We start from the raw sequence: 144,179 nt of genomic DNA, 5'->3' as shown, positions 1-144,179 counted from the left end.
AGCAAGCAACATTCACTCTCGATGAGCGCACCAAAGTCGCTCATGGGGCATTACAAATAATGACATTCCAGGCAACATTTTGATTAAAAACTTGACAGGCCACGCAACGTCGTGTTGACGGCCACCCATCTGCGGTGTATCCGATATCGATACGCTTGTCGCTGCCAATGCCGGCGCAGATACGCCAAACCACGATCGATATTCATTTGATTTGCATTGCTGATCAATGCCAAGCCTTTGCCGTTTTCGTTATTAATGCGGCAGAGCTTTAAGGCTGCTATTGTCATAACCGTTGCGGCTGTCGCGGCGCGCAACACCGTCGATCGATCAGCGACAATCAAAAGAATCAAATCGCCGATTGTTGACAAATTCTTTGTGTCGTGCGGAATTCTTTGCGCCACTGATTTCATTGATTCGCTTGTTGTGCAGAAAATGCCGTAACTTTTGCTCCACATAAATGCACAGCCACAACAAAGCTCATACATACAGACATACCCGTCCGTACTCATTTATATGTGGCAAACGATACATATCCCATATGCTGAGTGCGAGAGGTGCGAAAGAAAGGAAATTCGAGAAAATAACATTAAAAAAAATAAGATGTACATGCAAAAGCTGAAAGAAGATAGCTGATCGATTCGCTGATCGATCATTAGGCTGATTCATAGGCGAAAGCAAGGTGGCCTCGAAAGCAATTGATTCGCAAATGATTTGCGATTGATAAGAATTTTGACACAAATCGAAGGTGACAACCGCTTACAGTGACAATGGCCACAACTATGTATGTACATTTGAATATATTTATATGTTTGTGTGTATAGCACGGAAAGAGTATGAAGTCCAATCGAATATTGAGAGCTGTGAGGGCAAGTAAGTTTTTATTTACTTGTCGCCATAATAATATAAGCAAAAAAGGAGGGAATTGAGAAAAAATTGTTATTGAGCAAACAAAAATTAAAAATTACATAAAAGTAAAATGAAGAAAATAAGAAATAAAATAATAAAAATTTAAAATTAAATATAAAAAATTAAAATAAAAATTACTTATCGAAACATATACATATGTACATTTTAATTTGTTGGAAAACATTAAAAAAGGAAGATAAAGAGTAGGATCGCTTTTCAAAAATCACAAAAAAATTAACAGTAAAATAAAAACAATTAAAAATGATTTAATATATTCATTAAAATTTTTTTGGAATATATTAAAAAGAAGAATAAAGAGGAAGATCTCACTTCAAAAAATTACAAAAAATTAAAATAAAAAATGAAATAAAAAAATTAAATAGAAAAAAATTTTAATTATATAAAAAAATAAAAATAAAAATTATTTATCGAAATTTATTCACTGAAATTTTTCTGGAAAATATTAAAAAGAAGGATGAAGAGTTGGATCGCATTTCAAAAATGACATAAAATAAAAATTAAAAACTATGTATAAAAAAATTTTACATTATATAAAAAAATTAAATAAAAATAAAAATTATTTATCGAAATTTATTCACGCAAATATTTTAATATTTAGTATTAAAAAGAAAGATAAAGAGGAGGATCGTATTTCAAAAATGGTTGTGCATTGATGCTCTAGCAGGCATCAGAAGGCATTTGAACAAGAGCCATAGGTGAGCATAATTCATTAGGATGCGTTTAGTTTATGTTGGAGCTGCGATAATCGTGAAGAAAGCAGCGTTTAGAGCAACGACTAGAGCAAAGAAAATTCCACGCTTAGATGTGGTGTTTATGTAGGAGCAGCGGTAACGCTTAGGTCTCAGTACTATTAAATTGGGTGAAGCAATTCAAAAAAATTAATGGCAGCCAAAAGGTAATTAACAAAGTGTAATTTTGATAGTGGTTGCGTAAGAAATAAACGAAAGGGCCTTTCAAAAGTAACGCCTAGATGTCAGTAGTGAATAATTCCTAGGTCCATAAAAAGGTACCGTTTTTTACACGATAGAACAACGCATTAAAATTATTGAAATTTATTATGAAAATGGGCGATCTTTAGGAACAACATATCGCAACATTTATGATTTTTTTTTGGTAGAAATAGTAGTTCGCATGAATCGACAATTCACAGGTTGTTAAAAAACTTTCAAAAAACTGGATCGAGGAAGAAATATGTAATAGAATATTTCTTTATTTATGTTTAGAATTCACAATATTTGCTTACAGACAAAAGTAATATAATTTTAAACGAATGAATAAAGAAAATAAGGCAATTCTTAAAGGTCATCGGCCGGAATTAATTCTCTGTACTTTAAAGCAAAAGTTATGTAAGAAACTAGCTTTTTCCCAGGCTAATCATTTTTTCCATTCAACACATTCACTATAACTCTATCACTCATAATGTGTCAAAGTTGTTGTTGGAAATTGGACGTTCTGTTGAGAATATTGCTGCTGGAGGGCAAATATAGATAAAAAAGATAGAATTTGCCATACATAATTGCTAAGAGTTGCATTTTAAATAGAAATAGTGAAACTTTAAAGCAACATCTAAACGCGCCTTTTGAAAGACCCTTTATAATATCAATAGAAAAAACAATGAACCCATTTCTACTCATTTGTTTATGTTTTTGTTTTGAGGTAATACATATTCTTATAATTCCAGGAAACGAAGCTGGTATAAATAAAATGCAACCTAAAAATTAAGCTGCTAAGCTTATAGGCTAAATCTTATTATAGTAAAAGAGAAGTTTGGGGGGAAAGAAATATTCCAAAGTTCGGGTGGACTGGTAGTATTTATTGTTTTTATACAGGCACAAGGGTTTTTGTGTGTATATTGGCGCGTATTATGATATACGAGCTCAGATCATGATTATAATCTGGGCATTGAGGGGGCTTTTGATATTGCCACTTTTGGCTCAATATGTTCCTCTGCTGAACGACATGGAGTTAATCAAATCATTGCAAAGTGGATATATGCCTTGCTCTCTGAGAGGCTGTCAATCGCTGGTGAGAACAGTGACGAACTAATCACCGTCAGGGCCGAGAAAGTATGTCCCCAAGTGGGTATTTTTTCTCCGCTGTTGTGGTGCTTTGTCGTAGACTCTCTACTAGCGAAAATGCAGGAACTCGGTCCAAGCATATGCAGACGATGTCTGTGCGCTAACATCGGATAAATCCTGAAGGAGGCTTTGTACGAAAGTGCAGAGAATTCTGAACAAAATCGATGATTGGTGCATGAGACAAGGTCTTTCCGTTAATCCGAACAAAACAACTATAGTCTTGTTTACGAGAAAACGGAAATTGGATGGACTCAGTCTTCCAACACTGAAAGGTGTGACACTTGGTCTTTCCAACGAAGTTAAATATCTAGGAGTAATTTTGGATAAGAAGCTGACTTGGGAGACACACGTTTCACTGAAGGTGAATCGTGCATTGAAGATTTTTCAGCAATGCCGTAGAGCCTTTGGCAAAACTTGGGGTCTGAAACCTGCTGTGGTCCTATGGATATACACGGCACTTATCAGACCAATCATCACTTACGCTTCTGTGGTCTGGTGTCGACGGAGCATGGTTAAGTCCACACTACGGGAAGTATACAGGCTGGAAAGAAGTGTATGTTTATGCATTACGGATGCGACCAGTACAACCACCGGCGATGCTCTTAATGCTATACTTGATTAGCTCCCCTTGGATCTTAAGATACAACAGGAAGCAATAAAAGCAATGTGTAGACTCCATAAGTATGGTATTTGGCACGAGGACGGAACTTCGGGGCACAGAGAAATAGTTGCTATCTAAGCAGTATCCACTGTTTTTGGCACCTAAAGACGTCCTGAAACCCATAGATTCATTTGGAAGGAAATTTTATGTCATTGCGTGAGCAATGAACTAATCCAGAATACATTCAGGGAGGTTTGACGAATATTTTCTTTATCGATGGGTCCATGAATGAAATAGGTTCTGGAACCGTATGGTAATTAAGCGATAGTAATAGGTATCACTATGGGAAATGGCAACTGTTTTCCAAACGGAAATTTTTTGCCATCCTGAAAGAAGCCGAATGGATAATCGAGCGGAAATGGAGCAGGAAACAGAGTGGAGTTTTCAGTGGCAGTGTGAAATATATAGATATTATACCTAATTGCATATAAGAGTGCAAGCTACAAAGGCCAAGTTCTTAGTATCAAAATTATATTAAATTATGCAAGTTATATCCTACTAAAAAATTAAAAATTCTCAAAATATTTACATAGGATGGTATTCTTAGCAATTTTTGATACTGATTAGTAGTTAAATGTTTTTGCCTAATACTCTCTAAAACCAAACAAGTGCTGAATGATCGACGGACAAAATATTGATGCAAAAAGGGCATGTTAGTTTAGGACTTCGGGTGAGAAGATGTTGGTGAGTTAATTGCGCATGCCCGATTCTTAGACGTGTGAAAATTGTTGCTTTTAGACGAGTGATACTGCTGGAGTAGAGAAGTTTATCGCGAGTCGGGTTAAGGTTGAAGTATCGATGCTGGTAATTTTTCCATTCTGTGAGTCTCTTTTGGGAGTGTTGTCGTAATATTTTCTACAGGTCATTATTTTCTCATATTGAAAAGTAGGTGCTAATCCAAAGTATTTCGCTGCAGTTGTTCATTACCAGGAATGCCGACATGGCCAGGCACCCAGAGCAAAGCAATTTGTTTCCTATATTTAATGCAAAGGTCACGGAGCTTGAACTGCGCGTATGTTTTGAACTGCGTTTAAGCAGAAAAAAAACTATCGAAACGTATAACGAATTTTCCCTTTTGATGAATGAGATATTGTATAGATTTGTGGTTAGCAAAAGCCTCGGCCGTCAATACAGATGTGTGTGGAGGGTAGTACCCCTCTGATGGTACTGCGATGATATGTTCGATAAAGTAACTGCAAAGACAGTGTTTGTTGCTTTTGAGCTGTCAGTAAAAATAGTTACAAAATTTTCTTGTATGGAATTATTTACGATTTCCAAAAAAATTTTAAAAAACTTTCATTAGTAGCGTTAAATTTCTTAAAATCGTGCAGAGATGCATCAATTTTAAATTCGGTTGCATACTGATTTTGTGGCATTTAGGTGGAATATTTGTATCAAAAATTTTGCAGTACCTTACACAGCGTCGAAGTGTAGACTTAGCTTTATAGTTTTTTCTGTGTGTGAGTTCAGTTGGATCGTTGTGTCGTATATCCTCTTCCTTAATAAAGGTAAACCAGTTTCGCACAAAATGCACTTCACGGATGGTGCATCGAATATTTGTGTTTGCACACCAACCAAAAACAGGAAACTCATAGTCGATCTTGGGATGGAGATAGATGCCCCAGATTTTAGTCCCCATTTTGTTTAAATAAATAAATAATAATAATAGAGTAAAAAAAATATTATTATGCCGATAAAGCCATTTTCGTCAAGTGAAAAACTCGTAAAGCTTTCGGGATGTGCCCTTTATATGTAGATTGGAGGAAACTTGAATAAGGTGGCATAAATGAAGAACAGCTCGCATTGTCCATCAACATTTCCAACTCTAAAATAGTTCAACAAAGCAGTGACTTTTTGCACGCTTGCTGTAGTTCCACAACCAGCAAATTTAAGTCTGCCCGGCAGTCAAGAAAACGAAATGTTTTAAAGGGCGTTTTAAATGTTGAAGTCGATTATCGGTTTGCTTCGTAGTGCTCACTTTGTTGGGCAGATGAGAAAGCGGTAATCATTATATTTAATAAGAATTTCCAGTATACATTCCACAGTTTGTATTGCCCAATAATTGTTGTTCTTCAAATTCTCACGAGATTGTTTTGATTTCGATGTTTTTTTTCTGGTTTTCGAAATTTCAAACCAGACTTAATAGTTTTCTAAATGGCAACCATCAATCAATGGGCACCCAAATATCAACAACACCTGCAATATCCCACGCCAAAGCCATAGTTCGCCTGCATCTGCACTCACACGCACACAAGCCGCAAAGTCTATGGCCAGACACGAATTCTCAAATCACTGCCACAAATCGCCTAATCGTCTAATAATTTAATTTGCCACAATTTAGCAACGTTTATCGAAATGTGCAGCCAGATCCCGTAATGGCTCGAAATTAGTAGCAAACATCCAATAATAATATCTTTGCTTACTTGCAGATAAACTCGGATAATGGCCAAGCGCATAAAACAACAAATGGAACAGTTAGCACAACAATAACAACAACAACAGCAATAGCAGACTTCTAAGCAATAAAAGTAATAATAGCGACTATAAAGTTGAAATTGAGCGAAAATAACAATAAACAGGCTAAACGTCGCGGTTGCGGTTGTGGACGAATTCAGACGTCTCACGTTCTACGAAAACGACACTGTGCCCCCTTCACTCTTCGCTTTCGTAGCCCCAGCTACATTGCGTTTGGCCTCGTGAGACCCTGCTTCTTGCCATTGAGTTGCTACCTAAGCGAACCTACGCGCCTTCCCGCATTCAGCAGCGACGACGGTGGAACGTGATCATCCCAATTTCAACGCCCATCGCCAGTCACCGTGCGGAGCTCCCACTGCTACTAGCGGATGCTTACTGCTGTGATGCTGTAGCCATTGGAGCTGTCTCTGCCATTTCTTTTGCTGTCGCTTTTTGATTTCCTCACCTTCTTTGTGTTGCCGTCGTCATCGCACAACAACAGCGAGAGAAACCGTAAAAAATGTTGCAACTCAGTAAATAGTTTGTGACGCTATGGCAACAACAACAATCGCATCCGCGTGTTGGCCACAACAAGGGTATTAACAACAGCAATAGCCACCAAAATGAAATTCCTCGAATTTGGAAATTTTCGAATTTGTCTAAAATAGTGGGCGCGCATTACGGCGCATCACCCTGCGCTGCAGTCCCCAGCAGTTCACGGCTCACACAGCGTACAAAGATGTGCGCATGTATGTGGTAGCTGTTGGCGGGCTGTCGACTACTGCTGCTGTTGGTTCAATGTGCAATGCGCCGTCTGGCATTCGCTCGTCATTTGGTCCGATATGACGGCTGTTCGAATTTTGGACAGATGAGCAGACAAACAGACAGACAGACAACGCGGACAAAAGGGAAAGCAAGAGCTGTTATTAAATTGTCAAAAGGTCGAAGAAATAATGCTCGGAATTTCATGCTCAGCGCCCCCAAGTGCGCGCTCTGGACTGATTTGTGCCGCTACCCTGGCTGCTGCTGCTGTGGCTGCTGCTGTTGCTGTTTTACCTTTGTGCTGCTGTTGTGCACCGAGCGGTCAACCGCCATCATAGCCGCTGATGACTCCACTGATATTGCGTGCGTGCGTATCAGAAGCATCAAGCTAATTGGAGACATTTTAGGGCACCCCTGCAGCCAAAGGCTAAGAAGCGGTCAAACAGCCGAACGGCCCAACAACCCGGCAGCCGTTTACCCATTTAGGACATTTACGATTTTATAGGAGCGAAAAGGTACATAAAACCTCGACTGCGTAACGTTTTTAGATTATTTCACCAACCACACGCACACACCTACCTACCTACTCCAGCACGTATATGTGGATGTGTGTGTGTGTTGTGTGCATGTGTGGCAGTTATGATCCTGACGCTACATTTTGTTTATATTTTATTGCGCTCACATGGCGTGTGAATTTTTTGGGAGTTTCAATCGCTTGATCGGCCCGCGCACCGCCATCGCGACCGCTGCTCTGGTGATTAGTGATTTTTGTATGTGCGCCGCCGCGACTGTGGCATCGGCTGCTGTTGCTGTTGCTGTACAAACGGTGGGCGTAACATGGCATTTATTACAGCCAATGTTACAATTTGTAGTCGAAAGATTTATGTGCGCGGCCGCGACGCGCTTTAGCCACACCGCATATGCGCGCGTATGTATGTATGTGTGCACGTAGATATGTTTGCTTACAATAGTAGATTTTTGTAGACGTTTGTTAATTCGAACGGTGTATAAGTATTTGCTACCCGTTTCATAGCTACCGCTGTCAGTTGCTGCTGGACAACAGTATCAAAAATGCACACACACATACGCACATACACAAATGTAGATACAAAGTATAACCAGTTAGCTTAGCACTAATAATCATACAGATAGACAGACTAACAGGCGGGCAACTGACCGCGGGCGGTTGGTCATACCTACTTTCTTAGGAGTGCACTTGATTGATTTCTTGGAACTGGAAAAGATGTGAATGCTATACAAAATGTTGCTAAATACCGGTGCAACGGAGGCAGTAACATACGCGGGTTGCGTTTAAAATCACACTTTGTGGTAAATCAAAAATTGTGCGGCAATAATTGTTGCTGGTACTCGACAATGCGAGAAGTGTGAGAAAAATTTGCTTTAAGTGTTTATCGGTTTTAGTGTCCGGGAGTGGTGACTTCTGTAAGAAGATGTACTCCATTCCAATAAGGATGAAGGGGATAAAGGATTAAGTGATCTGCCGATTTAAATGACTTCAGCATCATAAGTCAGGATTACATCATAGCCAGGTTTATATCCACAATTGACTCATTCAGTTCAATAGTGTCATAATTAATAAAACAAAATTTAGATAACTATATTCCACTCTTTTTTTTTACACGGTAGATACGTTCCTTTGAAATGCGTCCAAAAAATCGTGTAAAAATACATGCGACATATAGTAAACTTGGGTTAGGTTCTGCAACTTTAAAAATTCTGTAAAATGAAAAAACTCCAAATATTCTCCCAAAAAGCCGTGCAAAAGAAGTAATAATGAAATCCATAATACATAAAAGAAAAATAATTCATTTTTATTACAAAAAAATTGAAATTAGTGCCCAGTGAAAATTCAATCCATAAGTAGATTAAGTTAGATTAGGTTTTTGTGGCCGTCGCATTGGAGTAGCCAACTCACTTAGGCCATGTAGGTCCGTTGTGGTGCCACTGTGTAACACGGGAACCTCAGTGCTTATGCAGCATTAGAACCATTTAGACGCTCTTCTGGAGCTTAGGATAGGTTTTATCCCAACACCGGATAGTTCCATAAGATAATCAGAATGGTATTTTCCTAACAGCCTTGCACTACTCCTAGCTAAGCCTGGAAATTACAGAGGAAGTGTTCTACTGTTTCTTCCTCTTCCTCATCTCTTCAGCTGCTGCAGTATTTATGCCTAAAAAAGTGCCTACCCAACAGCCAATGACCGGTGACAAAAGCCACGACCTTCGAGACGTTAAGCAATTCTGCTAATCTTTTCTTATCTATTTGCGGCCAAATTAGCAACACAAGTATTCTCTTCTCTCCATGAACTATTGGGCTCGTGGAGAATAATATTTTTTATCCTTAATTTGCGGAATTCCAATGTTGCCTCTTTTTTCAAACAGTGGAAGATTAGTGCCCTTTCTAGCTGGCTCATCGGCCTTGCAACTTCCTTTAGGTCAGGTACAGGTACTAAGTCAAAGTCTGCCGGGCTTTATTCAAGTTATTAACGGCTTCTGTTGGTTTTTCCTTGAAACAAAATCTGTTTTTAGCCATTGTTTTTTGATTTCTCGTGTTGTTTACACAAGGTGGCGCAAAATTACTCACCCTATCGAAAGGCTTATATTTTTTGCACATGGTGTTGTACTCTAATCATATTTGACGCTTGTGAGCTAAACAGCTGCATTATATTGGGTGAGCCATGTAAAATTTGCTTTTTGAATCGGCTACAAAAAAAAACTGATCAATATTTTTTCAAACTTTTTTTTTATTTTGAAGATTGAACATTGTCATTTATGAATGAAAAATAATATCGTTCAAATGACTGCCACGACTGGCTTTACAGTAGGCCATTCGATCAACCCAATTTTAAGCACATTTTCGATTGTTTGGGCTCCAATTTCATGAATGGCAACTTCGATTTCGTGCTTTAAAGCATCAATCGTCTCTGGATGGTTCGCATAGCATTTGTCCTTAACGGCTCCCCACAAAAAATAGTCCAACGGGCTGAAATCACAGCTCCGAGGCGGCCAATTGATATCGGAATTCAAAAACTGTAGCCAAAAGATCGAGTGTAACTTTGGCAGTGTGACATGTTGCACAGTCCTGTTGAAACCAAATGTCGTCCATGTCATCCACTTCAATTTTTGGAAACAAAAACTCGCTGAGCATGTCACGGTAACGCTCGCCATTTACTGTAACCGCGGAAGAAGAAGAAGACACCACTTTGGAAATAGGTTTTCAATATTTCCCAAATTTGTTCAAGCGTATAGCGTCCCATTTCGTAAATGTCAAACCTTTAAGTAAATTATGAACACATTTGACATGTCATTTGTGTTACCATTCTCAAGAAAATTGGTTCAAAAATCAAACGCTAATGACCCACCCTGTACAAACACGCAAGCAATGGAGAGCGTAAAATGAGAGGAGTTGTAGTCATACTCTCTATTGCTCTTCTTTTATGCTGTGTAAAAAATTCATGGTCATATCTATTTAATACCAACTCATTAGATGAAAATATGTTCTTACTTTCATTGAGCGAGACTTAGTAAATTGAAAACTTTAAAGTCGCTCTTCTCCACATTTTTCTTTATAGGGTTATCTAAGAAGAGGTGTTATAGAAAGAAAAATGCTATTTTTCAATATAAATGATTGAATGTTTATTTCATAATAAAGAGGAAGGTATGCCGTTACTAGTGGAAAATAACATCGGGCAAATGACCACCATGACTACGCACAGGACAATATCCTGTTCATGAAATTTTCCATAACCGAATTGCAAAGTGGCTGCCCTATGTCCTCGGTAGCCTCACGAATTCCATCTTTGAGGTCTTGAGTCGACCCTGGGCTGTTGGCGTAGATCTTTTCTTTCGAGTGGCCCCAAAGAAAAAAGTCACAAGGTGTTAAATCACAAGATCTCGGTGTCTAATTGTGATCCCCTCGTCAAGAGATCACACGGCCCGGAAACTTTTCCAGAAAAAGATCAATGGATTCGTTGCTTGTGTGGCACGTAGCGCCGTTTCGTTGAAAATAAACGTTGTCCAGATCAATACCATCCAATTCCGGGATAAAAAATTGTTAATTATCTCTAATCTAATCTAAATAACACCTGTTATTGGAAAACCCTTATATGACATTCTTTCAGTGACACTCTTCAATCAGCGATATGACCTTTTCGTTCGATTTCATTTCATTTCTTCAGAGCAGATAGTTTTAGCTCCAGCGCCATATTTTGCCAATGGATGCTGACTATATGGAAATGATGGATGCAAAATACCAGCTCTGAGAGTGTAAAATTCCGAAAATTGTTACGAAAGTAAACAAATCTCTCAAGACTGGATATGCTGACGATCTTACGGTCATAGTATCAGCCATATTTAGAGGTACCATTTCCAACTTCATGAACCAAGCGCCGATCTACTTGAGATTTATTTTCAAAAGCCAATAAACAGAAATCGCTGAAAATATCCAGATTTGTGACCATTGAATGATTTGCGACGAACTTATGTTGACTTGTAGATATGAGGTCTTTAACGGTAAAAAATAATTTAAAAGTTACAAACATAATTTCGCAACTGAAGATAGCTTTAAGTTGGGGCTTTTACGTATTGAAGATTTCCAATCATAGCCCAGGAGTTTTAAAAGTAAATCCTTGAAAAGCCATTCGAAATAATTGTGATCATTTACGCGTTGGCGTTGCATTTGCAAAAATCGAAAGGCACCGCTTGTAATGTCACCGAATGTAGCATACATTTTTCGATAAATATCCTCTGGCAAAGTTCCAATCATCCCTATTTAAATAGAAATCACGCCAAGTTCAAACAGATATCCACCTCCACTCGCACATAATAACAAAATAGGTATGCAAAATTGTACAAAGAGAAAACTTCTTATAATTATTGCCCCTAAATTAGAAACACATACCTACGCGCACATGCAAGCACACCAGCTACACATCTGCCCATCTACAAATTTCACCAATGGCCACCCACTACCAAGCGCGGCGACAATGACTGAAAACACGTGTACCACAAATCGTCAACAACGAGTAACAAACGACATCTTTAATCGATAATAAATGTGACCGCTCGGCAGTTTGGTCGCTGCCCGCTGCTGGCTAGTCGCTTGGCCATTTGTAGCGACGACGGGTATGATTAAAACAAATTGCACGCGTCAGCAATGATTGCCTAATAGTGCAAGGCGCGATGTAGTTAACACACAAACACACTAGCAAGTACACGCACACACACGAAAAGCGCAATGCGCTGCAAATTCATGTGTTGCAGTTGCAGACAGTCGTTTGGCGAGTCCAATATTTTAGCTGCAATTTGAGTGTTGCCAGAGTGTTGCTGAAATTCAATAATTAATTCGCGCCCAGCCGACGCACAGTCCAACGCGCTACATACAAATGTTAATGTGTGTGTGTGTGTGCTTGCAGGCCAATGCTTTCCCTGTCATATGTTGCGCGTGTGGAGTGTGGCATGCGGCACGAGGTAGGTATGATTCAGCGCGCAGCGCAGCGCTACAAATTGTTGCAAATCAGCGACCAGACGCGGCGTTAAATGTCGTTCAGTTAGACGACAGCAACATCAACTACACCAACTGCAATGGCAACAGCAACAAAATACGAGTATTCATAAAAACTTGCCACTCCAGCAAAGGCATACGCTGGACTGGTGTTGAGCTGGCGGAGCTGGCGCATTTGCTGCAGTGGCATCGGAAGAGCTATAACGCGTATGGAGCTCGAAGGAAATGGAGTGCTTGCTTACAACAACAATATAATGAAGTTGGCAACATCATGAATAGAGAGTGAGAAACAACTATTGGCGCGGTGGCATCTGCGGAGTGGCACTCAGGTATGTATGTATGTACAAACGTACTCATGTCCATGTATGCGTGTGTGGGTTTGTGCAAGGCAGTGTCCAGAGGTGTCAGCCAACAAGTTGTCGGAATGCATCTAACAAGGAATTCGTATTTCACGCGGCTGCAATGCTAATGGCATGAGGCATGTTGGCATGTTGGCATGTTTTACCACGCTCGATGACATGAATGGGCGCGGGCAGTTGGCCTGACAATGTACGCGTCTCAGTCTCAGCACTTGCATGTATGCACGAGTAGTTATTGTTGTAGCCGTTGCTGTTGCTTTTATGGTTGTATTGGTCATTATAGTTTTTGATTGTGATGTGATTTGTTTTTTGTTGTTGGTTGTTGGTTGTGATGCAGTCACTTTGGAGCTTTTGTTACTGATGCTTTTATGCTTGTTATTATTTACTTATTGCCCGTTTCCCTCCCGCGGGACAACCGTTAAGTTTTACTTCACGGGGGGAGAGCTGCCTATTGCCGCTTCACGAAGATCTGAGCTGTTGTTCAGCGCGACGCAGTTTGGTAATTACTATTCTTGGCATATTCCTGACAGCGGACCAATGTTCTTCTGAGTCAAGCATAATATCGACTAGGTTACTAACCATTATTGGCTTACCAACCTTAATACTCAATTCCTCCCTTTCGTACTCAAATCGTGGGCAGACAAAGAAAACATCAACTCTGCTCCTTTAACTAAAATGTCACAGCAAGTGCAGTACGGATCGCCTTCACGGTTAAACCTATGCAGATATAATTTAAAGCATGCATGTCTACTAAGTACTTGGATCAGGTAGAAGTCTATCTGTCCATGTTTTCGCTGTAACCATTCGAAGATATTCGGAATCAACTACACGTCCATCAACCGTTCATAGAGTTCTTCCATTTCTCCTGTCACGTACGGATGCTTCGCTGCTGTTCAGTCTTTCGGTTGGTCAGCTGCACTGGATCCGCTCTTTCGGTGGCTGGATGTGGTGCTTTTTTATATCAGCGAATTCGAAAGCGGACAGCTTAATCGCCAGCATACCCAGCATCCTCCAATACTGCGCGGAATGCGCAGCATACCCTGAGGGCACATAGCCGGTATACCAGTTTAATGCCTTTCATGTAGGAGCTGCAGTTTGTTGCTTCGACCCAGGCCGGTACAGCATATAGCAAGATAGATGATACCGCACTGCTAAGTAGCTTCCGGGAAGCCTGCTTAGAACCTCTCGTATTCATCATAATCCTTTGCTGCCTTATCGCAGGCGTATGCGTGGTGCTGCTGAAAGCTCAACCTGTGGTCCATAAATACTCCGAGATATTTGATTTACAGCTTAGACTCCAGTGCCAACTATTTCCTGCTACTGATAAGAACTGCTTCCGTTTTATGGTTTGCAAGGCACAAATCTCTATTGCGCAGCCAATCTTTTGAGATTTCGACCGCTTGATTGCAGATTGTTTCAGCCTGGTTAAGGAATTTAGCAACGACCACGATTGCAATGTCATCAGCAAATCCTATGATTTGGGATCCTGAAGATAGTTTGAGACGCAAAATCCTACATTATGTTCCAGAGAAATGGACCCAGCACTGAGCCCTCTGGGACTCCTCATGTTACTCTGGACCCTTTGATTCCTTCGTCGGTTTTATATGGCATGACTCTGTTAGCTAAGTAGCCTGCGACAATTTTCCGAATGTATACTCGAACTCCGAAATTCTCCAGCACATTTAAGGTTTTGTTTGTATGCATCTAAGTTTTTTTTCATAGGCGTTGTGGTGCGCGCTACCCTCAAGTGGCCTGTTGAAACCAAGATAATCCAGTTGATCCCAATCTCCTCATCCCGTTGGACTCTCCTCACCCATCAAGTATTACATCGTGCGAGGGTGAAGGTGATTAGCCGACGCTGCTGTGTCTCAGTCTCCCCAAAAACCTAATCACTTTCATACTCTCTACCAGCAAATCGCATGCCGCATCCCGCGTTCCACTTTTCCTTCGTGTGCAGCATATGTTGCCCGAATGCTTCCAGCAAAGGGGGTTTCTCCAAAAACTATTCTTGGCATATTCCGTATTCGGCATACCAACCAGCCGATCTTAATTCTCTGTTTTTCTATCAGACATCTTGCATCCAGCGCTGGTAGACTTATCACCGCTGTTTGTGTGCCTGCATACGCCGGTCTAACATCTCTGATTGTGCTTTCACTTGTGCCCGTATCGCCTCGTGGCTTCATCTAGATCGCATATCTCTCCCAGTGTCTCATGGGTTAAGGCTTTGATTTGCGTCTGGTCTCCTAGCACCTTGCTCATCTCCTTCTGATACACGCCTGTGTTTGCCATTTCCTCTTTTTTAAGCTCGAGTAGGAATTCCCCTTTTTCTGTCTTTCTTATCCGTGCAACATCATCATCAAGCATTTTCGGGGCATAATTTTTTTTTTCATTCGAAGGAGGTCCCTGTACGCCATGTTTCCAGCACGTGCATTAACGATCGCATCCGCCCTAGGGGTAAGCTTAATTATTCTTTGTTCTTAACTGGTTTGATGTGCTTGATGTGCGAAAAGCCGTTTTCTTTCTCTGACTCGTTCATCTTCTTGACACCCCTATCTCCCTTGTCTCTCTTGACCTTAACTTCTGGTACTCATGGGTGATTTTCTCTTTTTAGGTGGTGTCTTCCGACTAGTTCCTTGCGCAATTGTACCTCCGGGTACGTTGCGCTTGACTTTTTTCGTCTTATACCCTGAGCGCGCATTTGGAGCTTAGTAATCTAGCCGAGTAACTCACGAATATGGTTGTTGATCGTGCGTTGCGGTAGGTGCATTGCTGCAGCCAACTTCCCAATTGAGTCAACAAGTAGTGCCGGAGGCGGCTATTTCTCTCTCGGTGTCCTTTCCATGCTGATCACCTTCGCAGATGACCTTCTTACCGTTGGCGCGCGTTTAAAAGGATCAGCGGCCATAGGTGTGCGACTTTGGGAGGTCTTGTCAATAAGGTCCGCTTGTAGATCGCTGGATCGACCCATAATGGCTCCATATTTATTACTTCTACTTTTTTCTCCTTCTCACATGATGAGGGGGACACATACTCTAAGAGTCGATGTCTTTTCGCCACTGTCACAAGAACTTCATCGGGTATATGCTGGCTTTAAAACCGCATCCTTCGCTGCTGATTACTCAATTGTCGGAGATTGCTTATTCGTTTGAACTTATTTCGCAACTGACCCGCTACTACAAGGTTTTCGGCTATCCGCAGTCTGCCGATCCCTACGGTAGCTTAGAGCCCAATTTAGTCTTCCGGTCCCTAGGGAGCGTAGACTCTGTAATGTAAGTGTATGTGTGCCTACGTAAATGTGTACGCATGTATGAGTGTTTGTTGTCCACCCTTCATCATCACCATCCTCATCCTCATCCTCATCATGATCAACGCCACTATGCAGCTATGCCAGCCATTCAGCTGCAGCGCTCACTACATTTCCCCATACAACAGCATTCCCCGCGAATACACCACTCCACTTCCGAGGCGTTGAAGTGAATATATGGCCTTGTCGATGCTATCACAAAATGATTGAATCAAAATATTCAGAACAAGCTGCATTTTTCGCATTTTTTCGTGTGATTTTTTCGCTCCTTTCGCATGTTATTCATTTTTTTTCACTTTTTTTTTTTTTGATGCAATTTCGCTGATGCGACAAATGTTCTGCCAACAACCAACAACAAGAAACAACCATAAAACAACGGACATGCAACATAAAAAATTGCATGAAAAAAGGCGAAAAACGCGTCCAAAATCCATTTAGATAAGCCAACAACATCGCAAGCATACATTCACATACAACTTAGCATAGCTGTCGGTGTGCGTGCGTGTGTCCGCTTGCATGCACCCCAATTTGTTGTTGACGTTAACGCGTTCGATCGCATTGGCAATTGATTTTTTGTTGAAATATTTGCCTTTGCTCGGTTCCCTAAAAAACCCATCCCAAATGGTCACTCATGTACATTATGCCGTCCGTCCATCCGTCCGTCCGACCATGCCTCAGTGCCTACATTGTTTCAAGTGTTTGACTCTCTTGTCCGTCCCTACACCAGAATTGACGTTGTCCCCATATGTGTTGATGTACATACACATATACATACGTACAAATGCTCTCATGTGTATGTGGTTGTGTGCGCTTGTGTGTGCATTGTATACGCTTGCTTGCGAAACATCCGCTTACACACTATTCCCATTAGCAAAATGATGTTTTATTTTCCCATGTCGCCGACACGCGACCATCTCCTTCACTTGGGCCGCCGCCGCCGCCACCTTTCGTGCGTCTGTCACACACAAGTGCGTGTTGACTTTGACTCTGTCCTCGTAGCCGAGTAACAATCATATGCGCACATGCAAAATACACAAAAGCTCCTATTGTATGGATTTTCTTAAAAAACAAAAAAAACTTTTTTGCTTTGCGCATCCAAAATTAAAATGTTCGCTTGAGCCAAAAATCAATAAAAAAATCAAATAAACAAATGCAAAGAAGGAAATATTTACCAAGTCCGAAAAAAGGATTAACATAAACTTTGTGATTTGCATAAGTTGCTATTGTTTTTTTTTTTTCTTGAATGCAATAACAACAACTTTGTCAGCTCAGTTAATTCGTGAATTATGCGAAATATTCGGTTGGAAGCTGATTGTGTTGGAATTTCGGAATTTCTCAAACTAATTTTTATTGAGCGCTTGTTGCGATAAGAATAAACAATCGTTAGAGTTTTTTTTTTTTTTGCGTATGTGCGACTGAATTGAAGAATTTTTGGAGAAATATCTCAAATAGTCTTTCTCGAATTCTCGATCTCATTTTCATTAATGAGAATATATATTTTTCTTTACTAGAATGCGTGTACCCTCTGACTACCCCTGGTCTGCATCATGTACCACTTATCCTTCATATAGAATTCTGTGAGTTTAATAACTTGTATCGTGATAATGTGTCTACTAATTTTTGCTTTTGAAACTTTGATTTTAATATAACTAATTTAGTAGTTGATATTTTAGACTGGGATTCTTTATTGGGGTTGAAGTTGCCGATTGTTATGATATTCTCCAGCATAACATAAATGATATATGTAAAAATAATATACCTGTGATAAAAAAGACTAGTTATAGAGTACTGTGGTATACCAAGAAACTGAAAGAACTTAAAAATTTAAGGGGACAGATACCTGTAAACGGCCATATTTTCCCTGATTTTCATTAAAATTACTTAAAATGTAGAAGTCAATATATTTTTTTCAAACTTGGTATGCAGTTTATTTATACATTAAAATAATTCGAAAAGGTTTTTTTTTATTTTAATCATTTAGAATGGCGGATGTACACTCAATTCTTCCAGGAAGGTCGCGGCGGGGCTTTTCAATCGGCGGGCATTGTAACATAGGCGTCAGTGACCTGAATACAAAAAACCAAACATTTTTTTGTTTACATATTAATGTCATAATTTTTATATGAATTAAACAAAAATGAAAAAAAAGAATTCGCGGAATAATGCCTCAAAAAAAAATTTGGAATTTTGGGACGAATTTTGCTTCGAAAAAATTGTGCTTTCAAAAAATTTTTGAAAACTTGTAAATTCACATAGGAAGTAATATCAAAAAAAAAAAAGATGTGCGCTAAATTTCAAGGAGATCGGACAATAACTTTTCCAGTTATCATGTACGCTAATTCGAAAAATATAGTTTTGAGAAAAACACGTCTAAAGTCGGCAACGTAACTATACTTCTCTCAGCGCCTGAACGCAAAGAATAGAGTCGTCATGGTTGACAATCTATAATATAAGAAATACTTAAGTTTACGTTCTAAAAATTGTTTGACCTATTCTTAAAGGATTATATTAACATTTTATGAAAAAAAAAAATTTTTTTCGAAATTTTTTAATAAATAAATACTTTAAAAAGTTTAAGTTTTCTCAGTCTATTACAGATAAATATAAATATCTACATTTCTCTAGAGAACTTAACTTAACTAAGAAATTTAAAGCAAAATTATATTCTTAAGTTCGAATCGTATATTAAATTAAATTCTAGTTCCTTCTGGCGATATGTTAAATCCAGAAAATCATTCTGAAATATTCCTTCTGTTGTCTTCTATAACGAAACTCAAGCACATACTTCCATAGATGCAGCCAATCTTTTTGCAGACTATTTTTGTTCAAATTTCCAAGTAGACTCTGATTTAAGGGGAAATTTAAAAAAAAAAATTTTTTCATAAAATGTTAATATAATCATTTAAGAACAAAAAAAAATTTAACGTGAATTTAAGTATGTATTTCTTATATTATAGATCGTCAACCATGACGACTCTATTCTTTGCGTTCGAGCGCTGGGAGAGGTATAGTTATTATTATTATTAGAAGGCCATTACGCACTGCGACCAGAGTTGATCTATTGTGAAAGGCCTATTTTGTAACCCTAGAGTTTTAGGCTTTTTAGAAATTTTAGCACAGTTTTGGGTTTGTTGTTCCAAAGATTGCATGGAGATACTACGACACCACCAAGGTGGTGAAGTCTTTGTCTGCCCAACGCAGGACATTCACAAAGCACATGTTCTGAGCTTTCTATGTCCATTTCGCAAAAGCGGCAGACATTGATCTCGGATAGACCAATATTATTTAGATGGTACCTCAGACTGCAGTGACCTGTAAGGTATCCGGTTAAAAGACGCAGATCTACTCTGTTTAGTGAGAGAAGTTTGTCAGATATTCCTTTGTTGGGGCTTAGGAATTGTTTAGCTTGACGCTGACCGGCACAGTTTAGCCAGTGTGCGGCAAGTTTTCTTTCTTCCCATTTCCTAAGGAATTCATTAATGTGGCCTTTTGTTAGTCCACAGAAAGGCTCAGGACCAGTAAGTTGCATATTTGCTCCTTGTTTTGCAAGGTCATCAGCCATTTCATTTCTCTCATGTCCTTCATGTCCCGGAATCCAACATAGTGTTACTGTGTTGAGGTTTCCTAACGTATTTAGAAGGTTTAGGCAATCATTTACCAATTTAGAGGTGATAGTTGTTGATAGAAGGGCTTTTAGAGCCGCTTGGCTATCTGAAAGTATGTAGATGTGAGTACCTCTCATTTTCCTTCTAAGGCATTCTCTCACACATATTTCAATGGCATGTATTTCTGCCTGGAATATAGTTGGGTAGGATCCCATCGGAATCGATTTTTTGAATTTGGGCCCATTGATTCCTGCCCCTGTTCTACCATTTTCCAATTTGGACCCATCAGTAAACCATAGCTGGGAGCCAGGTTTGAAAGTGATAGACTTAGTTCTCCAGTCTGTTCGTTCATTGATTATAACTTGGAAGTTCCTGAAGAGTATTGGTTTGGGTGATAGTATATCATCCCTATGAAGAATGGGACTATGTAGGAAGTCTTCTAAGATCTTTAAATGTCCTTTCATATCCCCACTTTTAAGTTCAGATATACCTTTTAGTCTTAAGGCACTCGAGCGTGCTTCCCTTTCAATTAGAATTGGAAGCGGTGGTATGTTCAGGAGAGGTATAGTTACTTTGTATTCTAACTTTAGACGCGTTTTTCTTAAAACTGTATTTTTCGAATTGGCGTACACGATAACTCAAAAAGTTATTGACCGATCTCCCTGAAATTTTCCACACATCTTTTTTATGATATTACTTTCTATGTGAATTTACAAGTTTTCGAAAATTTTTCGAAGTTAACAATTCGCCCCAAAACTCATTTTTTCAAGCATTTTATTCCTCGATTTTTTTTCCATTGTTTTTTAATTCATTTAGAAATTATGACATTAATAAACAAAAAAATGTGTGGGCTTTTGTATTCAGGTCACTGACGCCGATGCTACAATGACTTCTTCATTTTAAATAATTTTAATGAAAATCAGGAAAAATATGGCCGTTTACTGTATCTGTCCCCTTAATTCATGAGTGTCACTCGAACACGAATTCCTCAATCAGCTTTGGTTCGGTAGCCTTAATGCTTTCTGATATTGAAGATGGAATTCTGCAGCTCAAAACATCAACAAAATCTGATAGAGATGGGCTATCTTCGTATCTTCTTAAGACCTGCTCTGCAATCGCCTATCCACTTCTGCAGTCACTGGATGACGACGCCTGCGATTCTGCTTTCTCACCCTGACCAGACGCCGATACTGAGTTTCCGAATCCCTGCATCGTAAAGTACTCATCACTTGTACCTGCCATGACGGCACACACGCCGTTAACCCAGGGCAATTTTTTGCAGTTTCATGAATGTTTGAGGGGACTATGGGCCAAATTCATTGCAGAACCAGATCGAGCCGATTAAATTACATGAAAATCTCCGTCAATTCGGATCCACAAAATTTTTTATACCAAAATAGTCCCAATTTTCTCCGATTTTTGCAATTTTTAAGGATATTTTAAAATTTTTTTAGAATTAAAAAAGTTTATCATTAAAGTACGATCGAAATTAGTATGTAACGGATCAAAATACATAAAAATTATGCTTTCCTTAGATCTCAATTTTTTTTTTTTGCAAAACATCGAATTTTCGCTATTTTTTGGGATTTTTTGCAATTTACTCGAAATTGAAGGCTGGACGGCCCAAACTGACTTGAAATTCGTATTCAGCGGGTCGAAAAACATGCCCGTAGATAGGTGGCACCCGGTGTACAGACAACTTTGTTTCTTGTTGAATAACTCGGACAAATACTTTTCGAGTTATTTTACAAGAAACAAAGGGCGCTAGGGCACTCCGGAGCAGATAAGAAAACTTTAAATGCGTTTTTCTCAAAACTATGTTTTTTGAACTGGTGATTAGTGTAACTTAAAAACCGCTTAGTAGATTTCGTGCCTGATCGAAGTATTTTCAAAAATTTCAATTTTTTTAAATTATTAATTGTCGGTTTTTTTCTCGAAAATCGAAAAATATTTCCTGAGGCCGCCATATTGCTAATTTTGAAAAAAAGCTTCGATCAGGCACAAGATTATTTATTAATAAAACTAATTTCTCTTGTCCGATTGATTTTAAATGAATCTCCAAGGATTTGTGATGAGCACCGCAAGGGACTTCTAGAGAAACGGGCTCCACACAAGCAGCGATAACTTTTACAATTAATAATTTTATTTTTTAAATTTTGCTTAAGTCAAGTCGAAGCATGATCTATTAAAGCAATGTTATTATATTTGTAAAATAAAGCAATTGACTAGCAAAACAAAAATTATTGAAAATCATCATTTTTCGGGCCTCTGACTACCGCCAACCCTTCAACGAAAGCTATATCTCGTGAGCGAGAGCTGTCACAAATTAATTGAGAGTATTTTTAGAATCAGCGACGTCAAATTAGTGAACATCAAGTGATAAACCTAAATCATCAGACAAAAGTTGCAATTTTGTTGGCCAGTGTAACGTTTTCGAATTACACATCTGAATTTGGAAACAGTACAAATCAACACGAATATTTTTATTTTTTAGTTTTTATTGTAATTTTATAAGACATAAATTGTGAGTCTATTCATGAAAATCATCAAAAATCTTTGTCAATCTTTATTATCTTTATCTAAAGTTTTTTCTTCAAGTCCATAAAAATTTTTGAAGTTTTTTGGTTTCAAATATTGGGTTGACAACTAAGTAATTGCTGATTTCAGTTATAGATTGCCAGTTGAATTTTTAGGTTTGCAGACGAAATACAAATGTAAAACACATTTTGTTATTTGATAGTTGGCAATTCAGCTGTCAATCAGTAAAAAAAAGTTTTTTGATTGGTTGTGTAGTTTTCGTTTGGCGTTCGCTGAGAAAATGGAAAATCAAAAGGAACATTTTTGTCATATTTTGTTTTTTTATTTCCGCAAAGGGAAGCCTTAAAAGATTAAGCGGTGTCAAAATTGATTTGCCAAATTTCGTTCTGGGGATTTTTCACTCAAAGATGAAAAATGCTCTTGTCGTCCAGTTGAAGTTGATGACGCCCTTATCAAAGCAATAATCGATTCGGATCGTCACGGTACAACACGTAAGAATCCCGGAAGCTTCACGTGTCACATACATGCATTGAAAATCATTTAAAACAACTTGGCTATGTTCAAAACTCGATACATGGGTTCCTCACGAACTGACAGAAACGCATTTAATGCAACGCATTAACATCTACGATTTGCTAAAGAAACGTAATGAAAATGATCCATTTTTAAAATGACTGATAACTGGCGATGAAAAATAGGTTGTTTACCGAAATATCGAGCGGAAAAGATGGTGGAGCAAGCTAGGTGAACCAACTCAAACAATATCAAAAGCTGATATTCATCAAAAGAAGGTTTTGTTATCAGTTTGGTGGGATTACTAAGGAATTGTCTACTTTGAACTCTTACACCCAACCAAACGATCAATTCTGATGTCTACATTGAATAACTAACGAAATTAAACAATGCAGTTGAAGAAAAGTGGCCCGAATTGACAAATCGAAAAGGTATTGTATTCCATCATGACAATGCGAGCTCACACACATCTTTGTCCACTCGGCAAAAATTATTGGAGATTGGTTGGAATGGTTTGCCACATCCACCATGTAGTCCTGACCTTGCACCATCTGATTACTTTTTGTTTCGATCTTTGCAAAACTCCTTGAATGGTAAAAAATTCAATAATGATGATGATGTCAAATCGTACCTGATTCAGTTTTTTGCTAATAAAACCAGAAGTTTTATGAATGTGGGATTATGTTATGAATGTGGGACTATGATGCTGCCTAAAAGGTGGCAAAAGGGCATTGATCAAAATGGGCAATACATTACAGAATAAAGTTATTTAGTTCCATGAAAAAATTGTCTATGATTTTCTAAAAAAAATACGCAATTACTTAGTTGCCAACCCAATATACCCAACCAGAGGTGCGAAAAGCAAATTATGATCATAATGACTAATTTCCTTAGAAGCATACCATTGCCCGTGGGGAGCTGTTAGAAGATTCTTTTATATGCGGAAGGGGGGCAATCTTTTGTTTAATGATTTTTTTATATTTTGTTTTTTATTTATTTATTGAAACGTTACAATACATAATAGAATGCATTTGTAATGCAAAAACAAGAAACTCCTAGACTCCTAGCAAATGGCAGTTAAGTTATGACCCATTAGAAACAAAAAAACAAAATTTGGCCTTATCGAGTTCAAAAGCTGAGTTGTCCCAACGGTGGAACTTAAATTTTAACGAAAACTTTCATAAGTTTTCACGTTTGCAGTGGGTCTTGCCTACCGAGAAGCTACTGTAAATGTATTGTATTTCTCCAAATAACTTCAACGGAATTTCATGGTCATAAATTCATGCGTTCGGGAATAATAAATTTTATACTAAAATAGATCGATACCAAATTTAGCAAATGGAACCGATGGTATGGTAATACCCACACTTTCATACGAAAACAACAACAAATAGCTGCAAGTGAAGCCAACAAAGTATAAGGCGAGAGCCCAAATTTGAATGAAGAAAATGTTGGCACATTTTTTTGCTGCTGTTTTTTGCAAATCCCATAAAGATAAACTCGTACAACATGCCTCGTACATCATTAACACATTTTTGGCAATTTACACGCGAATGTCGCGATATGCGATGTTGATTTATATTTTTAGAAACCACAAAAAGTGTACCAAGCAGTTAAATAGCTGAGCGAAAACAGCAGCAAATGAAGGCGGATGTAGGTACGTACGCGCATACATATGAATTGTAAATATATAAAAATATATGTATGTGCAAAATTGCATACCCTGCTGGGAAAAACCGTCAAAGTGAAAGAAATGTCTAGTAATGTAAATAATCCCTTTTACGCCAACATCCAACTATGAGATTGCGCCAGTAGTAAAATAAATAAATTTCAACGACTCCAGCATAAAATTCCTCGCAATAGTCTCAACTCACCTTGGTTCGTTCGCAATAAGGATCGTGACCTCAAGATCTCTGAGGTCACTGAAGAAATTAAAAAGAAAGCAGAAGCCCACTCCCACTCAAAGACACGTGAATGCTTCCTCATTCCCCGCACTGAATAAAAAACCCTAATTTGGCATGATGGTTGTTAACTTAAGGGCTCCCGGTGGCTTAGAATTTTCAAAAAAGCGATTTTTTTTATATTCCGAAAGTATAGGTTTTTAAAGAATATACTGTCAAATTTTTGGAAGGATATTCTCAGTATTTTCAATTCTACAACCGTTTTAGCAAGTAAAGTCAGACTCGTCACACGGCCACTCTCAAAACTTTAAGCTCAATTATCTCAGAACTACTTTTTTCGGCTTGGTGTTGTCAAAAACAAAAAAAAAACTATTCAACCGAACCGTCTGAAATTTTAATATGTTGTTCACAACAACCATAGCTATCGCCCGTACTAGAATCATATTAAGATTTCAATTATTTCGTATTTTTTTAATTAAAAAACTGGAAAAAGTGTCAAATTCAAATCCGCGCCATTTTGTAAATTTTTTTTTATTCTAGTACGGGACATAGCTACAGTCATACTGATTAATGATTTTTTTTTTGGTTTCTGTGTTTCCAATAAATAGAAGAGACAAAATGGACAACACCGTCCAGGTCCAATTTTTCGGGACGGTCAACTTCAGCGCCGTTTTTAAAATTATTAAAATTTAAATAAAGTTGTCTCTTGTATCGGACCAGTGGATTGGCCACAAAGACCACCAAGATCGTGTGATATCACACCTTTAGATTTTGGACACGGTTTTAAATGCATTTATTATTTTATTAGAGACTAGAATTTGCTATTCTGGCATTCTGCACGACATGGGCAATTCTCAAATATCTAAAAAAATGCATACCATTTCTAATGATCGAAATAGAATTAGTTAATGAAATTATTACAGAAAAGTAAACAAATTTACTAAACCAAAATTTTATAATATTTATTTTTTATTCTTTATATACAAAAATTTTCTTTATAGTTCTAAGTAGTCTGTCATTTGAGAACTCCTTGACAAGCTGGAAGAGTTAAGGAAAATCTTTATTTCAGCCTGAGAAAGTCCGACCTTGTAATGGGGAATGATTATTCTATATATTAGTTTGGGAAAAAAGAAATCCACAAAATTTTTGCGCAAATGGCTTAAAACTGATTGATGGTCCCTCTTTAGTTCCTGGGCGATACTACGACTAACAAGCCGGTCAACTTCGATTATTTCTGTGATTTTATCAACATTTTTCTTTTTCCGCCTTACTAATATCACAACTGTGATTTCTGCAAATGGTAAAAGAAGTATAGATAATAACAGTTCCAATCGAAATATTGAAATGAGCTCAAATCTATGTCCCACCTCAATACAAAAAATTTATATTTTTAACTCGTCATTATTTGTTTCCAAATCGTGAATGACTTTTATTTTCGCCAGGCAAGTCAAAAATACATTTTTTGGTTACATTTTTGCAATCAAACAATAATAGAAGTGATGCAGCCGCTTAGTCGTAGACTCAAATTGACCAGCAAAGTAGTGCCAAAAGATTTCCCTGCAGGGTACACAACTTTGCGTTGAGTTTATTGTACATACATACACACATATAATACATCTACATAATCAAAGATTGCCAGATACTGCTGATTTCCCTGAAATGTTCTTAAGCGTCTACAGATATTTGTATCAATGATGGCATATTTTCTTCGGCTGCTACACTTTCTGGCGGGCGGAGTTGGCCAATTGATAATTTTAATCAAATCTGCCAAAATTTATTGTTGACCAAGCGTCGCTGCTACGGCACAGAGCAAGCAGTTGGTTTGTATTGGTGTGGTGTTAATGTGATCCAAATGTGGCATACGGATTTGAGTATATTTACTGTCACCCAATAAGCAAATAAATTGCAAAAACTCTTCACATTTGCAAGTTTCTAAACTTAATAAAAATAAAAAAGCAGAAAATAAAATAATAAAGTTTCTTTATAAGCGAATACATTAAAGGTTCTGTATATGTATTTTCCCGTGGTGCCTAGGTGGAACATGGGACGTCAACAAAACAAACTGCCTATAATTTCATTTATTTGAGGCTATAAATTTTATTTGTCTCCACGAAAACCCTGCTTTCTGCGCTTCTGCATCCACCTGTCGCCTCCAGGTGTTGGCTGGTCTCCCGCAATTGGAACTCGCTTGGGGATTCCAATCCAACGGAGCTCAAGATTCTGTAGTACCACAAATAATGCATTATTTTCCCAATTCTCATTCAAAAAATCACTTTGTACAAAGATTTGGTCTGAGACGACCCCTAGTGAAATTTGATGGCAAATAATTTTCTAGAACCTTTATCCCTCTAGCGACTTTCAAAGTACCATTTTTTCGGACTTTCTAAAAAGGGGTCATTATGACCCTTTCGTGAAAGAGCTTATGGGCTAAAACATTTTACAAAATGATTTTTCGTAAGATTTTATTACATGCACCTGAACAACATATTTCTCTCCGATGTATATTTCAACTTTTTTCTTCAATTATTCTAAAAACACTTAGGCAAAAGATTGCAAATTGAAATGGCCATAGCGAAGAAATTTGACAAGCGAATTCAAAGCCAGAGTTGGAATCATTCAGCCCCTAGACAATGGCCCTCAAACTATTGCATAGTGTAACCAATATTGACTGCAGACGCATAAAAAAGTTTCAAATTATTTATTTTACTATTTCAAATGCAAAAATTTCTTTAAAGTAGATGTCGCAAGGTTGAAGCTCTCATATCGATCCCTAGTCGAATTCCCATCCAACATTTAGTTGCATGTGAAAATGCAGTCGATTGCGGCGGATTAGGTAACCAGTAAATAGCTTTAAGTCGGAGAGACCTAGCAACTTAATGTCCTTTTTAGCGAACAAATAACCAAATATCTCCACCTGTGAGATGATGATGATTTATTGGGCGCATAGTACCAGACTAAGTGATTTCCATTAGTTGCTCTTTTCAGTTTTTGACTTAAGGTTTTCATCTATACGATCAAGGTCATCTATGCTGGTACGTCGCCATGTGCCACGAGGATGCCTTCTATTTCGTGCTCTCTGTGAAGCAACTCTGCTGACTTCGTGCGCTGGTTTGCGCAGATTACGCCCTCATCAGCGCCTTTTTCTTTCCCGAATCTCAATCTTTACCGGCTTTTGATTGCAAGCATCGAATAGATTTGCATTTGAGATCCACTTTTCGGCTCAGATACGGAAAATTCAGCGAAGGCAGCGGCTCACAAACGTTTAAATTTTGTTTGTCGCTTCGTCGGATACCAGCCAGCAGGACGGATTTAATATTAGTGTTGAAAATACGAAGCTTAGTTTTTCTTGCCAATTGCTTCGAATATCGAACTTTATTCAAACTCGCGAAAGCGCCCTTTGCTTTATCGATTCGGTGTTCTATGTCTGCTTTAGTGCCGCCGTCAGGTATTATTTAACTGCCTCGATAAGTAAAGCAATTGAAGTCTTCTAGCCGTGAAGTTTTATGTACGTAGCAAGTTGATGTTCATCGCCTTTGTTTTGTTCTCGTTAATACGCAGATCCACACATTCAGCATGAAGCGAAAGATCATCAAGCTTTGATTGCATATCCTTCGCCTTTTTCGAACTCAGGTAATCCAGGTCGTTGAGGTGTTCCAAAGTCTGTGGCTGCCAACGACATCTCTTTAAAGGTTGCTTTCCAATGCCGCTACCAAAACTTCGTCAATAACCACCATTCGCCTGTGAGAGACCCCAAATTATTTCCAAATACTCACTCAACTCTGAAATTTCTTATCCAGCTAATGTAAATCTGGAAGGTGTCCAGCAAAGACTACGTAATAGTTTTATTGTAATAGTTTCTTGGTTGGTTGGTTTCTGTCTGCTTCGATTGAGAAGTTGTTCATTTGAAATCCAATTGTGCCACCAGATACGGTGAATTATTCTTAGATATCGGTTCACAAATGCCTGCAGCTTCCGCGTTGCAGATACAGATACCAACCACGTTTCACAGACATATGGTAGGACGGATTTAACATTCCAATTGAAAATTCATCGTTGTCAGCTGTCTGCGAAACCTCTTTTTTTTGAGGCTGGCAAAAGCTGCTTTGGCTTTTTTAGTTCTCGCATCGGTGTCGTCTTTTACTCCACTGTTCAGGGTAATTTGGCTTCCGATATAAGGAAAGCTACTTACATTATAAATTGGATCCCCATAAATTGTGAACCTGTTTTTTAGTAAGGTGTTGATTTCCATGGACTTAGTTTTCCCAACATTGGTTCGCAGTACAACGTTTTTGGCTTGGGAGCATAGGTCATTAAGTTTTCTCTGCATGTGTTCGCCATTCCGTCATAAGAGTGCGATATCATCGACGTAATTAAGGTCATCTAAGTGATCCATACTGATTAGACTCCAGAGAATTCCCCTGCCTGAGCTGATATTGAGAGCGCTGTTGATAACAGCTACAGGTTCAATAGGCTAGGAGAGTGCACCGTCGTATAGCACTCGGCATTTGAAGTTCAAGTATTGGGCTTGAATAATAATAAAGCTTTTATCTGGAACGCCCTTAAGCGATGAGAAGATTTTATCTGGAACTCCCCTTCACTTAAGGTCGTCAGATAAGATACTTTGATGTTGCAACCAGCGTCAGAAAAATAAGAAACTTAGCTACCCAAGAATCCTTTCCTTACTGCCAGTTCGAGACTTTTACTCAAGTAAGTACCGCCAGATAGTCGCAGTTGCAGCTCTTTTGAGGCTGCTGCTATTTGTATAAAAATAAGAGGCGAACTCCCACCTCCGGTTTATTTCTTTAAAGTTTTCGGCCAGCAAAACGCGGAAGCATAATTAACTATCGGAGAAAAGATCATACCGTACCAGCGTCAACGTAATCACACTTATGTAGTCTAATTAGAACCTCTTTTGCAGTACCGTTTCGTGACTCACTGCGGAATTGCCTATAGACGAAGTTAATCCACTCAACAGTGGAATGGTCCATGCCTCTTTGGGTCCATGCCATCGAAGAATAATGTTTAGATATCAGTAGAAATTAAGATTAATATTACTGAGCGAAGCGAGAAGTTCGGTATTTTAATTTTTCAAAAATTTTATACCAGTGATTACTGGGTGCTAAGTGAGAGTTGCGGAATCTTATTTCAGCTCTTTGGTTTGCTGGTGATGCACACATTCATCATGTCCAATAAATAATAATCAGCAGTTTAAGTGCTGTACATGCATACAATATCGGTGTCCAACATAACCCTGACCTGACTACGCGGCAATACCAACAATAGCCATCATACATACATACACACATGCATATACAAGGCGCAACAATGCAAACCCTGCTGGGACACTTTGGTGACTAGACCAGCTGCCTATAGATGATAGCAATGCAAAACGAAAAAAAAGCCCGGCTGTGCTTAAATTGACTTTTGGGGCATATTGGAACGACTGGAACTACCAACTGGCAACTATAAGTAGATATTGACGATTGCGACCGCTGCTCTTGCTTCTGCCGATGCTGCTGTTTATCCTGATGTTAGCTGCATATGCGGCTAGTTACCGCACTGAGCTGCCGTCATGCAGATTAGTCACATGTCACATTCAATTATCGTCGCGGCATTGATAGTTTGCTCAGCGATTCACATGAGGAAACAGCAAACAAAAAATAAATAAAAATGAAAATAATAGCAAGAGAAAGATAATGCAGAATAATCGATAATTTTGCTGGCACAGACACACACAGGGTGCTTACCGGCTGAGTTGATAGATGATCAAATATATTAAATGATAATTGAGGTATGCAGGAATTCACAATATTTATGTACTTTAGAAGCAGAAGAGGAAGAGTAAGAGTGTGTGTGCGTTGTTTTCTAGTGGCACTGGTAGTGGGAAAATCACAGTTTCTCTGACAATTCTTGTGTAATTAAATCATTCAGCACATAGCTGTTCTATCATTCAATACAGGCGAGTCTGCTTCAGTCAATAATGGGATAAGTTAAGCGGAAAGAGTTTACATGGTGTTCATAGAGATCATTGTGGAGTAAGGTAAGAAATTCCCAATCATATCACTACGTGTCGTTAAACAACCCAGATCTTTTTCGTCCAGCTAATGAGCATTTTCCTAGCAGCTCTAGTTTCGTGAAGTAGCAATCCCACAGATATCTGCGGTGCATTATTTAAGTGCAGATCAATTGCCGGATAAATTCTACCTTTTTACTATTACGGAAATTGTACTGTGAAACTTCATAGGGCGATTAGTACTCCATTAGTATTTCCGACTATTACTCAAAAACTAGAAGATATTCTGTAGCGCAAATGTTTTTTAACTTTCATCAGCCAAAAAACTTTACTCTGCATAATAAATAATAAGAGTTTTGTTGATTTAAAGTTTTCCTAATTGTGTCTGGCATTTGAAGTCTTGTGTGAAAGGTGAACCCATGTACTGCGCCAACTACCGCGGGATAAGCCTTCTCAGTATCACAAACAAGATTCCATCCAGCGTACTTTGTGAAGGACTGAAACCCCTCGTCAACAAACAGATTAGGCCTCAGACTGGTAAATCTACCATCGGCCAGATCTTCACAATACGCCAAATCCTGGAGAAGAACCAAGAGGAGCAGATCGACAATCACCACCTTTTCATCGATTACAATGCTGCATTCGGCAGTACGGTAAGGGATCACCTTTTTGTCGCCATGTCTTAATTTGGCATTTCCGCAAAACTCATCCGGCTTTGCAGGATGACTCTAATAAACGCCACGAGTGCAGTGAGAATTGGCAAAAGTCTTTCTAAGCCAATTGAAACGAGGCGGGGTTTCAGACAATGCGATTCCTTATCGTACGATTTTTTCAACTTGATAATGAAGAACATTCTTCTCGTCGCCAATATCGACATTATAGGCATTAGTCAGAAGACAGTCAGTGCAACTTTCGCCAGTCTTGAAGAACAGTCCCGTTGAGTGGGTCTTACGGTAAACGAGGGCAAGGCAAAGTACATTGTGTCAACAACCAAAAAATCTTAACATATTGGACGACAGGTTGCGATTGACAATAACGAGTTCGGCGTAGTCAAAGACTTTGTCTACCTAGCATTAACATCAACAGCAACGTCAGCCCAGAGATCTAGCGAAGAATAACTCTTGCCAATAGGTGTTACTTTGGGCTGGGTAGGCAATTGAAAAGCAGATGTCCCTCGCGACGAAAACAACTCTCTATCAATCACTCGTCCTCTCGGTTGTTGTTGTTGTAGCGGCATATGGGGAATGCTGCTGGAATGACAGTCCTTGGCCGGATATAAATCCGGGTCGTATCGGTAACGTAGAATCGACTGTCGTGGAAACGTCCTCTCGGTCTCACTGTATGGTGCTGAGCCCAGACGAAACCCGATGGGCAATTATTAGGAGCTTTCGACAGAAAAATTCTTTGCAAGATCTATGGTACAATTTGCGTAAATGATGCATACGGAATAAGATGACCAATTAAATGGAACCACGAACTGATTGCCGACATTGACTTAGTGAAGCGCACTAAAGTTCAGCGGCTGCGCTGGCTAGGTCACATTGACGAATGGACACAAACGCTTCGGCAAAGAAGGTACTTTTTTCGAAATGAACTGGAGGAGCTCGCAAAAAAGACGCCCTCAACTACGTTGGAAAGACCAAGTCAACGAAGCCCTGACCGCCTTTGGTGTTTTTAACTGGCGTCAACGGGCAATGCAGACGAGATTGGCGCAACATTTTGGTAGCGCCCAAGACCGCCCATCGGTTGTAGTTGTCAGGTAAGTGAAGAACATAAATATACTTATATATATCTATATATATAAAGGGTATTTCAAAAGCCGTGCCTAGACATTTTTTTGAAATGAAATATGTAGAAATTTAGATTCTTTCAGGTTTCACTATTTTTATTTAACATACGGCTCTTAACAATTGCACGTGAAAATTGACATTTAAATGTCCACCTTCAGCACGTCAATAGGCTGTCTATGAGAACTAAAATTTTCAAGGACTCGCTGTCACATTATTGAGTTCACTTATCTCGATCCGATTATTGTGTGTTCAGTTCTGGAATCGTTGTTGGCTTGTTCGCATAAACTTTACTTTTCAAAAAAGCTCACAAAAAGTAGTCTAGTGGATCGTATGGACGATGGTGACTTCAACTGGCCAAATCACCATTAAGTAAAATCCGCCAAAGCAGTCGATTTATTGATGCCTAATTGTTGAGAACGTTGATATATCCATGCTGAATATTGTTCAGCAACACTTTGCGCTTTAACAGCTCTAGTTTTTGGTCTGTCAGTACTTTTTCTATTCTCGACAAAACCAGTTTCTTAAAAACTTTTCACCAACCTTAGAATTGTCAACTCATTCGAACGATTATTTCCACCAAAAAAAAACAAGAGTTTTGCGATATGTTTTTCTAAAAGGTCGACCATTTTCATAATAAGTTTCAGTAATTTTAACGCGTTTTTCTATCCTGTAAATTGTATATCTGTCTACTTGATAAATGTTGAAAGATGGCCAAGAAAAAAGGTACCGTCTAGGAATTATTCACTACTGACATCTAAGCGTCACTTTTGAAAGATCCGGTTTATATATTTCTATTGATGAATGAAGTAAAATCGTTTGTGCTCTTCCTCATCGCTTCGATCGGTCCAATATATTCTAGCTTTGTTGGCCATAGTATTTGTAATAAATTTACATGAATTAAATTTTCTAAAGAACCCCGCCATACCTTATAAAAGGCAGACAACACTTAGTAGGTGTTCTTGATAGTTTCTTAAAAAAAGGCTTTTCGAGTCAAAAATAGCGTGAGGGTTGGCCATTCACAACCGAAGGACAACCGCCAGTTAAAAAAACTTGTTTATGTTTGGACTGGGAATGGAGCCCAGAGTCGACAGTTCTTACATCAAGTACAAACGCACCAAGTCTTGTAGGCAATAACTTCTATCACAGGCAAATAGAAGCCTTAAGGGCTTGCTTGACTGGCAGTTTTTATATAAAGAGTGATCAGATTACAGGTACTTTTTTCAGTCAGGTTTTCTTGGCAGATCACTTGTGACCACTGTCAAACTAAATATAATACATAATTTTTTCAGTATTCATTGAGATTTTAAAATGGAATGCTTCAACAACGTTTAGAAGAACACCCAACTGAAGAAGCCAAGAATTGAAGCCGGTGGTCTCGACAAAATTTGGTTCCAACAAGACTGCATTACTTGCCATACAGCTCGTGAAAAAATACATTTACCGCGTCGTCGTTTCGGTGAGCTGTTTATCTCTCGTCTCGGACAAGTGGATTGGCCACCAAGATCGTATGATATCACACCTTTGGACTTTCATTCGTGAGAATACGTAAAGTCTAACTATTATACTTTGTGGATAAATCAGCTTCGTTTGAGGCACTGAAATCCAAGATTACTCAAGTTATTCACGAGATATCGACCGAAGTACTCCAGCGAGTCGAGAGCCATTCAAAATGGATGTTTACGGGTGGCCGAATTACGGCGAAGTTGCGGCCAACATTTCAAAGGAAGTATCTTTAAAAAATAAATTTCTTGAATGATTCTACACAAAAATAATACAGATTGCCCAATCAATTTGAATTTTCGTTGTTTTATTTCAATTTAAAATCAAACGCCTCTAAATTGATGACCCTTTATAGCTTGATTAAGGCTTGTAAGAGCTATTTTCCCTTTGTCAGAAATTAGGCTAAGAAATACCAATAACTCTAACGCACCATGACAAATCTTCCGTATCAATAACCAAGTCCCACTTCCGCCGAAGAGAAGAGCTTACGTCAGAATTCTGCTATCTAAATGGATGAAATAACTGTAAATGTGCAGCGCAAAAATGCATAGCTTTGGCGGCTTTTATAATTCACTTACAAACATTTGTAGGCGTATTTAGACATACACAGCATTATTGAAATGGCATGCAACACGTACACTTCAGTCAACGCATGCGGAAGTGCGTTTTGTGTGACGATTTGTGGCAAACGCACTATTGTCACCTTTGTCAGCAGCGTTAAAACGGCAAATTAATTGTGGCAGCTAATATGGACGTGTACAGATCAGCGAAGCTATGCGCACATTGAGAGTTCCACATATACCCATAAGTATGATAGTACGAGTGAGTATGAGTTGCAAGCGAAAAACAAAAACTCGACCACAAACTAGCGAGCACATAAAAGCTCAATAAATCATGCGTGGGATCCGTGTGGGAAAGTCTCCGTCTGAGTCGCTCTCACCGAACAGAGTCGCCGATCTGGTACATGCAATTGCCGCAATTGGACAGTCAGCGAGTTGTTGCTGCATTGCATTGCGCAACCGCTAAAGCGTAAGTGGCGGCGGCGGTGGCAGTCAAAGTTGGAGCTGTGACAATTCACACCACTACTACCATTGCTGCTGCTGTAATGTGGATTTGGATGCTGTGCCGTCGCCAGACGCGCACAATGGCCGTGAGTAATTGCCCACAAAGCGTTGCATTTAAGATAAATGGAAATGGTATGCGTGTGTGTGTGTGTATCTGCGGCCGCTGCACATTGAACTAAATCACGGCCGGCAACGTGAAAAATTAGTGTGCCTGCCTCGACCGGGGCGTTAACAACGGCAAATGTTTGTTGCCTTGTCTACACGTGTGATTATCTGGAATTGTCAACAACTCTGCAACATCAACGCCACTCACCATGTTGAGCGCCTACGCGTAACCCCAAATTCTCTATTTTTCAAAAATGTTAAATGCGTCGCGGAAAGGAATTCCGTCAGCTTCCATTTTCTTTCACTTCATTTAATGCGTTGCGCACCACTACGTGCCGGATATTTTTGGTGAATTTTCATTCAATCTCATTTTTTAAGGAAATCATACCTTTGTGTGCCTCTGCACCTTTCAGGTGGACTATTAATTTGACAATTGTGGTTTGGTGGCATTATTCCACAATCTGTAAATGGAGTGCGACGTGTTTAACCTCAATTTGGGCTTAGTTATGTAAATATATGTATGTGGAGTAATCGTTTTTTAAATTGGATGAAAGAAACCAGACGTTTCCGCTGCCACTGAATGGTTGACACACAACCGTATTTCTTCTTCCTTTTAAAAATTTATTTTCAATACTTTGAAAATGTACAAACAACACTTGAAAAAAAGAGAAAATAGAGTGGCGTACTGAGTTTTGGGATCTCTTTTTTGTAGTTTGTAAGTTTCTGTTTTCACATTTTCACGGATGGCTCCAGGGCCGACCAGTTCCGGCTCTGGTGTCTTGGTGGAATTCAGCGGGACAAAACTACACTTTGCTCTTGGAATGTGCGCATCTGTATTCAAGCGGAGGTGTATGTTTTCAAGAAGCAATGAGCTTTGTTGTGGAAAGCAGGTGGAGAGGCAGATCTATATGTGTCTGCTGTGGCTCATGGCCTTACACAGCCCTCCAACCACTTCAAGGGTAGGTGAGTCCTGTAAATCTAGCCTTAACTATGTTGGTAGACATAATATCCTGATGCTAACATGAGTCCCGGTACACGTGGGTAACGCGTGTAACAGAACCTCTGACTCTTTAGCTAGGATGGGCTCTGTAGGCCAGCTTCTTTGGAATGGAGCCCGTTCTATCACTCCCTGCTGCAGCCAACAAAGCCACGGTTACCAAACGGACTACTTCAACCCACAACCGAGATTGACAGGCTGAGAGAAGCTGCAGATGAACAAAACTGATACCTGTCATGTCCGACCGACTATCACAGATCCTCTTGTCATTAAGCAGAAGAGACTTTAGGTAGCTGGTTGGACCGATGGCGGGTCACTTTCTATGGGCGAAGCACATGGTAAAGGCAGGCATCTCAAGCAGTGCACTCCGCAGGATGAGACGGCGGACCACTTTCTGTACATTTACCCGGCTTTCGCTCGAATCAGGCTCGAATCAGTCTTTGGCACTGATGAATTGAGAAGCGACCACCTTGGCTCCTTGGCACCACAAGATCTACTCAGATTTCTTCGGAGGTCGGCTAGATTTGAAGAAAATTAAAAAGGGACCCCGAGTGCATACAATTGACTTCATGTTGTGTGAGTGCTGTACTTGCTAGTTGTCCCGACAAAAAGGAAAAAAAGTGTCTGCTCGTATTTTATACAGACGAGCTGTTATATAGACTCTGTCGTCTTTCCCAACCAGTTCCGAGGCTAAGCAATGCGCAACTCAAATCAGCTGTCATTATAATTAATTTAGGCTTCTGGTTATCCCCGAAAATGCAGTCAATAATGCAGTGCCTCAAGTAAAGATTGGAATTAAACCCCAATAAGATTGATAAGCCAACTCTATATTGAGTAATCGGCTCATAGATGGCTAACCACTCATATGGCCTGAACTTAACCTTAAGATAATATCTGGTATTTTAGCGAAGCACAGTTTTGATAGTGGACAAGGTCGATGCAGTTAAAACTGTGCATTGGCCTATTGGCGCCACGCCGAAAGTTTGTTTATGACTAACTCAGAAACTCCAGGAATAAAAATGATCAGTGGATTGATGTCCAGCCCTGTTTAGGAAACGCTAGCCCACAATGGGAGTGCTCAGGTGCAATTATGTGCAAGATTGGGCCAACCTAAAAGACTCTAAGGACGGATGTTGAACTTCTTGGGAAGAACTTATTTTTGGAAACCCTACAATAATATATATAAAACGGGAAAAACTCAAAGACCTATTTTCATACCTCCAACCATTTACCTTTTTCCACGTTCTACGCAGAGGACTGGAACCCAAAGGAAACTGCAGACGTGGAAGGCCAGCGAATACCTGGAGACGACTGCTGGAGTCAGAAAACCGCTAAATGCAGCTTAACTGGATGTAGTTAAAAGATTGGCATAAAACAGACCCGAATGGAAAAAATTTCTTTCTTTATTCCCACACGGGAACGCTAGGAATTAATGATGATGATGAACCATTTAACTCCTAAAATACTCAGGCTAAAAGCCCATTGTATTCAAAGCTTTGGAAAATAAAAGGGTAGATAGTCAAGGCCGAAAGGAGAGCAGTAACAGAAGGACAAAAATTGGGATGTAGTTGTGAGAATTTTCCAAATTCTTTGACAGATATGAAAATATTCTCTAGTTTGAGAGAACGAATTTTACTCGTTCTCATGATATTGGAACAAAAAATTAGCAGCATTGCTCTAGCAAGTGCAGGACACTCACAGAGAAAATGCTTTCTATCCGCTTCCTCTAAGCAAGACAGACAAATCGGGTCCTCAATGATTCCAACAGTGGTCTATGCTGACTCCAGGGGTTGTGTCCTGTAATAATACCAACCATTCACCGAATGTCTTTTTTACGAAGTTTTAGAAGAAAGTTCGACAGTTTTCTGTTCGGGCTTGTCACAAAACCCTTTGCAGTTATGCATCGTTCAAGACTGGAACATCGCTCTTTAAGTAAATAATGGTTGATCCACTTCATGAGCCCTGCAGAACTGATTCCGATTATTGGCTCTGGGATAACCGCTGATCCACAGTTGGCAAATTCTTCGAGAATTTCATTTCCATTAAGGGGGGGGGGTAGGGTTTAGCGCTAAAAAAAAACACTTTTTTTTGAATTTTTTACAGAAATATGGCTTAAGATACTTTAATAAAATCAGTTGCATGTTATTGTACATCTTTTCAATAAGTTTTTAAAAAATATTAATAATAAAATATTGACAAATAAGCCCATGACAGAGTTTTTTTGGAGATATGTTTTTCGAGAGGTGCTCTGCGGTGCCAATCGGCATTCGTCGTAGAATCATCTGAAACCAAAAAAGTCGAATTTTTCAGTTAAAGTATGACGTAATGCTCCCCCCTACATTAATAAATTTTTTTTTTTTCATTTTTGTAGTTTTGATGGCAAAAAAACGTAAAACGAGCATTTTTGGCGAAAAATTTCGCCGTATTTGTAAGTGAAAAACAACCTTAAAAAAAAAAAAATAAAAAAAAACAGTGTAGGGGGGAGGTATTTTTGATTTAGAAAACGTGTGCCAAATTTGAAAAGAATCGGTTGAATAGTTTCGGAGTTGTGATTGGCACCGACTTTTAAGAAGTCGTTTCGGGAAAAACGCGTTTGAAAAAATGACTCTGAGAAATTATCGATGCTCCGCATTCGAGGTAGAGTGCCTACAAAGGCTATAACTTTGAGAGTTCTGCTCCGATCCACTTAAAATTTTGACACAACATTCTTGAAATGATTTACTATAAGATGAGTGAAGAAAAAAAATTTCGATTTTGTGACCCTACCGCCCCCCTTAACACCGCAATGTTTGTCTTGCAGGCTTCTTCTATTTCTTACATTCTTGAATAATAGCCTAACCTAACCTAGCCAGATTGCTTGTCTAAGACAAGACACTGTGTGACCCTAACACTCATTGTGATACCTCCACTTGATTTCCATCCCCTAACTAAGTTGCTTGAACCACTTAGATCTTTTTAAGAAGGTCACTCCAGTGAGACGTTTTGCAAATTTCCCAGAGCTTCAAGAAAATAATCCCCAAGATATTTGGCACGATCTTTGAAGTGCAGAACATTCAATTTCGTCTTCTTCTCCAAAACTTCTGCAAAAGTCATTTTGAGGTACACCTATTCTACTGGCTAGGGTGCCAATAGCGCAGTGTCCCATTATAACACCTGGGCGAGCACTGGTAGTTGATCTGTTGAATCCAAGCAGACATTTTGTCCTTTTAAGATTCAGCTTGGCCAGAGCGCTTTAGAGACCCTGCAGTTAATAGTCAGAGTTCATCTTCTATTGGTTTCCGCGACTACGCTCAAGTCAATCGCAGTGTATAGTTCGTTGAGAAGAAAGCTTATGTTGTCTACCGCTCGCTGAAGATCAAGCTCAGAGCCTTTCCTCATAATAAATATCTATTACAGTATCATGCAATAGGAAAAACCGCATGATTACAAGGATTTGCAAACGAAATCGCGCGTAGTACTCACTCAAGTTCGCTTCAACGTAAACGTCGGTGGTCGTTGCGTGTTGACAAGTGTCAGACTTAAATGAATTTAAATTTCTGCACATAATCCTTTTGTCATTGTTCTGGTGTCAGTAGCGCGACAGCCGACAGAAATCCAAGAGATGCCAACACAATTCTTTATGTTTGTCGTTGTTTACCTCGCAGCACCACGGCGGCGTTCGCACATTTCGCATTGTTGCTCCTTCAGTTAATTCCTCACAATAACTTTATTTATTTGCAGTGTGGAGTGGTGCGGTTGGTGTGGTGTGAAAATACTACATATCGCCATTCACTGTATTATAATCCTTTAAAAAATGTCTTGCTTTGATCTGCTGTGTCCGATAAGTCGGTCAACACTGATGACTGTCAGACAGCGGCGTGCGCCTTATGCCCAGTAATGGCAAAGCTGTTGATGGCAGTGTCGCATTGCGGCCGTAGTGACTTTTTGCTGATGTCTCTTCATTTCTGTGCCAAAACGTGCTGACCATTCGCAGATGCAATCGTTTTACATTCGCTGGCGACATTAAGTGCGAAATGACCTCTTTATCCCACTTGTCATCATCACTTCATAAATTAATGCGGCTCACGCCCTCTTGCAGAATGGGCAAAAACATTCACTTTGCTGAGAAGAAGAGACGACAAATCCTCAAAGGGCTTCACAAATCGTTGCAATATCTGTTGAGAAACAACAAAGAGCTGCATTGCCACAGAAGGCCGACAATGCTAGTATGAATTTAAAATGCAGATTTGTTGCTGTTTGTGCTTTTTAAAATGTGGTTTTTCAAAAGCGTATAGTTTTATAATCCAAAGGAAGTGGATACTTAATGAGTTTAGGAGGAGTAAAGTAGAACTTCGGGGATTTTTGTGGCCTATTTACTCCCATGTAATCGTTTACTAAATTTCGTTTATTAAGCAAGTGCAGCTCAAACAGGTTTAGGAGCATACATTCACTCAATAGAGAAGTTAGCCGACAACAAATCCATATTGTACCCGGAAGACAACCGACAGCTTCGAAATCAAAATTCAGAAAAATTTATTAGATTTGATTAAATAAACTGAAAAAATCTTATAAGTAGTAGAGACAGACATCCAATTCATTAGTAAATAATCTCCAGAGTGTCCCACACGACCGAAAAAGTTGCATTACTCAACTTAATGTCCGGATTTTCTCTGCGGGTTCCCTGCTCCTAATCCATAATTACACGTCAGGCAGCTATGTAAAATGGTCGATTGTTTATATTAAGTAGGACTGATATCAATTCGATGTTAATATTTATTTATTTCCGGTATTGGACAGTAGAAATGTAGGGAGTGTGGGGACTAGTTTATGGCGTGGGCTGATGTTTTGTAAGTAATGTGGCCTTCACTTGCCGTAATGTGGAATTGTTCGAAAAATTTACGCGTGAAGTCTTTAGGTTGTGAGGACACCTTATGCGGGTATAAATTCAGCTGCTGGCCACCAGTCCAAGGAAGTAGGGAAGCTCAACTAGTAGTAGCTTTGGCTACGGATTTCGAAGTGATGCTTAATTCTGGATCCTTTGCATTATGCTGCAACTCATGGGTAGTAATAACCTTTAGAAGAGCTTCGAAGCAATTTTGGTTTAACATTTAAATACCGGAAAAAGTTTAGTCATGGTTAGAGGAGTTAGGTTAAGTAGTTAGTGGAATTAGGTTAGGTAGTGCTGGTTGATCTGTAAAAAAATGTCACTTAGACCTCTAAGGTCTATTGCGTTACCAGTGCTATGTACTTGGAGCCGAATTATTATTTTATCGGCCTTAACAAACCGTACAGCCTTTTGTCAGCAGCATCCTTCAAGGATGGAAAACATGCTGATCCTAGGCACATTTGTCGAGTCCTCCAAAGAGCGAGACAGTGGCAAAGTAGGCAATCCAAAGTACTCCTAGCATTCGCCTCGTTGCATGATTACACGCATCGCTCTGGACTAATCCCATTTTGGCAGCGTGATGTGGTGTGAGACAGTGTCCCGTCAGTACTCCGACCAATATTTTGCAGTATTTTCTAGAGAGTGATAAAATAAAGTTCACGGTTTTGGTACTCCAAGTCCTTAGCTTAATTTTGTATAAAGTTGAGTGTTCCCATATCGACTGCGTTTCAAAGCTAGTTCCTCATTTAGTTCCATTTTCAGAAGGGAGAGTGAAGACTATATGCTTGACGTGCTCAATCTCGACAATCGATTACCTGCTTTAGGGAGCTCATTGGCTCTCTCATTTCCTTCCATTCCTTTGTGTTCTGGTATACAGTAAATAGTAACCTGCCCTTATCCGCATCCATTTTGGATCTTAATTGTTGAACACATTCCGAGTTAGACCAAGGAGCCATAATGGCTTTAATAGACGCTTGGCTATCAATGAAAATGTTTGTCCGAGTATTAAAAGGAGTTAATTCCAGAAAAAATTCAGCAGCTTTTGTTTCGGCATAAATTTCAGCTTAAAATAAATTGCATGGTGAGGGAGTCTGAAAGACTTGCGGATATCAAATTGTGGACCAAAGACATCCGCTTCTACTCCTTCCGCCATTTCGGATCCATCTCTAAAGAAATTATATAGAATGGTGTATGGATTCTGGACCTTTCTGCCATCCATTTTGCGCTATAATGACGATAGGCTTTTTACCAAACTGAACTTGTGTAATTACGTAGTCTGACCCTCCGTTTGGACTTTCCGAATGGATAATGTCGCCCGACTGGATACAAATGCTCCGGCTCTGAAAGTATTCGATGCGGTATCAGCTGGTGGTAGCAGAGGAACTGGAAGGCCTCCTTCGCGTTGGAAAGATTGGGTGGAGAAGGATTTGGATTGACTTGGTGTGTCCAACTGGCGCCGGTTAACACGAGAAAGAAAAAACTGGCGCGCTTTGTTAAACCCGGCCAAAATCGCGTGAGCGGTTATCGCGCCAATCAAAAAGAAGAAGGTCGTCGCCAGCCGCCGTAGCCGAGTAAATAGTGCACGACTACTCTATGAAACACGAATTGATAAAAGGCAGGAAATGGCAAACCGCTGAGTGAATTTCTGCCATCAAAAAGATCCTCATAAGAAACTACTTGCCGTCCGAAGTCGGCTTAAAACTGAAGGTTTTCCATTTTCCCAAATAAGGACCTATGTTCCACTCCCTGGTCTCTCAACAAAGAATATCATACGAATATCGAAAGAGCTGTTTTAAGTTTCGCAATGCAATGCCATACTGTGCCGCTACATAGACTTTGTCCAATTTTCCAGTAACAAAGTTTTCAACTGCCTTTAATTAATCATTTTCAACAAATACAATGGGTTACCCGCTTTTTGTCAAGCAAAGTAGGCGATGAAATTCCTTACGGCTTCATCTAGCGACACAGAAGATGAATGGAATCATTGGCAGACGTTATCAACATCACAGATCACTTTCGAATCATTCATGCAACCTAAAAAAAAACAAACGAGTCATATAAAAAAACAATACAACCAACTGCAATGCAAAGAATAAATAAACTACAACAAAACCAGCAGTCGGTTGGAATTGAGGTTGTGGTTACTGCAATTGAATTGGTTGCAAACGTTAGCCAAGTTGCAATTGCCGCAAACATGCTTGCAACATACTCGTACACATAATGCGGCAACAACGGCTTGACTTATGTGCGATTATGTACGTATGCTTGTGCGCACGTTAGCTGCTCTTGCAGTAAATGTTGATTGCGATTGTTGTTGCCATACGCCGTTCACTACTTTCCGCACTTTCTGATGCTGCCTTGGCAACCACCACCGACTTTAGCATCCGTATCAATCGCGTCTGGTGCGCCTGTATGTCTGTTGCTAGTTCTGCTATTGTAGCTGCGGCTGTGACTGTTGCGTTGCCCTGAATAAAATGGCATTTACATACCTTCGAACGCAGATATCTCATCTTTATCAGCATTCCAGTCGCGCAGTCGAGAGCAGCGAGCATGTAGAAATTTGTGATAGCAGTGGCGCAAACAAATTGGTCCCTTAACCGCTGACCGAAACAACTCCGGTACTGCGCGCCAACTGATCCTCAACGGCGGCTAAAGTTGGCTTGTGCGCAGGATAGTTGTTCACCATTCACTTTAGTTGCTCCACAGCTACGGCCACTAGCACCATAATCATCTTGAACGCCACTTGTCGTTCATCATTCGTCGTCGCCGTGCGTCCAGTGTTTGGTGGATTTAGAGTTTGGTGTGTCGTGTGTCTTGATGGTTCTACAAATGGGAGCGAATGTATGGCAGCCCGGCCGCGGAATTCGTTACCGTACATGCATATTTATATGTGTAGATATATGTGTGTGTATGTAGCCGAGCAGAGCGCTCCTTCTCGCGATTACGATCGCGTTTAGATCCAATATATCAGCGCTGCGTTGACGGCCGACATTGGGCAATTGATATAAGTTGTGGTGAAAAGTTTAGGCATTTTCTGATTGCTAGTCGCGATAAGGTGCAGCACAAGCGTTCAATTGTGCCCCGCATAGGTAGCGGGCAGTAGCGGCAGTGGTGGCGAGGCATTTGGACAAATTTGCGGTTGAGTTGAAGGCTCCATGGACATGGGCCGACGAGACGGCAATCGGCTATAATCTCAAATGCATACTTGCATTCATACATTCATACTTATACACGTAAGTGAGTTTGGGTGCGTGCGTGTGTGTTCGTCTAGGCATGCGACACTCGGCATGCCATCAGGAAGCTCACTCCATTTCTGCTGATTTAATTGTTGCTGCTGCACGGCCAATATATTCATAAATGCAATAAATATTAAAATTCCTAAACTCCGCACCCTATACGAAAACAAAAACAAAACGAAATAAAAACACAAAACAAAAAAAAATAAAAAAAGTAAATATAAAATATTTCCCTACTCCCAGTCTTCTACTCTACGTGACGAACTGGCGGTGGAGGCCAGACCAGCGATTGAGTTGACATTGTCAGCGCCCACTCAAGGTGTGCGCGCATGCGCACGTTGAAAGGCCGCTCGATCGTAAAACGCGTGATATACCGCGCTATGGCGTAGATAAGCGGCCGGTATTGCTAAGAATTACCACTAAATTAAACAAAATTATCTCGACACTGCATCTAATGAGGAAGATGGAAACTGGAAACGTACGAAATGGGCGCAGGCGCATTATCGCAGAAGCTGATGACGCTACGTGCGCTGATAGCACCACACTGTCAAATTCCGCAATCCGTTATTGGTGTTGTAGTTGTAGTTGTTTTGGCTTTTAATTTAATTTTTTTTCTGTTTTGGGCCACCGTGTAATGACCGAAATTCCAACGCGCTGCGTAACGCGACATTTTATTAAGTATTTGGTGGCACAAGCGCTACAACCTGTGCTAAAAGTCAAGTTGCACAGTGTTTTGCAACCCTAATAAGCAGGTACAAAAGAAGAAATAAAGAAAAGTGGTAAATATATAAAAGTGACTAAAACCAAGCCGTCTAATCATTGGAAGTTATACACAAAAGAATTTAAATCAACTTCACTGGAGAAGTTTTAATTACAGGGGCACCTACGTACGTCGGCTTTAGCGCGGTGCTCAAAGCTCAGCAGATCAAATCAAAGCTTTGAATGGAGTCCCCAAATGCAAATACTTTTACGGCGAGACTACCATTCGGGAGTGTGACAGTTCGAATATCCGTGCATCAACATCAAATGATCGAAAAAAGTTTTTTTCGAATAGCGGTCGCCCCTCGGCAGGCAATGGCAAACCTACGGCTTCGGGTATATTTCAAGCACGAATTAGCTCCTCATAAAAATTATTCGCAATTCGGAGTCAGATTAAAATTGTTGACCCCTCCATTTGTGGAATAATATCAAGACGCACACCACAAATATGAGGAGGAGGTCGTCCAGACACCTAACAAATGTATATGCACCAATTATTTATTTATTTTATTTTTTATCAATATTGTAAAATGACTACACCAATCAGCTAAGTAAGCTTCGAGGTTGTTCTTTGCTGTACTTTGGGTCCAACATCCGGTCACAATGCAGATTTCATGGCCTAAACTACAGCCAGTTACGCTAGTAGCATATAGACTCAAACAGCTCCATTACGCCCATCTACATACACCCACATCCAAATTAAACTAATAATGTTTTCTATGCTCGAAAAAACTGTCCCATCTTTATATGCCAACATTACGCAAAAGATCATATTATTCTACGCCCTGTGAAAATTTTGAGTCTTTCTCTGAGAATCATCATCATCATCGGGTAGCTTTAAAGCTCGGGGTGAGCTTCAGCCTCGTTCGTGATTCGTTTCCATGCATCTCGATCCTCGGTAACAGTTTAACATTGAGTGTCCTCAGGTCCATTAGAACTTGTTCAAAACATGATAGTCTTGGACGTTCTCGTGCTTTAGGCGCTATGGCGTTTTATGGCACGATTGACGATCATCGCAGCCCTTGGGAGTTGACGTATTTCACGATATCCTCGCCATTACGTAGCGCATCCAGATAACGAAAATTTTGCAGTTCTTACACACGGTGGGATAAGAACAGCATTATTGTGGGAAAAGAAAATACCAAAAGAAAACCTAAACTTACCCAAGTATGGGGTTACGTCCAACGCGAAGCACAATATGCGTCACAAAAAAAAAAGAATTGGTAAGAAAGCAAAGACAGTGCAAAGTCAAAGATATGGCACTACTGGCGCGTTTTGAGGTTATGTTTAGTTAGTACCATCTCTTGCAAGAACCCACACCAAGTTTCAGCCAAATTGATATATTTCTTTCGTTCAAATCGAGGTAGTCGAGTGATTTTCCTTTTCTATTATGACAACGCACCAGCTCAGCAGTTTTGGTCGCAAAATTAATAGAAATAGAGTTCCAACTCGTTTCACACCAACCTTTTCTCCAGACTTGGCTCACTCTGATGTCTTGGACTTCTATTTGTTCCCCAATTTGAAAAAATGGCTGGCGGGAAAGAGAGAAAGAGATTGCAGAAACGACTGACTATTTCTCAGACTTGGACAAATCCTATTATTCGGAAGGGATTAAGAAATTAGAACAGCGTTAGACGCCGTCTATAAGCCTAAAAGGAGACTGCTACTACTCGAAAACTAAAAAAGGTTTACCCCAAACATTTAAATAGTTTTTATTTTTGCACGGACATTTATTTACTTTTATTTCTTAATTTTTTTCACTGGGCAAAGGGTCTTCGTATATCCCACTGTTGTTCTAGTGAAGAAGACTGCTTTTTCGAGCTTTGGACGCTGAAAGTTGAAAGTTTGTGGCATTAAGCAGCTAATATATTTTAAAAGAAAGGTACTAAACAAATTGTTTGGCCGTGTAAGGAAGCAGTTGAGTCGGAAACCGTGATAATGGTTTTTTAAGTCATAAAGGATAAGACTGCTTGAAGAGCGAAGCAGATGACATCTAAAAAAATGACTCGAAAATGTGGAAGCAGGACTTAAAAAGGTAATTATGAGACGGTTAATCAAGATCCGTTATGCTAAGAAGATGAAGAGCATTTACAAGGCACTTTCAGAAAATGTTTTCACTATAGAATTAACAGGGTATTATTTTTAAATTTTCGATTACGCTTTTCGGATCTTATCCCAACCAATGAAGTGCGTCGCTGATTGATTAACTTAAAATCATTGCGGAACAGGAGAGTAATCTTATATTTGTCTTTAATTTTTGAGTTGATCCGTGGTGCTTTTAACTGTCCGCTGCTCTCTAAAGCAGTCAGAGCTGCGGTCAGAGCTTTTCGTAGTTCCGAGTTTTTCTATGTTGATGTCTCAAAATATCTTTATGCTCGAAATATTTATATTACTAGAGCCTTAAGGGGACAGATACCTGTGAAATTTCGAAAAAAAAAGTTTTTTTTCATAAAATGTTAATATTGGGTAGTCGAAAAAGTCTTTTCGTATTTCTAATCAAACTTCAACTCATTTTTTTATATTTATAATGAACTTTATTAAACCAAATATGTACCATTTTGGTCGACCACCTTTTGCCATTTTTCTTCTAGAGACATTATTCCATTAGTGTAAAACTTTTGTAGTTTCTCGGTGAAAAACTGCGACAAGTAATTTTCACAGGCTTCTCTTCAAGCCAACTTTACTCCATTAAGGGAGTTCTACATTGACCGAAACAAATAGTAGTCCGATAGTGCAAGGTCAGGGCTATATGGTGGATGCATTAAAACTTCCCAGTCAAGCTCTCCCAGTTTTTGCCGAGTCATCAAAGATGTGTGTGGCCTAGCGTTGTCCTGATGGAAGACGACGCCCTTTCTGCTGATCAGTTCTGGCCGTTTTTTTCGATTGCCTGCTTCAATCTCATCAGTTGTTGACAGTAAAGTGTAGAATCAGTCGTTCGAGCAGGCTGGATCAGCTTATAGTAGATGATTCGTTTCCAATCCCACCAAACACACAGCATAACCTTTCGAGGCGTCAATCCTGGCTTTGCGACCATTTGTTGAGCTTCACCACCCTTGCACCATGATCTTTTTCGCACATTATTGTCGTATTTGATCCACTTTTCGTCTCCTGTTACCATTCGCTTCAGAAATGGTTCGATTTCATTTCGTTTCAGCAAAGAATCGCAGATGTTTATTCGGTCTATTAAATTTTTCTCAGACAATTCATGTGGTACCCAAACATCGAGCTTCTTTTTGTAACCAGCCTTTTTTTAAGTGGTTCAAAACCGTTTGATGTGACGATCCTGGTCAATCTTTTCCACAATTTCATCGACCTTTTCAACGATAGGTCGATCGGAGCGAGGTGCATCTTTCATATCGAAATTTCCAGAACGGAAGCGAGCGAACCATTGTTGTGCTACACGAACTGATACAGCATCGTCTCCGTAAACTTCAAAAATTTCATTGGTGGCTTGCGTGGCATTCTTCCCTTTTTTTATACAAAAATTTCAAAATATAGCGAATTTCTTCATTATTTTCACTCATTTTTGAACAGCTATAACTTTTTTTCAACTTCTCCGAATTTAATTTTTTTTGTTAAATGAAGCTTAAAATGTCACCTTTCTAACACCATATGATATGACACAATGTGATTGGTAGTACTGAAGATAGATGACTCCAACGACATCTATTGACAAAATACGAAAAGACTTTTTCGACTACCCAATATAATCCTTTAAGAATATGTCAAAAATAATAAGTATTTCTTATATTATAGATCGTCAACCGTGACGACTCTATTCTTTGCGTTCGAGCGCTGGGAGAGGTATAGTTACGTTGCCGACTTAAGACGCGTTTTTCTCAAAACTATATTTTTCGAATTAGCGTACACGATAACTGGAAAAGTTATTAAACGATCTCTTTGAAATTTTGCACACATCTTTTTTAGGATAATAGTTTCTATGTGAATTTACAATTCGAAAATTTTTCGAAAAAATAATTTTTTCGAAGCAAAACTAGTAGGAAAGTTCGACCCAAAATTCATTTTTTTTAAGCATTTTATTCCGCAGATTTCTTTCCCCCAATTTTTGCTTAATTCATATAGAAATTATGACATTAATAACCAAAAAAAATGTTTGGTGTTTTGTATTCAGGTCACTGACGCCGATGGTACAATGCCCGCTGATTGAGAAGCCCGCTGCGACCTTCCTGGAAGAATTGAGTGTACATCCGCCATTTTAAATGATTAAAATAAAAAAAAATTATATATTATTTTAATGTACAATATAAATAAACTGTTTGCCAATTTTGAAAAAAATATATTGACTTCTTCATTTTAAATAATTTAATAAAAATCAAGGCAAATATCGCCGTTTACAGGTATCTGTCCCCTTAAATTAGTTTAACAAAATCTCTAAATTTGTTGAGAGAGATTTTTCGTGTTCAAGAGATCACTTATTAAAATTTTTGAATATTTATTATAAATAGTTTAATTGTACTTTCTTTTTTTAATGCCTATAAACCTAAAAATATGGCTACTTAGACTATAAGAATACAATCTATTCATTGGCTTAATAAATAAATAATTTTACAATAAACTATAAATCTATTTTATTTATAATTATAAATTTATTTTAAAATTATAAATTGATTTTAGTTACGATTTTCAACCGCAAACGCCACTGTCTGCTGTAGGTTATGGAGTCCAATATTTTTTATGAATTTGTTGTAATTTTTTCTTACAGTTAGCGACGTTGTGACGGTGGTGTAAAATTATTGCAGTTATTCGAGGCTTATCTCCACTTCGATCTGCCAATCCACTTAGGCAGCGTTAAAGCCAATGTTTTAAGCCGGCAACGATGATGATGTTGATGATGATGTTATTAATGATGATTGCCAGGTTGATGGCGCTGAGCTGAATGTTTACCTGCTAATATATGTGTAAATTGTTGTTGTCATACTTAAATGACAACACATCGGGTACGTCTGGCTGCTGTAAAAAAGTAGCAATCATTGGCCGACAGCTGATTCACATACAAATTTCAATGCCGATTGCCATGCCAGTTGGACCATAAGCCACAGCCACAGCCACTTAGCACAACGCATTTGTGTGCGTGCGAATTAACATATAAACAGCTGTGTTATGTACTCAATTCAAGCTCGTTAAAATCACTTGCTAACCCAAAGCTGGCGTTTACTCCAGTAATCAAATGAGCTTACGACGGTTCGAAAAATACCCGTAAAGCAGTCGTAAATTCAGCAGAGCTGGTAATGCCAGCGCTGATGAGTGTTTAAATTAAGCCAATTGATTTTGAAATTTAAATGAATTGGCTGAGACAATAATTTTTCAACAGCATCATAACTAATAACCACAAGATCAGCTGCAGCGACATTCCGGTGGCTGTCTTTGTCATTGTCTTTGGCTACCGGTTGCTGAATCACACGCGCGCGTTAGTAGGCCACATCCAAATGAGCGAGTGCGCGTTGATTAACTGCGTGGTAAAAACCAAAGTAACAGCGAGCACTAGAAGAGAAGCAGCAGAACAGCAGAAGAAGAAGTGGTTTATAAACCACAGACCAGCCTTAATGTTGCCTACGGAGTTAACTGCCCGACAGCAGCCGCATCCAGCGCTGCTGCCATGGCCAATATACGCCGCTGATTGTGAGTCACAACACCACAGCAGGCGCAGCAGGAAAGCGAATTCAAATGCGAGCGAATCGACGCGCACTTAATTTGCAGGAGCACTCACAAAATCGTTTGCCAGGCGGGTCCAGTGCACCTACTCATCGCACCACTGGATGCCAATGGACGAACGGATGTGCGGCAACCCACTGCATTTCACGTACATATATCTCTCTAACTGCGTGACTGTCCGTCCGTCCGTCCGCCGTTGTGAGTTTGCAAATGATTCCTCAAAACGCACGGCTGTGCTGAGCAGGACTCACACTGTGCATCCAGAGCTACAAACTACAACTCAGGAAGAGCCACAGCCAATATCCTTTGGCCACAGCAATGGTGGCGGTGGCGGTAGCGGTGGCAGTGACGGCAGCGGCGGCGACACCAACTGCGCGCACAAAGAGCATTTAGTTTAATTCCTTTGGACGGTTGCGTACGGAGCTATGTTGCCACTGGCCACGCCGCATGCCACAACAATGCGTAACAACACCAACTGCCACAAATCTCTCTTCTGCCAGCCTCTTTGCCAATACTCAACTACGCACGTATACACCGATTCTTGGCCAGCAAATGTTGTGAGGCGCAATTCATCTTCTCAGGGGGCGGCACTGCTGCCTGCATTGAGTCCATGTTTCACTTTGCTTCTTCTTCTGCTTCTGCTTTGTTGGCGTTGCTTCACCGGAAAACCACACGTGCCAATTTAGCCCACATGCTGTATGTAGCCGAAAATAGCAACAACAACAATGGTTGCATTACAGCTAGGAACCGAGATTCAAGCTAACAGTGTTTTCTTTGCCTTTTCATGTGGCTCAGTACGGCTTGAGATTATTTCTGCGATATTAACCGCAGGAGGGAGGAAATCTGCCGTCGAGGCGTTGGCATGTGGAGCATGCGCGCACGTCGTCACAGTACCCCGAACGCACGGGTGGCGTAACAGACCGACCACGGCAATGTTCATACTGCACTTTCGAAGCGATATAAATACATATAAACTTGTCCAAGTGTGTACAACTATATGAACATCCGTACACACACGAGTGTGAGTGACTTTGTGTGCGCATGCGCATCGTTTGTTACAGCGCAATACGCAAACGGTAGCTAAATTCATTCGTTTCGCATTTGGAAACTGCTTCATTACGTAGCCGCTGGCAGGGCCCACGCCCGAGCACACTTATCCACATATGCGCGTGTATATGTATGCATATCTAGTGTAAGTATATTCGGACTTTTAGCTCGGCATGACTTTAGATTTAGAGGCCTTTAAAGTGTGTATGGCTGTGATCTGTGAGGCTTATCTTCGCCAAACGAGTGAGCGATTCAATATAAATCTATTGTTATTTGATGGATCGCACATAAAAATGTGTGAACATTGCCCACGGCTCGGCCATAAACTATCACTTTGAGATTCTATTACACGCTCAACTTTCAAATCAGATCAGTGTTGTTGGAATACAGATATTTAAGTTAGAGCAGTAAACTTCGAAGGCTAGAAGCACGTACGGAACCGAAACTCATATACCAATTTCCCCTCAAACACAGCGTGCTGAGGTAACATAGCCCAGTAGCAGCGTAAGCTTATAAGATAGGAAACTTGGATAGCGAGGAATGCAGGAAATGTGGGGAGCTGGGCTGAAGAGAAACTGTAGAGCATCTCCTTTGCGGATGTCCTGCGTCATTCAAAATACGCTTGAAATATTTGGGGGTACCACAGTTTGCCGGACTGGACGTCATATCAGCAGTGGGTTGAAAATGTCTCCTTAAATTCGCAATGGAAATAGGCGGACTATTTCGGGTTGACTATTTAAAAACACATAACTAATGAACTCCATCTGGTGTCGCTATGGACCAAGTCGGTCTATGCGTGACGGCAACCAGTTCAAGTTGACCTAAGCTTTATGCTGTTACAACAACAACGGTATTTGTCTTGAGAATTGGCGGCGCTTAGACGAATTCTTACATTTGGTTTTAATTTTATTCCTTTCAGCGATGTCATTACTATTGGGTTGGCAACTAAGTAATTGCGGATTTCACTCATAGATGGCTTCAGTTGAATTTTTAGGTGTGCAGACGTAGTACAAATGTAAAACACATTTTGTTATTTGATAGTTGGCAATTCAGCTGTCAATCAGTAAAAAAAAATTTTTTTGAGTGGTTGCATAGTTCTCGTTTGGCGTTCGTTCAAAAGGAACATTTTCGTCATATTTTGTTTTTTTATTTCCGCAAAGGGAAAACCGCATCGCAAGCTCATAAAAAGTTGCGTGCTGTTTATGGTGACAAAGCCTTAAAAGAACGGTAGTGTCAATTGATTTGCCAAATTTCGTTCTGGTGGGTTTTCACTCAAAGATGAAACACGCTCTGGTCGTCCAGTTGAAGTTGATGACGCCCTTATCAAAGCAATAATCGATTCGGATCGTCACGGTACAACACGTAAGATTGCAGAGAAGCGTCGTGTATAGAGTTGGGTTTCGGGAATTTCCCGACGGGAATTCTCGAGAAATTCTCGATATTTTTCCATCCCGAATCTCGAGAATTGAAATTTTTAGCATTTCGGGAAATCCCGAATCTCGAGAAAGTTTCAAAATTTCTCGAGAAATCCATTTTTTTTTTTAATATAATTTTTGTTGTCAAATATTAAGAGAAAAAACAATTCTTTCAAAAGTAAAAGAATACACATAAATAAAAAAAATAAATAAATAATTGGCGCGTACACTTCTGTTAGGTGTTTGGCTGAGCTCCTCCTCCTATTTGTGGTGTGCGTCTTGATGTCATTCCACAAATGGAGGGACCTACAGTTTCAAGCCGACTCCGAATGGCAGATATTTTTATGAGGAGCTTTTTCATGGCAGAAATACACTCGGAGGTTTGCCATTGCCTGCCGAAGGGCGACCGCTATTAGAAAAATGTTTTTATTAATTTTGCTTTCACCGAGATTCGAACCAACGACCTCTCTGTGAATTCCGAATGGTAATCACGCACCAACCCATTCGGCTACGGCGGCCGCCTAAAGAATACACATACATATGATTAATACCTGGAAACACCAAACTGTAACGGCCATTATGTTACAAAGAATCGCACACTACATACTGTTTCGCAATTAGAAATGCTTTGAAAATAGTCAAGCAATTTCAATTTGTTCGCAGACTGCACAGACGACGTTTGTAAATTTATTTTTTGTAGTGAGCGGGTGCATTTCATTTTGTGGTACCTGATTAAGTATAAATTATACACCGTATAATAAAATATTTTGTGGTCCAAATATTACTTATTTTTAAGTTTTGAATCGACGTATCGTTGACTGTGAGTACCGGTTAGTTACTTCCGTTAAAAAACAAAATTTAAAACAAATTTTGAATTTTTAGCATTAAAAATCATGAGTTCAGAATACGAATACGACCAAGTGTGGCAGCTTTTCAAGCGATTTGACGACGAAGCAACATGTTTGAAATGCAATAAAATCATTAAATGCAAGTCATCGTCACATGGAGAGGATACACAACATGAAGCGAAGGGAACATGAGGCTCCAAGAAAACAGCCACCAGCCAAGAAGACCCGAACTCTTCACAACTTTTTCAATACTTTTTCCTCGCCTGAATCGCTTGAACAAATTGTTGCAAAATTGGCTGCAAAAGATGGAATTCCAATAAACGCGATAACAAAAAGTGAGTTCATTCGTAATAGTATCAGCCGCTTAGGATTTCATCTTCCAAAGTGTCACAAAGCTCTTCTGGGTTTGGTTATGAAGTACTGCACGAAAATAAAAAGCGATTTGAAGATCAAAATTGAAAATTTTAAATCTGCACAGCGTAAGTTCAGCTTGAGCATCGGCGAGTGGACAACCGTGCGAAACCGACGTTACATGAACATCCATATATATTATGACGATGGACAATCTGACAACCTTGGCCTGGTTCGCATTCAGGAATCATGTCCCGCTGAAAAAGTATATGAGCTCGTAAATGCAAAGCTTTCAGACTTCAATATAAAACTACAGTCCGACATCGTGGCTATTGCAAGTGATGGTGCCAGTGTCATGATCAAATTTGGGAGACTATCACCAGCACATCAACAGATTTGCTACAATCACGGCATACATTTGGCGGTCATAGAGGTAATGTACCAGAAACGAAAAGTCGCAAACAGGATATACGATAGTGACGTAAGCGATGGAGACGATTCGGATGATAGAGGCTCCGATGAAAATGAAAACAATGCAGCCAGTACTTCATTTTCCGACATTAATGCGGAAAACGCTTCCGATGACGAGGACGACAATATCGTATTTGTTGCTGACAAGACGGTCACTATAAAGTCTGCATTTGAAATCGTAAAAAAGGTTCGCAAGATAGTTTTGAAATTCAAGAACTCGCCTGTACGGAATGCCATCTTGCAGGATTATGTTAAAGAGGTCGAGAAGAAAGAGCTTTTCTTGCCGTTGGATTGCAAAACACGTTGGAATAGCCTGGAAACTGTGCTGGCCAGATACATTTGCATCAGCAAGCATGTTCGTAAGGCGCTCGACACTCTTAATTTAAATTTTATGGCCACTACTGACGCAGAAGAAAAGTATTGCGAGGATATCATAAATGCTCTTAAACCTATACGTGTTGCTGTAGAAGCACTTAGTCGCCAAAATGTGAACTTACTTGCTGCCGATTCTATTCTCAAATTTTTGTTCACAAAATTGGAGAATCAGCACACCGAATTGGGCAATCAATTCTTATCCAGCCTAAAAAAAAACTTAACAGCTCGTAGATCTAGCCGTTTGTTATCGGCCTTTAAATATTTACACGATCCAGTTAACAGCTCTAGTGACAAATCTGAATTTTTCCACACCTGTTCTAAAACAGAATTGATAAAAGAAGCCGAAAACTACTTGGTTCGTCTATTTTCTACGAGCATTCAAGAAGACCAAGCAGAGTCTAGTTCTGACGATGATGACGTATTTGCAACCAACAACGTCGATGAAGAAGATATGGCGAAACAGCTTGAAAAATACGTTCAGCAATGCTCAAAACCGAAAGCAGACATTGCGCGACATGCGGCGAACCAGATGTTTTCGTCGCTTAGAAACGAGCTAAAACTATATGAAAAAACTGGAGAGAAAATACAAAATGTTGAAAGACTGATCGGGGCTTTTAACACTGTTAAGCCAACATCGACTCAAAATGAGAGGAATTTTTCTACAGCGGGTAATTTTGTGTCCAAAAAGCGTACGCGATTGTCAGACGAAGCCATTGACAGTCTGTGTTTTTTAAAACACCATTTTGGGAAATAATGTTTACAATCACTTTTTTCCCCTATTTTAATAAGTATAATCTTGAATTATTTTTGTTTCACTTTTTTGTTTGCAAAAATTGAAATAGTAATATTAATATTTTATGAAATTCATTGCTCTTACACTGGTTTTAGATTTTTTTTTTTAATTTTTTGGAATTTTTCCCGAATTTTCGAGAATTCTCGAGAAATCTCAAAAATTATTTTCGGAAAAATCCCGCATCTCGAGAATTGAAATTTTCGTTATTTCGGGAAATCCCGATTCTCGAGATTGGGATTTTCTCGGGAAATACCCAACTCTAGTCGTGTATCACATGCATACATGCATTGAAAATCATTTAAAACAACCTGGCTATGTTCAAAAACTCAATACATGCAACGCATTAACATCTACGATTTGCTAAAGAAACGCAATGAAAATTATCCATTTTTAAAATGACTGATAACTGGCGATGAAAAATGAGTTGTTTACAACAATATCAAGCGGAGAAAATTGGTGGAGCAGGCCAGGTGAACCAGCTCAAACAACATCAAAAGCTGATATTCATCAAAAGAAGGTTTTGTTATCAGTTTGGTGGGATTACTAAGGAATTGTCTACTTTGAACTCTTACCATCCAACTGAACGATCAATTCTGATGTCTACATTGAATAATTTCGTTAAACAATGCAGACGAAGAAGAGCAGTCCGAATTGACAAATCGTATTCCATCATGACAACGCAAGCCCACACACATCTTTTTCCACTCGGCAAAAATTATTGGTGATTGGTTGGGATATTTTGCCACATCCACCATATAGTCCTGACCGTGCACAATCTGATTACTTTTTGTTTCGATCTTTACAAAACTTCTTGAACGGTAAAAACTTCAATAATGATGGTGATTTCAAATCGTACCTGATTCAGTTTTTTGCTAATAAGACCAGAAGTTTTATGAATGTGGGATTATGATGCTGCCTAAAAGGTGGCTAAAGGTCATTGATCAAAATGGGCAATACATTACGGTATAAAGTTATTTAGTTCCATGAAAAAATTGTCTTTGATTTAAAAAAAAAAATCTGCAATTACTTAGTTGCCAAGAATATAGGAATTAAAAGTAGAGTAAAAGATATTAATATTCAAGATCTCCAAGAAGGAATAGAACAGTCGTCGATAAGGTACCAAAGGAAATCAGAAAGGTTAGGAAAGAATGAGTGGTTTAACAGAGAATGTGAAGAAGCAAGAATTTCGTCATTTCAAAAATTAAGTGCCCTTAGAGAAAGCTATAGTGAAACAAATAAATTGTTATACTTAAAAGCAAGTAAATATTTTGTAAAGGATGTAAATTAGTATGGAAAAGGAATAGAGAAGAATGTTATAACAGGCTTATAGAAAAAATTAATAACATTAAAGATAGCGCTAGCTGGTGGAAATTTGTTAAGAAGATAAAGGGTGAAGCTTTGGAAATAAGTTCCGCCATATCGTCGCATGAATTTAAGGTTTATTTTGAAAATTTGCTGAGCCCTACTACTAATTACACGAACATATTTTATGAACATAAGTTCCACGCTGACGATCTGCTTGAGGCAGTTTTTTCACCAGACGAAGTTAGATCTGTGCTAAACAAAGTTAAGTTAAACAAAGCTCTAGGGATTGATAGAATTCCTTACGAGTTCTTAAAAAATGCTCCCGATACTTTCATTGCGGCTATGGCAAGTGCTTACACAAATCTTTACGAAAAATGCAAAGTAGACGAGGCTTTTAGAACCAGCGTAGTTTTTCCTATCTTCAAAAAAGGGGATCTTGCCTGGTAGGAAACTACAGAGAAATTCCAGTCATGAACTGCATTGCTAAAGTTATGATGGGCATAATTAACGAAAGACTAACTTCTTGGGCTGAAAGGAACAGTATCTCAAACGAGTATCAAGCCGGCTTCAGAAAGAATTACTCCACAGTCGACAATTTATTTAATTTAGCCGCTATTGTCCGTTTAAAATTCGTAGAAAAGAAGAAAGTTTACGCGTATTTTGTCGACTTTAAAGCGGCGTTTAATAGAGTATCAAGAAACGCCTTGATATATACCTAAGCTGCACCATATTGGTCTTGCAACGAAACTAGTGAAGTTCATAGAGAATATATACAGCGATACAAAGACAGTTGTATGGAATGGCTCAGAAGTTTCAGATACATTCAAAACAAACTCAGGCGTCAAACAGGGATGCTTATTGTCGCCAATACTATTTGCTCATTACATAAACGACTTACATGAAAGCTTAGAAGGAGGATTAAATATTGAAGGGAAAAATATTAGACTTCTAATGTATGCGGATGATATCATTTTGTTAGCGGATCACCCAGGCAAGTGATGATAAATAACCTTGAAAGCTACTGCAACCTGTGGAATCTTGAACTAAACCGCTCAAAGTCTCAAATAATGGTGTTCAGAAAAGGTGGGAAACTTAGTAAAGTGGAGAAATGGTATTATAGTAAGGAAGAAATACAGACTGTGTCTCGATATACTTACTTAGGAGTGGAAATAACACCTCAGATGAATTTTAAAAAACATGTTAAAAACAGAACAGCTGCAGCAAAGAATGATATTAATGCTTGGTGGACTTGTCTTTTAAAAAAGAAAGAAATTTCAATTGAAGCTAAATGGAAACTTTTTCTTTCAGTTTGTCGTTCAATACAATCATACGCAGCACAGGTGTGGGGTTTTGGGTGGTTTGAAGAAGTTGATATATTGCAAAAGTATTTTGTAAAGCGAATTCTGAAGCCTACATATATACTTTTTTTGGAAACCGGCATGCAAGAAAATCATTGGTTCACCTTAGAACTATTCCTTAAGTATATGCACAGAGTTTTGTTTATGTACTCAGAAAATCGGCTGCCACATTATCTGTCCAAAATTCTTATAAAGAAAGAAGTCTTCTGGATTAGAGATCTAAAGAACTTGTTTAGTAAAAACGATGTCATTTGGCGAACAGATAACTTACAATCAGAAAGCTGGATAGAATATTCAAAATTGCTTTTAACAAACCACAACCAGGCTAGGATGAATATGTACATACAAAAAGCCGTAGGTACTAGTAGGATATATAAGGAATTAGATTGGTCAAAAGGTCTCGCTTATTTAAAACAATATAATATAGAATCAAGCATGTGGATAATGAGGGCTAGAAGTGACATGGTAATTTTAAATAACAACAGATTTGACACAGAAAATAAAACTTGCTCAATGTGTAATTTAGGCGAGCTTGAAAACGTAGCACATTTCCTGGCGCGCTGCCCAATATTAATATAAGAGAATATAGAAAAGTCTTTTTAGGAAAATTTACCTTAAATGATTCACAGCTGATTGAGATTCTCAATGGGGAAAATGATCATTGGCATAAAATTTTGCGTTTCATTAAATATGCCTCTAGACACAGAGATTACTTAATAAAAGAGTATAACTGGTTAAAAAAAAACCGTAAACCGAATAATTTTTTTGTACGAAAATAAACCGACAGACGGCTCATGCCCTTGTCGTTAAATTATTGCAAATATTTATTTTTTCTTAATATTACAATAAGTAAACTTCAAATTTTGTATATTTTTCTTTTATTTGCAATAAATACTACTACTAGTTGCCAACCCAATACTTATTAACTTTAATTACTTTTTTCATTACTTCTTAAACAATTTTGGCAGAGTTTAACAAAGCGCGAAAGTCGCATTTTTCTCATGCTAACCGGAACCAGTTGGACACACGAAGTCAAGTTCTTCTTAACCTACCAACGTAGAGGAGGCCTTCTTCTTCCTCCGCTACCAACAGCTGGTAACGCATCGATTACTTTCAGAGCCGGAGCGTCATTACTTAAATAAAAAAATAATTGACGCCTACACTTTTGTTAGGTGTCTGACCGAGCTCATACTCCTATTTTGTGGCGTGCGTCTTGATGTTGCTCCAGAAATGGAGGGACCTACAGTTTCAGCCGACTCCGAAAGGCAAATGGCTTTGTATGAGCGATGTTTGCCATTACCTGGTAAGGGACGACCGCTGCTATAAAAAACTTCTTCTATAATTTTGCTGCTTCATGCACGAAGATTCGAGCCTACGCTCTCCCGAATGGTAGTCCGCACCAACCCATTCGTCTAAGACGGCCGCCAAAAATCATTACTTACCTCTACAAAATTTTAACACATTTACTTCATTAATAACACAAATATCGCATTTTAAAACCTTTCGCCGAATCGCCGATGTATGGAAGCTTGGCTTGCTTGTATTAAATTTCGTTAAAATTTCTTATTATTAGTTATTCGTTGCATAGGCAGCTGAGCGATCAGAAATCGAAACGAAATGTAGTTGTACGCGTGGCTTCTACATTTCTGACCTTAAAATGGAAAATCATCGGTATTGAAAAATTTCTTATTGTTTTTCAAAATATTTTCTATGAAGGTCAGTATACTTCTGCATTCGTTTGAATCAATTTTTTGAAAGCTTTTTGTTCTGTCGCGTTTCTAGATCTTTTTTAAATTATCTTTAAAAAATTTACAATTACCTTTAATAATTTAGTTCAACGATGTACTTTTGCCTTGTGGAAAATTTTAAGAAAGAATCGCACAAAAATGTTTAGAGTTTAATTCAATTTGTTTACCTAGATGGACTGTTGAAGCCACTGTAAACAAAAAACGTTCTGAGTGCTTTTCTTTTAGTGGAATATGGCAAACCTACCAATGGAATACTAGAAGGGTCCAAGACCAGAAAAATGTTAATGTGTTTTAAAATCATACTTACCAAAGAACAAAAGGTGGCGTACATACAAATAATGCCCTCATATCCAAGAAAAAATCTCGAAAACTTACTTAACATCTACCTCTCTCAGGTATAGAAAACTTCAAGCAATGCAGTCTTCAAACTATTTCGCAAATTTAAGTTATTCAGTTCAATCGACTCTCAACGTATCTCACATTCGGTAGAGACGAATCATTTACACTCACTGTCCAAAGTTAAATCAAAAAGTGACGCGAGCTCTCTAGCTTAATCTGAGACTCTGTCTCTACCTGCAATCAATCACTATCTTCTCAGATCAGATGATACGTGACCTACTCGACTGCTGCAAAACCTCATCATCGAAGACTGAAATGGACAAGAAAACCGCTAACTGCGGGACGAAAGAAGCTTCCCTATGTGGCAACAATACTTACCACTATTTCTTATAACCCCAGACTAAGAACTACAAGGTGAAGTCCAAATAAACAAGACTGCCGTCATAAAATTTTTTTTTTATGACGTCATCTTTTTAATGAGTTAGCGCGTTGCAAGTTACATTCCTAGCTGACTTCCAGTGAAAGCTTGGTGACATTCGGTTCAGTGGAAGCGAACTTATTGCGTCAAAAATGAGTTTCGAACAAAGAGCTAATATCAAATTTTGGTATAAAATCGGTAAAACATTTACCGAAACATTTGAATTGATGATAAAAGTTTATGGCGATGATTATCTAATTCGTGCCAGAGTTTATGAGTGGCTTACTCGTTTCAGAGATGGTTGTGAGGACATAAACGACAATGAACATACGAACCACCCAAAATCAGTAATCCCGAAAGCTCCATCGAAGTTGTTCGTGAATTTATCAAAAATGAACTGAAATCATAGTTGAAATTCATGGAATCGGAGTTGAATATCTCCATAACAAAGATTTACCGCATTTTAACTGATCATTTGGGCTTACGAAAGGTCTGTGCATGTTTCATTACGCACGAGTTAACTAAGGGCCAAAAATTGCTCAGAATTCAACATTCGAAAAACCTCATTAAAGAGGCGAGAAAAGACGATAACTGCCTTCACAACATTGTAACTGGTGATGAAACGTGGAACTAAGCGTCAAACTGCCGAATCGAAGGCCGCAGACGAGCCACCACCCAAAAAATCGCGTTTGGAGAAGCCAAAAATAAAATCGATGTTCATTTGTTTTTACGATTCCAAGGAATTTGTCCACAAGGAGTTCGTGCCAACGGGCCAAGCCGTCAATGTAATTTTCTATCTTGGCGTTTTGAAGCGTTTGTTGCATTGCATTCGTAGAATTCGCCATCAATACCGCGAAGGAGGAAGCTGGTGCCTTCTCATCGATTCACTCTTGTGACTGATATTTTGACTAGAAATCGTATTTTAACCATCAAACCATCAATCAATGGCTCCCTGTGACTTCTAGCTATTCGGAAAATTGCATTTCGCCATGAAAGCAAAATGTTTTGCCTCCGTAGAGGCCAACCAAAAGGCTCGTACAGACATCCTGAAGGACATTCAATGTCCTGAAACACTCTTTCGGAAAGCTTTTCTCTCTGCAAAGCTCTACCATTACTGCATACTACATACTGCAACAAAATTTGGCTTCATTGTTAACAACAAAACTCGTTTAAATTCTACCAGGGCAACGAGCGAAACATAAATATCATATTGTCAGCATGTTTATTGCACTAAGGTAAATAATTAATTCAATAGAAAATTTGTGGGCATATTCAAGGAAAAAGTTGTTTAAAAACACACTAAAAGTCGAGCAGAGCTCGGAAATATTATTTTAGAGGAATGACTCAAAATATCCCAGGGCTGTAATGCTCAAAACTATATTCATTCTATGAGAAGAAGACTACAAGGTGTGAAACACGCTCGGGATAGTAATGCAAAGTACTGAGCTACTTGGAGCCCTTAACTGCAAACGTAAAAAAACTTTCTTGAAATATTTTTTAAGTGTATATACCCATCGTTCTTGCTTTTTATTTTTATGTTATTTTTAAACGGGGCAACTGGATTTTCTGCTATTGGTTTATGAATTATTTATGAAGGCTGATAAGATTGGAGGTACTTTTTCCAATAAAGCTTTTCTGGCAAATCATACGTGACTACTGCTAAACTAAAAACAATTTTTGTTTTCAGTATTCATTGACGTTTTATCATGGAAAGGCTTACGTCTCAACAAAGTTTAGAAATCTCGGAAATGTATTACAAAAATCGACGCTCTGTGAAAAGTGTTCCTCGCGCGCTCAGACCAACTTTTGGTGTATGGGAATGAAGCACATTTTTGGCTTAATGGCTACGTCAATAAACAAAATTGTCGTATTTGGGTTGAAGAGCAATCCGAAATCATTCAATAACAGCCATTACATGCATTGAACACAACCGTTTGGCATGGCCTATGGGCTGGAGGAATGATCGTCCCATATTTCCTCAAAGACGAAGCGAGCGCCAATGCAACAGTGAATGGCGAACGCTATCGTGCCATGATAAACGATTTTTTGGTGCTGGAAATTGAAGCCCGTGATCTCCACAACATTTGGTTGCAACACGATATCTTTGGTTCTGCTTTTTGCTCTCTCGTTCTGCTAAATAGTTCCACTCAAGGGTTATGACGCCAGTGCTAACTCAGGTTAGTGTCGTTCGAAATTAGTCCTGTTTGTCGACGAGCTACGCAGAAAAGCTGGTTCAAAGCATGAAGAAGATGCCAGGCTATACACGACAACGATAAAGACTACACGGTTTATTGAGTAATTGCGACTCGTAGTTTTGTATATACTTTCATGTAAAAAAAAATGTAAATATAGTATATATCTTTTATACTTCATGAATAATCGCGGTTCCTTTTTTCTGACACAGCCTGTACTACATCGTCGTTTCGGTGAGAAATTTATCTCTTGTCTGCGACCAGTGGATTGGCCACCAAAATCGTGTGATATCAAATCTCTGCAATTTTATTTGTCGGTGTATGTAAAATGTAAACGCTTTGTGGATAAACCAGCTTCGATTGAGGCATTGAAAGTCAACATTGCTCAAGTTATTCACCGATCCGATACCGACCGAAGTCATTCAGCAAGTCGCGAGCCGGAATAACGTCGCAGTTGCGGCCAGCTTGTAAAAAGAATTATCTTTAAAAAGTAAAGGTTTTTCCAATAAGAGGTGTTAGTTTGATATTCATAGAAAAAGTCTATTTTTTAATATAAATGATCGGAAGTTTATTTCATAATAAATAGGAAGGTATGCCGTTAATAGTGGAAATAACATCAGCCAAATGACCACCACGACCACGGTTACAGGACAATATCCTTTTCATCAAATTTTCCATAACTGAATAGCAAAGTGGCTGCCCTATGCCCTCGATAGCCTCACGAATTCCATCTTTGAGGACCCAGAATCGACCCTGGGATGCTGGCGTAGATCTTTTCTTTCACGTGGCCCCAAAGAAAAAAGTTAAAGGTATTAAATCACAAGATCTCGGTGACCAATTGTGATCACCTCGTCGAGAGATAACACGGCCCGGAAACTTTTCCAGAAAAAGATCAATGGATTTGTTGCTTGTGTGGCACGTAGCGCCGTTTCGTTGAAAATAAACGTTGTCCAGATCAATACCATTCAATTCCGGTCATAAAAAATCGTTAATCAGCTCTCGATAGCGATATGTAACACCTGTTATTGGAAAACCCTTTAAATGTCATAAATGGTTCTACACAAAAGTTCTAAAGATTGCCAAATCAATTTGAATTTTCGTTGTTTTATTTCAATTTAAAATCCGATACCTCTAAATTAATCACCTTTTATTAGTCAAATAAAACCAAAAATTGAAAGAAATTTTTAAATATGTCTGAATTTCGCTGGTGTAGGCAGAAGATAAATAATGGTAATGGTCATGGTGCATGGGTTAGGCTAAGGCCTTCATGCACTGCGACCAGATTGATCTATTGTGCGCCCCTAATAACTTAATTATCATTATTTAGTATACCGAGGAATCGAACCGGCACCTTAGGAGGGAGTAATTGTAGGTTTTCCTCCTCTAGTAGGTACGCGTCCAGGGTTCTATGTCTCCTGTGGCCTAATGTCTCACATTTGGTGATTAAGTGTTGCATAGACTCATCATCATCACAGCAGGACCAGAAGATAAATGGCCTTAGCCCTTGCTATGCACGTTGTGCTAATATTCGCCCAGTTTTTGAATAAAACATCAATTTATTTATATTTTTATTTAATATAAGTTTATTATTCATTAATTATATTTAGTTAAGGAATTCATTCAATTGACAGTTGGTGCTTAATTATCAATTATTTCAAAACATTACTCGTATATAATAAAATTTTTCATTGCATGTATGTTGCTGGTATGCCCACGTAATAGGTAATACAATAAAACATACATACATATGTGTCATAATAGTATAAATAATAAAGTCAAATAAAAATTTAAAGTACGCAAAACAAGTACAATCTTATTGCAATACGTAAGCATTTGCGTTCACGTTTCTCATCAACTCATTTGCCTTTCAATTTATTTATTTACTTATTTTTTGTTTTTTGATTTTTTTTATTTAACTTATTTTTTGTATGTATGTATTAGTCAATATATTTTATATTTCGTTTCTATAATACTCGTAATTTCCACGAGATAAGTCTTAAACCTGAAGACAATTCAAAAGAATCGTGGAACGCGCGGAGAAAGGCCAGTAGGAAAGTCCAAGCAAATGCCTAAATACATATGAATACTTGATACACATCAATAGTATGTATGTATGTAACTATGTAAATGTATATAATTACTGGAGTAGTGCACATTTTTTGTAATTTTCATTTTTTCAATTCAAAATTAAGAACTTAAGGCGATAAAAATCTTTAAAATACAATACTTGATTAGATTAATAATAAATTTTGAAAATTAGGTAAAACAAAAAAACAATAAATACACAAACGCGTAAATAAATATAAAAAAACATAGGCAAGCAAAGCAATTTTTTTTTAAGAAAAGGAAGAAAAGTACATACAAAGCTTGAAAAGTGAGGATAGAAAATTAAATAAAAAATAAAATAATTAATAAATTTAGTTTAGTAAAAATAAAAATAAAATAATATATAAATAGCTGCAGGAACACCTGTGAAGAAGTGTCGTTGCGACACCCTCGCTCTGGAGTGCTTGAAGAACTTCATAGCTGGTTTGCATGCTTCGGCAGCTGAGATGACTGCGGCACAAGCGCGCTGCCGCTGCCGCTGCTGCTGTTGCTTGAAGGCACAGTTGGTCACTTTCGTTGGACGTTGCACGCTGAAAGCGGTAGGCTGTTATGAATTTGCATACGCGTGTGTGTGTGTGTATGTGATGCAATGAATTGAAAAATGTGCTGCAAAGTGTGACTCATGCGTTGACGGTTTGTGGCAGCATGTTTTGTTTTCCACGTTGAACTGTTTCGAATGGCTGCTCCCTTTCTTCTTTGTATCTTTGCGGAATTGTGGGCAAGATGCGTTGCACGTTGGCATTGAAAAGCACAAAAAGGCGGCGCTTAGTTGCACTTTTTTCTGGCTTGGCATGGCAAAATTTTTACTTATTTCTTTTTTTTTTTAATAGAATCCATAAATTGTGAAAGTCTTACGGGTGCGCGTGAATCATGATGATTGCAAGTTTGCGGTATAACGGCAGTATGCTGCGTGCTTGATTGTTACGTGCCTACACACATACATACATAGCAGTGGGTTAATGAGTTCAAGCGCTTGCGCTTTGTGATGTCGGTTATTACGTTTAACTTTTAAAAATAATTTTTGTATTTTTTTGTTTTGTCGTTTTAGTAGACGCGTCCACAAGTATCCATGTGCATACTTCTATAAAAATAAATAGACAAGCAGAAATATTTTTGCATTAATTATTTGCGTTTGACTTGTTTTGCCGGAGGTGAATGGGTGTCGGATGAAAGTGAGTGAGGAAAGTTCCGTGCATTTCTTTCTGTGAGCGCATCCGAAGCGTCCTTGCGTCTTGTGTACGCCACTTTGTGTACATAATGAAGGAGGCCGAATGCGAATAAATGATTTGTGTGCTGATTTTTTTTTTATTTTTTTTTTTGTAATTATGGTATATACAGCTGCGAAAGTGCAAATAAAGTTGTATGTGTGTGAGTGTGCGATTTTTTGCTTCATATAATTTTTTTTTTCTTTGCTTAATGCGTGATTTTCTATGTGCAAATTTGAATGGATTGTGCATGTAATGTGAAATGTGATTGCAATACACCAGTTGATTCATCAACACTCACCACCACTGCCCGAAAATGCGAGAAGGTTGCAGCGCAGATATTTACACAGGCTTCCTTTTTTTCATTTCTATCTATGCATTTAAAACATCACTTCTCCAGCAACTCCTGTCAATAAACCAAACACCCAAAACAAATTGCTTTTCACCATTTTAACCAAATTTCCCCTTTCACCACCATTGCCCATACAAATGCCATCACAGGGAGATCAAATGCAGTTCCGTGCCATTCGCCACTTAAAGCGTTTGCCGAATAAATTTTTCATTTTGCTTGCATATTTAAACATATTGCGGAATTATTGTTGTTGTAGTTGTAGTTGTTGCCTTATAGGTATGGGTGCGTGCAAAGTGCGTTTGTGTGCATATTTATATAAGTAACTGTAGTGGTAAGAGTACGTGCGTGCGTGCGTGCGTGCAACGTTTGTGCTTTCAATTTTCATTTTTATATATTCGTTTTGCTTGATTTATGCAATATTTATTTTTGTTGTTTTTTTTTTTGTTTTTTTTTATTTTTATTTTAATTTAAGTGCATGAGAGGAGAAGTGCTTAAATTGGAGCTGGCGTTTGCTGTTTATCGCCATACACATTGACTACATCTACAAGTAGAATAAATAGAAAAAAACACGAAGAGTTACATTTAGCAGAGTTATGAAAAATATTTTTGTACACAAAAAATTTGCATTAGAATAGAAGCAGCCGTAACTATATACATACATTCAGCCGCACACACCTCATTTGATACAGATACGATTTTTTTGTATTTTTTTATTTCGCAATATTTTGCGAAAAAACATAGTTATTTCTTTTGATCTGATATAAATTTCAATAAATATTTCTGAAAATTATTATTCTAATATCGACGATATATAAACTGAAAAACAAGGTTAAGGGGACCCGGTGGTCTAGTAATTAAAAAAATCGTTTTTTTATATTTCGAAGTTACAGAATCTTACGAATATACTGTGAAATTTTCATGCGGAAACTCCCAATATCATGGCTTCTATAGCCCATTTACTAGGTAGAAGGCGGTCCGTGTACTCCTGTACCTCAAACTTTGAACTCATTAATCTCGAAACGACTTTTTTTCGGCACGGCAAGGATGAAAAAAATTCAACCGAATCATTTGAAATTTGAATATGCTGTTCACAACATATATGGCTATTGTCGTAAGTAGAATCATAATTTTATTTCAATTATTTCCTATTTTTACACTAAAAATCAAGTGAAAAAGACCCGATTTTACGAACTGTTTTTCATAAGCGCGCCATTTTGTCTATTTTTAATTTTTTCAATTTTTTCTAGTTCCGACCATAACTGCACTCTTTCTGATTAAGAATCTTCTGGAATTTTGTGTTTCAGAGGAATAGCAGACTCACCTAAGCCGTCCGGTTCCGAGTTTACGAGAGGGTCATCTTAAGCGGCATTTTTATAATAATAAATAATGTTTTTACAATATAAAAAAAAAAAATTTTGTATGCTCAATAGATGCAGTAATAAATATGAAAAGTTGCAAAATCGTTTTTTTTTTTTTAATTTTTAATGGCAAAAAAAAAATTGTGAAAATAAGTGAAACTTTCGTGCTCTAGACCCTTTAAGTTAGGTATATCGTAACTTTTCAATTATGTACAGGGCAGGTTTCTCTAGACTAAAATACCGCCAAAGTTTTTAAGTTTCAAAAAAAACGAAAACATAAGAGAACTCACGCCGAAGCTTAAATGAGATACTGAAGGAAATTGCAAGGCCGATGAGCCAGGCAAAAAGGCTGAAAAACATAGGCAATATTGGAATTCCTATGGCAACATGCAAATTAAGGATAAAAAATAATTTTCTCCAGGCCGATAGGTCATAGGAGAAAAGAAAATGCTCGTGGATAATCTGGCCGCAAATAGATAAGAAAAGATCAGGAGAACTGCTTAACCTCTGAAAAGAGAAAATCTCGAAGGTCGTGACTTGTGTTACCAATCATTGACTGTTAGGTAGGCACTGTTTTAGGCTGGGAGTATTTCTCAATGAATACTACAGAAATTGTAGAGACGAGGAAGAAGAAATGAAGTGAAGAAAAATCCAGGCGCACCAAAGTGAAACTGAAATGGCCAAAACGGATTTAGATAAGACTTGCCACGCAGAAACTGTTCAAAGAGTGCTGAGGGTAACAAATTTAAATGACAGAATAGCCCTTAATAAACCTTTCGTAAGTAGGTACAAGGAATAGAAGTAAGAGATTGCAGTTGGCAGTTTGAGCGCCTCGCCTAATTCCTAACATCCCTGATGGAATATAGGGTCTTTACAAAACGCTTCCAACGGTCACGATCCTTCGCTATGACTTTGAACTCTTTGGAAAATTTTCGCTGCAGCGTTAAGTTCTTCTTCGTGAGTACTTTTCCAAGTGTGCCTAGGGCACCCTTTTTTCTACTGCATTGCGGATCCAATCGAGTCTTTGGCTTGCCTGCATATTTCTGCGGGTTCCTTTCACAGAGTATGTCCAATTCACCTCCACTTTTTTATGTTCCTCCCTGTTTTATTTCGCCCTGCTTACTTATTCGTCCAACGCTCTCTGTCGTTAATTGTTCTGTGCCACCAAATCCGCAACAAACGTTTTAATCATTTGTTGACAAAAACTTGTAGCCTATTTGCGAGCCAGGTGACCATCTAAATATATCAAGCACACATAACAAATGTGATTGTAAAAAGTATCGCCTTTTGAAGAGTGCCACCAAATTAGTGCAGAATACAGAAAAAAATTGATCGACTCCATGCCACGTAGAGTTCAAGCGATAATTGATAATAAAGGGTATCCAACGAAGTACTAAATACCTTCAGATTTTAAAAACTAGAAGCAAATAGTTGCTCTTTCTTAACTGCATCATTTAAGCTGTGGCGGGGACTCTCTGTAAGTTTGTTTTTTGTGTTTTTTGCATTGCAATGAAATGAGTAGACACTTTTTTGTATTTTATGTTAGGAAATGAAGTAAACAAAATAAATAAAATATCTGCATACTCTGTTTTCCCACTTTCGCAAATTGTTGTGAAATATAGAAGATTTTACAAAAGAAAACGTATCTGCATCAAATAAGCTGTGAGTAACTGATACCAGAGAATGTTAATGCTTTAACATTCTCTGCTGATACATAACCTTAACTAAGCTTGCCAGAGGAGCAAGAAAATATTTTTATCCAAAAAAATCCGCAATAAATTTTATGCAAGCCATTAAAATAGAACTGATTTATATATATATAATATTAAATTTATTAAATAAGTAAATATAAATGTACAAATATTTTCTTAATTAAATAGAAGTTCTAAGTAAACTATAGCACCTATGCACGTACATACATACATATATGTATGTACATATGTATATACATTATATTTATTATAAAAGCAAATTTTTTTTACAAATACAAGCAACTGCAATTGTAGGCCAAAAAGTCAATAAGCAAAAATTTTAAAATTTTAAGTTACGAATATTTGCCTTAATTAGATGCTGGTGGCAATTACAGTGTAACCTTTTCTGACGGACACCTCTGCTATTTATATTAGCCGCACACCTCCCTTGAACGGACATTTTTTTCTATATCAAATTTTATGTACCGGAAGAAGTTACCCTCTTTTGAGTGGGCACCTCTTTTGGGCAGGCAACAGCCAACTGACTGTGAGTGTACGCGCAAGAGAGGTTTCACTGTATTTTATTGCTTAGGTGAAATGGTTGAAGTGCCAGTCTGGCACTCCTCAAGCAAGGCACTCCAAGGCCCTAAAGCACCCTTTTCATTGCTTAGTACAAGAAAAAATTTTCATCTTATTTTTTTAATCATGAAGTCGCATCATTTATGGAAGGTCGGCTCCTATTTATAGAAGGTGGAGCAAAATGAAGATTTATTTATTTTTGCAAATGACGTCGTACGTCAATCATGTTGTTGTTGTTGTTGAAGTGGTTGAGTATTCCTACTTAGCGAATAGCGTCGTTTTACTACTACTATTCAAATGTCATTAAGGTGAATGCTATGAATACACATACAGACACACATATACATAGTATCAAATACTCGTACAAGTGAAATGTTGTCGATGAGGTTTCTCAAAATTTAACGATCAGAGCGAACAATTGTCCAAAAATGAGGTGTAGCATTTTTGTTCGGCGATTTTAGTTAAAACTTGAAAACTGGCAACATCGCATTTGCAAAGAGGGACATTTCCTAAGTTGAAGGTTGAAGTGTATTTTATGCCTAACTTTCGAAAGTAGATTCTTAGTGGCGTTGTGAAATATGTAACTCAACTGCTGCAACGAGTAGTTAATTGCCTCACATTCAGAGTGATCGCACGGATTACGTGAGTGAAGTGGTCACTAGAGATGGACCAGATGAGACCTGGTTATGGATATGTATCTAGGCATATCTATAGAAGGTGATGTGATTAGCGTAGCTGATTTTTTCTTCTTCAATTCGCCTTTAACCCTTTTTTACCATTACGGAATAATCCGCGAACAAAAACTCTCTCTTATCACCAAGAACGAAATAATCCGTAATAAAATGTTTTTTTGTTAAAGTTTGAGGAAAATTAATAATTTCGGTAACTCTGTTGCATTTCTTTTCATTGCAAAAAAGAGCAAAAGTGAAGGTATTTTGAGTACATCGCGCATTGCGAGCGGTGATGCAAAAGGACTAATTAAGAATGCCAGTAAAACGGAATGACGGAAAGTTGTTGTTGTGTTGTGAATGCACGACAAACTAATTTTATCTACGCGTATTTGTCATTCATTCCATTCTTCTACTCTCTTTTGGTTTACATAACAAATCTAAGAAAGGTTTTAGTTGCTCGAATGTCAACACCTTGGATAGAAACGCCTTGAGTTATCCTCTCAGACCTGCAAAAAAAGTTAGCGGTGCGTGAAAGTGTCATTAGCAAGCACAGAAAGCGAGAATGTCCAATTTGAGTCTAAATGCGTTTTTGATATTTTTTTCGATACTCAGGCATCATCACGGCAACGCGCGAAAATCTTAGAAATGTTGGGGAACTGTTGCAGTAAAGACACTCCAAAGAAAACTGCCGTTTACGAGTGGCATGAATGCTTCAGAAGAGCTGAATAGCTTGGAGTCCATTGAGGATGACAAACGTCGCTGGCCGTCGGCATCGAAAACTGATGAAAACAGCAATAAAGTGAAATAAAAATTAATCAATAACCCCAAATTAATCATCAGTGAGGTGACAAAGGAAGCAATGGATAAATCGAAGACAGCTGTGGTGGATGTACAGAAAATAGAATTCCAAAAATGTTTCGAGAGCTGGAGCAAACGCTGGCATAAGCGGGTCGCAGTTGGTGCGGAGTACTTTCAAGGCGATAATATCACTATGGAGAAATCAACTTGCATTTTGAGTTTTCTGAATATATTCTGGGAAGTGTTTTATCCAGGTTATAAAGCTAATCAGTCATTTAATTTAGAGTCAAACCACGTCAAGTGGGCCCCGAATTTTCCATTAAATTCCCGATTTTAAAATCAAATGCATTTTTGGATAGGGAATTTGTCACATAATAATTGCTGTGAATATTTTTATTTTATTTCAATTTTTGTTTATGTTATTAACAATTGAATTTTTTTGCATGATATTTTTGTAAAATCAATATCTCAGAAACTACAATTGATAATTTGATGAAATTTATTTCGGTTACCGAAAAATGTTTACTCTACCGATTTAACGTTCAAAGACTGTGTATTTGTTGAAACAATAAATTTTAACAATAATTTTTATGAAAAATCGCAATTATTTTTGCGTTCTTCACGCTCTAAATGGACAATATTACAGTCAGATTAAGCGCACAATGCTCACCTTTAACAATCTGTAAAAAAAACTTTGTTCATCCAATCCGTTCTGAAGATATCGAATTTTTTGTCAGTCGAGGCACTACGCACGAAAACGAACTTGCATGAACATGGCTTTGCAGAGTCGTACAGTCGCCACAACTTCTAGTGTCAGTGTGCTGTGATTCCTAGTATGTTGTCTATGCTTTGAGGTTAGAAAAAAATTATTATATATTTTTTACGAAAATGGTTCGACCTGATGAGTGTTGCAATCCGTTGGGGGAAAAAGGTCATAATTGCGTACGTCATAATTTATTCCAAATAACCGCTCACAGGGATGTAAAATTCAAACAATATATCGGTAAATACATTTGCAAATCATGTCGTATAAAGATACATAGAGATGGAAGTGTTACTGAAAGTGCAGCGTATATACGTCCAAGTCCACAGGGGGTATAATCTTGATATTTATATACATATATTGTGCATTGAATAGTTATTATTTAGGCAAATAAAGTCAATAAGTTCTCAAAATTTGTGACAGAAAATTTTGATTAATTTTTTCTAGTGTTGACCAAGGAACAGAAAACGATGAGTCTGAAGTTTCTTCTGATGCAGAAGAATGTTCGGTTAGTGAAGCTAATTTTGAAAACCAGAATAACCTAAAATTAGAAAAGGTGAACAATATTTTACAGGAACTTGGTGAACCGCCAATAAAAAAACGACGTTTTTCAAAATTAAGTGATATGAATGTCAAAGAGATAATAGTAGAAATCATCAACGAAAAAAAAAATACCACGAGAGTAAATATTCAACAAGGAAAAAAAAATTCAATTCAGCATTTGTAGAGAATATAAAGACTGCTTTACGTGAGAAAAAAAATACAAATGATAAAATTCATGCAAGTTCGTTTTCGTGCGTAGTGCCTCGACTGACAAAAAATTCGATATCTTCAGAACGGATTGGATGAACAAAGTTTTTTTTACAGATTGTTAAAGGTGAGCATTGTGCGCTTAATCTGACTGTAATATTGTCCATTTAGAACGTGAAGAACGCAAAAATAATTGCGATTTTTCATAAAAATTATTGTTAAAATTTATTGTTTCAACAAATACACAGTCTTTGAACGTTAAATCGGTAGAGTAAACATTTTTCGGTAACCGAAATAAATATCATCAAATTATCAATTGTAGTTTCTGAGATATTGATTTTACAAAAATATCGTGCAAAAAAATTCAATTGTTAATAACATAAACAAAAATTAAAATAAAAAAAAAATATTCACAGCAATTATTATGTGTCAAATTCCCTATCCAAAAATGCATTTGATTTTAAAATCGGGAATTTAATGGAAAATTCGGGGCCCACTTGACGTAGTTTGACTCTTTACTAAAAACACTTTTATTTTCTAACTTAAGCATTTCTTACTAATAATTCAAGAATTGTTGTATGTTGCCCTCATCACAGCTGAGCGAAAAAACTATTTTAATTAGAAATAATGAAATAAAAAATAAATAAATAATTAATGTTGTTCCACAATTCTAAGCCGACTCCAAATGGCAAATGGTTTTCATGAGAAGATTTTTCATGCAAAAATACACTCGTAGGCTTACCATTGCCTGCCAAGGGACGACCGCTATTAGAAAAAACTTCTTTATTGTTTGATGCTCTTGCAAGGAGATTTGAACCCACACACTCTCGAATGGTAGTCACGCACCAACGCATTCGGCTTCGGCGGTAGCCTTAGAAATATGTAATAAACAACGACAATTTCACTAATTTCACAAAAATCAATAACACAAATATCCTCACTTATTGAACGCTACATGCGAACTGAGGCAGCTTTTTCGAACGGACGTGGGAATTAGGCTGGCGTGAATAACCGGTAGTCCAAATTAGCTACCCTTGTTTTATATTTTCTGGGTTTTAAACTGCGTTTCTCAATTTATTTTATGAAATTCACGACTTTATATCACAAATCTAAAACCCTTTCACGTACTATTAATAAAATTGCGCTATTTATTTTCTCACTGGAAAGTAGACGCAGTTTGGCACTTGTTTAATTTATTTGGTAAGCTTCTTCGCGCGTACGAGTAAAATTTCCGCCTGCACTTTTCCTAATCCTCATAAATTTTGCACTTATCTGACGATAAGCAAAAGCTGGCAGGTTTGTATTGGAAGTTTGGTGGTGCAATGCTGTGCAAATATTTAGGAGACTATTTTGGCGGCCAATTTTTTGCCTTGCGAATTTTTGCTTTGCTGCTTAAACGAACTGATAAAAAAGGTTTCAAAATTGCATTACTGTACCGATAAATTTCCAACCGAGTATTTAAATGAAATAAGTTTTAATGTATTTTGTACTTTTGTTTGCATTTTTGTACGAAACTTTTGCTTATTGATTTTTTGCTCCATACATTTTTATACTTAAATTTTAAATAAAATAATTTTTTGAGTACAAATTTTTCGTTGAGTTTTTCTAATTTTGATAAAAATATTCAAGTTCATGCAAAATTAAGTTTTGCATGTATGTACAAAACATACATACATACATACAAATATATATAATATAGATTATTTTGTTTTTGATATTCACTCACCTGTGTTGACGCAGGTTGTCGCGTTGCTTGAAATATTTGCCGCAAACCTCGCAGGAGTACGTTATCTCGGGCGATTTGTGGGTGCGTTCGTGTATCATCAAATTGTAAGGCTTTGTGAAACGCCGCTGGCAATACTTGCAAATGAACTCACACTTTGGACGCATCTTGCGGCGGAAATCCGACCGGCAGTCATCGTTTTCGATTCTCATTACGGCGAACATTTTGTCGTTGCTTTTGGCTTTGCTGCGGCTGCTGCTGTTGCTGCTGCTAGTGGTGGTGACTGCGCGTCAAAATTATTATATATTTGTATGCACTTGTATTTGTGGCAATGTGCCTCTGTATGCGTATTTTGCACGTCTGTCTCCGTTTACTAGCTGCTTCAGTGGGTTTCACGCTCACGCTCCCCAATGAAATTGTAATTATTTTGCTGCTGCTGCTGCGTTGCGCTGTGCTCTTAAGTCAAAGCGCAATAATTCAAAAAAAATTAATGTAGTCGTTGGGCAGGCGCTGACTTTCGAAAGCAGGCGGCTCAATATCTCATTCGCAAAGTTTAGCACTTCTGGACGATGCGCGATGTGCGGCGTGTTATGCGCGACGCTTGAACTAACAAATCAATTGACAAGCGCGCGCGGCGTGTTGCCTTCTTAGAGCGCGTAAATTACGAGCGTATTAGTTATCGGTGCGCTCGTTTATTTACTACTGATGGCGTAGCGCGCACAGCTAAGGTGGCTACACTTCTGCTTCAATGCAATGTGGGCAACAACAGTGAATGGAGAGTAAGCGAAATGTTGTTGGTGTTAGTGCTGTGGTCGCTGCGGCTGCTGCTGCTGTTGTTGTGCGCGTATTGGTACTGGCTACGTGGTGCAATTGCGGGCGATAACGGTGTATAGCTGTCGGCGCACGTTTACTGCTACCCTGCTGGGGGTGGGCTGGGGTACGTTTTTCCACGAAGCTGTTGTGTAAGTGTGTGTGTGTGTATGGGTATGTGGTGGTGGCGAAGTGATTTAAATCGCTTCGCTTTGACACTTTATTTCTTTTCCAGCCACTATATACGCGTACGAATGTGTACTTGCTTTTGTTGTTGTTGGGGATTTTTTCTTCTCTGCTATTACTGTTGTAGTAGTCGCTTACACTATTTTTGTTGCTACTTTTTATGAGGAACGTTGTCGTTAATATTTGTTGTCGCGTTATTATTAATGTTTTTCTGTTTCTGTTTGTTTTTGTTTTTCTATTTGTTTTCCCCCTTTTTCACTCTTTCTACTCTTTCACCTTCGCTATCGTTGTTTAACAATTTGTTGACTTTGTTGTTGTATTAGCTACATAAAATGCTGGCGTTTGCAACCACACACAGAAATGTGGTGACTGTTGGTGCTGTGTGTGTCTGCGTGTGTGCGTGTGTATATGTAGGCGTATTGGTTAGCGTTGGTGGGCTGATTCCTTTATGACGGAAATCTACAAAGAAAAGAAAACACAATAAAGTAAACGAATATGGAAAAATACTAAAAAAAATGGTAGATATTAAACTCAGCTATCAATAAAAATGGAACAACAAAGAAATTAGCAACGCCTTCTGGTTGACTGTAAAAAAGTTAAAGCAGAAGAAAAACGACAGTTGATAGCTGTGCAAATCAAAATTGAAGGCGATATGAAAGTCCAGCGGACTGTAAATAGATGCACTTTAAATATACAAATTTAAAATGTATGTATGTATGTGTGTAGGAATTTATGTGTACAGCTATAAAGCATTTCAAATAATCGCTGCAACAAGGAAACGCTCAAAACGATTGTCAGTATTTTATGTAATATTTTGAAGGAAACATTTTTAAAATTACGAAATTCGATTACATTATTTTTTGAATGCAAATTTTAGTGGTAATTTTATTGCTCAACACGCATAAATAATAATTTTCGTTTTGTAAATGTAGTGGTGCATCACGCAATGAGCAAAACCCCGATAAAAGTCTAAAAATCCACAAGTCGACACACCATAAAATATAAATACAGGGTGCATACGAAATTTGGGGGCATGCTTAGTGTATGGTATATGTGGCTGTAACTAGAAATGAAGTCATATGTGGCTTTAACTTCCCAAAACGATTATTTTCTTTTTTACTCTTTTTCTGATAAGGCATGGAGTATTACAACGCAACTCAAGAATCGGATAGACTGGCAGTTATGTATGCAGCTGTATGTGCAAATCACACCGTTTTAGAAATCTTTTTTAAAACCCCCGATTGGGCACACCTTTTTTAAAACCACCGATTGGGCACCCTGGTCTGGCCTTTTTTCGTCCTGTTCGAGGATCCTTTTTTTAAAGTTATTTTCATTAATCGATAGAAAATTAAATTTTAGGAAGCTACATGGAAGCTAAAGTCCTTAGCTATAACCGAAATATGTTAAATTTACGGCCAAAGATTCGTAAAATTCGAGAAAGTCAGACTTTTCTGGCCAGATCCGGATGCCCAGCGGTGGGTTAAGTGCGCCCTTTCATTCGTTCATAAGGTTCGCCGTGAATCGGAAGCAGAATCTGTTGCAAAATGCAAAAAACACGGGGGACACTGACACTGTCCAATGTGCAGAATTTATGCAACAAGAGCAAACGATCATTGACGAGGATCTTTCAAAATCAGTGAGGGCACTTCTGAGCGAGCTTAGCTTAGTTTTCCTGAGGGTCTTATCCAACGAGTAGTCAATGAAGATCGATTAAAATTGAGTATCTTTATCTTTTTCGAAATATTTGTCATGCTAAATTTTTTTCATTCATTTTTGATGAAAAAAATAGTTCATTGTATAACAAAACCTTACAAGACGACATTCTAAACTTTTTTGCAAAATCACAAAAATTTCATAAAAATGTTCAATTTTTTAATAGACATTTTTGAAGAACTTCTTATAAAACGAAATGCGAAACTTTGTATACAAATCATAAAAATTGTAAAAAATTTGCATAAGATTCTTTAACTTTTTTATAGAAAATTTTAGCATTAAACGAAATTCAAAACTTTTGCAAAAAAATTTTCAATGTTTTCATGGCAATTTTCAAAGAACTCTTTATAAAACGAAATGCAAAACTTTTTACACAAATCAGAAAAAATGTTCATAAAAGTATTTTCATGCTAAATTTCGTTAATTTCCTAATAAAAGAAATACTTAATTCTATAACAAAAGCCTTATAAAAAGAAACTCAAATTCAAAAATTTGTACAAAACCCACAAAAATTAAAATGTTCAATTTTTTTAAAGAAAACTCCTTACATGCAGTTTAATAGCCCATTTAAGGAGCACAGCAAAGCATAAATTTGATGTAGCTCAAAAGTCGCATTGGTTTTTGAAAAAATTTTTTTTTTGCGTCTTGTTTTTTCCATACGAATGTTGAGAATTTTTTTCTATATAAAGTAGAATTTTTTTATACGGAAAAAAGCAGAGACAGGCAGAAAAGGCAGTCGGTCTATAAACCAACGTACTTGCACTGCTGCTGATCCATTGTGATACCACGGTAAAAAAAGCCTAGCACCGACAACAAACTGCAAAGATTAACGGTGTTTTATAGTCACTTAGAAGTTGCACTTTGCAATACTAAAAACGATGGACTATACAACTGCAGAAAAATTCTAAAAATTCTGGTTAAAAAGGTTAAAGTTTTGATGAACCTTCGAAAAATGTTGTACGTAGCTGATGATTTGGAACCAATAACAGCATAAAAATCTCATTTCGCTAAGATGTGTGATTTTACTTTTTTTAGTGTACTCTCTCTTAAACGGACACCTAAGGGACTGAAAAATGTGTCCGCTTAAGAGAAAAGTGTAAACAAAGTTAATAATATGTCACGGGAGGGTTAACGTATTATGGGACAGAGAGAAAAAATTAAAAAAAATCTCAAAGATTTGTGATATGCACTGAAAAAAATGTCCGCTTATGGGAGGTGTCCGCTTGAGAGATGTGTCCGGTAGAGAGTAGGAGAGAGCACACTGCATATGTAAAGCTAAACAAGATGGTGCAAAATTAATCATCTTATTTCTTTTTGAATAACTTTTTTAACAAAAAACCAAAAATGATTTTGAGTAAAGGAAATCTTTATATTGACTTTAAGCGCTCCATTGCTTGTCTGTTTGTATACTGCAGCTGTGTAGCTCATAAATGTCGCAAAAATTATAAAATAAAATCTAAATAATAAAATTATATTGTACATATATATAAACGATTATAAATTATAAATCTTCCGATAGGGTGACTAATTTTGCGCCACCTTGTATACATATTACACACTAGTGGGCAGACTAACAATTCCGATATTTTCTTCTAATCTTCTGCTAATTTTTTCTTCTTCAAAAATTTAATATTCTATAGAAGAAATAGGCACTCAAACTCATTGAGAGAATTTAAGACCTTTTTTCGTTGAGAAAAAAAATCTTCGACACAAATCCACAAAGCGACAGAAGAAGTGTCCGGTCGAGAAAGCGATTCCACGTGTGACATTGAAGGCGACTTTGGAGCTGTGGGCATATCTGATATTAAACGAAAAGCCGATGGCCGAGTGATGTGGAGGCGAATTGTAACGGAAGCAATGGTTTACCCAGAACTGTGATGCTACATATGATTTCGTTTATTTCATTTATTTCAAGTCTAAAATTTCAAAACGCTGATGATGTTGAGAATCTTCAATCATCTACAAAGTAGAATATTTTTATAGGACATAGGCACTCAATATTATTTTATTTTCCAACTGGTTTTTAAATTAAATTTTTTTTGGGATCTATAAACCTGGTATAAATAATTTAGTTTGAAAGAATTTAGGAAAAATTAATATTAAAATTTAATTTGAATTCGTCATTTGATATGAAGTTAAATATTTTTTGTTGTTGTAGTTTTTTAAAAAGAACATTTTTCGTTTGTTTTTGTTTTGTGTAGTGTTCCTTATATAAAACTTGAAAATAATTTTAAACATTTTTTTTTACTATTGCCTAAATGCGACCTACTTAGCCGATTAAGTGGTGCGCGCAACTCTAAAGTGATAGAAAATCGGTTTTCTAATAGCAGTCGGCCCTCAGCAGCCAATGGCAAACTTCCAACTACACTTCTGCCATGAAAAAATATCTGCGACAAATTTCCATTTACGGAAAAAATCAATACGATACGAAAGGGGAATTTTTTCCCCCTTGTTCACTCCTCTCGGGCCTCGACAAGACTCAGCCTTGCGTTGGTTTCGTTAATCTGTTTTGATTTCTGACAGGTTGGTTGATTAGACTGCTAGCCGGCAAAGGAAGGGTATACACCCCAATTAAATATTTAAATATATTATATATATATTGTATATCGGGTGTTTTTTTAGCTGCATAAAAGCTCTCGATATCGATTACTATGGCTTGATAGTTTGCTGAGAATGGCAAACTGTGTTGACATTTCTGTTCAGTAAGGTTTTCTGTTCATCAAGTCATCATGGATCATTTAACGCTTCAAATTGTGCAAATTTTGTTTGAAAAAAAGAATCTGTTCGCAAAGTTCATAGAGCACTGCGTCCATTTTAGGTCTGGTTTACACGCTGGCGGCATCATCGGTTCTTATTTCTTTCGTAATGGCGAAGGAACTGCCATTACGGTGAATGACGAGCGCCATCGAGTTTTTGTTTTCTTTTTGAATTTTTGCTTTAAATTTTTTATTTTTTTCTTTAATTTTTTTTTTGTTAATTTTCCTTTTGAAATTTCGTTTCGAATTTTTGAGTTTTTTTTTAAGTTTCGTTTCCAAAAATTAGTCATTTGTTTCTAGCAAGACGGCGAAATTTGGCATGCAGCGCGCTTGGCGATCGATTTATTGCAATATTCAAGCCATTTTATTCACCATGGGAAAAAGTAGTCAAAAATTAGACTGATCGAATAGACCAATTAGCTCGTAGCTGCGGCGCGTATATGTATGCCGGATATCAGATTCCGAAAATGGCATGAAATTATCTACCAGATTATATTAAAAAAAAATTCATTCCAATAATATTTCAGTTTAGTATTATCATATTAAGGGGGCAGATACCTGGAAAATTGCGAAATTTATATCTATAATTTATATTATCTATAATTTATATTATAGATCGTCAACCGTCACAATAACTCTATTCTTTGCGTTCGAGCGCTGGGAAAGGTATAGTTACGTTGCCGACTTTTTCGCGTTTTCCTCAAAACTATTATATATTTTTCGAATTGGCGTACACGAATTTTTTTTAAGCAAAAATAGTAGGAAGATTCTCTCCAAAATTCATTTTTTTTTTAAGCATTTTATTCGGGAAGCCCCGCTGCGACTTTCCTGGAAGAATTGAGTGTATATCCGCCAATTTAAATGATTAAAATAAAAAAAAAACTTATTATTTTAATGTATAAATAAACTGAATGCCAATTTTGAAAAAAATATATTAACTTCTTCATTTTAAATAATTTTAATGAAAATCAGGGAAAATATGGCCGTTTACAGTTATCTGTCCCCTTAAGTTCTCAAGCGCTTAAAAATACACCCAATATATTATATGTAAGTGTAAATCTTTTTTTCAGGTTTTATGACCTGAGTATCCACCGACGCTTTAATGGTTGATTTACCAACTCTACATATGAAAAGAAGAAATATATGAATTTTAAAGAAAAGTAGAAGACAGCTGGCCGCAAATATAGTAAATTTTTTATTTTTTTTTTTTTACTTTTTTTATTTTAAATTTTTTTATATATTTTTTATATTAATCTTTGCAAATATAATTTTAATAAGTAAGCATTTCGTAATCAATCACCGTCTAACTCTTAAATTATTTTCAATTTCGTCAATGATCGTTCCACCAACTCCAACAATGTTCTTATGGTACTTCGTAATAGTCAATCTTTGTATCAGGATTAATTAAAAAAGCTGTAAAATACCAAATCTAAAAAAAATCCGCTTTGAAGAAATTTATGCTGGCACAGCAGCTGTAGCATAGCAGCTATCAAAGCAATAAATCTATGCATGAGTAAAACAAAAACAGAAAACCCCCAGAAAGAGTTCACAGTCAAATTTTCAAGTTATGCCATTTAAAATCAATAAACCGCAGAAGTAGATTTGTGTCGCCGATATGAAAATAAGCTGTGAGAAACTCACATTTACATGTTTCTAAAAAATGCATAAATAATGAAAAAACAGCAGCCAGATACAATAAAATTGGATAAATCATAAATTTTCGCTGCTCACCAGCCACAATGACTCAATACTGCTTTCATTTTCGCCTGTAGTATTAAACAAGTGCATGTGTATACGTGTATGTGTGTATGTATGGATGTGTATTTATCCGCTAGTTAGTCTTGTGGTTTATTAACCGGTAGCAACTTCAAAAATCTGCATAACACTCAGCACTGCTGGTCTAGTGATGCGTCACTTGCGGAAGCCCTTTCACGTACTTTTCACTCGCTTACCGCATACAAGTTATAAATATTGCATGCTACACAAGTAACGGAATTATCTTGCCCAGCCGAAAATTGCTATTAGTCATTATTTGCAAGGCTAACTGTCTAGTCATTTGCAACAAGGTCATAAAGATACACACAGAAACAAATATACGAGTAAATACTTTTACAAAAAAAAAAAAAACCAAGCACGAGGCTGGGAAATAACAAAGTGAACTTAGATCATGTTTGTGACAATCAGACTCTTTTGAAGGTAATCGAAATCCCAAATAATGAATTCGCGTGTTTCAGGAAATTTCATATTTCATAAACTTTTACTCTGCCACTGGTTTACCGCACAGTGCAATATTAAAGAGAATGGAATAGCGCATGAAATGTTCAAGTAAGACTGGTAATTGATTTTAGCGAAGCAGATGTTTCTATAGAATCAACCCTTTGGAATCCCCTGAGGCAGATTGACGAATTTCGCATAGTTGTAACAAATAAACTATGGACCTGGGGCAGATCAGGTGTGTAGGCATCTTAAATCTCGCAGCAGAAATTGTCGGTATAACGATTAAGATTTTTTGTTTGTATTTGTTTTGTTTAATTTTACTTACATGAACTTCAAATTAATTTTAAACATTATTTTATCTTTCTGTTTAACCATTCCCTAAAAGCGGTCACCTTAACCGAATGTGTGGTAAACGAAACTTGAAAATGACCTTTACGGTGAATGGCGAGCACTATCGAGTTTTGTTTACTTTTTGAATTTTTGGGTTTTTTTTAAATTTTTTTTTTAATTTTCGTCTCCAAAAATTAGTCAGCTAAATATCTACGACATTTTTTTTCAACAAGACTTGCCATACAGAAAGCTTCAAAATGATATATTAGAAAAAGTTTTTTCATATAGTGATCGTCCCTCAGCAGGCAATGGTAAACTTCCAAGTGTACTTCTGCCATGAAAAAACTCCTCATAAAAAACTCTCTTCCGTTGGGATGTGACTGATTTCCACTTGTGGAAAAACAGAAAAACGTGCAACGAAGGGGCTCGGCTTAACATCCAACAAATGATATAAGCGCCAATTATGTAAGTAAAGGGTTTTCCAAGAACAGGTGTTATTTTGAATAGCCCGCTATTTCGGTAGATGTCACTTATGAAGCTGTAATTTTTTGATATTTGACAAGTAGAAACTACGCCATTAGTAAAAATGGAACGATACACGCTTAAACAACGCATTGAAATTATTAAAATTCACTATAAAAATGGTGAAAATTTGGCAGAAATGGTTCGTAAAACTCAAACATTTTTGGGTCATCGTGAAGCACCTTGTCGAAGCGCAATACAAACAAAAATTGGTGGAAAAATGCGAGCTGTTGGGACAAGTTAGTGATGTGAAGAATAAAACCCGTGCACGTCGCTCAAAAACAGCCGAAAATCTTGCTGTTGTAGCCGAGAGTGTTGAAGAAAACCCAGGTTTGTGCATTCCTCGTCTTTCTTTGGAATTAGGCATTCCACAAACGTCATTACACCGTATTTTGCATTAAGATTTGGGTCTTAAGGCTTATAAGGTCCAGTTAACACAAGAACTCAAGCCGGCCGATCATCAACAACGTCGTGTCTTTGCTGATTGTGTCGTTGAAATGCATGAAAATAATCCGAAATTCCATCGAAAAATCATCTTGAGTGTTGAGGCCCATTTCCACCTCGGTGGCTTCGTCAACAAGCAAAATTGTCGGATCTGGGGCTCAGAAAATCCAAGAGTTATTGTTGAAAAGCCTCTCTATCCTCAAAGTCTGACTATTTAGTGCGATTTAGGGTCCGGCGGAGTCATTGGTCCTTACTTTTTCGAAAATGAAGCTGGAGCAACAGTTACGGTGAATGGATTGCGCTATCGAGAGATGATTAACTATTTTTTATGGCCGGAATTGGATGGTATTGATCTGGACAACGTTTATTCTCAACGAGACGGCGCTACGTGCCACACAAGCAATGAAACCATTGATCTTTTACGGGAATAACACCTCTTATTGGAAAACCCTTTTTTAGTATTTCGGTTAAAGTCATAAATCTCCGTAAGTTTTGATCGGATTTCCTTGAAATTTTCGCAAAACATTTAGAAATTATAAGCTACACATACATCAGATCACCTTCGATAGTTTGCTCTCCTTCTCTGCGCACACAACCGCACACAATTGCTACTAAAGTCCAAAGCCGCAACAAGGTCCTCAGCTCGCGGTGCAGCAGTACCTGAGACAAAGGCAAAGAAATGTTGCTGACAACATTTAAAGCATTTGGCCGGCTAAATTACGCTGCGCCTGCCTGGTCGGCTGGAACAAGTGATACGCAGTAGTCAAAGCGACAGACATGCAAAACACTACAATTCGAACAACGCCGGGATGCCGCCCTACAACACCTGCATAATGAGGAACAGATGCTTCATGTAAAGGAGGGCAACAGACTACTCAGCAAACAGTTTCTACAGGGGTACTATGGAAGGTCTCACCCAAAAAGACACCTGCTTGAAGCAGAGCTGTCTCCCAGGCACCTCAGGAGGCATCTATTCAACTACTCTGACGAGATCCAGAACAAAACAAACCGACAACTGCTGGACCCGACCGTGTTTAGACAAACACTTAACGATATTCATTGGGAGACATTTACCACCTTCTTAAGCTCCCGACAAGCGAATGCAGTAATCGGAGTCCAACCACCCCCCACAGCAGATGAAGAGCTAACCACCTTTTCACATGTCCCATCAATCCCGCTCATCTAACACCCCTCTCCCTCTGCACCTAACCTGTCGAAACAGCAAGTTTACTGGGGCTACCTTTAGATGATCTATAGGGCGACGACCGGCACTGACAGGCTTTAGCGTGCTGCTACAAAAACAACAACACATGTTCGTTCGGAGTCGGCTTGAAACTGTAGGTCCCTCCATTTGTGGAACAACATCAGGGCGCACACCACAAATAAGAGGAGAAGCTCGGCCAAACACCCAAAAAGGGTTTACGCGCCAATTATATTATAGATATATGGTATATATATATATAATATGTTCCAGCCAGATCGGTATATTTCTTCTATTGTGTTCTTGGTGATAAGAGAGAGTTTTTGTTCGCGGATCACTCCATCGAATGACGCAAAAGAGTTAAATGTCAAAGTGTCCTGCTTCTTTGTTGCTATCCAGTTTGTTTGTTTATACTCTCATTGAACTTTTGGCATTCAAACCAACCAATTCCAAACTCCAAATACTTGTAATGTAGTTGCTCTAGCAAAGTTTCTTTTTATGAATTCGTCTAGATACTGCATATGCAGCAAAAACGCCTTTAAGCCCTCGCCTCATTTGAAATAGTGTTTTTATGTGTTCCTTTAAAAGCTTGTAAAAAGGAAACGAAAAAAGATTTTTTTGTTTCCCATATTTTATTTTTTTGGTCTATTGTTAAATTTGGCCCTACGAGTTTCGTTCAAAAAGTTGTCAGCTTTCAAAAAATGGTTTTCACTTGGGAAATGGACACTGATATAGCCGGTTCTACTCAACCGAAAATTTAAATGACGTAGAATTGATGTCGTTATAATGTGAACCACGATCATTCGGGAAACAAATTTTAGTATTTTTCTCGACCGTTAAGTAAAAAAAAAGGATCAAGCGATCATTCGGAAAAAAATTGTAGTATTTTTCTCGACCTTTAAAGTAGAAAAAGTATCTAAAAACGGGTTTTAATCTTTGAAAGACCACCATTTTGTCAATTTTTTTTAAGGTCGATAACGACATTAATACTGAACAAGCACTCTTTTCTGTTTGATTTCAGACACCTGTCAGTCCCGGAATCCGTATCGCGAGTGATATACTTCTTTTTGGAAGACCAGTTTTTGAAGGCTGACAAATTTTTGAACGAATCTCGTATGGTCAAAAAATTTTTATTATTTTTTTAACAATAGCTCAGAAAATAAAATACTCAAAATTAAAATAAAAAATTCTTTTTCGTTTCCGTTTTACACGCATTTACAGAAACAGGCAAAAAGCACCACCTCAAATGAGGCGAGGGTGAAAATTGTATAGTACACTATCCAAGAAAATATTTCTGAGAGTTTTACTGACATGAAAAAAAAACAATTTCAAAAAAAATTTAACAAAGTTAAGACAAAGTTAGAAAATAAACAATCCAACCGTTAGAGCGCAAATATGCATAAATATTTTTTTAGAAATAATAATTTCATGTTAATGGTACTATAAAGCTTCCATACTGACCCCCCCTTTTTTAAGATACTTGGATTCACACCTGCTGCGCATAAAACATCTATCCAAAACGCTGATTCGTTAAGTCAATAATATTTACCCGTACCGTTTAATGGAACTATAATTATTAACTGCCTGTTTTGCGCTTTAAAAGTTGCTAAGCATCAGGGTGTACGTATGTATATATGACATACGTGCATACGTTTTTTTTTCATACATATGCATGAATGTGTCTGTGTGTAAATTTTGTTTCATGCGCGAGGGCGTTAAATGTAATTTTTAAATGTCCTTCAGCATAAGCGCTTAGCTGTTGTGGCTCCCGCATTCCAGCATCGATGTCGCCACAACTTATTTGCAACGCTGCATATGCGAATCGAAATGCGCGCTACCCCGCAACAATCAATAACCCCCCTGAGGAATGGTAAGCGCGGCAGCGGTGGCGGCGGCGTAATGTTAGTTAATATTAACGGTAACCGTGCCATCAGCAGCAGTCACTGCCGTTGCCACCGCCATTACCACGGCTGCTGCTACCACAAACACCGCAACGCCACAGCACCACAGCACCACAGCACCAGAGCGCCACAGCGTACCGCTCATAAATTGCAATCGAGCCAGCAGTAGTCAGACATTCTTTGTCTTTACTTGATTTTATTTAGTCGCCACGCTGCTGGATACCGCTGAATGCGGCATTGAATGCCATTGTCTTAAATGATATGATATGAAATGAAATACTCATATAAAAATATCCACTTATAAAGGTATAAGACATGTCATATAATAAAATGATGGAAATAAAAGCGGCGCAAGCAAATCTGCCACAGCCAAATGAGTGGATTAAGCTTCTTTTAGCGCTTGAGCGCCAGTCGCCAGCTACAAATAAGAGCAAAATGTGAGGAAAGAAATGAAATAAATGAAAATCATATGACGATCGCACAAACAAACAAAATTCACACAAAAGTCCAAAAGGTGCAACACAGTGACACTTGGTGCTGAAGGAGCGCGTCCAATGTGACTTCAACGAATTTATAAGCCTCGCACAGCTGGGCGTAAAGCGCGTTGACTGCCTTTAGCTGTTGGAGCCGCTGACTTTGCGCTTAAATTGCTGCTGCTGTAGCTGTTACTCTTATGGTTTGTTTTATTTTTTCACATTGAATGGAAAAAGTGACGTTGTTTTTAGACCACAGCGGGGCGCGCTTCCCGAAAATCAGCAGCCACAAAGCAGGCAAACAACAAATAAAAACAAAAAATGGCGCATGCAGACCTTAACAAAAAAGCAGTAGAGTAAAGCCAAGAATATAAAGCACGAAAATCCCAGCGCTCCCACATTACATACGAATATACACGAAAACACCAGCAACGCCAACGCCAACGCCATTGCCCCAACTCGACAACACCGTGGAGCGCCAGTAGAGACGCCAGTGTCAACACAATGGCCAAACTATGGCATTGGGGTATATGAAGTACGTGAGCATGTATCTATGGGCATGTGTATGTTTGTATGTGTGTATGTATTAATGTATCTATGTATGTATGTATGTGCCTATGTATGCATGTATGTATGTATGTATATTAGGAAATATGTAACGTGCAAGAGCTTACGTGTGTAGCAGCAGCTAAAATAGCTTACACCGCTCAACCCGCCTCACTCCGCTGCGTGTCGCATCACAAAACCTTTTCAAAACAAAAATGACCTCTGGCGCTGTGTCGCTTATTGTTATTATAATATTAATGTCCACAAAATAAAATCGACTTTGACTTCACTTGGCTTAGCTTTGGGCCAGCGCTGACCAAGGTCTGCTTGGGCGCGCATAAACGCCAAGCGACACGCACCCGCGCTAACGAGAAAACGCTGTGATTCTTGAGGAACACTCATTCACGTTTACGTATAAATGTATGTATGTATGTGTGCATGTTTTAGTGTGGTGGCAGCCGTTTAAGTGGCTCCAACCATGCCATTCATTATTTTGTGTACACAATGTGGCGTCACATTGGCATTTTGTCGCCGTTAATCATGCAACTTATTACCGACCGGGCGCCCTCCTATTAAAGTCCACTTCAGCTCCATAGTTTCAGCCAAGCATACTTGCATACATACACACATGCATACGTGTTGCACACACTTATATGTAGGCTCGCTCATATAATTTTATGCTTCTTTGCATTTCATATTTCCATTTCATTTGTTTGAGATGTTTATTGTTTATGGCTACTCCCTCTACTTTGGTTATTTGACTACTACATCCACATATATATTATTATTACTTTTTTTTTATTTTATGGCAGCCGCGCGGCACTTTAGTGACTATTTTTTATATATTAAACTTAAGTGGCAGTGCAGTGGTTTCTTCTTCTTTTCACCCTTTTTTTTGTTGAATTAATGCGTAGGTTGCACGTGAGCCGCTCAAATTACAGGTGTACGCAGGCATGAATTAAGCGACTAACATATGTATGTATGTATGTGCATACACATAAATATAAGTGAGCATATTGGGCGGCATAAACTGGGGAGTATGGAGAATATCGACTACAGTAGTTGTAGAATTACATTAGAAATTAGAGTGAAATAAGTCAATTTGTGGAGCGTGCAAGGAAAGGCGCTGAGCTTGGCCTCCAGCGAGTGGTAGGGGGCACAAGCATTCCTCTAAATGAACTATACACTGCGATTGACTTGAGCGTAAACGTGGAAACCAATAGACCCCTAGAAGGTGGCCTCTGACTACATAACTGCAGGGTCTACAAAGCGCTTGGCCGAAACTGAATCTTAAAAAGACAAAATGTCTGCTTAAATGCCACAGATCAACTACCAGTGCCCGCACAGGTGTTATAATGGGGCACTACTGGCACCCTAGCCATTGAATGGCTGTACCTCACAATGACTTCTGCAGGAGCTGTGGAGATGTAGAAGAAATTGAGTCGGTGCAACACCTCCTCTATGAATATTCTGCACTTCAAAGAAGCCGTGCCGAATATGTTGGCGATTATTTCTTTGAAGACCTGGAAGGGGATTAAGGAAGGGGATGGAAATTAAATGCAGATATCACAAACAGCCCTTAGGGCCACCGAGTGGCTTGTCTTAGCCAAGCAACCTGGCTAACCTAACCTAAAATCAATTTGTACAACTTTTTGGATCATTTTGAACAAAAGAAGCTGGAGTTACATATTTAAAGCGCATCCAAGTGGTAGAATCGCTAATACCGTTAAATATTTTGCACCAAGCAATGTAAAATGCTTAGCCTGCATCAGACCTTACATTAGACCTACAGCAAGTCTGTTAAACTAAAGAATTTCGAAAGGTAAATGTGACAGCTGTAGCACCAAGGCGGCCACCGTAGCCGAATTGGTTGGCGCGTGACTACCATTCGGAAGTGCGCAGATTTGAATCTCCATGCATGAAACAGCAAATGATAGAAAAAATTGTTTCTAATTGCGGTCGCACCTCGGCAGGTGCCATAAAAATAGAAGAAATGATAAAAACCATTCGCCATTTCGAGTCGTTTTAAAACTGTAAGTCCCTCGATTTGTGAAGCAACATCAAGACGCACACCACAAATAGGAGAAGGAGCTCGACCAAACATCTAACAGAAGTGTACGCGCCAATTATTGTTTTTTTTTAATAGCTTTAAAAAAAGGACGGTGGCCAAACTCGAAGTCAGCAAGGAGAAATTCCAAGCAGACAAAGAGCTCTAGTATGGATCCTGGCCAAGAATAGAATCCTGGCCGGAAAAAATGGAGAGATCTTTAGATTATGCAACAGGGATCTGCCAACACATAATTGGCAGTTAGAGTTTATTGAGGAGCCAGTAGAAGGGAGAAGGCAGCTATTGTTGCTTCTCAACACCGAAACACTCACGCCACAGGCGAAAAAGGGTTGAAAGGCCCGATTTGGGTTCCTTGACGCAACCGCTCGGATTTCCCGAAATAAACAGCCAGCTTTAGAACTAGAGTGAAGAGCCCGTTAGAGCTGACTCGAACAGTCGTGACGAAGAACGGTTGCCCAGCAGTTAGTACTCAACCGATTCAGGGAGGCTTACTGGTGTGGGACCGCGGTTCTACGAAGATGATCTTCTCGCTGACGACACCGAGGGTGAGCAGATCGCTGAGGAACACGTCGACGTCACCATGCGAATAAATTGAAATGAAACTAATCCAAATAAACCTGCACCATTCTAGGCTCGCGTCTGTGAACCTTTCTGTCAGCTTGGCTGCCGGTGGACATGATGTAGTCCTCATCCAAGAGCTGTGGGTTAATGGTAGCAAAATCTGCGCTTTGGGATTGAGAGATTTTGAATTGTTTACCAGTCAACACATAAAAACTATACTATGCTTCATAAGAGAGTCTAACTAGTTCCATGAAAAATTAACGGTAACGTTCCCGTGTTACACAGTGGTACCACGACGGACCTACATGGCCTCAGTGAGTGGGCTTTTCTCAACCGACTACCACAAAAAACTAACCTAACCCTATTATAAACATTTTAGTTTCTGTTTTTCTTTCACCATGAAATTTATTCCTTCCATTCAGATCTGTTCTGAGCCAGTTTCTTCCAGGATAAATCCATAGCGTCAGCGGCAGACTAATCTACACCTACCCTGTCAGAAATCAAATAGATTAACGAAACCAATGCAAGAGAAGTATTGTCGAGGCTCTATGCTCCTGCGAAGAGTGAACAAGGAAAAAAGTGTTCACTGGCCTGCCTCGTCTACGGTTACCTTGAGAATTCCACTCAATAACGACTCTTGTTAGTTCATCACCGCGTCCACAAAGAGCGTGACCAATCCGGCTCCATTTTCTGCTGCAAATCTCACGGAGTATTGGGGTTGGCTGAGTTGCTTTCCACAGAACAGCAATCGAGATTGTGTTCGAACAGAAGATTTTCAGGATTTTGCGAAGGCATTGATTAATAAAAACTTACAATGCGTTTATATCGGCCGAGCATTCCACGTTTCACAGACAGAGTAAACATGATTTGACATTAGAATTGATGTTCGGCAGCTTTGTGCGCTGCGAGTTGTGTGATGCTTTTTAGACTAGACGTAGGGAGCCAAATGTTTGATAGAGATTTCCTAATGCGGGTTTTGATGCCTTCGCTCGAGCCATCTGACAGCGAGATGATACTGCCAAGATAGCAAAAAGATTGCACTTCCTCCGACTGAGAACCATCGATCAGCAACCGCAGCTTATTTTGGTTTTAATACGCCTCACTTTGGTTTAAGGGATTATTGCAAACTATCCCAACTTTAGCAGTGACTTTCTGAACTGATTGGAGTTGGATTATCAAGTCGGAAAAAGTATGTGAACGCAGGCAAATATTCTACGCATAGTCGATCTTAGCAAGACGGCCCTGGAGGCCTCAGAAAATCCCACTTCCAGATCTTGTGAGGTTCTTTATAACGATGAACGATGTCCAAGACGATGTTAAAGAGCAATGGTGATAGTATGCAGACCTTTATATAGAGTTAGCCAAGATCTTTGGAAGATCGTCAAGGAAGACAAATTTGCCAGTATGTGCAATTCAAACATTTCTGGGATGCTACATGTAAGTTTGCCAAACAAAATGATGGCAGATGCTTGATTTAACGACTCGCGAACATATCATACGCACATGAGATTATCGCACCCTTCGAAGTGTCATCTGCTTCATAACGAAAGTAATGGAGACTAACAGCGACGTATAACCTCCATTCGTCATAGGTAGAGAGCCTGGACGGAGGTTTCTTTTGTGATTGATAGCCACAATCATGGCTCCATCCTCGATATAGTGCAAAAGCTGTCACCGGGTGGAAGTCAGCCGAAGAGGGGTGGTCAGTTTTAGTAAGAGCATGCCCCACATATCGTTGGCGGGATGGCATCAATCGAAATGCCATTTTTATTCTCCCTTTCCCCAAAAAAAGCACAAAACACAAAAAAAAGGTTAGAACGAAAGCGCCTGCCTGCTCTGGCTGATGTGCTGCTGAAAGCCTTTTGTTGATGTAAAAGTTGCTAAATTGAGTAAAGTATGCCAAATTTATTCAAATATTCGTTAACTGTGCTGTGAAGGATTCTAAGCCGACTTTACAATTTCTCGTAATCTATTTTTTCTCACGAAAACTCGAAAGCGTCAAATCTCATTTCGCCAACAAGTAAACAGCAACTGCGCATCATTACTACCTCTACCACCTGTAAATCCACAAATATTTACAAAACAAATGCGGATTTGCAATTTTGTGAAAATTGATTTTCCTAGCATAAACTGTTGCAGTCAAGTCTTAATATTTTAATCTGCAAATCGCAATGTGTGAGCCATGTAAACCGCAAGAAATGCAAAGTGTTTCAAATCCTTACTTGATTTTTAATACCTTCAACTGCAACGGATTTTGTGGCATCAAGTCAAAAAGCATATGAAAATGTACATATATGTGTGTATATATGTACATTTGTATGTATGTATGTATGTATGCATTTATGTATGTATGCATGTCTACCAGGAAGCGCACCAATCCAAGCGGGCTCAGTATTTAGGCACACATTGCCAAAATCCGATTAGTCAATGTACTGAAGGCTGCTGCTGCTGCTGTTGTGATCACTCTTGTGCTGTTACACTTCGTACTTACAAAGGTTCTTACTAGGTTGTGGCATGCCACACACACAGCCTACACGCCAATCCGCCACATGTGGTAGCCAACTACTTGACGCAAGGGGTACAGCTTGTCTGCGCACACTTGCAAGTATCCCTTCGAGTAACGTGTGCGTGTGTGTGTGTGTGCATGCGAGTTGTATAATCATGCAACGCTCGCCGCTGCGTTAATCTCATTAATCCCAGTGCAAATAATTAGTGTTTTGTACACATTGCATTGTCGGCAATCCCCAGCCCGAGAGAAATCGGCATTTGCCCGCATGCGAAAGTGAGTGCAGCGAGCGGATGAGTGACGTACGTATGAACGGAGGTTTCGACCGAATGCGTTTTGCATGCAAATGCTTATGTAAGAATGTACGTATGAAAGTATTAATGCGCTGACGCTGGTCCATGTAAAATATTTCCAGCTTTAGTTGTCATTGATTTTATTGTTTTTGCCCTTCGTACTGCCTACCTGGCACGGCTGCGGGCGCTGCTTCGTCTTCGTTACTTCGAAGCAGGAAAATCCATTAAGGAATGCTTGCTGCACGCTGCGTCACACATTACAGGATGAGCGTGTGAAGGAGGGGCGGTGTGCAGGGATTGCAAGCGCTAAATGTAAAATCGAAAAATGCAAAAAATCGAGAAATGCATAAAAAAATGATCTGCAAGATCGAGTAGCGTTAATGCCGCGTGAAATTAGATTTAGACTGAAATCGCCGCAGATAGTCGTCGAACAGCGTCGTCGTCGTCCTCCCTACAATGCGCCACCAAGGCTTTGACTGCTTAAGCAAACTCATCCTGCTCCTCCTTAGGTGTTGCAACGAGCGTCAAAATGCGGTTAATGCCGCCTCGCCCCGTACGCTCAAGGTGAGACAAACCGACAAACCGACTTAGTGGCCATTCAACACATGCGGGATTTGTGTTGGCCGTTTCGCCTTTTTTTTTTTTTTAGTTTTTGAGAATCTTTTTCACTACTAATGCGATGAGTTTGTTTACGTTTTCCAGGAATCGAGAAAAGTTACACTTTAACACCCTGCAGCCGATAAAAATTTAGGCGGTACGCCAATGACTGCGTAGCAAGTTGCTAGCCGATTATTGTAGTTGGTTTTTTTGTGTTTTTTTGTCACTCACGCTTGCAACGCAACCACACAAAACCCTGTGGCTTGATGGACAATTATTGTTGCACTGAGCGATATGAGGGCGGACAGCAGTGGCAAGGTGCCATTAAATGTAAAAAATGACAATAAGCGCAACGAGCACAACCAAAGGGCCGACTCACGCATATCAGCCCAGACACGAACGCTTCATTACGAGCTGAATCTGATTTTGAATCTGAATCTGAATCTGAAACGAATCTAATTGTGCTAATGACCGAAAATTCCAAGGAAACACATATACACACATACATGAAACGCATGGCCATACGAGCACTGCATGCATGCATGTATGTGTGTGCATATATAAGTGATTGTGTGCGTGTGTGTGTTCTAGGTATTTATGCGGCCAACAATTAGAATTACGGGATTAAACCGAAAATAATGGAGTGTAAAAAATCTTGTTCCACAAACACAAATCCTTGGCGATGATTAAAATTGGAAAAACTGGACAACAAAGAAAGAGGCGAAATTGAAAAGACAATGCGTTATGAGGCATGGACATTACGAGGTATGTAAGAGAAATGTGTTAAAGTATACAAATAGAAAAGTATGAACGCACAAACAGGAGGGCATTACTAGATTTTTATCATCATCATCGGTGAATTTCAGATGTGGTTGTTTTTTACTTTTTTTCTCCTTGAAAGCCAGCCAACCAAGACCTGTGCTGTGACACACGTGGACACACCAATGCAAGGATCAATCGGGGATACTTTTAGCTTGCTTTGACACCTTTAGCATTTTTGAATAGACGAATTTGCGTATGAGATTATAAAGCTATAGACAATAATGGCGACTTCAAGCTCTAACGACAGCTGAGAGTGGCGCTGTTGGAAATTATAAATTGCATACTTTTTAAAGTGAAATGATTTTAAGGAAGTACAGATGTAATTAAATTTTTGGTATAAAATAATCTGCAATATAAAGTGCGGGGAAAAGCCAGAAACAGTTTTCAAAATCCACTGAGCTATGCCGAAAAGATACACTCGCGAAATGGTTTTACGGTTCGATAATAGAGGGCGTTGGGGTTAGCCAGTACTTTTATCGACGTGTCACAGTATTTTCTAAAATGGAAAAGATCAAGTATCGAGCAGTGATTCTTCTTCTTCTCTATTTGCTATTCGTAATAGAAAGTAAGCGATTATTCAATTTAAAAGTAATACAATTCTTTTTTTTTAATTTCGAACTATATTTGAAAACAATTCGCGGTCTCGAGCTGCTTCCAAGAGGGGACCCACACGTTGTATACCGGTCCACTGTCTTATGTTCCTCAACCAAGAAAACTGCTGTGATTGAACTTTCATTTTCGGAAGATTTAAAAGCAAAGTAAATTTATGAATAAAAGATGGATTGCTGAATTGAAACGTAGTCGTACATGACTTGAAGACGATCCACTTTAAGGATGTCCAAACACAGATATCGCATTGGAAAATCGTCGAGTGACTGAAAGAGATGTAGTAGAAGCTCTAGGCATCTCATTGGGCAGTGTAAGCAATATTTTAACTGAAGTATTGGGTTCTAGAAAGCTGTGTGCACAATGGATGCCGCATTCGCGAACAATCGAACAAAAACACGTTAGAATACGACTTCCTCAGCAACATTTTGAGCGTGTTCGAATGAATGAAGTGGATTTTGTGCATCGATTCATGACTATTGATGAGACTTGGGCCTATCACCATGATCCTAAATCAAAACAAGAGGCCAAAGAGTGGTGTGAACCTGGTTCTTCGCCTACGAAACGAGTGCGTGTCCAGAAATCAGCCAAGAAGATGTTAGTTTTTTAGGAGGCGAAAGGAATTTTGTTCGCGATTACTTGCAAACTGGTAAATCAATAAGTTTTGAATATTATTGTAACGATTTAAATCTGCTGAAAAAAAAAATTTGTAAAAAAAATCCAGTTTGCAAACGAAAAAAATTATTTTTCATCAGGACAATGCACTCTTCATATGAGAAGCATTTCGTTAATGGCTAAACGCCATAAATTAAAGTTTAAATTTTTACAGCATCACCCGTATCTACCAGATTTGGCCCCTAGCGACATCCCTTTGTTTCCAAACCTAAAAAAATGATTGCGTGGAAAGCGCATTTTATCAAATGATGAGGTCATAACTGCCGTGGGAACGTATTTTGCAGCTCTTACAGATACTCACTCCAGGGATGGAATTAATAAATTGGAATCTCGTTAATAGAAGAGTGTTGATGTTCAGGGAGACTATACTGAATAATAAAGTGTTCTCAAACCATTAAAATGTGTTTTTTCTTATCGAACCGCAAAACTTATTGAACCACCTAGTATATGTATTGTACATTAGAGTGGGTAAATTTTTTTCGACTTCGTTCATAGCCGAATCGAGCTCTACAAAAAAAATCCAAGGAGAATAGTCCACTCTTAAGTCAATTTCGAGCCCTCAAATTTTTATTTTTTTATTTATTCATTTAATAGCTAAAAATTGTGCAAAAATTTTTAATATGAAGATAAATATTGATTATTGATATGAATATTATTTTTGGTTTTAATACAAACTTGTACTTGCTGATTTTTTGGTACGAAGCATTTATTTTTTATATCAAATTTTTATTTACAGAACCCCATGGTGGCACAACGAGGCAAATTATATTAAGTAATTGACCTCGAAGGCAATTTTTGATCATTTTTTTTCTTCTTTTTTTTGATATTCAAAGTCTAAATAAAAAACCAAGTAATTTTTTTTAATTTTTGTATGTATAATAAGTTAAATAAAAAGCCTAAAAAATATCATAAATAAAGTTTTCCATTTTTTTATTTAAAAAAAACCTGAAAATAACCTAAATTTTTGAGCTCTAGGCCACCGATACCCTTTAAGGTACAAAGTTACTATACAATATTCTCACTGTCGCATACCAAAAATTGAATTTGAAATAAATAATTTTCAATTTCAAAATAAATATTTTTTTTTGTGTAAATCAAACTAAAACTGGCAAGAAAACAAAAACAATAAAATCGTGTACCACTTCAAAAATTTACAATTATTTTCGTTTTAGAACTTTTTACTTACAACAGATAGTGTATTTTTTCTACTTGCTATCTTCAGTGTCAGAACTCCCACTCATGAAGAGTAATTTTCATTACTTCGAGTTCTCAAAACATATTAAAGATTTGCAAGCGGTGGAATTGCGCAAATATCTACACACAGAAATTTAACTCCCATGGTGGAAAGAATTTTAGAAAATAATACTGAAGAAAACGGCGAGTTTTTTTTAATTCCATGCGACTAAATGCCTCTATTTGTTACATTGTAAGTTGGATTTAGTTTTTTCCCACATCAGAATTTTTTTTATTTTTTATTATAAATTTTGCTCAGACATATGCATTTATGTACTTGAATATTTATATATTTTTAGGTTTTTCCCACTTCTTATAAAATATTGTCTTATTTTATATTTTAATATAATAATTTGTCACTTACTCGAAATTTCTTGACAGAAATATGAAAGCATGTCTGCAGTATATTATATCAGTGTCAAAAGCAAATCCTTGAGAAAGCTGAAGACTGAATTCTTCTTACACCTGAAAACTAATTTTCTTCATCAGGCGAAAGCCTTTGGTGCTAGCGCAGCGTTTGCTTCAGTTTACCTTATAATTTAATTATTATGTAAGTTTTTTGAAATAAAAATAAGTAAAAACACTTTTTCTTCATGTGCAGAATAAGGTTTTAGACACCTTTGCCTCTAGCCAGCTCAATAAAACCATGAAATCCAAGTGCATACTTGCATGCAGAAGCCTCCATTCACGCATATTAATATTTATAATTGCGCTCAACATGTACCGAAATCCGCCATTTCCCAATGCTAAAACTCCCAACCAACAACAACTAGTCATTCCAACGACACAACCCTTTTCTCCACTACCAACAATTACAGTAGCACTTATGCGTGGACTTATACATATGCATACATAGTAGTTAGTTCCCCACACAACTACTCGAGTGCGAATGAGCAAGCGCTAGAGAACTACATTAATAAGTAACTCCACAATGCCTAAGAACTTCACACAAACACATTCACAGTGCCAACAAAACATACTTGATGGGGATTCACCAATAACAGTGCGTAAAACTGGTAGCTGCTACAACATAAGCTACAACATTTAACAGAAAAAATAACATACAACAACATGCAGCACATTAAAAAACGACGGTTGTCTGTAGAGCGTCGAGGCGCATAGTTAGAACAACACCGACAACGGCAACAACATGGCCACATGGCTGGCTACTGTTTACACAGAACGGAACAACACGAACAGAACGAGGTTAAACCGCAGCCAACGCAACACAACATAAATGGACATGGAGAAGGAGAAGCAACTGAAAAGCGCCACTCACACAAATAAGTGAACAAAAAAGAAATCATTGGTGGCGTAACTCAGAAGTCGTATCGTCGTGGATGGGCGTACATTTGCCGAACCACCCGTTTAACCCGAATGGTGCGCTAAAACAGTGGCACTTTGATGTAGCGCATGCGTAAAGAGAGCCGCTGTAATATGGCTGCAATGGTGGTGGGGATACAGTGCTGTTGTACATACATACATATGTATGTATGGAGGTATAAAGAGGGTGGTCGTCAGTGATTTGCACAACCACCGAACTTACATTGTGGTTTGCTATAATAAGTTAAGTTAAATTGACTTCATATGTTGTTCGCTCACAATCACTTACCGCGTGTATTGCCACTGAATCAAACACCTAGTTTCTTATGCTTTTTGTACAGATTTCATAAGTCACAATAACTAAGTATGCGTTAATATTAGTAAAAAGAAAAAACACCGACTCAACTTTAAGTTGCAAACTAGTTAACACTTTGGTATGTATGCACAGAGTTCCCGAGTATCGGTGCATGTAACTGCAAATAACTTTGCTTAAGCGTTTGTTGTATTGTGAACGTACGTGAACGACGATGCAATTTAACTAACTGCGAGACGAAAATAAACGGTTGCTTACTACTCTGCTACAGATTACGGTCTGTGGAGCAGGCACGTCGGTAAGGCACGAAGTTGACTACTTCAATGAGATACGTAACTACCTACTTACAATTTGGTGCGAAAGTGCCGATGTTGCAAGCCAACGCTGCTGCTTCTGCTACTGCCACTGCTCACTTGCTTGTTTGCTACTCGATGTATGAATGTTCAGTAACGCCGCGTTGCGTTACTTTGCAATGCGGTACGGAACACAATTCAATGAGATGCGCTACGCTGCGCTGCTCAGATGCGCCGGCCGCTGCCTTGTGTGCGCCGCCAACTACCGAATTGAGTGAGAGTTCTGTGTGTGTACGTGCGTGCGTTGTGAGCGTAACAAATTGAGCGATCTACTTGAGCGTAACTGCGAGTGCAGTCTGACACACTGGACAGACCAATCAACTCGCCTTCTACCCACAGAAGCCAGAACTTTTGCAGGTTTGGTGTTACATTACTTTTTTGTTGTTGTTGCTCGAAGAATAACTTAGAGCCCAAAAGCTTCCACATGCATATGTACAGATATACCAACACAAATGGCTAGCTCTGCGCTACTAGCAGGCCGAACGACCAGCAACCAATCAAGTAGCTAGTAAATCGAGTCACCGATGACTAACTAAGCCCGAACTTCAAAGTCCAGATGAAATGCGTTTAAGGGGCCACTTCGTGCGTGTACGATCGGTTGGGAAGGAGGCGCTTAAGACCGGTAGCCGAAGATACAGCTGCTACTGTCTTACTCGGGGCAGCAACAACGAACATGATATACAGTGTTTGGGTGGTGATGAAAAGTTTTTAAAATACATACAAAATGTAATAAATGTTAGAGGAATGTTGAGCTTAAAAATCGCAAGCTTTCTATTTTCTTGATAAAATCGATTATTCATTATTTTTTCGTATTAAACCTTAAATGAATTTTGAGCTGAAAATTTGTGAGTTTCGCGATTAGTTTTAAAATCAGTGTTTGGGAGGTGATGAAATAAATATAAAATCAAATAAATGAACCAAAAAAGTTAGAAGGGTGTTGAGCTTAAAAATCGCAAGCTTTCTATTTTCTTAATAAAATCGATATAAATATTTCTTTCTCATAGTAAACTTTAAAATAATTTTGATTTAGTTGACTTAAATATCTATCAAAATTTTCACTAAACAAAAAATATATTGAAATGTTTCCAGATGTGTGTCGGTCAATGTATAATTTCTAGTTTTCAGCTTTTCAAGACTTCAATAGTTATGCTTGATTATATTTATTTTGAGAAATGCTTCAAATATTGCATTACCTACTAAATAATAAGCAAATCAAGGAAACCAATTTCATTGAGATTTGGGCTTCGAATGAAAAAAATGTTAGAAAACTATCACATTTTTTTTAACAATTATATATTTTATGAAAGGCTTAGTATAAGAAAATATTAGAACTATTTAATTATTTTTTTTTTAATAATTAAATAATGAAAGTCTTAGTATTTCATTTTTTAATGATTATATAATGTCTCAGAACAAAGAATTTTAGAACAATATGCAATTTTTTTAAAAACCATACAATTTGTTTTATAAAAATACTTTTAAATGATTAAGAGGTAAAAATGTTTTACTTTAGATATTTTTAATGCAGCCGTTTTATGGGTTATGCAAACATTTATTTTACTTCATTAGTCATTATCATATTGCACATATAATATTTATATATCTGAGAAAGAATTTTTATTTTACAAAAAGTATCTACATATGTATGCAATTTAAAAAAAGCAGTGGATGTTAAACACAATATTATGGTTTGATGCTGTTAATACTTTTACCAATTTTTAATATTTTTTCTAATAAAAATTTTTGTTTTTTGTTTTTTAAGATATAGCAGTGGATGTTAAACAATAGTTTATAGCTTGAGGCTGTTAATACTTTAAGTAATTTTTATTCTTTTTTCTTTTTTTTTTATTTATTTGGAATATTTATATTATAACTTACACTGAGAAAAAGTCTCAAAGTACTGGTAATAAAATCTTATACATTTTTCTGAATGAGTTTTTTCTGATGAAAAATATGGTTTATTGAGCGTTTATTAAGACGGATATATACTAAGTGCAATGGTACAACGCTTCTACAAAATTAAAAAAAAAATCATTAATAATCAAAATTAAAATTAAGATCGATGTGCATAATTTATCACTATCAACTATGCGAAATTTTAACAAAACTGCTTTATTTTATTTTTCACAAACTGCGTTCAAGTGCTCAATAATAACAATTTACGAAAAAATTATACCGTTATTGTTTAAAGCTTTGGTTTTTCATTTTCAGGAACAATTGATCACTCTTGAATTGATCTAATGGTATAACATCTTCAAATAACGAAAGTAAATGACCCTTTGAAATTAACTCTAACTGAAAAACCAAACATTCACACGTCCCTCCCATTTTTTGTTTTTTATTCCTTAATAAATTATACATTTTGATGACATTCTCATTTGAAACAGACATAATAGAGTGTACCTCACATATTGAAATGTAAATCGTTATGAGTAGAATGAAGAGAAAAATAATTTTTCCCTACAATTTTAATGATCTCAGTGTTTTTTTATACAATTAGGTTTTTATAGTTATATATTCCTTTGAGATTTCAACTCAGAATGTAATTGCCAGAAATCGAAATATGTATTTCTATAAAATTATTAGCAATATTTAACTTTCTGGAAAAACGTTATTTCTAGAAATCTCAACTCAGAATGTAATTTCCAAAAAACCAAATATGTAATATATATCTATAAAATTGCTGCACTATTTAGCTTTCTCGACAAAAGCTACCTTTAGACATCTCAACTACACAGAAATAAGTAATGCTTGGAAATACTGCCCCTATCCCACTAAGCTAATATTATGTCTGTGCGTGCACAATGCGTTTTTCAAAACCCCTTTTTTGCAAATTTGTCACACCGTGCGCCGTAACGATGATTGCTGATTCGGTAGAGACGGCTGCTTTGACGTCGTTCTTGACATTCGCCATTTAAATTACTAACATAATTTGCTCAACGCCAAAGCAACCGTTGTGAGCAGTGATCTTGATTTTATTACGTCGCCCTGTCGGCTTGCGGTCAATTGCAGCGATTTGTTTTATGCGGTTTGTGTATAAAGAATGCGACTGTGGTCAGCTGTGATCGGCTACCACAAAATCACACGCACAGCGCATGCTTCAAACACCTGCAAAGCGGACACAATCAGTCCCAGTGCTCTGTATTAGTGGCAGCTACCATTGGTCAGACGTTACGCACCGCCACGGTGTGCCAATCGGAAATAGGCGCACGTAACTGTAGTAGCGCATAGCCAATAGCAGCTTCTGCAGCTGTTTAACGCACGGCATTTCACTACGTTTGCTAAGGGGAATATTTTAAAGTTAACAAAAATGTGAAAAACTTACCAAGAATTCTTTGAGTTTACTGCAAATAATCAATTCAGCAGAAAATATAATATAAACTGCAATGCCCAATGTTGCGTAGTGTTTGCCGTCGGTTTAAAGTCGTTTTTACGTTTATGAATATTTCTATATTTTATCCACACACGAATATTTCTTAGTGACGTGCAATTAAAAAACATGAAATCATAAAAAACTTTCCTTTCTTTATCTGCTGGTAATTGCAGACACTCAATTCAAGAAACCGTCTCGATTTTATTGCCACAATCGGAAACAAGATGTACGGCAAACTTGAGAAAAAAACGGCGATTCGCTTTTGTCAAGTTATATTATTTTATGATGATGATATTGCGTGCGTGTTAAGCGGCGCGATCTCGGCTAGGCGTATTCAGGTATACAACTGCTTTAATATTATTTAATAAAATATATTTCACTTCCGAACGCTTCCGTGCGCTATAGTGAACTGCAAAGTTACGATCGAAACTTCAGCTTGATAGTTAACAGCTGCCTGTGTTGAACGCGGAGCGGCTTCTGCTTCTGCTTTCTGCTTCTGCCTTGCTATTGCCTTGCTTTTCTTATTGCTCTTTCCTCTTGCTTCTTGCCGCTACCCGCTTGCCTCATGCAGTCGCATGTCGAAGATCTGGCGATCGCCTTGCCCAGCTGTGTAGCCGTACACCCGTACACCGTTGATCGTGCTGATGGCGTTGGTGATGGTGGTGGTGGTGATGGTGGCAGTTGCTTTCGCGGTTGTCGCTGCTGCTGCTGCTGCGACTTCATGCGTCCGCCTGTCGTCGTTCCTTCGCCAAAAAGCGCATTACGCTTGGCTTTGTTGTTGCTGCAGTTGGTTCATTGGTTGGCTACCACAATTCCAATTACATGTTGTTGTTGGTGCCCCGTTCGTTGTGGTATCCTTTAACTCTGCATTCATTGAAATTCAAAAATCAAGACAGCACCAAAGTTAGAAAAAGCAAAAAAAAAAACGAGCAGCAATGGCCATCCACTTAAGGCAAGAAGAAATGTGTACATATGTATGTGTGTATGCACAACGACCGCTTCGGCATAAAGGCATCATCACCAATGCTCTAAAACGGAGCTACAACTACAAAACGTGTGTACACTGAAAAACACCAGCAGCAGAATCAAGGCAAAACAGGCAAAAATAATTACAAAATAATACGCTTGGCACTTGGGCCAACTACGCGCGCGCGAATGAGATGCACAGATGCTGTTGCTATCGCCGCTGACGTTGATGCCATGAATGGCATGCGGGCTGTGCAGGGCAGGCAGACACTACGGCTACTACACCAACACCAGTAACATCAGCACAAGCATCAACCACCAGCCAACCACCTTGTCAGCACTCCAGTGCAAACACACTCCATTTCCAGCTCAATCACTCGTCCACTTAACTCACTCACGACGCGCGCTCACCAAAAACTCCAAGCGCGCATTCCAACTTAAGAGCGTCTATTGTTTGCAAATACGCATGCGCAGCGGTGGATGAGCGCGTCGCCCAACATTGATATGTGTGTGTGTGTGTGTTGATTGAGCTACAGAATAGCGAAGAGTCGAACTCAAAACTGTGTTGAGCAGTTTTGCCGCGCGTACTCGTCAGCACAGGTAGTTTTTAGGGAAGCTATTCACACTCATACCAACGCAAATACCAAATATTCTAACCAATTTGAGTGCGTGTGTATTGCGTGCTTTTTGGCGTTTCGCCGCTATGATGCGCTAAGGGGCGTATCCCTTTTGCCTTGTACTCGTATCACGGTGGCTAAGCGCCGTCCGAGTTGTGGTAATTACGGCCAAATAGCGCGCTACTGTGACCGCAGCAGCAACAAAAGCACAAAGTCAGGGCAAGCAGTGCCAGAAATCCCCATAGCAGGGATCAACTTTGCTGCCAGCGGCTGCAGCGCCAGCTACGTATGAATCACGGCTGCTGCTGCTGCTGCTGTTGCTTCGTGTTTATGAAGTAAAGCATCACAGTTGTGCTATACATTTGGGCATATATAGATACGTATGCACGTTGGACATTTTAATTAAGCAGCAGTCAGTGCCAGCAGCAGCGACGTACAAGTGAAAGTTCAGCAAATTGTTTTGCTGCGCCGCTGACGGCGGCAGCCGATGAATGGAGCGCCAAAAAAAGAGTAGAATTTGTTTGTGTTGGTAAGGTTGGTGCATATTTGGTGAAAGAAGTTTTGGCTGTGTATTTGACTGCTCCAACTGCTACTGGTGGTGGTGGTGACCAGTAGCAATACAGCGCTACAGCGCTTTCGCCATCTCTTTCGTTTGTTGGGCGCTCGTGCGGCCACTGCCGATCTTGGAGGAGAAGTCAACGCAGTGCTACTGCTTTTGCTTACGTGGAATATTTTTTCCAACCGAACATGCATATGTAACTCCTTTTGATACATACACACACATACATACACTTGCATATGCACAGCATTGGAGAGTTGCTATTGCATATATATATTTGCATTTTTATTGTTGGCATCCACTTTGTTTGGTCTTTTTTTGTTTTGGACTTTTATTTGCTGCATAACCACCACCCTCTTAAAAGCAAGTTCTGTTACTAACGCGCCCACACTCACATACACACACATGCATACATTCATAGCCAATCTTGTCAACACCCGAACCGCGCTCCATTTTCGAGGGGGCGGTACTGCACGATTCAGCCAATCAGCAGTCGCCATCACTGCTGTTGCCCTAAATTCGGAGCAAAACAGTAAGACAGGCTATAAAATGAAGGAAAAAGCGGTAGAAAAACCCACATTCAGCGCATAGTGTCTAGTGGGGCCAACAAGAAGTACAGCAACAAAGATATCCCACTACTTGCATATATGTATACCGTGTACACAAATGTTTACATACATATGCACATATCTACCTGTGTGTGAACGAGTACACGGGAGTTGTTTGACTGGATACGCTTCAGCGTGAGCGAGTTGGAAAGTCAACTGGAGAAGCTTTGACATCAGCAGTTGCGGCAGCGTGTCCGGAAGGCATTGTCGTAAGCATTTTGTGCTTCTGCTGTGCGTTACGCAGTGGCCGCGATTTCATGGCAATGTCAGCAATCGTTGCGAGATTGTCTTACATATTTTTATCCCCGAAAATGTTCATCAAATTTTGTGCATACTCGCATAAAATTATGTGTATATGACTGTGAGCTTTGGGTGTCGCCATGCTGGCAGTCCTCACAAAGGCAAGTAACTAAATTCATATGAAAAACTGAATGCAAATGCTTTTCTATATACTGAGTTATATAAATATACTTATATGTAAGTATATACTTGTTTGTTTTTCAAAATATGTACATAAAAATAGCTCCGCTTTTATACTGCGAATGTGTCACGTACGTTGGTGTGTTTGTGTATTGTATACATTTCCCTTCTCATTTCGTTGGCTCGGCATTCTTTTTGTGTGAAACTTTATCTTCTTATATACATACACACATAGATATGTATATATGCACGTCCATACATACATACATACATTGCTGGCAAAGTTGTCGGCAAACTTCAATAAATAAATTGTCTTTGTGAATTTTTTGGTTGCCCATAAAGTTGCTTCGTTTTATTTTATTTTTATTTTTACTCATTATTTTATTTGATTTTCTTACAACTCTAGAATTTTCCTTCACAAGTATCTACAACAGAATAAATACGCTTTACTGTCGTCTTAGAATATCGCCATTATTATCGCATCTATATTGCTTTGGCAGCGTAAATATGTTCAAAGATTTGTGTGGATAACCCACATACATACCGACATACATATGTACATACATAGAGTAACATTTCAAAACTGCATATTTTTAAAGTATGAATGAAAGAAGATACCCATTCAAGAAATTCCGTATTTATATATGTATTTGTATTTACCTTTAGGAGGTTTCTTTACACATTCCCTTTTCGACTTATATTCGTTCAATTTTAATCGTAACTAAAAAGTTTTAGGATTTTTGTTAATCTATACTTCACTTGCCGATGTGCCTGGCCCCAAGCTATTTCTGAATTAAAGATCCTTATCGTGAATTCCAAGTGAACAAATAATTACCATAAATTGCATTACGATATGGAAACAAATTTACAAATTGTCTTCACCTTTGTTTCGTTTTATAATGCAATTTTTAGGAATGATTTGTGCGCATAGAATTCTCGATATGCCAAAAATTGTTTAATTTATGCATCAACAAGTATGAAAATGCAAATTTTTCGATTATCTCCCATAAAAAGTATGCAAACAAATAATTATAGCAGGACTCAGTAGGCAGGAATGTGACTACCGAAATATCGGCCAAACAAATTCCAGTAGTAAATTTGAAATGTCTGTATAATAGGCCGGGTCGATTTGTGGGGAGGCAAAAAAATCGCCCATTGCTCTGTGAAAATCATATTCTAGGGATCAAAATAAGAAACTTTGCCGAAGAAGCCATACCTCTAAAACGAATTCTGATGTCCCCCAATTTGGGTCGAACTTTTTAATTTCTTTTCTCATGTAAAGGCCAAAAATGGTGATATTTTGAAATGATTGTATGGGGAACCCCCCAGGGGAGTTCCAGGGGGTGTGCCACTGGCATGGGTGGCTCGGCCGTCCAAAGTTAGTAGGGGTCGGTCATACATTTGGACTCAATTGGAGCACTCTAAATGGGTCAAAGTGGGATTTTTCAAAATTTGCCCCTACCCAAAAGTTCGACCCAAATTGGGGGACATCAGAATTCGTAGAGGTATGGTTCCTTCGGTAAAGTTTCTTATTTTGATCCCTAGAATACGATTTTCACAGAGCAATGAGCGATTTTTAAATCGACCCGCCCTACTGTATAATCTGTATTTAATTACAAGCAAGTTTCAAAATAAGAGTTAATTATAATAGGTTTTTTGAGTGAAGGAAAGAAAACCATCATAACTGCAAAAATATTGAAGCATTCATAAAATTAAGCATAAGTCCTATCATTATTAGAAAAAACGTAAACGGCACATAAAAAATTATATAAAATTGGCGCTTACGCCCTTAATGGGTGTTTGAGCTCCTCCTTCTTTTTGTGGTGTACGACTTGAAGTTATTCTACAAAACTTTTTCTTGGTTTTCAATATTAGCTGCAATTGTTGATCACCGGGAACATCCTTAAGGAATTTTTGTAGTCCTTGTATACTTAGTCCTGCCATAAGTACTGTTACAAGTTAAGTCTATTATAGATAAGAAATTATGAGACTTTTTTTAATGAAGTTAGTTTAATTTAATCATGCCAATATAAATTTTTTTTTAATTTTCATTGCAAATTGCCATCATTTACTTTTACACAAGCCTTCAAACGATTAGACCATTCAGCTACTGCAGCACGCGCGGTTTCCATGGATATTAAAGTCGCTGCTCGAACCAAAGATTGTTTGAGGCTCGTGCATTGTTCTCCAATTCCGACTACAAATTGTAATCCAACGGATTCAGATCTGGACATCCAGGCGGCCAATCTTTTGCGGCAATGAACCCAGGAATTTTGTTTTTTAACCACTGCCGGGTGGGTTTTGCCTTATGAGTTGGAGCGGAATCTTGCTGGAACATCCAACGCTCTCCATTGAAGAGAGTACTGCTCAGCTGCTTCACCACGCCTTCCTTCTAAGACATCTTCCTGACACTCTTTTGCCTCAGCCTTAACCCCTTTTACGCGGAACTTAAGAGATGTAACGCCTTCACAAGACATTCCCCACCAAACCATTACGGAGGCTGTATGGGGGCTACGCTGAATCATTGGAACAACATTTTTTGCGTCTTTAGAAGTTCTAGCATAGATTTTGTCGTTTTGCTTATTAAAGATTTTTCAACAGCAAAAATTATATCGCATGTGAAGAGAATATTTTCATGACCGTTGACCACCTGACACCGAAGCAGCTGCTTGCATCTGTCGAGCCTAATTTTTTCAAGCGCGTTGTGGAAAAATTGACCAGTTGAGCGGCGGAAGGCTTTCATGTGGAGATCATCTATCAATAGTCTTGACATAGATCTCGTCGATACATTCATTTCCCTGGACATGATTTTCTGCTGCAAAGGGGATTTCTGCGAATTATTTCTCGAACGGCTTTTATGGCTCCACTAATTCGAACCACGTGAGCACGACCACTTCTTCGTCTGTCTGTCGTTTCAGACGTTTGGGAAAAACGACTGATCGCGCGGTATACCAAAATTGTCGAAATATTAGATTTTTAGTCGGCAATTCTTAGTTCTCACTTGCACTTTTACCACAGTTTTGAAATGCAAAGAAAACAAAAATAACGGATTTTTTTTCTACGAATTTGTTCTCGCCGTATGCATTGTAAAATTTGTCACAGTATATATGGCAAGACTAAAATAACGTTCTTAAATCAGAACCAATTTTTTTTGTCTTTTGTATCTTCAAAGGAACTACAAACGCTTAAACATTCCATGTTATAAAGGCTTTCTAATAGAAGCGTGACCGGCAGAATTTTAGTAATCAGTCACTTTTTGTAAAATACAAGCATTTTCAAAAGAAATTTAATAATGTGCTTTTCGAAAACGAAGTCGTTTTGGAATTTTTTCAAATCGTAAAAGTTGAATTCGAGTCTACCTGCCTCGGTGATTTTGGAGGATAAATTTTCAAGTACACTTGCAGAAGCAGCTAACTTATTAGCAGAGTTTTTTATGTCAAATTAGGTGTCGGCTGATGTGGTGTCTCCTGGCCTTGCATCCGAGATATTTTTATTTCTAAATTTTGGCAGTTTGCGCATCTCATCTTACAGTCTTTCAGCTATCTGGTTCAACAATTGTCCAGCGTTGGCAAGTTCTCTTTAGAATATTTTTTAACAAATCTTTATCTACGGGCACTTTTTTAAATGAATGGAAATTCTCAATCATCACTTTTTTTTAAGTAATTCGTAAATATTTTGAAATAATTTTAAAATAAATCGTAATTATAGGCCGATTTCCAAGCTATAGAGATGCTTGAAAACTTTTTGAATGCATTGTAAAGGACAACATTTATTTTGCGGTTAAGTCTTTAAATAACCCAAACTAACATAGTTTTGTAACTGGCCATTCTACAGCTACTAATTCATCGTTTTCGAAAGGACTCCAACTTGATCGCATTTACACTGACTTCCCTAAGGCATTTGACAAAGAGTCGCACGAGCTTCTAGTAAACAAATTAACTTGCTTGGACTTTCACTCCACTTTCTGCAATAGCTTAAGTCATATTTGACGGACAGACGGTGTGTGGTAGAAATCAATGGAGTTTTATCGAACCATTGTGTTGCTACTTCACGTCCGCCAAGGAAGCAGCTTAGCGCCACTTCTTTTTGTCATAAGTAAATGTTTTTCCTTTTCGAATTTCTTGCTCTGCGCGGATGATTTAAAAATTTTCTCATCTGTTAAGAACTCAGTGGATGCTCAGAAGCTTCAACTCGACTTGAAGAATCCTCATTAATGGCGCATGAGGGCTGTCTGTCTGTCTTTGAATATTAAAAAATGTTTTCATTTAACATTTTCGAGTCGTCAGTATATTTTCAACACATCCTACACCATTTCTAATGCTGTACTACAAAGTGTAAAAGGGTTTAAGGATCTTGGAGTCTTATTCGATACAAAATTTCCCTTCAGTGGTCACATATATTTTATTCTTTCATTAGTCACAATGCATCTGAATTTTATGTGCCTATAAACAGCTTAGCTGTAGCTTAGCTGAATTCAAAATCGCTAGAAAAGAGGGCAGTCCTTTCACTTTCGTTTATTTTCAGTGTTGTTAATGACATCGTCGACTATCCAGAATTACATGAGCATATCAGTTTTAATATTTCACAAAGTAGGAAATTCGGAATTTTCACCCTTTTTATAGGGAAAACTTTAAGACTAAACTTGCGCGTAGTGCACCTATTGCTCGTGCACTTCGAGACTATAATTCTTTATCCAATTGCAGCCTGCTTGACTCCGCTTTATCTGGATCTAGTTTTGTAAAAGTTTTAAATTCAGTTGCTTCATCTATCTGTATTTATATTGATTTCTAAAATTTGAGTTGCAAAATGGCTTGATTGGTTTGATTTTTAAAATAAAATAAACAAATAAATGAACTCAAACCGTTATAAAAATATGCACTTCTAGAAATACACTTGGAGGTTTTGTCATTGCCTTCCGAGGGGCAACCGTTATTAGAAATAATTTTTTCTATCATTTTGGTGTCTCGTAGTGTCTCCCTATCAAAGTTGAGTTTAGTGTCGCACGAAAACTTATTTGAACTACAGGGTGGCTGATTAATTTTGCTACATTAAGAAACTCAAATAACTTTTTTTTTAGTGTATGGAATTCATTTTTTTTTTTTTTCAAGTTGAAGGTCATTAAATTTTATTAAATGTAGCTTAACTATTATAGTTTTAAAAATAATTGAATTTAAATGCCCCCCATGCTCGTTGACACAAGTGCGGCATCTTAGTAAAAAGTTGTTCATTGCTGCTTTGAGAGTTGCGACAGGAATAGCCGCAATTGTTGCCCGAATGGATTGTTTTAGTTCATCCAAATTTGTTGGCTTTGTTTTATAAACTTCTTGAATACATAAACCCCACAAGAAAAAGTCAGGTGCAGTAAGGTCAGGCGACCTGAGGGGCCAACGAAATTCGGAGTTTCTTGAAATCAGTTTATTGGGAAATTTTCGTCGCAACTCTGTCATAACAGTCTGGACTATGTGAGACGTTGCCCCATCTTATTGAAACCACACAGAGTTGAAAGGAACTCCAGTAACCGTAACGGTGTGACCATTTTCTTCAAAAAAATAAGGCCCGACAATACAGCGTGAAGAAACCGCACACCACACTGTCACGCGAAGAGGATGCAATTCCGTCTCGTGGAGTATCTGTGGGTTAGAAGTACTCCATATTCGACAATTTTGTTTGTTCACATTGCCGTTTAAATCGAAATGGGCCTCATCAGACATGAAAAGGCAGTTTAACATGTTTTGGTCTTCTTCCACCATTTGCAGGATCTTCTGGCAAAATTCCAAGCGAATCGGCAAGTCTGCTGCATTCAGTTTGTTAACCATTTGAATTTTGTAGGGAAATAAGTCTAAATCTTTGTGCATTATTGTTTGCAAAGACTGTCGGCTGACACCAAGTTGAGCAGATAAGCTTCTTGTTGAAACCCTTGGATTGCTTTGTATAGCTGCAGCTACAGCAGCGATCGTTTCCGCCGTCCGAACTGGTGGGTTTCGATGATAAGGCCTTCTTGCGACTGTTCCTTGCTCAGCAAAATTATTCACCAGGGATCGCCGCCAAACATCCGCCTGTACTCTATCTGTACCAAAACTACGGACTCCAGTGCGTGATAGCGGCGGACTATCCAAATTCTTGTTTGCGTGTCCCAGTTATCCATTTTAATACATTTTAAAGATCAATCTGCAAATTAAAACAAAAATGGAACAGATAACTTAAAAAGAAAAAAAGTTATTCAATTTTTTTTTGGTAGCGGCTTTCATCAGCCACCCTGTATTAAGCATAGATAAATAGCAATAGCATTCGTTGTATATAATGGCAACTAAGAGATTCTGACCACTGTCAAGGGCCACATTAAGCAATTTTATTTACATATTTATTTATTTACTTAGTCTACACAACAACCACAATTTAGATTTTGTGTATTAGATCCTAATTTTTTGGCTTTTTATTTAACTTCTTTTACATAAAAAATTAAAAGTGTTTTTTAATTTTAATAATTTTAAAAATGGCGCTGAAGTTGACCCTCCCGAAAAATTTGATTTGGACGGTGTTGTCCATTTTGGCTCTTTTATTTATCTGAAACACAAAAACCAAAAAAATTATTAATCTGTATGACTGTACTAGAAAAACAAAACAAAAAAAAAACAAAATTGAAATGGCGCAGTTTTGAATTTGACTCTTCAGTTTTGTAATCAAAAAAATACGAAATAATTGAAATAATAATATGATTCTACTACAGGCAATAGCCATTGATGTTGTGAACAACATATTAAAATTTCAGACGATTCGGTTAAATAAGTGTTCTTTTTTTTTTTTTGACACCAGGCCGAAAAAAGTCGTTTCGAGATAAATGAGTTTAAATTTTGAGGTACAGAAGCGCGCGGACCGCCCGCATGAAAATTTCACTGTATATTCTTAAGATACTATTCTTTTAAAATATCGAAAAAAAACCTTAATTTGTAGACCACCAGGTTCCCTTAAGGTTCTTTATATGGGAGCATTTTTAGCATAGCCCCTTTTAGCTTGTTTCAAGAAAAATAATTCATTATTCCGAAGACAACGTTGAGGGATGTGAAAATGAATGCATTCTGGAAGAAAGTGGCAATCGATTACGCCATTAATAACAACCAAGGTAAATGAGAGGGAAAATAGTGAGTTGATTAGCTTAAATCTGATTAAGTTCATAAACTTACATCTGCCGTTATACGATGGGATTGGGTCCACAAAATTCAGAGATCGGAGGGCAAAGCGAGTAAATATCTTTTGGATACGCTCAAGTCTTTTAATGGGGCAATCAAAAGAAGGTCATCAAATGAAAACCGCATATTAGATTGGGATCGAACTAGGGAGGTTTTTTTTCCTTGTTCACTCCTCTCGGGAGCATAGGGCCTCGACAATCCTTTTCCATCGTACACGGTTCTGTGAGGTTGTTTTTGCGCCGTCCCATGAGATGTCGGCATCGGCTAGTTCGCGCAGCATCGACCTTCTCCAAGTGTTTTTTGGTCAACCAGGACCTCTGCTCCCTTGCGGGTTCCAGTCCAGGCCCATTCTCGTGATGCTATCTGCTGGTTTTCTCAATATGTGACCTATCCATCGCCTTTTTGTGCGTTTGGTTTGCCTAAGGATGGGTTCCTCGTTCGTTAATCTCCACAGTGCGTCGTTACTGATGGTGTTTGGCCAGAATATTCTGCAGAAGGATTGTAGCCTTTTTGTGATGGGGTTAGAGATCAACCATGTTTCGCTTCCGTACAATAATACGGACTTCACGCGTGAGCCGTGAGCAGACTTCACGTGAGCGTGACTAGTTTGTCCGCCTTCGCTTGCATGTCAGAGAGTTTGTGAGAGAGGAGGCGAAGTCCAGGTTCTCAAGATGTCTGGTCAAACTCCATACGATACCTTTTTGGGCAGGGTCAGTTGGCTTATAATGGCAGGGGACAACATTGCCTTACGCCTGCGTTGGTAGTGAATGGATCGCTGATGCTGCCGTTGTGGAGCACTGCATGTTCGAAGTTCTCGTAAAAGGCTCTGTTGAGCCGGGTAATCTTAGCGGGACCTGCCTTTCTACTCCACGCCAGCCATATTGAGGCTCGTTTGGTTGTATCGAATACCTTCTTGAAGTCGACGAACAGCATGTAAAGCGAGGCGCATCACTCAGTTGAATGTCCTACTGTAATGAGAAGAATGTTGGCTTGGTCAACACAGTTTCGGTGAGGGCGAAAACCAGCTTGCTCGTATCTTAAGGAGCGTTCGATATCTTTGAGCCTGCTTTGTATGATCACGGCTACAATTTTGTAGATGGTGATGAGTAGGGTTATTCCTCGCCAGTTGCCGCTGTCACGCAGGTCGCCTTTCTTGGGCAGCTTCACTATGATGCCGTTTATCTAGGACGGGGGTAGCTTTTCATTGCTCCAGACAGCGGCGATGTGGGGATGAAGAATTTCCGCTAATATTTGCGGGTCGGCAGTGATTAGTTCAGGCTCTATGCCATCTTCGCCCGCAGCTTTGCTGAGCTTCAGCTTCTTAATTGCATGCTTAATCTCCGCCAGGCTGGGGCAGAGCTTAATAATTGAATTTGAATGTTTATTAGATGATCAGATATTACTTAGTAAGAGCCAATATCTCGAAATTAAAATTATATTCTGATATGGAAACAGAGCAAAATTAAGATATTCACACAGTAATATCGGCTAGATTCAGAGCGAAGAAAAGACGTTCGCACTACTTGAAGTATAATATAATCACAGACGTCAAGGAAATACAAACATTTTTGTTTTCTACAAATATTTATCGATTCTTCCAACGCTGAATTTTCGAACGGCAAGCAAACCCAATAGTAGTGAAACGAATTAAACGAAGTGACGTTATTTCCAATAAAAATCGAGGAAATTTCGAGAAAACGCAACATCTCCCATAACTGACACGCCAAACACTCGGTATAAATACTTTACAGGTTTAAGTCAAAAAAAAAAGAAGAAATGAAATAATCATCATATCAGTTACTTGTATATATTTTATGTTTTTATAAATATCTTATTTCAAAAGAGTTTTCATGAATGAATGGAACATAAAAATACGAGCCATTAGCCAGGCAGTGCTTCTCGTATTCGGGTAAAAGCAAATTTTTACAACTAAGTCAAAATCTTAATGTGGTTGCACGCCCACATGCAATTTTATGTGCATATGTACATATTTAAGTATGTTTATACACATATATAGGGTGTTCCAAAAGAGTGTATGGATTTTATATGCTCAGAATATATAATTTTTTTTATGAAAAACTACTCTAATCTACTTGACAGAGCTCTTCGTTTTCTAGTAAAAAACGATGGCTTGTGTTTTACTGGCGTTAAGCTTAAGGCGGGGCAGCTGCTTCAGCCCTTTCAAGTTTTCAATTTTTGTTTTGCTTTAAAAATTCATTTACATTCTAAAGAATAGCTTTTCAATGTTTTACTATGTTTATAAAAAGTCTATAAAGTCAGTGAAGTGATGAGCGTCGAACGAAAGATGAGCAAGAACGAAAACTTTAATCGCGTTTTTCGCGAAATTCGTTCTTTCCGCGCTGTAGAATATAACTAAAAAATTTTTTAATATATTAACCTTCGCATGTACTTCAAATTTTATATTAATTTGCACTAAAAATATTCTTTTCATCAAATTGTTTATAAAAAAAGTGTAATTTTTTTCTTTTTCATTTCAAGTTTGTATTTTTTTGTTTGTTAAAAATTGGTAAGTGCAAAGCGGTATAACTTATTTTAATGAAAAAATTGTGTCTGGTTGATTGCAGTTGATTACAAGAGGCAGTACATTCCCCGGCGCAAATTAAAGGAGCCACGTTTGAGCAGCTGTAGCGCCGCCATTTTGTTTGTTATTTATTTCGAAAAAAATTGCATATATTCATTTAAGCATGAGTATTAATATGCTGTTTATTTTAAGGTAATAAATACTCTCAGTTTTTCGCAAAAAATGATTGAAAAACTCATGGTCTGGAGTAGCTGCCCCCCCTTAATATTCCATTTATTCATGCGCTCTGTAGTTTTTTTTACGTCATTGCCATACTCTTGGGAATAAATTCTTGAATTTGGCAATTTTCAAATTTTGGAAAATCATAGTGTACAAGAAGGGACAAAGTACTGATCCGTGAGGGATTCCAGCCGGTAATCCAGGTCGGAGTATTCATTATTTAAGCACACACAAAAGTAGTGACTGGTCAAAAACCTTTGAAAGTGGATAATGAAAGCTAAATATATTATGCATAAGTCCTTTATGCCAAACTGAAAATCAAATGCTTTTTCACCATCCAGAAGAATTCCATTGACTTTTTATTCTCAATGTTTTATTTTACATGCTTAGAGATGCATTTAATTCGGACACTTCCGTAACAATAAATGATCGAGTAAGCGCGGCAAATAAAGAATTCTTTGCACACATAAAATTATTCAAGTCCCGATTGCCACCAAAAGCTCAAAAGATAGCAAAGTATTAAGTGCTTGTACGACCCATACTAATTCACAGCAGCGAGGTATGGGTACTTAAAACAAAAGGTATCGAACAAATACTGAGGTTTAAAAGAAAAATAAATGGCCCTTCTGCCGAGGCACAGTGGTCGAAAATTCCAAAAAACGCCCCAAACCACTAAACGTGTATAAAAATTAATGAAATATACTTACCTGAAGGTTTTCGGGGTCGCTGAATTCGAAAATGATGTTAATTTTTCAAAATTCAAAATGGCGGCCACTGTCATAAAAATATCGTGTTTCGAGTCGAAATCAACTGATACTTACATTTTCGAATGAATTTGAAAATGATGTTAATGTTTCAAAATTCAAAATAGCAGCTGCAGAATGGCTAATTAATTTTGTATATACTATAAGTTTAAGGTGAACTCCTAAAATAATGGAAATAACACGTAAAGAAAAGAAGAAATGTTTTATTGATAAACATGTTTTCTTAACAAAATGCTACATCACACTCTAATCATCGTTATCGATTTTCTCTCATAACTCAACAATGCAAGCGCTTCCGAAGATAATGCCTTTCCTTTTTTCGGCTGGACTAGAAATATGGGGATCAGAAGATACCAGAAGCAAATGGAATATGTCTTCCATTGTACTTTTTCTAGAACATTTCCGAGAAAAGTGCTCCCTGTAGTTCCTAATGTCTTTATTTCGGGCTTCTTGTGCCTCTTCTGATAACTGTCCGATAAGAAAAATAGCGGACTGGATAATTTTTGAGCCATGGATAAGAACTTTATGGACAGTGGTCGGCATATAATACCACAAATATTCAGTTACATATAAATTGGTAGTTTCTGTGCAATAGCTCTCAAATAACGGTACATTTACATTAAAACCGCTGAATAGAACTTGTAAAATAACGTAAAGTCGGTCGAATAATTCTTTCTTCAAGCCAAGAATTGTACAGGATACTTCGGAGTTTTCAAAGAAACGTCTCGCGGTATTCCCATCATTGGAATTCCCCATACCAGGCTTCGGACGGTCAACTAACAGATTCAATTCAACTTTGAACGCTTCTTGAATTTCAGATTTACGCTTTTTTAAAGCTTCCTTTACGTCCGCACCACGAGAATACCATACCACGAAAATCGTTCATTAAGGTAAATCCGCAAGAATCCGCAGTTGATTGAATCGCTATTTTATTGTAGACACTCTAAGACTCTAAGCTCAACTCGGTTCAACTCATGAACTAATTTTTCACTAAATATTGAAATTTTTATTTAACAAAAGAGAAATAAAATCCTTTCGTTGGACGTCTCTGACAGGCACCAATATCAAAATTATCATTCCAAGTTAGTATATAAATACTCCACTTACCGTCGCGAGGAAAATCCATCAGACCCGCATATTCTCGGAATAGTTGTACTCTTTTTATAAACAAAAACTTTCGGATGCACGCGCGAAGCAATACTGCAGGGTCACGCCCATTCATCGGAACGTTCAAGGTCGAGCGGCTGCCTGCTCAAAACAAATGCACGGGAACATCTATCCTCTAAAACATCTCGACAGTAACGCACTCTAAACACGGTGAAGTCAATTGTATCCCGATCGGTGACAAAAATATTTCGAGGTTTTGGTGCGTTTTTTGGAATTTTCGACCACAGTGCGAGGTGACGGAACATATCGGCTAGGATACAATCACGAGCTCAACGCTCTGATTCAAAATGAAAATGCAGTACGCTTCATAAAATGTCAACGAATCAGATGACTGGGGCACATTTACAGAGCACCCAAATGGATAGCTGCCAGTATATCTTTCCATAGGCAAGTGTCCAACCACAAAGGTCGAGGGACACCAAACAAATGCTGGACTGATGCGGCCACAGCCGACTTGTAGAAAATGGGATTCGCAAACTGGAAAGACGTAGCAGAGTATCGATCGGAGTGGAGAACCGTAGATGTGGAAGCATTGGTCTGCACAAGACTGTAGTGCTATTGATGACGATGATGATGAGAGATGCGTTCAATCTGATGCGTTGTACGGTGGTGCTACCTAAGTGCCAACTGTTCATTTGGTATTATTCGAAATAAGATTTATGAATAGAGATATTTTTCGTTTAATCACATTTTCAAAAATTAAGTTCAAACTACTTAGGAGACTAATAGGTTGATAACTACGAGCAAACTTGGTTGCTTTACGAGGCTTGTTGATTGGGAAAATATTGTGATTCAAGAGTAATTCAAGAGTTTATTATAAACAGGGTTGGACATTTTGCACTACCACTAAATTGCACGATAATTTAATTTTTAGTTACTTAGTTAAAATAAGGGTTTCATTGACACTATTTTTCAGGGTTTTAACTATTCCCTTATTGCCTTAATTATTTAGTGCACTATACCCAACCCCGATTATAAAGGTGAAAAATAGTATTGCCTCTTTAGGCAGATATCTTAACATTAATATTTTTGATATTTTTATTTTAATATCATCTACCCTGCTGACTTTTTTGGTGGCGCTTCATGAATAACTTCTTGAATTTATAATATTCCTCGAATTCAGACTCTGGAGTATCTAACGAAAGTGAACTCAGTTGGTTTAATGTTGCGATAACAAGATTTTCCTGCACCGGCACGCCAAGTTGAATGGACACTTCATTATTTTGAAGCAATGCATAGGCAAAAAAATTTGCCATTTGACCTTATCGAATATTTTCGAGAAAAAATTGGTCAATGACGCCACCGCTCCCAAGCTCACATCAAACTGTACCAATGCTACTGATGCATAGGTAACCTCGAAAACCATTTGCGGGGCTTGCAAACACGAATTCTGGCAAGTTTGCTTATCCACAAAGCCGACGAGATGATACTGCGCCTCGTCCACAACTTCTTTGCACATGTTGGACAACAAAGCACTTACTTTGCAAGATTTCTCAAGTTACTTTAGCTGCCGGGTGGTAGACGCGATGCGAAACCCACTGTTGGAATGAAGCACTAAACGATGGAAAAGATTTTTTTCTAATAGTGCACGCCCTTCGGTGACCAGTGCATTTTTGCCATGAAAAAGCTCTTCATAAAAAACCATCTGCCATTCGAAAGAGGCAGAAAACTTTAGGTTTCTTCATTTACGCGGGAGGTTCCTGGCCAAAAATTATGTCTATTCTTTCTCTTCTGAACTCAGTAAGTGAAGCTAATTCCTTCTCCACCTGATCTTTCCAACGCAGAGGAGACCAGCTGGTACCGCATCGAATACTTTCAAAGCCGGAGCGTTTGTATCCTCCATTTGGACGATATGACCCAGCCAACGAAGCTGTTGGGTCTTTATTCGCTGCGCGAGGTCTATGTCGCCTTGAAACTGGTACAGCTCATTGTTCCATCGCCTACAATAGTCGCGGCCACCAATGTGCAAAGTTCCAAAAATATTCCGCAGAATCTTTCCTCAGACACTCCAAGTGACGCCTCATCGGATGTTGCCATCGTCCAAGCTTCTGCGCCATATGAAGGGACACGCAGAATAAGAGCCTTGCACTGAGTTCGTTTTTTTGATCGAGGGAGGACTTTACTACTTACCAAAGCCAACTTTATCGTCAAGCTTTGAGCCATCAAAGCCACCGTAGGCAGTCTTTTCGACCATGTAATTGTCAACCCACTCACACCTGCCTGGAATTCTACATAGTATCATACTAAACAACCTTTTAAATTATGGTTCATTCAAGCAGTAATCAATAAGGTTGTTTGGACCCAGCCCGAGTAGGTTCAACCCCTAAATTGCGTCATTGATTAGTTGCGGCAAGTCGAGCAGCAGTTTTACCTGCATTCTGTTTACCAACTCAATCTAGGAGAGGTAAGAAGAAAAGAGTATTCAGAGCATCAGAGGATGTAGTTCTATGAGCGCCACTGATGCATACAAGCGCCATACATCGAACCCTGAAGCATGTTTCTAATTATTGTCTTGTCGAGAGCCGTCCACCAGATTGTAATCCCGTAAAGGAGGAGGGGTGTGATACGATCTTGCATAGCCGTATTAGTTTTGCGGGGATACCAAATTCAGGCATCTCGGCATAAAGGCAACTCCATTTCGAATGCTACTTTAAAATCGACGAAGAAATGGTGAGTGTCGATTCTCCTTCCACGGGTCTTTTCCAAGACTTGGCGTATTGTGAATATCTGGTCAAGCGGTAGTGTCAAAGTAAGCTCTGTAGCTCGAAAAGCTACACCACATTCGGGCCACCCTGTACATATTTAGTCATATACAACTGAAAATCGAGTATATAGGTATCAAAGCGGTTTGAGCTGTTGCGCCAGTCGGCGTGTATTTGCTGGTCAATTGAGTCCATTCAGTCAATGGGCGCATTCAGACTTGTTAGTTTTATTAATGAAAATGTGTCATCAGCAAATTAAAGACAATGAATTAATTTAGAGGTGCGCTTAATGGACTTACGCTGCCTCCTATATACTACAGCACCAACAACAACAGCAGCAGCAACCACAGAAAAAACATAAATAAACATTCACAATAACCATAAGTACACCTTTCACACCACAGCAAACCACACACGAGCATTCGAAACGCCGGCAGAGGCTGCATAACCAACCACAAAGTGCTGCCGCTTGCCCCACACCTTACCGCAAAACGCTTGCGACAACGTAATTGACCACCACTTCGAATGGCCTAAATGGCAGCACAAAACAAAAAAAAAAAAAACAACGCAGCAACGGCATTCGCGACAGCGAGGCTAAAAAAGCGCTGAAAAATCAAGAGATTATTTTCTTTGTTTTTGTGTCTTGTCATAAATTACGGCTATTCATGGCAACACAGCGTAGACATTTATTTTCTACCAAATTGGATGAATCGGCGACAATTTATGAGCGGTGCGATCTGCGGATCGCAACTTTATTTTTTATTATTAACGCTTTATGTAGTTGCTTGGCATTTTATGGGTGTATACATACATACATATAAATATTTATACATACATTAGTGATGCATACCTACATTCATTCACACACGCGTACGGACCCACTTACTTAGTTTTAGATACTATTTTGTTTTAATTTCTAAGTATCTATCGACGAAACTATAAATAAATATGTATGCGTAAGATGACAACAATGAACTACTGAATATTAATTCCCTACCACATCTTCAGCAGCAACGGTAACAACAGCAGCCACACCGGCAGCAGTATAAAACACTAAAAGCATTAGCAGTAACAGCAACCGCACTATGCTCCATTACTGTAAGTATGTATGTATGTATATTATTTATATAAGGTTGTCAAAAAAGTCTTGCGGTATTTTTATTGAATTTTCAATTGTTCATAAAATTGGTTATAATAATGCGATTTAAGTCAAATATGCGCCGTTTTGTTCGATGACGAGTTCCCAACGAGATGCCAACTTCATAATGCCCCTCTTATAGAAGCTCGCCTCCCTATTGTCAAAAAACTCGGAGAGCCAATTTTCACAGGACTCTCTTGAGGACAACTTCCGACTACCAAGCTCGTTCGCCATGGATAGAAATAGGTGGTAATCACTTGATGCGAGATCCGGACTATACGGTGGATGCAAAAGAACCTCCCATCCGAGCTCCCGGAGCTTCTGGCGCGTTACCAAAGATGTGTGTGGCCTGGCGTTGTCCTGATGGAAGACAATTCGGCCTCTGTTGATCAAAGATGGCCTCTTCTGCATGAGTGCTGCATTCAAGCGGTCCAGTTGTTGGCAGTACAGGTCCGAATTGAGCGTTTGGCTATAGGGGAGCAGCTCATAGTGGATGATTCCCTGCCAATCCCACCAAACACACAGAAGAACCTTCCTGGCCGTCACTCCAGGCTTGGCCACCGTCTGGGCAGTTTCACCGCTTTTCGACCACGACCGTTTGCGCTTCACGTTGTCGTAAGTGACCCACTTTTCATCGCCAGTCACCATCCGCTTCAAAAACGGGTCGATTTTGTTGCGATTCAGAAGCGATTCGCATGCATCCATACGGGCAAAAATGTTTTCTTGCGTCAAGTCGTGTGGCACCCATACATCGAGCTTTTTTTTCAATCCAAGCTTCTTCAAATGGTTTATAACGGTTTGATGACTCATGCCCAGCTCTTGGCCGATGCTACGGCTGCTACTATGCCGGTCTCTTTCGATCAATTCAGCGATTTTATCGCAATTTTTGACGACAGACCTTCCGGACCGTGGCGCATCTTCGATCACCTCTGCACCAGAACGAAAACGTTGAAACCATCGTTGTGCGGTGGAAATGGAAACTGTATCGGGTCCATAAACTGCACAAATTTTATTGGCAGCATGAGATGCATTTTTGCATTTTATCGTAGTAGTACTGTAAAATATTCCGTATTTTCTCTTTATTTTGCTCCATGTTTGCGAGGCTATAACTCACGAACGACTAAAAGCAAACAACAATTAATCAAACACGTGTTAGTACGTGAAAAGAGTTTTCCAAAAAGCTCTAGCGTGAACCGATGCGACGAATACAACTAGAACTACGCGCTTGCAAAGACAAGCTTGCGGAAATACCGCAAGACTTTTTTGACAACCTTATATATGCACATATTCACTATTGAATACAATAAAAATTATGCTTTGAGGAAGCCAACTGGAGTGCGAACTAGAGGGAGGTGACTATTGGGTTGGGTCGTCAATTTGCATACCTCGATCGAATCGAGCAATTCAATACCAACGGTTTCATTAATATTTATGAATGTCGAGAAATAAAACGATAAATTTGTGTTTATACTACAAGTTCAATCAAACCTTTGTTGTGAATAAAATAGTTGAAAATTAAGAAGCAGTGACTACCAAAATGTTTTTCACACTTTAGCTGAGGATTGTCAAATCCGCTTTGAAGTTATTTGTTAATCTCGAACTAAGTAGAAAAACACAAAAACTAAAAAATGAAATTTGCATTTGATTAAGTATTTTAACATCCTAAACACCTAAATCAATGTAGCCTATCCTTTGTTTTTTTATTCTTGATGTGGCATTTCTTCTTTTGTTTAAAACAGAGAAATAAATCTTATTAGGAGTTGATCGCCTGCCTGGTGAGCTGTTTAAAGCTTGATGAGATGAGTTGTTTGGGAGATGAGTGGATTGGAGTTGGAGGAGATGAGTTGATTGCACCGACTTATCGGCTTGATATGGCAGGCAATAAGCATTCCCGGTGATTAGAGGCTCAGTACCCTTTGTCCTATCCTAAAGAAAGGCGACCCCACAAACTGCGCCAACTGCAGAGCGATCAGCCTTATCTCCATCGCATATAAAATTCTATCCTGCCTGCTATGCGATAAACTGAAAACTTACGCCCAATCCCTATTTGGGCCATACGAGACCGATTTTAGACCTGTCCGCTCCACCGTCCTGGAGAAGACCCATGAGAACCAAGTTAACACATACCACCTATTCGTCGACTACAAGGCAGTCTTTGATAACCCGATTCGCAACCAGCTCTATCGCATAATGTCTGAGTTCGGTATCCGTGCTAAGCTGATACGGCTGTGTAGTTTGACGTTGCGCAGCACACAAAGCTCCGTCTAGATAAGGATGTCGCCGTCGATTTTACGGCTATTGAAAAGGAATCCGCACGATTGGATTTGACGGTAAACGAGGTCAAAGCCAAGAATATTCTGGCGTCCCGCAAGTAGTTACGGCGTCTTGAACCACAGATCGAAATTAACAAATATAAACGGTGATAAATGGGAAAGGTGTGCGGAAAGCAGAGACACCTGGTGAAACATTATTCGGCAGGCTATAAATCGGTAACAGGTTGTTACGGCCAATTAAGTAAGTAAGTCGGATTAGGACTCGATGAAGAAACAGTGACTACTCCTCTCTTCTTTGGGGCTAGTTAGAGTGAACTTGGTCTCTTTTGCTTTCATTGGCTAACAATATTTTTCACGCTCTTGCTGAGGTAGCGACCGAAGGTGAGTCGATCTACGGCAAGCGTTCTCACGACAATTAGTTTTACGTTACTGAAACGACCAATACTCGTCTCAACTTTTGAGGCGGCGATACGACTAAATTATATAATCAAAAAATGGGCAAGAGCAAAAGAGGTTTTCATTCCCAAAGGAGGAAAAACTACACATACGAAACCGAATGACTTCGGGCCGGGCTTTCCACTTCGCTAACGGCAATGGGAGTAAACAGTGCTCTAGTCTCGTTTATAGAGCAAATGCTAACGGAACAGACGATAAGCACAAATTTGAGCGAAACATCAATTAAGAAATTTCCGATCAGCGGTACACCACAAGATGGGGTAATCTCTCCACTTCTGTGGAACCTGCCCGTCAATAATCTACTTCAGGAATTAGAAAAAATTGGAGGTAGGATAATTTCATATGCCAATGATATTGTAATAGTAATCTCGCGAAAACGCCTTGCAACATTATGGGATCTTCAACAAAGATCTCTCGAGAGTATCACTTTGGAGTAAAAGTCGAGGACTAGAAGTAAATCCCGAGAAAACGGATCTGATACTGCTTAACAGAAACATAAAACACCTGCTCTTAAACAAATATTCCTTGCGGAAAAATCCCTTAGAGTAACAGAATGAGCAAAATATCTAGGTCTTGTACTGCATAAGAAGCTAAATTGGCGACTCACAGTCGCAGATAGAGTACGCAAAGCTATGCCACCGTTGTACTCCTGCTGAAGGCTAATTGGGAAAAAATAGTGGTTGGAACCCAAAATGATACATTGGCTCTACACAGCAGTGGGTAGGCCAATTCTCTGCTATGGTATTGTAGTATGGTGAATTGACAAGTTTCAGAGACTCGCATCTGTTTTTAATTCGGTGTGATGTTTACCATACCATCGAAAGCATTATATGCGACATTAAACTTCCTTCCCTTAGATCTGCAGGCAAGATATATCGCGCGCAGTGCGGCAATAAGGCTTAACACAGTGGTCAAACACGGACTACGGTCACGATAAAATTCTTTTGAACCTTCCCAGACTGATGGACTATGCACTACCGCCTACGCTTGCCCTTACAACGTTCACGGCTCTCCGACCCTCAAGGCAATAGTAGGAACGGGACGATGTAAGACAGGGCGCGTCCATTCATGTATACACAGATGGCTCAAAGCTCGAGGGCAGAGTGGGCGGAGGTGTATACTCTGAACGTCTGGGATCTCATTTTTTTTCGGATCCCGGACTACTGTAGTGTCTTTCAGGCTGCAACACTGCTATAGTGTGATGCGATATCTGGAAATGATATCTACGTTTTCGATGATAGCCAGGCGGCAATAAAATTTCACACGAAGCAGTCAACAACCTGAATGGTAGCCATGAAATGCCGCACATCTCTTGAGCTAAAGAGTGAAAAAGTTTTGGAAATATAATGCCGTGGTTCATCGTACACCGTTATGTCAGACAATAATGTGTCGGTGGTTCGTTGGTACGACAATAAATGTGTAGATCGGAAAAATACGCAAGGTGGATGAATCTCTTCGATTATATGGAGGTGATGACTGGCAACAGAATTTCGCAAGCAGATGCAACCGCAGAATACTTAACCGTACACATAAGTGTACAGTTCGTATGACTAAACAGGGTCAGAAAGAAATCCGCAAAATTTATTTATTATTCCCCTATCATGAAAATTAACTTTCTTTTTCCCCCCATTACCCCATTACGTGAGATATATTTTCTCCTGAGAGAGTTAATTTGTTGTAGTTGTTAAATTGTATAGAGATTCATCATCATCATAAATTGCTAGAGTTCCAATATGGAGCATGTGGCCACAACGCATTTCTTCCATTCGGAACTGTTTTGCGTCAATATCTTAACTTCACCCCAGCTAAGCTGCATGGCGCGGGTTTCTGCGGCTTACTTCCTTGACGGTTCCAGTCAATGGCGGTCCTTGTTCAATCACCATTTCCTCTGTGTAGAATATGGCCAATCCAGCCCTATTTTCTCTTTCAGATCTCTAATAGTATTGGCTTCTGCGGGGTTCTGACCCACAAGTCAGCAATCGAGATAATATTTGTACACAATATTTCGAGAATTTTTTGAAGGCATCTGTTTATAAAAACTTGCAACGAGCTTGTGTCAGCTAACGTCGCTTTCCACGTTTCACAACCATAAAGTAAAGTCGAGTATACTTTGGAGTTAAAAATTCGCAGTTTTGTGCGTCGTAAAATGTGTGATGTGTTTCAAATTGCTTGCAGAGAGCCAAATGTCGCCACATCTTTCTTTATTTGGCTTTTGATATCATCGCTCGAACCTTCCCAGGCCGATGTAACGCTGCCTAAATAGCAGAAAGATTGAACATCTTCGAGATCGATGCCATCAATTGAGACATTTTGTATGACTTTGGTTTTCAGCATATTGATCTTCAGGCCGCGATGTAAAGTATCGAACGTTTTTGGAAATCTATAAAGACGAGATAGACCGAGGTCCTTCACTCAACTGACTGTTCAACGATAACTCTGAGACTGTTGATGTGGTCGATGCGTGAACGGTTCGCTCTGTTCCTGTCTGAGTTCTGGTTGTAGCACCGCTGAAAGTCTTTTGTTTATGATTTGTACGATTATATTGTTAATCATACTGAGCAAGGGAATGCCCATCCAGTTCTTACATTCCGCCAGATTGGTTTTCTTAAGACAATCTTTTCCCTTCAGTTCATCAGACAAGTTGCATGTTGCCCACAATTTCAAAATCAAATATTAAGCTCGCGCTGTCCACGCGATCAGCTTTCAACAATTCAGGCGAGGTGGACAGTTTTGCTAGTTTTAATAAAACATTTCTACGCCCAAAATTTCAACAACTTTACAAGAAATTTCGCCTCGGCTGAATCAAAGCCAAACGCTTCTGAAGCCCTCTCAACTAATACAGCATTGAAATGTTACTATTCCTAAGCCAAATGAGTCACTTCATGGTAATACAAAGATTTACTCACATATCTGTGTCGTGCACTCCACTGTTTCAGCGCTTTCAGTGATCCAATCGACCAGTGACGCGCTTGAAATCGATGAATGAATGAAACAAGTTGAGTAAACCGAAACGCTCAACGCGCACAGCTCGAACCGCTATGAAATATTGGCATTTGATTGACATCAGCATCAGCGCAGACCGTGAATTCGTATATGTAAATGACTTCAGTGCGATTCGCCCGCCGAGCACCGCGCGCCGTCCCTGCCTCACCCACAAACACGCGCATCCATACCATTTTGGTTTCACACGTTTCAACTAAATGTAAATGGGAAAATATCAGTTTGGTTTCAGCTTCCATTGCAGCTTCCAATTCGTGTTTTTGAAAGCCGAGCAGCGCACACTTGTGCGACTGACGGACTGACGCTGCTGCTGTGGATTTGGATTTTGATTTTGATGGCTGTGCTGCTTATGATGCTTGTGATTTGATTTGTTGTTATGCGTTTTTCGGTTTTTTTGCTTTTTTTTGTTTTTTTTTTGTGTTTTTTTTCTTTTTTTGGTTTTTTGAGAGACATTAAAACACAACCCACACAAGCGCATTTTTTATATTTTATTTGGCAATTAATGAAATTTAATACATTTTATATGCAAAACAAGGTGAATATGGACGCAACGCTGACGGGTAGCCCATTTAACGAGCGTTTGCGTGCTGTTGTTGTCATTGTTCGTCTCCGATTTTTATTACAAATATTTGCCTTCAGTATTTATTATGATGTGACTGCGCTGGTGAAGTGGTTTATATTTATATGCGCACACAAATATACATTTGTGCGTGTGTGTGTGAGTCCTTCCTTATTTGTGTGGCATATTGATGTTGTTTGAAACAAATGTGGTTTATTGCTGCTACATTTATTTGCATTTAAATAGCGCTGAACCGTTCAGTTGCTCATTCGGCTTGTTACCCTGTTGGTGGCACTATTTATTAATATATACATACATATGTATGTCTGTATGCTATGTCTATATAGGTCTTTGTTGTTGCGTTGGTGAAAACGATGTCGGTGGCTATAACGGTGGCGCTGTTTCCCGCACATTGGGGGTCCCAAAAATCTTGTTGCTTCTACAGCTTCTGCTGCCGTTTTCAGCGCTGCTAACATGCAGTTGGCCATACATGAGGCTGCATACATACATACATACACACATATGTACATAAGCTATAGAAGCTATAGCGTAAGCTATAGTGTCGAAATCGTAATAAGGCATCCTCAAACGCTCCGCTTCACCCACCTTACACCGCGCATGCGCGCATCGTCAAACCCGAAAATCAACCTTAACCTTAGCTTGCCGTATAAATTAAACCATAAATTATATGAAGCCATTATTTTCTTTTTTCAGAATTTTATATGACAAAACAAATAATTTTTTCGACAATATATTTTTTCGTTATGTGATTTTCAAGCACTTTTCTACCTCTTTTGTTTTCCGCAACAGAATTCTTTTCTCACTTTTTTGTTTCGCTCGTTGCATGAATATCAACAAACAAATGGCTTGCAACTTACTGCTATTCCATATTTAAATTGTGGTCATTCGATATATTTATTTGGACGAGTATTCTCGAAACGAAAGGAAATAAAAAACAAAAACAAAAAAACAACAAAAACCGATGGGCATATCATATCAAACTGTGCAGAGTAGAACCACGAAACGGAACTGAGAAGCTGCGACTGCTTAGCAAAAGTCATCAGCAGGGCAGTAAGGCACACACAACAACATTGCCGCTCTTACCACACGGAATTGACGCCCGTACGCCGGAATACCTGAACACCCGCTGCGCACGCTACGCTAACCATTGTGAATCATTTAAATTTTGTATAAATTCAACTTCATTTATTATGATTTTTATGATTACTGACCGCATAAATATATAAACATTCATATACTTACATATATCTTGTTGCATGTACCTATGTATGTATGTATATGTGTATGTATGAATGTGTGTATGTATGAATGTGTGTATGCGCATATCTAAGTATATCTATAGGCACCTATAGTGGCAGACCTACCTACGAGTGCATTACTTTGCCGCTGTCATATGGCTATTGAATTATGGCTTCGGTTGGCCAAGGTGAAGATATTGGCTCTATTCTCTGCTTCCCCACATGCGAGGCGAGAATGATCCAGTAATTATCGCTGATTCGATGAAATGTGCTTTGCAATAATTCTGGCTACTGTTGTCCTATGGTGATCCGATAAGTAGATGCGCAATCAATTATGCAAGAAACGTCGATACATTCCTCTGTATATAATTGGAATGAAGCGGAAGATTTTATTCATACATACAAAGGTATGTACATATATAATATATTTGCTATGACACTCCAAATTTGGCGCATGGGGGGTCCTCATAGGCTTCCCATTGTCGCTCTTCCCTTTCTTGACGCTTTGTAGAGACTAGAAAATACTGTGGATTGCGAGTGATATTGCAATCAAGTAGGCAGTTCGCAAGGGATCTATTTGATCTTCAATACTCTTCAATATATACTCAGAAAATATCTTTTAAGAAGCTTTGGCACCAGTCAACAGGGGAATAAAGGTCAACGGCGAACGAATCAATAAGGTAAAACGCATTCGAAATGGCCGAAATTATCTTAAGCCGCAACTGCAAAAGTTATCAAAAAATCAAAAAAGTTTGTTGTGATGGGAATCAGCGCTATAAGGTGTACAAAAATGTTGATGACTTTTCCGAGCGCGGCTTGAAGCCAGTGACGACGAAAAAGCAGGATCAAGTAATCGTCCAACTTTTCAAGCGCCACCATTCTTTGTGACTACGCCAAACACGATCAGTTCTTGCTAAACAGGGAATAGATGTGAGTATCAACACCATCGAACGCCGACTGAAGGAGGCGAACATATCCTACCGTCTCACATCATCAAAACCACTGCTCTCAGAAAAACACATTGAGAAACAAGAAAATGGCGTCACAGTATTGGACTGGCCTTCCCAGCCCCCAGGCGCTAACCGCATTGAAAATGTGTGGGGAACTATGAAAACGCATCTTGCCGGAAGGCCAGTCCATAATTTAAGGCAACTCGTGCGTCAAGTTCGCAAAATCTAGTCCTATTTCCCAAGCTACGCAGAAAAGTTGGCAAAAAACAGTTAGAGAAGGTCGATTTTGCGTCGATGATGTCATGGGACAGTGCAAAAACAACAGCACAGAACTGTGGACGATGGAAGAGTCTTGTCGAGGCCCTATTCTCCCGAGAGAAGTGAAAAAGCGGAAAAAATAAGTCAAGGACGTCACATATATTTGGTGCTCAAAATTCGTCTATTGGCGAATAGAGAACTCATTGATACTGCTGACATTTCATTTGGAATACCACAAACTATTTTGAAAGATGTTTTGTGCCTGAAAATCTGCAATCTCGTTTGATGCCAACTGCACTCAACGCGTCAGCACATATGCATTGGTTCTTCGCGATAATTCCTCTAACAACTCATCCCAGAACTACCGTCTTTGCCTAACTTAGCACCAACTGACTTCTGACTACTCCCTAAGCTCAAGTGGCCGCTCTGGTGACACCGTTTGGCTTGGTTAAAAAGATAATAACCGAAACTCTGCGCGCTTTGAGCGCCATTCCGACACTTTGAAGGCCATCGACTTTTATTTGGAAGACTAATTAAATAAAAATTTTAAAACTTATAAGCAATTTTAAATGACTTTTCGATCAAAAAAGTAAGAGTTAGATTTCCATTATATTCTAGTTGAATATCCACTAGTGGAAAAGCCTCACCGGATCTTCGGTCTCAGCTCGTTGATCAAACCACTTTCGCCACCGGTCCACTGTTTTAATACAGATACTGTACAAATAGTCGCTGTAAGACCAATGTATCTATGTGTGACACAGCTGCCATTCGCCCGCAAATTTCTTTCAACACCTTTGGTAGCCGCCACACTGCCATGGCTTAATTGCGTCTTATCCAAACTTCACCTAACTGAGTGACACTCAAAATTTGAGGTGATCTGATTACATCACCTCAGTCATCTGATTCAATAATAAAAAGTCTTTGCTTAGAAATAAAATATAATCGAGAGCCTAAAAATTCGTGTTCACTCAGTTTTGAATAAAGTTTCGGAAAAAATTAATTTTACTCAAAATGGTATTTTTCTACTTCTGGATTTTTTATTGCTAGTCGACATCATCTGGTTCTTACGGTTGTTTTGCCTGGCGTATGTCAAGCTCCACAACCTACGATTATAAAGGGGAAATAATGGGGTAAGGCCACAGTTACTCTCGAAGGCGGTCAGGTATTCGAGAGAGAAACTTCGTTAGCGATGCACATAGTTTGATTCCTTACACCATTCAGTCCTTGATACGATTCCAAGCACACCTTGTCTTGGGAATTGGTTGCATTTTAGTTTTCGGAGTCTCTCCTAAGACCTACCCAACTTGGTTGAACCTGAGATGGCATAGCTCCTTGGTTCATCGACCCTACTTAAGCCATTTGGTGGGCAACCGTCGAAAGGGACTTCCTAGATTAGCAAAATAAATATTTATTTTACAAAACAAAGTTCATTTCAAGAAGATTTATCGAAAAGCACAGAAAACTAAAATAAATTCTCTGCACATACTTATCTCGAAAAAAAAGAAAATCTTAAAAAAAGTAATTTAATAATTAAAAAAAAATATTCAAAATTTTTACTCAAAATTCTGTTACTCAACCATTTTAAAAAAGTGCTTTTAAATAAAAACTGTTCCCAAATGAATGAGTGCAAATAAGCGACATATTCCAGTCTAAAATTTTGTACCAGCGCACAGTGGTTCCACTCGCATGGAGCAACGCTAAAAATCGTTTGAAAAAATCGCAATAAAACTTTATATGTACACTTGTCAACAGGTCAACAAACATATTTGCGGATGGCTCGAAGTTGAACGGAAGGGTTGGCGTGAGAGTATTATTATACGAGGAGCTCCCCAATAAGTTCAAATTTAGGCTACCGGACCACTGTAGTGTTTTTTTGCCAAACGGAAGTAGCCACAATCAAAAAAGCAGTGAATTGGTTGCTTACTTTTGCAATTTCTATAGGGAGGAGGTAAATATCTAATCCGACAGCAAGGCTGCGATTACGACCCTGGACTCGTTGTTTGTGTGTTCGGAATTCGTCGGAGAATGCCTGACTTCTCTCGCAACTGCAGCCGAATACACCGATATTATGTTCATCTGGGTTACCGGTCACAGTTGCATAGAGGGAAAATGCTAGGCTGATGAGTTACCTAGACAGGAGACCCTGGACGCGACGGTTACATTTCAAATGAGAGGATTGGTGTTCCCTTGGGAACTTGCGGTCTGTTACTGGAAAGATGGGCCTCGCATCGACTCAGCGAGCGCTGGGTTAGTGCGTACAAAGCTGTCTGGAGGATGGAGGAATTAGACATCTAGACTCTCACTTTTTTGCTAAATTTCAACAGGAGCGTGAAGTGGTTAACGCAATGTAATTAGGCACCGTTTGATGATCTTCCTCCTATTCAAAGACCTTTCTTCCCTCTTGCCCCTGTTCTTTTTCTCCTTGTGTTTTTCCTTCGTAAGTATCGACTTTCCAGTATTTAAAGTTTTCATAATTTGTAGCCGGGAGTAGCGGCAAAGAATTAAAACATTGCAAACACTTACGAGCAGCTCCGAGTCGTTGCTGTGCAAGCGTGCAGTGGATCCTTTAACTTTTTTCCGCTGTAGGATCAATTGGATATTGGTTTTACGACCCTAAGCTATTTTCAAAGCAAATAATAAATCAATTTTCAAATTCGATAAAATACATGACTAATCACCGCAATCTTGTTGTCTGGTATTCGTGCTTTGGTGTGGAAAGAACTTGAAAAACTCAGATTCTAATTTAGACACTTTTTTTAATTTTTTGTTGTATGTTGAAACTATTTACAATAATTTTTTTCTGAATCTCCAAAATAACCTCAAGGTACTAGCGTGCTCTTACCATACTGCTGTCCGACGTTTTTTACGTGCATTTCCTACTTCGCCTATAAAAAACATCTTGGCAGAATCAGGTCTACCATCACTTATCGACAATATGGAGGACAATATAAGAAAACTTTATCCTAAGCTTGCTCTCACTCTAATGCTTTTCTACAAAAATTCTTTCACTCGGCAGCTGTGCGTACACGGACTCCTAAAATAGCTTCATCAATTTGCAAATGCGCCTCTTTTGCAAAACACAATGGACTGCCCTTAAGATTATTATCGACGAGACATGGCCATCACCCGCCATGTGAGCTGAAAAAATCATCTTTTATAAACGACTTAAGTTACATGCAAAAATCTTATATGACATCGACAGAGTATTGCGCACATTTTTTAAGATTTTCAACTTGCTTTAAAAGCACTTATTGGCAGCTAATCTTCACCGATAGTTCCAAGGCGAATTACACTTCCTTTGCTGTCGTGAAATAAAATGGAGAGCCTATATCGTATGGACACTACTTCCGCTTTGCTCAATTTTCACCGCTGAAGCAACAGCAGTGCTCTGCGCCATGCAGTATTCGACAAAATCCAAGAGGAAATACATCATATGCACAGACAGCTTGTCCTGTTTTCAGGCCATAAAGAAATATAATAACTCCAATCACATTATTGGAACTGTAAGAAATACCTTGATTTCTCACCCTCATAAAATCAGAATCATGTGGGTACCAGGGCATTCATGCATCAACGGCAATACAATCGCTGATATTACTGCCAAGGATGCCAAGGAGCATTACTCCTACTATCATATCAAATCTTATATGTAAAATGATGTTTATCGACTTATAGAGCAGCATAGGCAAACTAAACTAGTAGCTGACTGGTTTCACTATAGCCACCACTACTCCAGGATTAATCCTAATCGTACTAAACCCACTTATCTATCATCTATCTCCCATCTAACTATACTACGTCATATACTCGCCTATGCATTGGTCACAGTGTAATCACTAATGGATATCTACTACAAGGAAGGCAACCAAGCCTGTGTCCATTTTGTAATACTCCAGTCAGTATCCTGCACTTATTAGCCTTTTGCCCTGGACTAGATAGACAAAGACATCAGAATTTTGACGGTCATGATGCACTATTGCTACTAATTAACGCTTCCGATTCTAACATTTCCAAAATCTATAAATTTCTGAAGGACTCTAATCTTCTACGACGTATATGTATATATAAACCAGCAATTCTTCACCAGCCAGCTGAAAGCCTCCGTTGTTTGCGCTGCGTTATCTCTTTGTTTATTTAACAGTTCTATTATTTAAGCTTTTAAAAAATAAAATAAAAATAAAAAAAATAAAAATAAAAAATAATAATAGTTCTAAAAATAAATGTATGTATGTATGCACGTGATCGTGGGTATGTACGGCACACATATTTATATATACGAAAGTACACAAATTAAAGATGCGCGCGGCGCTGTTGGCTTACGGCTGCCAAGGAGAGCATTTGATGGAGTGGTGATGAGATGCGTTTAAATGTTGCAGTTTTGTATCACAAACTCCCATATTGATCATGCAATTTGGCCGGCGGCGAAATACAGAGCGCACACGGACACCATTCACTTGTTCGATACGTTCGCTTGTCGTGCAACACACACACACACACACACATGCATATGTGCATACCTAGCAACAGTACGTACATATTTATATAGAACATTAATGCTCACTATGTATGTATGTATGTATGAGTGTGTGTGTATTTTTGCATGTATGCATATACGTATGTATGTATATATGTATGTAGTTACATATGTACACAAACAATTGGTGATTGTAGTGGATGCGCCCAACTGCAGGTTCACGCATGCGCCCAACATTAGCCACCACAAGAAAAATTTACAATGATCGCTAATACGTCCCTGCAGGGAAAACCAAACTAGTACAGTAGGAAATTCTCATAACACTCCCAGTGCTGAGAGATTTCGATCTACTTTTACTTGCTTATGTATTTATGCATTTAACGTTAGCGCGCATGTCATTGTTGTTTTTTTTTATGTGGTAGTAACTAATTTCTTAAAAGCTCATCATCACTTCAAGTCCACCAGTTGGTTTCCCTGCAGGGCTACAACCGACACAAACACTTCATACACATACGACATACGCAGGCGCAACAAAGAGTTGCACGTTGAGATCTCACAATGCGGAGAATTGCCCGCGTCGCATTCAAGTTGCGCATGCGCAACTCTGCGATACTTTTGCTTGTGTCCTCTGACTGAATACGCGAAGCACACAAAACAACAACATTAACAATAACAATTTCACAACAGAGGCACTAGCAGTACCATCAGAGCATTCCGGTACCGTGGGAAATGCACAGTAGTGATACACCGACGTATACACCGCTCCCAAGCCTTTTCATGCACATACATACATACATATATACATACTCACTTTCAAGCATCTAAATATGCAGCACATACATACATATGCACGCAACAAATACATACTTGAATTTAATGTGTGTGTGTGTGTATGTATACAAACAATAGCTGACTGGTTGGCTATGGTGCTGAGTGGCTGAGTGGTTGAGTGGCTGCCTTACCTACCAACTGGGGGGATGGATGAATGGATGCCATGGACAACAGTCTGATGATGATTTTGCCGTCTCACCACACCGACTCACTGAACTCCTCGTTAGTTGCTGTGTGTGTAGCTTCATATGCAGTTGGGCCTGACTTGGTACTACGCGAATGTGGCAAAGAGTTGCCCTCACTGCTTTATCATTCCCGAAACATTTGAAAGTCGCTTTTAGTTATTATTTTATTTAGTTGTTGTACCGCACATTGGCATATAGCACAACATATGCGAGCTTATCTACAGTTATATATACACACATATACATATGTATATGTATGTATGTATGTGTTCGAATGGAATAGGGTCTGATCGATATTGTTGATATGTGCAAATTTTTGTAGATATGTATCGGGTGTTGTTTTTTTAGCCACATGAGAACTATCGATATCGATAACTATGGTTTGACAGCTGAGAATGGCTAACTGTGTTGATATTTCTGTGTAGCCGCTGTAGCCGAATCGGCTTGCGCGTGACTACCATGCGGGAGTGCATAGGTTTGAATCTGCGTGCCTGAACATCAAATAATAGAAAAAGTATTTTCTCATAGCGATCGCCCCTCGGCAGGCAATGGCAAACCTCCGAGCGTATTGCTGCCATGAAAAAGCTCCTCATAAAAATCATTTCGGAAGCGGCTTAAAATTGTATGTCCCTCTAGAACAAGACGCACGCCATAAATAGAAGGAGAAGCTCGGCCAAACACACAATTAAGGGTGTAAGCGCGTGCTCTGCCCAATCCTCAAGAAGGGTGATCCTGCAAGCTAGGCAAATTAAATCTTATTAACGTCGCTTCTTCAAGCCTGATAAGTCTACTATTTACCAGATCTTTACGGTACGCCAAATACCGGAGAAACTCCACGAACCACAAATCGGCACACCCCACCTTTTAGTCGATTTCAAAGCTGCTTTCGATAGCACAAACCAGAACTGCTATGCCTGGTTTTGGTATCTCCGCAAAACTTATACGGCTGTGTAGAATGACGTTAAGCGCTACGGTAAGCTCCGTCAGCAACAGAAAGAAGCTCTCCGAGCCGTTCGATACCAAGCGAGGTTTCGGACAGGGCGACGATTACCTTTCGTGTGATATAATTATTTAATCTCCTAGTCACTGTTGAAGCAGTCATTTTTTGATATTTGACAAGTAGAAACTACGCCATGAATAAAAATGGAACGGTACACGCTAAAACAACGCATTGAAATCATTAAAATTCACTATAAAAATGGTGAAAATTTGGCAGAGATGGCTCGTAAAACTCGAACATTTTTAGGCATCGTGAAGCAACTTGTTGGACCGCAATACAGAAATTGTGCACATCGCTCAAGAACAACCGAAAATATTGCTGTTTTAGCCGAAAGTGTTGAAGAAAACCCAGGTTTGTCCATTCCTCGTCGTTCTTTGGAATTAGGTTTGTATTCCACAAACGTCATTACACCGTATTTTGCATTAAGATTTGGGTCTTAAGGCTTATAAAGTCCAGTTAACACAAGAACTCAAGCCGGCCGATCATCAACCACGTCGTGTCTTTGCTGATTGTGTCGTTGAAATGCATGAAAATGATCCTGAATTCCATCGAAACATCATTTTGATTGATGAGGCCCATATCCATCTCGGTGACTTCGTCAACAAGCAAAATTGTCGGATCAGGGGCTCAGAAAATCCGAGAGTTGTTGTTGAAAAGCCTCTCTATCCTCAACGTGTGACTGTTTGGTGCGGTTTATGGTCTGGCGGAGTCATTGGACCTTACTTTTTGGAAAATGGAGCTGGAGCAGCAGTTACGGTGAATGGATTGCACTATCGAGAAATGATTAACGATTTTTTTGGCCGGAATTGGATGGTATTGAGCTGGACAACGTTTATTTTCAACAAGACAGCGCTACGTGCCACACAAGCAACGAAACCATTGATCTTTTGCAGGAATAACACCTCTTATTGGAAAACCCTTTACTTCAAAAGTGTCATACTATTGGCGTATGCTGGCGATATTGGTATTGTCGGCCTGGTATTGTCGGTACTCCAGTCTGGAGAAGGAAGCAGAAAAAGTAGGTATTGCGTGAGTGAACGAGAATAACACGAAGTACCTGCTTTTTGCTATTTTCAGCGATTTCTGCTTATCCGCTTTTGAAAATAAGTTGCAGGTGGACTGACTACACTGACTTCTCGAAAGCTTTCGACAAATCCCGTTCTCGGGTATCTCCCCAAGGTAGCTTCATCGGGCCTCTATTTTTTGTTCTTTTCATCAATCATATTGGCGCATGCTTCAATTTTTCTAATTTCTTGCTTTACGCTGATGACCTTAAAATATTTGCAACTAATTATCACAGATTTACTATGCGACTCAGCCAACCTTCATTCCGACATATGTACTATAGATAGAGTCAATGAATGGTGCTGCAAAAACAGCAGAAAAATATCTTCCAAACAAATCCACAAGGCGATAGAAGAAAAGGTCGGCCGAAGAAAAGATGGAAAGATGGCAAAAGGTAAAAAGGTTAGACCTCAAAATATGTCTTAGGCTGTTATAAGATCCATACTTTTATATGACCGCTTCAATCATCCGGTTCGCAGATGTATCGGTAGTCACATTCCCCCCAGAGCACTTGATCAGACTTGCATGCATTTTACAAATGGTCTACCACAAGTAACGCCTAGATGTCAGTAGTGAATAATTCCTAAACGGTTTCTTTTTTTCATTATCTTTAACATTTGGCAAGTAAATAGATGTATAACTAAAATATTACACGATAAAATAACGGTTCAAAATTATTGAGACTTATGAGGTCACTACCCCTAAGAGGCCTGAAAAATGATGATTTTCAATATTTTTTTTTTTGCAAGACAATTGCTTTATTTTACAAAAATAAAAACATACCTTTAATACATCATGCTTCGACTTGACTTCAGCAAAATTTCAAAAAAAAAAAATTAATAATTGTAAAAGTTATCGCTGTTTGTGTGCAGCCCGTTTCTCCAGAAATCCCTTGCGGTGATCATCACAAGTCCTTGGAAATTCATCTAAAATCAATCGGGCAAGAGAAATTAGTTTTATTAATAGATAATCTAGCGCCTGCTCGAAGCTTGTTTTTTTTCAAAATTAACAATATGGCGGCTCCAGGAATATTTTTCAGATTTTCCAGAAAAAAACTGATTAAAAAAAATCGAAATTTTTGAAAAAAAATCCTTCGATCAGACACGAGTGTTTTATGTTTTTCAAAAGCAGTATGAGTTTTATTGAAATCCATCAAGTGGTTTTTAGGTTAAAGTTTTGAGAAAAACGCATTTAAAGTTTTGCTATCGATTTATGAGCGCCCGAGCGTCCTTGTTAAGTGTTGAATAACTCGAAAAGTATTTATCGGATTCACTTAAAATTTTCACGTAATATTTTTAAGATACTATACTTTAAGAAAATGCAAAAAAACATCCAATTTTTTGAAAATTCTGACTACCCCTAGCCCCTTATTTTGAAAATTGTTGATCTTTAAGAGCAACGTATTGCAAAATTCGTAATGCTTTTGATGTAAATAAGTGTCAGAATGAGTCGACAATTCAAAGGTTGATGGAAAAAATTTCAGGAAACTGATTCTATCGAGCATAGAACAAGGACTGGCAGGTCAACACCTGCACGTTATGTTAAAAATATTGTTATGGACACGACGAAAGAAAAAAAAAATCAGCTGATTTACCGATACCAGCTTTAACACTATGTAAATATATATATACTATATACTTTATGTACTATATTCCTATTCCTACCAAAGTGGGTCAAACGACCCGTCTTTAAGGTGTTATAAAGGGTGGTTAAATTTCAAGGGCCGATGTTGAAAGTGAACCACAACTAAACGTCAACGACACCGTTGGACTTCTTTCTTTGGGGTTATTTGAAAGAAAAGGAGTACTTCGATAAGCCAGCAACAATTCAAGAGCTAAAAGATGAGATAATTCGGCACATTAACGGTATAGAACCTCGATTATGCCTCAGCGTCATCGAAAATTTGGACCATCGGATGGATGTGGGCCGCCGAGGCTGCCGATATTTTGTTCCATACGTAATTGAGTTATACCAATATTATCATAACGAAGAGAAATGACAAAATTTTCTAAAGAAAATTTTATTTTATTCAAAATCAACACCAGCCCTTGAAACTTAACCACCCTTTATATATTACTAAGATCACATATTGTATATTTCTCGGTAAAATAATTAGCAAGAGAGGAGTAAATCCTGAAAAATACATTCGATGTATTTTTTAATAAAAGTCGTGAAGCAAACGGCGATTTAATAATGTTATTTCTAAGTACTTCTGACAAAAAGTTTAAAGTGGGTCATTTGACCCGTCATGGTAGGTTTAGTTGTCAACATCGATATCTCGACGCTCTTAACAATTAGGCATTCATTCGACAGTTTGGCAGATATTACTTCACCTGTAGACGTATGGGATGGTGGACATTTAAGTGATGCCATTTTTTACATATAATTGGAACGGGCCATATTTTGATTAAAAATAGTAAAAACGTAAAGAATCTAAATTTTAATTTTTTTTTATTTTAAAACAACACCTTAGCGTATCTTTTGAAATACTCTTCCTGTAATATAATGCAATATTACAAAATAAAAATAATTCTAAAAGAATTAAAATAATTCTGGCCAGATCTCTCTGGCAGACGGTGGATTAAGAAAAAAGAACTAGCCTATTACTTAATAAAAAATATTGTACCACGTTTTTTGATAACAATTGTAGTCTACAAATTCACAGACAATTATACATTTCACTTGTTCCTGTAGCCACTGACACTGAGCTTCGGTAATACTAAAATCGAAGGTGGTGCCTTCGCGCAAAACTCAAATTCATTTTTCGGTTACTTTCCACCATTTTCTAACGACTTCAGTCATACTGTACAGTTGATGTGAGCTGAACTTTGTCGCCATCGTCAATTATGACTAGGCTGAAGCAGTATTAAAAGTCACTTGGAAAAGAGCTTTCTTTGCATTTGTTCCAAATTAATACCAAAAATGCACACAAAATTAGAAAATTAGAAGGTAAATTAATATGAATAAAATTCGTTCATATATTCGCAGACAACAATAATTTGAGTCCACTTTTTGCTATTGGGCCACATTAAATTTCAGCAACAACAGCAATAATCAAAATCAACAACAGCAGCAGCTGCCAACTATTATAGGTGGTTTGCGATTGCTGATTGCTGCAGCTGGAGCAGAAACTGAATAATTCCAAATGGTAGTTACTATTCCTTATATACACACATATGTCTGTATGTATGTGCGTACATACAGGTATATATATCTAATTGGTGGTCCTGTGCACATGAGTGGGAAATATGAGTCGACACCAATGGCAGTGCACACATACAAGTGTAAATATTCGCATACGCGTGTGGATGTATGTAAATAGAAGCTCTGCACAATCACGAATATGACTGCCAATTACTGATAATAAGACAATCAAATGTTAACTCGTCTTGCCGTTTTGTTGTTTCGCTGTAATTTTGGACCAATCATGAGTCAAGTTTCCACTCGAGCCAGTGTCAATGTAACGGGTATGAAATGAAGAAAATGGTGATTGCTAATAAATCAGTAGGTTGATTGTGTGTTATAGAAAAAAAATATGGCGATTTATAGTGAATGTGGATTGGGGCACTTAAATTGTATTGAAGGATATCAGAGAGGTGGAAAAATTCTTAGGAGCATAACCAGAAATTGTAACTGTTGTAAAAAAAACAATACTTGGAATGAATAACCCTTTCAAATGGATTGATGTAATTTCAGTGAAATAGAAATTATAGCTGTTTTTAGTCATATTTTGTGAAAAAATAATGAGATTTTCTTTTCTTTAAACGATTTTCGTTTTTTGTACTAAAGGATTATTTGAACTTTAAATTATTTTAGAAGGGCTGAAAGAAACGTACACTAGGCGTGAAATACAATAACATTTCTTTAAGGCCCCAGTAGCCATAGCTATATGCTTATTGTATTTCATCGTTAACTGCAAGGCGCATTCATTAAAGGTGGAGGCACTGGACCAACAACAATATTTTGTATGTTTGATTGTTAAAGAAAAGTATTGGCAAAGTAGAAACAAAAAATGAATTCGCTTTGTTCCATTCTGTGCTGACAGCCACATAGACACGGCGAAAGAAATAAAAAGTGCGTGTTGCGTAGTACACATAACAGAAGTGGCAGACAAAGAAGTAGAGAGAAAGACCCGAGAGAGAATGAGAGAGAGAGAGAGAGAGAAAGAATATATATCTAAATAAATTCACAACATTTGCAAAGAATACAAATAGACAAAATTTACAAAAAACGTGGACCGGTGTAGGTAAACGCCGGACACAAACCGTAGCAACAACGCGCACTACTCCGAGCGTTTATCACCCGCACAAACGCAGCGATCCCAAGGCCGCAGCAAGGGCACAAATTACCGCAAGCCAGTACCAATAAATCCGACGCCGGAATGGATAGCATTTTATACGCACAAGCACTAGCCAGGAAACGGAAATAAGCGCCAAAAAGTAGGCATCAAACAAAAAACGCCAAAAAAATTGGAACCAAAAGACGCCCCAAACAAAGGGCACCAAGGAAATATAACGCCAAAAAGTAGGCACCAAAAATATATTTCTTACAAGTTTGCAACAACAAAAAAGCGCCAAAAAGTAGCCAGTGTTATTTCTCACTAGAAATTAGTAACCACAAGGAAAAACTCAGAAAAAATAGCCTAAAGTGTATCTAAGATATATATAAGGTATAGCTCTCTCTCTCCTTTGCTATACGTTACATATTTTTTCTCTCTAGCGGAACGAAAATGCCCAAAACGTTGCATGGCCTTGAAATTTTACTCTCCATTCTCTCTCGTCCATCGACGCCTAAGAAGTTTCACTTCAAAAAGAGAACAAATCAGTTAATTTAGCGAGTACCGCCTTAGTTAACTGTAAATACAATGGTCAATAAAAAAAATTAAACTTTTGCCATTTTCCAAAAATAATACTTTGGAAAAACTCAAGTAAGTAATCTTCAATTTGAAACAACTTGTCACAAGTTTCACTTCAAAAAGAAAACAAATCAGTTAATTTAGCGAGTACCGTCTTGGTTAACTGTAAATACAATGGTCAATAAAAAAAATTAAACTTTTGCCATTTTCCAAAAATAATACTTTGGGAAAACTCAAGTAAGTAATCTTCAATTTAAAACAACTTGTCACAGGTGGCTAAATGCGAACACTCATTAAACTAAATTGATGGTTAGTTCAAATCCAAAACGGTATCAAACCGTAATTCAATCTCATCGCACTGATTATTTAGTGTCTGCATAATTTATAGACCCACTGTAGGAGGAAATATTAAAGATGTATAATATAAAGTTTATTTACATAAGACCCATTATAATTTATAATATGCACAAGGTGGCGCAAATTAACCAGCCTATCGGAAGATTTGTAAGTTTTGCAAATGGTGTCCCACGTAAGTAATATTTCACACTTTTGGACTAGTCAGTTGCAGTATACAAACAGACAAGCAATGGAGCGCGTAAAAATCACAATTATTCAAAAATATTCTTTTCCTTTGTTTAATAAAAAAGTTATTAAAAAACAAAATTGGATGATTAATTTTGCGCCACCTTGTACACATATTTCATTAGAAATTAAAGGTTCAGAGGCTGTTGTAACCGAGAGTATTCTTACATGTCAAATCATATGCTCTGCGTTTGATTTTATTCGAGTATTTCTGCCTCCGAATGCATTTCTGCCTCCCAAATCAAACTAGCCACTAAAAACCTTTCGATGCCTGGGGATGGCTGAAACAGTACACGTGGTTTAAAATGAGCATAAGTACTGAAGAGTCAATAACTAAGAGACTGCAGAACATGACACAAAAAAAATTGGTATTTATTGACATATCACCGACCAAAATGAAGGCGTTTTTCGACGTAGAATTTGCTCAGCTTGAAGGGC

The 144,179-nt window shown here is 38.5% G+C and overlaps 1 protein-coding gene across 4 annotated transcripts; it reads right to left on the bottom strand.

Moving 5' to 3' along the window:
• Positions 1–64,900: 64,900 nt before the first annotated feature.
• On the bottom strand, positions 64,901–127,719 carry LOC129248306 (protein drumstick). 4 transcript variants are annotated; one of them, XM_054887802.1, is made up of 4 exons: positions 127,630–127,719; positions 75,287–76,738; positions 66,900–67,491; positions 64,901–66,474 (listed from the first exon to the last, which is right to left on the bottom strand). In XM_054887802.1, the coding sequence occupies exons 2-3, from the start codon at positions 75,505–75,507 to the stop codon at positions 67,467–67,469; spliced, it is 246 nt and encodes an 81-aa protein (XP_054743777.1). In that variant the 5' UTR covers positions 75,508–76,738; positions 127,630–127,719; the 3' UTR covers positions 64,901–66,474; positions 66,900–67,466. The 4 variants fall into 4 exon arrangements, with proteins under 4 accessions (XP_054743777.1, XP_054743775.1, XP_054743778.1 ...); XM_054887800.1 differs by lacking the exon at positions 127,630–127,719 and adding an exon at positions 103,058–103,799; XM_054887803.1 differs by lacking the exon at positions 127,630–127,719 and adding an exon at positions 99,728–99,796.
• Positions 127,720–144,179: the final 16,460 nt, after the last annotated feature.

The sequence above is a fragment of the Anastrepha obliqua genome, chromosome 5, assembly GCF_027943255.1.
Source record: "Anastrepha obliqua isolate idAnaObli1 chromosome 5, idAnaObli1_1.0, whole genome shotgun sequence".
Classification (NCBI taxonomy): Eukaryota; Metazoa; Arthropoda; class Insecta; order Diptera; family Tephritidae; genus Anastrepha; species Anastrepha obliqua.
Note: the sequence above shows the minus strand (reverse complement) of the source record. Positions and strands in the feature narration are given on the sequence as shown.

Coding starts and splice junctions, on each gene's coding strand:
- LOC129248306 (XM_054887802.1), bottom strand. CDS start 75,507: ATGTTCGCCGTAATGAGAATCGAAAACGATGACTGCCGGTCGGATTTC. Junction 67,492..75,286: donor GACAACCTGCGTCAACACAG/GTGAGTGAATAT, acceptor TTCTACTTGTAG/ATGTAGTCAATGTGTATGGC.